Genomic DNA, 121896 nt, shown 5'->3' with positions numbered 1-121896 from the left:
TAAGGGACAGGAAACGGAGCAGGGGGAGTGATGTTTTGGGGGAAAATAATGTGTTAGTAATGTCTTTACAGTATTTAAAGGATGTCTTCATTACATTCCCTACTCCATGCATACTTCCTATGGTCTAACGTAATTTACAGGTAGCTTAGGTAAATCTATTCTCTTGCGGATCCATCTTCTCATCTGTAGGAGCCACCTCTCAGGGCCACTGGCAGGACTAAATATATTCTGGTATGTAAAATTACTTAGAAGAGTGTTTGGCGTTTAGTAAACACAGCATTTAGTAAGCTCCAAATGAAGGAAATCTTTAAAAAAAAATTGGGATTCCCTTTAAGAACAGTATGTTTCTACTGATGGAGATTTGATTAGGGACCAAACAAGAAGTCTTGATCCAATTGCTTCAGTACGCCAAGTAAGTAAAGTTACAAGGGGAGGGGGGGTTGATGGGTAAAGAGAGGAAGCTGTGCAGATAACCAAGACCCATTCAGCCCTGACTTGTTATTGTTCTCTCAGAGTTGAAAATATCTTTTGTGATACTCCTATCATAGCGTAAGTTTCATTGGTAAGAATAGCATGCATCCTTTTACACAGAGAAGCTTTTATTTTCTAGAGGTATAAGTTGTTTATAGAATCTTCTATTAACACTTGGGCATATTCAGGAGCTCCCCCTCCCCCACCCATCCACCCCCTTGGTCCAATCTTGAAGCCTGTCAATGTGCTTGGCTGTGCGAACCATGGGAACCATTCTTGGCTTCTCTTATCTCTAGTTGAGCAGTAATTTTGGGGTGAATTATCTGTGACAACCACTGTAGAGTGAAGTTATCTTATTTTTCCATCCCTTTCTGTTACACTGACAAAGCACTGTTATCAGTTTTACTTGGGATAGTCACAACAGCTTGGAAACTCTGTATTTCAACCTAAATGACAAAAGACTTCAGCTGCTTTCCCAGCTGAGATGAAGGGTTCCTTATTCCTTCCCTGTTTTCAGGCTAAATACTCAGTGAGCCTTCGCTTCTCTTTGGTCATTCTTCATTTCCCGTGGCTCTGCTCAAAAGCTAGACACCAATCACATCTCACACTCTCCAGGCTACCAGCTCGCTAAGCCATTTGATCTCATTTTAATCACTGAAATACTGGCCTCTCAATGTCTTAACACCTGCCTGTGGTCCAGCATCCACATGGGAGCCAGTATGATCCTTTAAAAGGTAAGTTACATCACATTAGGCTTGTCTTCTGCTCAGAACCTCTATGTAACAACTCACCTCAGTCAAGTCCCTTACAAAGCCTTGTATTGCCGTACACCTCGCCTTCTGGCTCCCTCTTCACCTTCATACCAACTTACATCTTCTGCCTTTGTTTCTTCTTCCCTCTTTCATGCATCAGCTTGACCAGTGACTTTCCTTCTGTTATCACAAGTATTTCCTCAGGGAGGCCTATTTAAATATGTGCTAGTCTACTTACAACTAAGTACCTCCTAGCCTGTGCTCTAGTTTTTTCCACATCACATTACTATCCAATATAGAATGTTCCCAAATTTGGTTCCCAAAAGTTTCTAGCTAGTTCCCAAATGATGCTGGTGGTTCCAGGGACAACACCCTTTGAAAAGCACTGCTTGTTGGTAATCTCTCCTTCCAGTCTTTCATCTTATTTGAGTTACGTAGAGCTAACCCACCCAAACTTTAGGAACTACCTACTGTTTCTGAAAACTCAGAAATATTCGATTCATGAACTTTCTGACTACATGAGACTGAGGCTGGGCCCCAGACTGCATTTGTAACAAATACCGCCTGAGGACCATTAGCCAAATACAATATATGATATACTTTTATTTAACATGTCTGTTCTTTACCTCATTAGAACCTAAACTCTGAGGCAGAGATTTTTTTTCCTGCTACTTGTTTTTGCAAGGAAAAATAGGTTCTTTGTAGCTGCTCAGTGAATAGATGTTGAATGAATAAAAATTGTTTTTCCTAGTGTTACACCAGAATGAGGGAGTTTTATCATTAGCATTTACAGAAAAACAAATACAAAGTAAGAAAACATTATGAAGTGCAGTCCCTCAGGCATGAAAGCATTTTCAGACATTGGGCCACAAAGAAAACTTTTCCCCCTAATATTTGGCAAGTAAAATTTTAACATCCACATTACATTATAGTATTAAAATGAACAACAATAAACACTTATTGAATTCTACCTTGGGCTAAGCACTTCATGAATTGTATTTCAAGTCTCCTAACAGAGTGAAGGGTTTTGTGGTACCACGTAGCCCTGTCATCACGGTCTTGTCCCGTTCCTGCCAGGTGCTCTCCTAATGAGAGTATGAAATAGGAGGTGATATTTTTTAGTGTATAAACAAGAATTGAATTAAAATTTGCTTATATGTAACTCTTTTAGAATAATTCTAGCCAGTTGTCAATTATAAGGATGGTTTATAGACTATCTTCGAGCACTGGTTATCCAGATCTGCTAAATCCTGTCTGTGAAAACATATGAGAAAAAAAAATTAAGGAGACAATGGGACTTTTAAACAATAATTTAGAATAGTTCATTCAGTCTGATTATTCATTCTAACAAACACATTTATGTAGAGAAAAATGGACACAAATGATTATGAGTTAGTGATTTACTTTCTTTCAAAGACATTGTTAAAATAGGGGTCAGGAAACTTTTTTTAGTAAACATCCTTGTAAGTCCAGCAACTCTGAAGCTGTGGAAAGCAACTTTCATGAAAAAGTAAGGTTATCCACTAACACTGTATGTAACAAGTCACCCTGCTGGAGCCTGACAAATTCCTACCCAATCCTATTCAAGTGACCTAATAAAGTGGACTATGTATGTTTCATGAAAATTTGACAAATGCATTTTTTATCAACCATCTTTTTTTTTTTTTTTTTTTACTATAGAAGCATCTGTAATTCTGCAACTAAATATAAATAGTTAAAAAAAGACAATTCTATCATGCAGATCAATACAGACATTTGGCTCTGTTATAAGTTAAACTAGTTAAAGAACCCTTGCATTTATTTTTTTTACTTAGCACTACTCCAGGTGGTACAAAAGTCCATAGCTCCCCATGAAACTTAAGAAACTTCTAACAGAATCTGAAGACCCACAGTCTTCTGCATCATCCCATCTACACAATAGATACAGAACCACTCCACAGCAGCAGAGGAGAACGTTAACTTCAAGCATCAAGTTGCCAGGAATTACTACAGTTTTTTGATTTTTTTAATACATGCAAACTGCCTATGAAGCAAACACCAATTCACCATACACTTCAATGGGTAGGGGCAAGCAGTTGGAAACTAACATTCAGAAATCTAAGAGAGATTCTACTTTGTCACTTCATATTTCCTTCTGTGAAATTTCAAATTGTTAACAATAACAGCTGACATGACTATAAACTGAGTTTGAACACAATCTCTTTTGGATTCATCTAGTATTTTCGGATGTTTGTATTTGTTTTGTAAATCTCGAGGAAGACAAAAACATGACCCCTAACCTAGAATATTCTGGCAATCTGTATTAAAAGTTAAACTTAGAGTTTTGTAAAAAGTAGTATGGTTTATTTTTCCAGATACAGATTTAAAAAAAATCCTTTAATGTGTGTAAATTAAGAAAGTTATTCCCAACATGATTTTGTAAAGGTGTGTTTTCATTTTCTGAAGCAGAGTTCAATGGACATTTTTAGGATCTTGCTAACATCAGCCTTATGTACTCAGAGATTATTGGATCCACTAAATGGACAATGAAATTGGCTGAGGCTGCTGAATGCTTCAATAGGAATCTGATACACACAGAGTCACTATCCTGGTCAATGGAACCAAAGTCTTCCTTAAAATTGTGCTCCTGATAGGCTGAGGATACAATAATGGACTAATAGTTCCTTATGCCAAAAATACATGGCTCTCTCCTGAACAAAGACTTCATTCTCTGCCTGTCGTCAGCAACCTGAGGGCCTTCTGCAGATTCTGTACAGCGGTGCTCACATCTTCATACTGCAAAGCGCTGCCAGCATATTTGCAGTACTTCTGAGCTCTCGCAAAGTCCTCGGGAGTGAGACGGATATCCCCTAGAGGAGGAAAAATAACCAAGACATGCAATAGACTACATAAAAAAGTACATGCTTATGTTCAAGATTAGAGCAAATATTTAAGGTTATATAAAGACATGAAGGTTGTGTTAATGCCATTTGCATTTGATAAATTTTCATCATTCTTTTGTTAAATATTATAAACTAGAGACATGCCAATAAAGAATGGTTCATATGAGCAACATTTTTTCTTCAGTAAAACAGCCTAGAAGCCTTTGTAGTTTAGCAAATCAATTGCAAACAAGGTCCCTCTCTACCCCCCAGTTTGTGTGGAACAAGAAGGCAGCTTAGGAGTTTATACTAGACTGGCTGAGTTCCTCTCTTCACGGAACAATACACACAGACTAAACCCTCAACCTTGATGAGCTAGAATACAAATATAACCCTCAATATAAAAGGTGAATAATATACTTTATGTGAAATATTACATGTATTAATTTTTTTCCAGCATTAAAATGTTCTACATTTTTGTGCTATCCATGTAAAAAATTCTCAAATTTCTTCAAAGAATTTTTTTTTTAATCATTAAAACACACAGTTAAATAGAAAACCATGGACAAATTATTCTCCAATATTTATTTTCAGCAATTTTCCACCTATATACCCAATTAACATGTAAGAACCCAACTAATTAATTTGGGTTAAAATATATTATTTAATTAAATCTTAGATATGAACATACTTGAATATGTGTTTCCAAGTGTAAGATTAAAAGCAAATTGAGTCTTCCGCAATAGCCCCACTTCCTTGTGGATATTAATATGAGGACTGGAAGCAATACTTACTGATAGGGGGAGGCTAGATATAGAATATAATGAGAAGGATAAACATTATAATTTTCTTTATAAGGTTGCATTCAGAATTACTAGTTTTTAGATGTTTTCAATTTTGTTACTGATACATATAAAATGAAAATTATGGTATTAGGTAAGGAGGAAATGGTAACTCTAGGTAATTTGATATTGTTTTAATCAGCATTTTCTAAAATTAAATGTTACTGAAATTTTAGCAAATAAGTATGAAAAAACTGTTCATACTAGACATTCAAAAGTAAAGTTTATACAATAAAAGATTAAGTTTCAGATTTTAAAGGCAATACTTGTAAATTTGAGCTGACAGAGTAATATTTCAGGGTGCTATATAATCTTCAGAGACTTATTGAGTTAGTATCATTTAAAATTAAATATGGTCCTTATGATTTCACTTTCTAATAGTAAAAGGTATTATTTCAGTTTCCTTGAAATTTGGTCTCACTTAAAAGGCTAGCAGTATGCATCAATTTAGTTTCTTCACAAGTTCTGAAAAGCATTTATAGTCAACTTGGTATTTGTTACCCAGTCAACCTAAAAAAACTACTGTTCTTCAGTTCTACTGATAATTTAGTCAGGTATACTTCAGCTTCTATTTTTTTTTTCCTTGAAAAGTTCCAGATTCGTTAATTATCTATCAAAAAGTGAAGAGGCTCAGGTGTCTTGGATACACATATCATGTAGGTAAGTAGTATGAGTTCCCTTCCCCTTCAACATTGTGCATTTCTGCTTTAATACTGTATCCTTTAAACACAGAAGGCATCCATCTAGAATTTACCAGACTTGCTGGAAGACAGCCCTCATCCTCAGATTAATCTTATTTTAACAGCACTGGCTTTTGGGCTCTGCTTGCTGACACATCACTCAAAATTAATAAGACATAATTATATAATGACAAGAACTGTTACTATTTAAAGTTTTTATAAGGTAAACTTAGCCACCAATAATAAAACTGTCTTAAGGCACAAATATTGCATTTTTCATAAAATAATCTTAGTATTTATAAAATGAGAATAAAGCACTTTAATTGAAAAATAGACGTGAATGTATTATTTTATATATGTATAAATTATAGACATGCATAACAAATTATGTAACTCATATTAAAAACAATAACTTACTTACAATAATAAACTCAGATTTTAATTCAAAATATAACTTAAAGGCATATTAAGAATTAGGATTATTTATTTAGGTTTATTTAACAAATACAAAAGATATTTTCAAATAATTACTTTTTTATCAGGCTTTCCTTCATTAAAAAATGTAATTAAGTGATAATAAAAATATGAACTAAAAATCTGAATTGAAGCCGGGTGCTGGTGGCTCATGCTTGTAATCCTAGCTACTCCAGAAACAGATCTAGAGAACTGTAGTTGGAAGCCCTAGCAAAAATGTCTGCTAGAGTCCATCTCTAAAAATACCCAGCAAAAATCTAAAATGCTAGGCTGGAGGTGCAGCTCAACTGGTACAGAGCCAGACTAGCAAGCAATCTGGGTAAGTATGAGACTGAGTCAACCAGTACCATCTGAGAGAAAAAAGTCACCTTTAAGATTTGTGTAAATTAGCACGAAGTAGTAAAGAAATAAGAACAAAACACGGAAGTATATACTACAGATTGTTCTACACATTTACACAACGGTATATACCTAGAAAAGTATAGTTTTGTTTCTTCATTCTTTCCTTTTAAACAGGGTCATACTCTATCATGTTCTGCATTTTGCCCTTTAAGTTCATGTATCTAGACAATCAAGTAAGAAAACATACATACCTGCATACATGCAATCAGAGGAAATGATTATTAAAAACACTTAGAGTTTTTAAATATAAAAAATTAAATCCCATATCACATATGAAGAAGTAATCTATGAACAAGAAAAATAAAAATAACCTTATATATGACATGAGGTAAGAAACAGAAAAGTAGGAAAGATCAGAATCAACATACCATCACCTATCAAACAGCCCATCAAAATAATTAATCTCAGAGATGTTTATTTTCAAATTACTTGAGACAATCTAGTGCAGAAAAGGAAGGTCACAGTCATAATATATAGCAATCTTGAATAATTTAGCATCAGCTTCCATGGTGGCTTTAGCTACTACATGTTTGTAGATATATGTAACAGACGACAAAATAAAGAAAAAGAAAGAAGTGGAACAAAGGGGAACATATCCAATTTTCTTGATTATATGATAGTCCTGGTTCATTTGAGAATTTAGTGAACACAGGCATTGAAAGAAATTTGTTTTGAATTAACTAGACATTCAAATTTAAATAAGAACATTTAAATACCTGGTACTCCCAAGATAATATTATAAAGTAATACCCTAAAGCAGGATACAATACAACTTACACAACATCCAGCTGACTTACCCTGGGAAATTGTACTGAACAGTGCAGGATCGATGGCTGGAATAGTCTGTGGGGCTGGCTGGACAGTACTACTTGTGACACCTGTAAATCAGAAACAAAAAAACGAGCAGACTTGAACTATATACTAAGAAAGAATTCTGTGTCTGACTATCTTCCTCTTCCCCGTCTTCATTTTGAGGTACTGGAGATGAAACCTTAGCTTTACCTTACACATCACATTATCTGAAAAGCATACTCTCTTCTCACATTTTAATTCCTTAGCCATATTAATATTTTTGGGGACAAGGTGAGATATAATTATAAAGCAAATGAAGTAGAAAAACTGGTTAGTCAAAACCAATGAAATCAAATAATCTGTCAAAGCAAGGTTATTTATTCTAAGGTATCAGGTTTAATTGGAGTAGGATATATGACAACTGGCAATTGGTAGTAGAGATAATTAGGGGGAAATACACTGGGATAGGGAAACAGGAACAAAAGAAAGGCAGAAGATAAATTAGGAATTTTCTAGAGATACAAGTACATGGTGTAGAAGAGTTGTAGAACAATGCTTTCACAAAACTTGATGAAATTCTAAATAGTTTTCCAGGGGAATAGTTCTGTCTCTGAAGGATTTATCTCTACCTAAAGGTAAAAAGTGCATGAAATATATATTATTTTACATCACTTAATTTTTTGTATAATTCATTTTATAACTTTTGGACATATTAATAATCATGAAAACTCATATTTTGTGCATGTTTTAGCCAGGGCTACCCCATGCAGTACAGGTTGGCCATGAACTTGCCAGGCTCCTGGTTCACCAAGTATAAGACTACAAACTACAAGCATGTATCACCATGTCTGGTTTACAAAAATCTTTACTAAAAATTTTAACTAATAAAATTGAAAAAAAATATAAAAAGATTCAGACAAAGTGAAGGGAAAAATTTGGAAAGCACAAAAACCCTGAGAGTTAAAGATATACTAAACTGAGAGGAACGGCACAGAGGTAAAGAAGTAGGCAGATAGGGTTCAGTATAATCACAGGAACTGAAAGAAACGCACAGAGAAGAATGTAAAAGAAAACACCAAAACCTAACAGAAGAATGCAAATACAGCACTTCTGAAACCATTATTACCACAAAGCTCAGTTTCTAATAAAAAGGTTAGCACTATTTATAACCCAATTCTTTTATCTAATTGGGTTTTCTTCTAAGATATTCTGTAACACTTATAGAGTATAAGAGGCATATGCTTCAAGAAACAAACAAAAAAACCCTTACATTCTAATCACCAGCATGTAGTATTTATGGAGAGAGCAAGGCACAAGAAGCAAAAACTGGTTAAACAATTACCATTCCTACCCTCCTTTGCTTTTTGTGGAAGAACTAAAAGCTGTAAATTAGTACATACTATTCTTTTCAGCTATCTTAAGGATTTCCCTTTGATAAAAGTGCATCCTGGACCTTTATTTGAAAGAAAGTAAATCGTTCTTAAAGTGAGTAAGAGGGGAAACATCTGCTATGTTTATAAATGAAAACTTATTTTGATTTTTGTATGACTATGAACTAAGTTCAAAATGCTTCAAATATAATAGAAAAAATCTGGAGGCTAAGAGGAGATTCCAACAACTCAAACCAATATTAAAAGGAACTGTATATCAGAGAAATAGGTTTTGATTTGGCAGTATTTTAATTCCTTGGTGACATAAAGTTAGAGGGCAAAAACAGGAAATCAGGGAATTGGGGTCAAATATTGGATCTATTACCATGTAGGCTGACGTTCTTGGGATAAACGATTAATTTCTTTAGACTAAAAATAGATGATGGCTTCCAAAATAGCTGCTGCAAAGATAAATGTTTAATCACTAAGTCCAAAAGGATATAAAGTTCTAAGTTTATTTATTTCCTGTTCTAATAAATGAGAGAGAGAGAGAGAGAGAGAGATGCATGATGTATATACAACCTCATGCCTGAGTTAACATAATCAAAATTTTATATTGGATCAACCCAATAGAGCATTTCTACTAAAAAGTGCTTTCATATATATATATATACAATAAATCTCTCTCTATATATTACTACCAATATATTACTATTAAATTCATATGTAACTATAGCTCTGCTCTCTTACATAGTTTATAATCAATACACAAAATCTTTCTGAAGATTTTGACATGCTATACCAAGATGTAACACTTCCCTTGATTCACAAAAGCATTTTCAGTGCCAAGTATTTTGTCATTACAGATGCTGTCTCTTTGTCACAGACAGGAAGAGGGAAAACAGAGAAGGAAAAGAAACAAAAAAATTTTATGTTAAAGCTTACTAGTCAACATTTATACATTTTTTGCCCTTTTAGTAATTAATCAGGAAAAGTAATGCATAATTTCATTTTAGAAGGAAGAAGTCAAGAATGAAGGGAGTTGAATACATATTGAATACAATAAATATTAAAACTTCAGTGAGAAAATATATTTGTGGGTTCAAATGGAATTTAAAGATACCATGTGTCAAAATCATCATTATGGAGCAAAATATAAGCAGTGGCATTCTTTTTCTATCCGAAGGAAAGTCAACAAGTGAGGTTTGGATTTTTTACCTGTGCTGTGCGGCACTTCTGCAGGGGTATTAGCAGGAGCATGTGCACCTGGGGGAATCTGGATTCCAGTAAAGCTGCCTGATGGCATGTGGCTTGGGTCATATGCTGAAGAGGATGAGGGCTCGGGTGGCTGAGTGGGCAGAGAGGTTGCTCCCGCATCTTCGTTTTCTTCAACATCTATTACATAGTAAAATATATAACATACACATGATGTTAAACTGAGATACAAACGAGCATCCTCATTTTGTCACACTCCCATGATAAAAGCTATAAATACAATTCTATTTAAAATAGTTCTTAAGTAGATTCTGTCTCTCAAAATAATCAAGTCTTAAATTATGTCTGACAATACGCGTATTGCTTTTCTTAGTGACCACTTGCCAAGTCCACGAATTGTTTTGCACACAGTATGTTTTAAAACCAACTTTCCTTACACAAAACAATCAAAGCCATTTTTGGCAAAATATGTCACTTTTACACTCCAATATGAATTGTATTTTGACAGCTGCCTTTTAGTCAGTGTTTACTGTGTACTAGCTACATTCCAAGTACAGAGAAGGAAAAAATAATAAAGATAAGGACAAATATAAAGAATAGAAAATAAAGAGAAGACAGCTATCATAAATAATAGTGTGAAAGAGGTCATATGAAAGAGGTGATATCCTACAGACATTACAAAGATGATGAAGACAACAGATATATTGGAGCAACTGTTGAAAGAACAAACTATTAAACTCATCTAAGGGGTTATCTGACGAGTCCTGTACCTAAGGAAAAAAAATTAAATTTGAAGCTAAGAAACCTGGCCTAGATGGAGCTTATTGACGTTACTAAGCATGTACATTAGATGCAATAGTAATCCTACACCTATACAAACACTTTCAGAAAACAGAAGGAGGGGCTGGGAAGGTGGCTCAGTGGTAGAGTGCTTGCCTTGCATGCCTGAGGCCCTGGGTTTGATTCCTCAGCACCACATAAGCAAAAAGAAAAAAGTCGGAAATGGCACTGTGGCTCAAGTGGTAGAGCGCTAGCCTTGAGTTGAAGAGCTGAGGGACAGCGCCCAGGCCCAGAGTTCAGGCCCCACGACCAGACCCCAAAAAAAAAAAAAAAAAAAAAAAAGAAAACAGAAGGAGAGAAGGAGTGGGAGAGACATCCCTTTCAATTTGCATTATGGGGTTATGTAAACTTGATATTGAAACTTACTTCAGTCTTGAAAGCAGCAAATAGATTTTTAACACTAAAATAAAAATCTAACCATAATACGAAGTCTGGTCAGGAACGAGTGTGGTTTCCCAGAGTGCAGGTTTGGTTCAACATGTGAAAAATTCTTCAATATAACACTGAATAAAGATGAAAAACCTTAACTTCAATAAATGCATAAGAATTAGGACTTCAGAAAATTCAACATCCACTATAACAAAAACTTTCAATACCCTCACTAATGGAGGAAATCCCTTAGTATCACACAGAGTTTAAAAAAAAAAAAAAAAAAAAGCAAAACCAACCAAACAACCCAAAACAAGGGTACAATAGGAAAGGTTAAAGAGAAAAAGGCATAAAGATTGAGAAGAGGTAAAAATGTAAGTAAGGGACCAAATTTTGTACACACAGACACAAGGCTGAATTTGCACATCAGCCAGTAGGACTAACTAGGTAAAATTAACAATGTTGCAAGATACAAGATCTTTACACACACACGTACACACACAAATGGAATTTGTACACTAAAAGAAAATACAGATAAAGCAAGAAATAATTCCACTTATGAATGAAAAAAGTTGTAATTAAATTTAATGAAAGACCATTCTCAAAAAAGTATAAAATGCCATTGAAAAAATTAAATGGAATGTGTCACTTTTCCCTGAATCAATCTATAAATCAAGTATAGTATCGATCATAATCATAATCCCAACAGGCTGTGTTTGGTGGGGCAGGACTGGGGCTTTGGGCATTTGATCGGCGGGGTCTTGAGCTTGTAAGGCAAGTACCCTATCATTTGAGCCATGCTCCAAGCTATTTTTTGGTTTTCAGTTACTTTTCAGAGTAGAGAATTTTTTGCCTGGGCTGGCCTCAGACCACAATCCTCCTCCTAAGTTGGAATGACAGGGTCGCACTAACTTTTTGCCCAGGGTGGCCTTGAACCACAATCCTTATCTCCACCTTCCCAAGCAGTTAAGGCAGGTGAGGCACTGTACCTTGAGTTAACAGGCTGCTACTTTTTGACAGAAACTGGAAACTTGATATTAAAATTCACTGTGAACTCAAAGCTCATAAAATAACCAAGATGATATTTAAAAAAATATCAAACTTAGAGGATTTATATTACCTGACTTTTTAAAAAGGCAGTATGAGTATAGTGCTTGAATATGCCAGAAAAATATCAATGTAATTGAATGGAGTCTAGGAACGAGTCAGATTTACATAGTTAATGAAATTTTGGCAAAGGTATCAAAAGGAAGTCTATAACAATGGTGGAATAACAGAATATTTTATGAGTATGAGAGGATGGTTAAGGACTCTAATTCCCCTGTTTTCACACACACACACACACACCATATATCCCAGACACACACACACACACACACACACACACACACACACACACACACACACACACACACACACACACACACACACACACACACACACACACACACACACACACACACACACACACCCCATATATCCCAGACCCAAAAGCTAAAGCTCGAACTACAAATCTTCTAAGCTAAAATTAGGAGTATTTCTGAAGTAGAGGAAAGTAAAGAGTTTTTAGGATGCAAAATATAGTGCACAAAATTTGAAAAATATATGTACTATTCTTCATTAGTATTATAGTCTTTGGTAATCAAATGACAGTTAAAAGCAATAGACTAAAAGAATACATTTGTCAAACACATTTGACAAATGATAATATATAACTCAATTTATAACTCAATTTATAATGATACAGAAAACTTATAAGGTTTTATGGTCTATTGACAAAATAGGACAGTTGAGCATTTCCATGTATATTTATGAATATGTAGGTATAAACTAGGCACTGGTGGTTCATGCCTGTAATTTTAGCTACTCAGGAGGCCAAGATCACAGAATCTCATCTTGGTTCAAAGCCAGTCAAGGCAGATAAGTCCCTCAGACTCTTACTTCTGATTACCAAAAGCTGGAAGTGCAGCTGTGACTCAAGTCACAGAGCTCTAACCTACAGAAAAAAGCTTAGGGACGGTGCTCAGGTTTGGAGTTCAAGCCCCAGGTTTGTCACAAAAGAAAAAGAAAAGAAAAAGAATGTGTAGGTGATATAGCCACATGAGAAGATGCTGTAATTGTTCATCAGTAGGAAGAACGAAACCACGAGACACCTTCTGTACTTACTAGAATCTAGAGCTGAATTAACCTGAGTGTTGGTTAGGATTCTGAGCAGCTGTAATTCTTATACACTGCTTATGGAAAAATAGGGACTTTTCTGTAAAAATACATATGTAATTAAGTTAGTGGGCCCGGGGCAGTCCTAATTTCAGCTATCTGCTCAAAAGAAATGCAAATGTATGTTCACACAAAGACCTGTACATGTATTTAAGAGCATTATTTTTAATTCCCCCAATTTAGAAATAGTCCAGATACCATCCATTCATAATTGAATCAACAAATCACTGAGCATCTTTGCAATACTTCTTAGCAACTCAAGGCACTGAGTTGCTGACTAATATAGATTGATTTCAAAAGCCAAACGATAGGTAATGATAACTGCATTTATATAATGTTCTAAAAAAAGCAATGTTATACAGACAGAACACACTATTAATTGTTTGGGGTGAGGGGAAACTTAAGGAAAAAGTACAGGAACTGATGGTAATATCTGGTATTATAGCTACAGGGGTAGTCGTCCCTATACTTTGTAAATATTTTGAAACTATATATTTAAGAAGCATGAATTTTGCTACTGAATATAAACTTCACTTTAATGAAAATCCCTAAAATGACCACCCCCCCACACACAAAGGAACACAGGAAGACCACCACTGTATTTTATTTGTTTATTCAAAGGACTACTCACAATTTCATAATGCCTGTCACTTGACAAAAAAGAAACACCATATTTTTATATCTGGATACCGTATGTAAATGTCAGTTCTACAGGGACATGTTTTCATGTTTCAAGTTAGTCTGCTCTTATCTGTTTATAAAGAACATGTCATGCTCTATGGCCTTCATTGCTTAAACATCATTATTATATTAAATGTTTGTCAATTTTATATAATAGATTATTTACACTTATACAGTGCCTTCAAGCTTGCAAGTCACTTTCCCGTACAATTATCAGTCTTAAAACTCCTGAAGAGCCACTCTGTTATTCATGTTTTACAAGGGAAGCTGAGGTTCCTTGTGGAATTCTGGCCTTTTCAAGGTCATAGACCACAAAGAAGAATTGTAACTTGTGTCTTGACTTCCTTAGTCTAAGTCCTATTATTTTCAGTAATACTAGAGAAGATTAAGTATTTAAACCATTCTAAAATGCCATACTTTATTTTGTACTTTTTGATTTTTAGAGTATTTTAAATACATTTTCCCCTATTGTAATACTGATATTAATCAGAGTTGATTTATAATTCTAGTGTTATTGCTTTGTAACTAAGGTTTACTGGAACACAACCACATTCATTGTATACATAGGTCTATGGCCATATTTACACAACAAGAGCAGGTTCTAACGTTTGCAACAAAGACTAAGGACCACAAGCTTAAGATAATTACTATATCATCACTTACTGAGCCCTGAATTAAATGATGTTCACAGATGTCGAAAAGTTTACTCCAACAGGCAAGATTATCTAGAATTTTCTCAGTCTACAGAACAGTGTTGTTCTTTGTGTCTTTCTACATGTTGGACCAATAAAATAAATAAGGAAAAAGAAGTTTTCCTTTACTTTTCATTATGTATTAGCGAAAGGCCAAGTGAAATAATAAGAAATAATAAGGCCTTTATTTTTTTTCCATGATTAAAAAGTTTTAAACCCATTAACTATGTGATGGTGTTTTTTTTATGTATTAAAGGTTTTTTTTTTTAAGGTCCAAATGCAACAAAGTATGTGTATTATCATTTGGGTGAAAAAAGGGAGCTATATATATGCATACATTTGCTTACAGACTCATAAAAACCATCACTTTCAAGACACACAAAACGTTACAGTAATATTTATTTAAATATTCACTTAAATATTTACTTAAATATTAACTAAATGTAGTTGAAATTGAGTTTCGATAAGATCAAGGAAGATGGCAGATGTGGTGGAAATAAGGCTTTGTTATTTTCTTTACATATTGTATAATTTTAGAACCAAAAGTCCAATAGATACACAAAAGATAATATACTGTTCTTTGTGGTTTGCAAGTATTTTCTAAATTATAAATGGATTGTCTTTCCTCTGCAGGAAGGAAATCTGATCCACTTTGTTGACATGGACCCACAATATTGTAGTTTGACTTTAATTTCTCACTATCTTCTAAATTTACAATTTTACATGCAATTTTCATGGGTGAAAACAAAATCACAGTATTATGTTTTTTCCCCAGACATGTAACCCAGCATAAGGTAAATCCTTTACCACTGAGTTATATCCCCTTCGTGTTTCTTCTGAAAACTTTGAATTCTACTCAACAATCGATTCCACTAAATCATTTTACTTAGAACAAATGAACACATACCGTTGTCTTCCTCAATTCCAACAGGGCCTGCTTGTGGCGTCTCCCCATTCTTTAAACAATTATGGATGTATGTGGCCTTCCATCGCGCATACTTTCTATGCTTTACATTCTAAAAGATAATATTTTTATGTTGATATTAGATCATGGTAAACAAGCAAAAACAAAGCAAGAAGCACATAAGATAGTCTTTATTTCTGAGATAAAGCCTATTTTTATATGTTACAGTTCTGATGATTTTACCAACTCTCTAGGACTTAACAGACTTCCTGAAAGGTAAATTACTACAAACACATGCCCAATGCTCCTGTATGGTGCTTTTACTGAACCTACTTTTATTTGTCAATAATTATCTGAACTGAATAGATGCAATTCCTTTCAGATGATGGACATTCAAACTCAATTCTCCTTCCTCATTCCTTTTCCTTAATTCACAAAGCTGCCATTTATTACCTGTTGCTATTTCTATTTATTATTTCATAATATGGTTATCTTCAGTCCTTACACTAAATACCAGTTTTCAAGAACCATGACTCCTGTCATCGAGACTGTTTTCTTCTGTTGAGGTCTCCATATCTTTACTGTTGATTTTGTTATTATTATTTTTGGCCAATCCTAGAGTTTGAATTTATGGGCTTGTGTTTGCTCAACTGGTATGCTTGCTCAACTAGTGCTCTACTACCAGATGAGCATTTTGCTGGTTATTTTGGAGATAGGAGTCTTGTGGACTGTCTACTTGGGCTAGCTCCAACCTGTGATCCTTGTTTCCTGAGTGGCTAGGATTATAGTCATAAGCCATTGGCATCTGGCTTCTCTATCGCTCTAAACTTATAACTAATCTTTGGACAAACAGCCTGCTGATATGACATCTTTACCTGAAGACCACATGCCACCAAACTTAATTTGCCCCACTATTCTTAATTTTCCCTAAGCTTTTGTCATGCCCCAGAACTTCATTCTCTGAAGTTAGAAATATGTGAGTTATGTTTAGCACTTCTCTTTTACCTTGTCTCTCCCACTGAATTTATCAGGAATTCAGTTCATTTTTGCTTCTGTAATGTATCTTCAATTGGTCTCCATTTCCCCATTTTCTCTGCAATATTCCATTTATGCATCCTCTTATTAATATTTATGCCCTAACCCTTATTGTATTTCCCTCACTCAATACTCAAAAGACATCTTTCTAAATATACAAGCCATTCTTATCCATCTTTAGTGGTTTCCTGATGTGTCCATGTGTGTCCATTCCCATACTCTCACCAAATGGGCTACCAGGGTCCACCTGTATTTGTTCTTGACAGTTCAGCTTCCTGTCAATGTTCCTATTCTGTTGTCTACCTAGTATCTAGCTTCAGGTACACATTTCTATCTCTAAACATGCCAAGGTGATATAATCTGCCTGTTCCTTTTGTCATCACAAAATAATGTCTCTATAACCAATGCAGTGACCACGTCAAATCCTTAAAAAGGCTTTATTTACCACTCTTCCCAATCTAAGAACATTCCAGTCTTTTATCTTTTCTTTAATACAACACAGTGTATAAACACATACCCATGTATACTCCCCTAAACACAAATTCAAATATACTCTAAAATAAAAGCTAATCAAAAGCTCAACTGAATATTGAAGACTATTAATATCAAGCATTTAGCTATATTCCAGAACACAACAGCTGCTCAACAAATATATAATTTTCAATATAGGATGGCTTGATGCTCATGGAAGTTATTCTCATAATGTAATGCATAGGATATGTAATGAACTACCGAGATTAAGGCATTCAATTAAAATCAGCATGCAGGTACACAGAATCATTTCCAGAATTATCATATTGTTCATTCTTTTCTTTCCTTTCATTCTTTGACAGTAATTCTTTGACTCAGCATTTTTAATTTTTCAAACAACTTGAACAAATGCTAATCTCCAAGCTAGTATGATCATTTGAATTTACTATCTGCCAAGTGGCACTTGAAAATTTTCATTATCACTTCTTTGTTCCACCAGTTAAAACTAATAAAGGTAATTAATTAATGCAAACTTTTAGTGGCTTAACATTTTCTTCTTGAAAGGAAACCGAAGTAAATAAAACCCTTAACTAATGAATAGGAAATACAAAATAAATCAAAACATTAATTCTGACCTTAGAAAGCTAATTATTCAGCTAGGACTCTGAAGCATGAGAGAATACTATTATTAAAAAACACACAAGTAGTCAGAAAGAGTGTAAGATATATATTTTATACTTATACTCTTATACTGAGTAGAAGATACATATTGGTAGAAGATACATATTAAGGGCTAGTTGGATGAGGAATATAAGGCTAAAACAAGATGAGTTTCAGATGAACATTTTATGGTACTCACTACAGATTATTAATCACTTCCACACACTTTACTTCCACTACTGTATCTGAGATATTACAGGACTAGCTGAATAGAAGGACACTTTATTCTGGCATTCAAAGCCTATTATAAAATTGATACTTCAGCTTACTTCCTGTCATTCCTATATTTTTCCTTTATCTACCAAAGTTTTCTTTTCCTCAAGATCAGTTCCAACATTTATTCTAAGCCTCCCTGATTGCTAAGAAGTTAACATTTATTTATTTTTTAATTTAAATTTTATTATAAAGTGATGTACAGAGGGGTTACAGTTACACAAGTAAGGTAATGGGTACATTTCTTTTTGAATAGTGTTATCTCCTCCCTTATTTTCTTCCACCTTCCCCCGAGAAGTTAACATTCATTACTTACTCAAGGTAGGCACTCTGCTATGCACTGATAATGACAACAGAAAAGGTCTACATGAGTACTGAGTCCAATGTAAAAGCCAGCAATAACTGCTATCTCTGATTGTTGTTCTTCTTATTTCAAGTTCCTGTATTAGGCAGCTTTCCTTTACTGTAATGAAATACCTGGGACAATCAATTTGATAGCCAAAGAGTTTATTTTGGTTCACTGACTTACAAACTGTGATGTGGCACAATTGCATTGGTTTGGCCGGTGGTAAGGCAGAACAGTGATGTGGGAGTATGTAATGGAACAAAACTACTCACCTCATGGACAGTTAGCAAAAGAGTAAGACAGGAAGATGCAAAGACAAAGGTGCTAGGGTCTTGTCTCCTGTGTGGGAACACTTTCTAAGACTCAAGGAGGCTTCCACAAAGCCTCATCCAGTGAAGGCTCCACCACTTTCTAATAGTTCTTCTTGAGAATCAAGTATTTAACCTTTGGAGATGTTCATCAGAACTATACAAGTGCATTATTATTATTTTTTTTTCTGTAAGGTTTTACAATCCCATCATTACAGAGTAGAATGCCATTACAAAAGTAATTTATCCAAGGCCATACAACTTTAGTAGTAAAGTCAATTACTTTATTCAGGATATTACACTTCAATTTATAATTCATATGGAAATGAAATGGGCTTTAAAAAGTCAGCTACTTCATGTGTACTAATATAAGCTAAATATTGATAGGCATAAAGAGGATCATTTGAGAGTAAATAAATGCTCCAATAATGCTTAAACTAGACACTTTGGGAAGCTTTAAAGAATAGGACACATCTTCCTCTTCTGAAGTAACTTAATTCTGTCTCTAGATTGAATGGAAAAATTGTAATGACTAGAAGATTCTTTTAGTCCTAATTTCATAATACAAACAACGTAGAGAAGTTTAAACCACCTTGGGTTCCTTTATTAGTTCATGAATTTTAAGAAAATATTAGTGTAAGCTGAAAAGAGTTCATTTCAGTTAACACATTAAAAAACATTCCCAATAGTAGATAAAGCAATAAAGTTTGATTTTTATTTCAGTTTCTAAGACACCCTTGCTTCAGCACCCTGTCATGAATATTTAGTAGAATTATTATGACTGACAGTTATAATTCAACTAACGTATATTTTCATGCTGTTTTTTTTTTAAAGATTGCTTGTTATTACACAGTATTTTAAGAGAAAAATTTCAAGATGCCAATATTTTTAAAATCTATTAGCTCCTTTTGGCTGATTATACATCCCTTCTGGGAAACAGGAATGGCAAAAAAGAACGTTCGCTCTTGTCCCTGGCCTCCAAGTTCCTGTTTTCAAATTGAGGAAAATCACTGACAACTGCAAATTTGAGCCAGAGTCGGCAGTAATACACAAATGTTTTCATGTAATGTTTAATTCATTTGCACTTGCTACCCCTCAGAATGACGTGGCAGGAAACAGTGAAGTTAGGTCAAGTGTTCTCAAACTTAGTGCATGTAAGGAAGACACAAAGATAAAATTTTAAATGTAATTTTCAGGCCCTAACTATGGAAAATTCACTACAAATCATTTTCCAATAGCATATCAAGGAAGCATCTTGATGGAGAATACTTTGTAAGGTTGAAGTGTCACAAATTTCAGGTCTTAGTTTCCTTTTCCTATTAACTGATCTCTCATTGAGGTAATGGCTTCAACTGGTACCACATGCTGCCAACATGAACGTTTCCATCTTGTGTTCAGACCCCTTCTGAACAGTAGGACTTAGAGTTTGACATCTAACTCAGCATGTCACTCACCTGTTTGATAGCTTTCTTAAAGTTCAACACCAATGCCAAATCCTCCCCCACTAAATTTGATCGTGTAGTCCCACTATGTCAATATATGATAACTTCATGTAAAAACATTTTTTCTTTATTTTATTATTATTGTTTAGACAGTCTTACTATGTAGGCCAGAATAGTATGGAACTTGTGGTCCTCCCGACTCTGCTCACCAAGTGCTGGGACTACAGGCACATACTACTTACTATACCTGGCTTGCAACCTCATTGTAAAGTTGCAACATTGTCATTGAAGTGCTTTTTATCTTTTTCAGTTCATATTATTAGGATGCACATGATGTTGCTTTGCCCCAATATTAGTGGTTTGAGGTTTTTAACAAGATTCTGTTATGAACTATTTTCCTTTTTAAATTTATTTAAGCAAGCTGAGAAAAGATCATTACATATCTACTGCAAAGAACCTCATTTGTTCTTTTGTCATTTATTTACTTTATTGTAGTGAATAGTATGGAGCCACTGATTCTTATTTATCATCCATTACTATTGGCCTTAATAATATATATATATATATATATATATATATTTTTTTTTTTTTTTTTTTGGCAGTTCTGGGTTGTACTCAGGGTCTCATGCTTGTTTGGACAAGCTTTCTTGCTCATGGCTGCCACTCAGCATAGTTTTTTGCTGGTTAGAGATGGAGCCTTTAGACCTACTTGCCAAGGCTGGTTTTAAACTGCAATCCTGTAGATCTCAGTCTCCTACAGTTAGGATTACAGGTGTGGGCTACTAGCAATACTCAGTTATACTGATATTTTGATGCTAAAATTATTCCTTTTTTGAAACAAGATGATGTTATGTAGTCACGGCTAGACTCAAACCTATGATCTTTGCCTCAGCCTCCCTAGTGCTAGGATTATAAACTTGTGCTACCATACCTGGCTCTGATTGTTGTTAACACAATTAAAAGGAACCTTTCAAGATGACTGCTGGCTTCTTTGAACATATTTTCTTAATTTCTGGCCAATAAAATCCAGTCTCATCTAGTGCTTTCATTGACTTATCTCAAAAGGCAGTTGTTTATGTAATAGTTTTGGTGTTATAGAACACAGAATCCAAAATCAGACACTAGAAATGCTGATTGCAACTTTGTGTATCATTGCTTCCAAATCTTCTCAGTATGAAGACACAAAAACTTCTATGTGACTTTTACAAATTCATATGTACTATAAACATTAACACATTCATATATTTACAGCTGCATATAGTATACACACATCAATTTATTTCATGTGTTCAATAACATGAGTTAATATGATTCCCTTAATTCCAATCTAACACCATACTATAAACCTAGTCTTTTCTCATCTCAAACTGTAAACTCCAAAAGTGAGAAGCTGGTATCCCTCAATGTATTTACTCATTTGGTTAATACTAGAGGATAGAGTAGCCACTTTTACAATTGTCAACACTTACCCCAGGATAACTAAACCTATAAATAGTTCAAATATTTTCACTGTGAAATTGATACATATATTGATATATACAAATCTTAACTACCTAATTTGAGGTTTTGACAAATACATGTATGTTTCTATGTAAATCACTTTTACTGATATATATTTCTTGCTACTAAGAAAGCGTCTATATTTCCAGGGATGTTCAGATCAATTTCCCTTGCCACAAGAAATTAAAACTATTTTCTATGTTTTTACTAAAATAAATTTAGTCATTTTTAGGAAATCATACAGATTGTATTCTGTGATTCAAGAACCATCATGTCACAGTCTCCCCCAGCAGTCACTAGCAACACCTCCATATGTGTATCAGCTCCCTTGATGGTAGACATTTAGGTTGTTTCCAGGTTTGGGCTATTATGAGTAAATTTCCTATGAACACTACTGCACAAGCCTTTTTTATGGACATATGTTTTCATTTCTCTTGGATAAATTCCAGAATAGGAATTGCTGGGTAAAAGTGTAGGAGTATGTTTGACTTCATAAAAATCTGCCAAATCTTTTCCCAAAGTAGTTATAATGTCTAACATTTCCAACCAAGCAATGTATGAAAGGTCTTGTTTTCCTGAATTCTAGACAACATCTGAATGGTCAGTTATAATTTTATTCATTTTAAAAACTACTTATTCTGTCAATGACCAAAGGGAGCATTAAAATCCTCAAGTATAATTACAATTTTTCCTGCATTTCTGTTCAGGAATTTTGTTTTTTGTTATTAGATGCATATTTTTAATTGCAAAGTCTTCTTGCTGAAACTGACCTCTATACTAATATGAAATGTCCTATTCATTTCTAGTAAAAGTTTACTTCACCTAATATTAATATCAACTCTCAGTAGGGATTTATTATTTTAATTGTATGGCCATATTTTCATCTTCAAAACAACTGTCTTTGTATTTAAAGAATGTCTTTTGTAAACACTATATCTTCAAGGATTGATTTTTTTACATCTAGTTTGCAAAATCATTACTTTTTAAACTATAGCATTTGGTCCATTTACATTTAATATATAGGTTCACAGAGTAGCATTTAGGTCTAAAGTCTGACATTTGTTTTGTATTATTTTTATTCCTTTTCTTGCCAGTGCATAGTTACAATGATAAAAATAAATGAATAAAACAAAGTCTTTTACACTACTAACATTACTAACTCAGAGTTCATTCCTTCCTGTAAATTAAAACTTCTATTTGACACCATCTTTCTTTATCATTTAAAATGCTACTTTTAACTGACATTTGGATCTACAGTGTAGATCTGCTATCAGTGAATTAATCTGCGTAAAAATGTTTTTGACATTTTGACTGTAACACAATTTCAGGTAGAGTTATTAGTTGACAGTTTCTTTCCAATTATTCAGAATTGTTTTCTTTACAAGGAGATGGTCCATTGAGATTGTTGGGTCTATAACGGCCTTTTTACTCTATTTAGAAAATTTGTAATATTTCTTCAGGTATCTTTTTTCTTTATTTTCTTTCTCCTGTCTTTTTGGAAATCTAAATGCATATCAGGTGTTTACATAGAGTAATGATAATATTACATGCCATAATAATAATGTGTTTCTGAATATGTTCATTTAAATATAAAATAAATGTGTAAGATCAACTAGTAGAGTTCCATAAAAACTTCCACACATTTTCTATATTCTCATTGACCAGTACACTAGAATATGACTAAAATATGGCTCATTCATTATTATATATTAGAGCTATGTTGCAGAACTTGGTTACAATCTGTAATCAGTTGGGATTGCAGAGCATTTTAGAGTCTGGATGATCATGTAATAAAAGTAAAGTCTAGCTAACTTTTGAGTCTGGCTTACTTCACTTAATATAATTTTTTCCCAAGTCTTTTCATTTCCTAATAAATGGGGAGGTGTCATTCTTTCTGATGGAGGCATAGAATTCCAGTGTGTGTGTTTGTGTGTGTATTACCACATTTTCTTGATCCATTCATCTACGTAGGTCCCATGGTTCCCTTTATCTGCAATAACTAGTATATGCCTTGGGCAAACAGAAAAGGTCAAAAGCTATGTACATATGACCATATAACCTGATGCTAAGCGAAATGAACCCCAAGATAGGTACACAAGAGATTTCATCTTTCTTGTTATTCTTTTTGTGTACTTATAATGTACTACGTGATTTTTTTTTTTTTTTTGTTTCTCTGTATGTTCTTCCCCATGGTACAACCCCTATTGTCACAGTATTTGATTCCGGTGTCCTGCAACTTGTATATAAATTTTTCTAATTTGGGGAAGGGAAGGGAAATAAGGATACAAGATGAACTATTGTAACAATGAGATGTACAAGACACTGTTGAAAACAAATTTTACAACTTTGCGGGGGATTGGGGTTATGTAGGAGATGGGGAGGTGGGAAGGAAAGGGATGGTAGGGGGAAAAACTAAAGGAGGGGGTAACAATGCTCAATAGGAAATGTATTCATTACCTTACTCATGTAACTGTAACCCCTCTGTACAGTATCTTTACAATAAAAATATATATTAAAAAAAGTAAAGTCTACACAGATATTTCAAAACCTAAAAACTTGGAAATTTGAACATTTTTGCTTTTAAGTACTTTGACCAAGAGATCTTCAAGCTGTATGCAGTATCGAGATTCAGAATCTTTGGAAAACACCGAGCAAATTAGGTTATTACACATATCTTTCAAAAGTTTCATTGTTCTAATAATTTACTGTTTATATTTGTAACAACTATCCACGTAGGGGAAGTTAAATAAATGAAATGGCTGAATTCTCATCACAAGAGGTTGGAAAAGTGATTCTCATCTATAACACACCAAACAAGGTACTTACATTTTTAAGACCATCAGTTTTCTTACATAATTCAGAGTTGTTCAAAGTAAAACATGGAATTTCTAAAATGTCTGAGGCTCAGTGCTAGTTAAAACATGGAATTTCTAAGATGTTTGTGAGCAGTGCTGGGTAATGATAGTGGGTCCCTTCCCTGTACTTCGTCACTAACACCTTGAAGGTGAAACACAAGCTGTGTAAAGGTAGAAAAACGTATACATTTGATTCCCCCCAAATTAGTAAGAAACAGTAAATACAGCATTATTTTACTTACAAATTTTATATTCTTCCTACATAGCAGTTTTTAATCCTTAGCTAAAGATTTTAAAGGAAAAATAAAGTATGTTAATGTGTTCTTCAAATATTACTAATAGTGGAATACATCTAAAATGCAATATTCATTTTCAAAAAAAATACAATGCAACATACTATATCAAAATACAACAAAAATATTGAATTTGTCTCAGAATTGACAATATATTAGGAAAATAAAAAATATATATACATATATAGCATTCTTTGCTTTAAAATATAAAATTTACAACACACATGCACACACACACACACAGAGTGGTAACTATATTCCCAAAACTGAGACACTTGCTCTAAGAAACCTTCAGGAATACTAGTTTATATAAAAGACATAATTAGAATATTGAGAAGAAATTACGCAAATAGTTAATTAAATATGTATATCTAGAAGATAAGAAAATTGAGAAATATAATAGCATCAAATAAAAGATATTTTTAAAACTTAAAAAAAAACCCAAAACCTAGTTGAACACTAAAGAAAACATCTACTTTATTTAGTTTTGTACAAGTATGAGTAATGACATGAAACTAAAAGGGAAAGAAGTATCAGGAATTAGACCAAGAAAAATCCAGGGACTAAATGAGATCTAGTATTTTTTATAAGAGTTATGAAAGAAGTTCTGTGCAAACAAGTCTAAATGTTTTTCCATCTACAGATTAAAAAATAAGAAAATCTGACTGCAGAAATATTTGAAATACCAACTAAGCTTTTTGATATCTTTGAAATAAGGACATTAATACAGATGTTTGTGTCTTATTTTAGGCATAAAGTTTAAATCAGTAGTGAATTTAAGTCTTCATATTATACTGAGAGAGTTGATGCCACTGTTTACCTTGCCAGGACTTTTTGCAGTACTGAAATTACCTCTTTTAACCAAGTAGAAATACCTGACTCATAGATTTTATGTTGTCTTTGCACTCTACCAAAAGCTGGTCATTTTTTGAAAAAAAAAAAAAAAAATATATATATATATACATATATCTTTTATAAGATGATTTCTATGTTGCTTTGTATGTCCCTCCCCCATGGTATAACCCCTGCTTTCACTGTATTTGATGTTGGTATAATTTGTGGAGGGGAAGGGCAAAAACTAATCATTTAGGGATACAGGTGGACCCATTGCAACAATGAGATGTAAAACAAGTCGTTATGTTGAAAAACGAACTTTACTTGGGGGGGGAGGATCGAGTGGGGGGAGGTTGGGGGAATATGGGAAGAGTTGGGAAGGGGAAACAAAGAGGAAGCAACAGTGCTTGATAAGAAATGTACTCGTTATCTTGCCCATGTAATTGTAACTCCTCTGTATGGTATTCTCACAATTAAAAAACAAACAAAAAAAAAATTTCTCTTAACATTCAGATCACCAGCACTACACACCTCTACCTCATATGTGGCCTTTTCTTCTCTATACAGTACTTCTCTAGACTGAATTTTCCCCTTTGAAAGCAAAAGTCCCATGACAAATGAAAAGCCAGTTGTAGTCCCAAGAATTCAAAGTAATATGAGTATATACTCTGCTTCTCAAGAGTGATTTTGAGAATGGAACTGATAAAATGAATATGAAATATCTTTAATATATCATATCACTTTTTAACAGAAATTATAAACAATAATCCTTCTGGCTAGAAATGAAATGGTCATAAAATCTTTGCAACTAATAGTATAGAAACTTAACATACATGGTTAAAACATAAGCAATAACAAAAATCAAACTCTAAACTGATGCAGTTTAATATAATAGCCATACATATGAAGACAAAAAAAATCTCACTAGAATTAAAGAATGTGCTACAAAAATAAAATGTATTGTGTTTGCTTTCTAAATATTCCATATTTTTGCTTACATTACATTTCTGACGAATATGCTACTCTAAATCAAATAATAAAAGTGATACTTTTATTAATATAAACAACATTATCATCTTCCCCTATTAAGATAGTAAAGGATGTACACTCACTTCCTCAGTGAGTTCTCCAAATACGGTAATGACATCTATTAAAAGGCTTGCAGTGTAGAAGGACTTGATCATGTTTCTGGAAGACAAAAGAAAGCTGGTCTAATTTAAATAAAAAACATGAAAATGTAGTACTAATAATGTAGTTGTAAGAAAATAATGTTTCTGTTTATCAAAGCCCTCTTGACTTCAAGAGGGCTTCGTAATGTTATTAGAAGTGACAACATTCATATTACAAGACATTAAAGTTTTATCATATAGATTAGATTGAAAATAAATAGAATATGTGAATCCTTAACAATCCAAAATGCATTACTTTGCATTTAAGTATTATTACAATGACACCTTTGAACTGGCTGGAGTATTTTTTAAATCAGTATCATCAGGCTAGGCTGTGATCGCTATTGAATTCAGTCCTTAGAGTTCACTAAACGTTAAAGAATGGCTAATTAGGGTAAATATCTTGAGAAAATAAACCTGCCTTCACCTATTTTCTTTGACAAGAAAGTCCCACATTTGTAACTCAGAATCATGTCTAAAATTTAAAAAAAATTATATTATTGAGGTAGTCAGAAAGTACTTAGCTAAAAACCAGATAATTCTAGTCACACAGAAACCCACTTTATAAAATAACTTTTATTTCCCTGTTTACTTACTTGTGAAATCGCCCAGCCCGATCTTCATTGTCTGCATACAAAAACATTTTCAAAGCGTAATTCTCCAAATGGGCACAACCAACTATTTCTTGAGTTATAGCTTCATTATCACCCAACTGTTTCTTAAGCTAAAATAAAATCAGATGCATGGCGTATCATTTGATTCTCAGAAAAGTGTCAAGTACAAATAATTCTAATAATTATTTTAGTAAATTGTTTAAGTAAGTACATTCATTTCAACAAAGATTTACTGGTGAAATCTTTACTCTTTTTTCTTTTTTGATGGCCCTGGGGTTTGAGCAAGGGCCTCATACTTGCTGGGCAGGTACTCTACTCAAGTCATGCCCCTAGTCCTTTTGTTATAGCTATGAATTTTTGTGTGTTCAGGTGCTGGGGCTTGACCTCGGGGCCTCCTGCTCTTGCTCTGCTTTTTCGCTCAAGGAGGGGGCTCTTCTAGTTGAACTGCATCTCCAGTGTGGACCTCCAGTCCAGCATTCTTCAGCTTATCTGGAGATGGGAATCTCACTTTTTTTTTGCCTAGGCTGGCTTTGAAGCATCCTCCTCCTTGTTTCATCCTCCTAAATAGCTAGGATTATAAGCTTCAGCCACTGGCACCCAACTTGTTATAGTTGTGTGGGTTTTTTACCCAGGGCCAGCTGTAGACCACAATCCTCTTTCATAGCCTCCTGTATAGGTGTGATCACAGGCATACTATAATATTTGTCTTACTTTGTGCCTGGGCTAGCACTGTACTCCCACCAACTCTGCCTTCTGTGTAGCTGGGATTACAGGAATGTTTCACCATACCTGGCCTCTTTCAAAATAAAACAGAGCAATTTAAAATTCACAAGAGATTTAATGATGAGATTTACAAAAGTTTGACTTATCCGGCAACCCAACTTTTTATATGACTAATTTAAAGTTTTCAAATTGCAAAATGATTTGTAACATATTTAATTCCAAAAAAATTTAGTGGACCCATACTCGTTAATTTTATCTTTATTAGAAAATATCTAGCAACAAGATTATAATATATTTGAAGTTTTTTCTTTTGTGGTCAGGGGACTTGAACTCTGGGCCTGGGTGCTGTCCCTCAGCTCTTCAGCTCAAGGGGAGAGCTCTATCACTAGAGCCACTGTACCACTTCCCATTTTTCTGGTAGTTAATTGGAGATAAGAGTCTCAAGAACTTTTTCTGCCTGGGCTGGCTTTGAACCACGATCCTCAGATCTCAGCCCCTGAGTAGCTAGCATTAGAGGTGTGAGCTACCAATGCCTGGCTATATTTGAAGTTTTTAAATTACAATATAGATAAATTTGTAGACATAAGAGTCCTCATTGGGAATAAACTATCTACTTGTTTTTTTTTTAATGAAGAGTTTAAACTCCTCATAATCATATCATAAATGCAATTTATGTTGTGTCAAGAAGTATTTGAATTCAGTCTTATCCAAAACTTATCTATTATTGTACTATGAAATCAATAAAGAGATATATTCTATATAAGGTCATCACGAGTTGGAATTTTACTAATATATTACCATGTGAGACATTCTTCTCATTCCAACACCTCTCAAAAATTTGAACATACTCAAATTTATCTTGTGTCCATTAATAAAATAGAGGGTAGCATCAATAAAATAGAGGGCCCCAAAGCTCCAGGGGAAGTCAAATTCTCTCAGTGGTGCCACCAGATTCGCTCTGCATAGGCAGCAACTGTAGATGACAGGAACTCTCTAGCCAGAGGGTTATAAAAACTTACAGAAAATATTACTCATGGTTCATTAACACAATTAGGCAGGGAAATTTTGTGTTGGAATAGTATTTGATTGAATTGTACATTTCTAATAACAAAACAAAAACAAAATAAAGTTCTGGGTTGGTAAATATAAATATTTTAGTATAATTAAATTTTATTTCTTTAAGCAAAATCCAGTAATTGAAAAAACACATTTCTCACTTTTTTGAGCATATCATACAACTGCATAAGTACATATAAAGTAAGCTACACTTTTAATGTAACAGCCTTGGAGGAGAGTCACTGAGGCAGAGTAATAATTGACTCTAGTAACTCCAGGAACAGTTAGACATAAGTCACAGGGTGGAAATCTGATTGCTAGGGGACACTACTACAGCTGGCACTGTACTTGTTATGCACTGACACTCAACCCAACTAAATCAACTTTCCCATCACCTCTACATTGTCCTGTGACATTTTATTATGTTCATGAATGTGACTTAACAGGTACTGGGAGGAGAGGATGCTTGGACCATAATAGTATGTTCCCTTAGTGCTAAAAAAAGGGAAGAAGATAAGGAACTGGTATCATTTTGTTCACAGTTCCTTTTACACACTTACACACACACACTTCATCATCTTAACAGCTATTAAAGAACCCCCAAATCAAATATACACAGACTACCTGAGATATGGTTAGAAAGGCTTCCTCACTTACTAAATGATGAATCAAAATCCATCCACAAGCCAGGCGGCCATGGCTCATACCTGTAATCCTAGCTACTCAGAAGGCTGAGGATCTGAGTATTGCAGTTCAAAGCCAGCCCGGGCAGAAAAGTCTGTGAGACTCTTATGTCCAATAAACCACCACCAGAAGTGGTGCTGTGGCTCAAGTAGTGGAGCGCTTTGCCTTGAGCTGAAGAGCTGAGGGACAGTACCTAGGCCTAGGGTTCAAGCTCCGTAACAGACAGACAGACACACACACACACACACACACACACACACACACACACACACACACACACTCCATCCATAATAACGTAGGAAACGTTATATTGCATATACAAAGATATCTGAACCTACATTATACCTACAACTCCCTGGTATTATAGTGTTAACAACCAACAATCAAAAATGACTTTGCCTGGTGCTGCTAACCAGAAGAACTAAAATGATAATACATACAACCCCCGCCTCCCCGCAAATAGAGTGGCACTTAAGATAGAATCAGATTAATAAATGATGACTGTTTAACTTACAGCTTCTAACTGGTCCATGAGTTTTGATAAAAATTTACGACATTCAGGAGTTTTGCTGTCAATCTTCATCCCAGTTTGCATAGCATATAGTCGACCTATAAGAAAAAGAAAATTAAGTTAATTTGAACAATTATACTTTCAAATTTCCTTCTATATGACTGTTTAAGGTGTTTTTTCTTCTTAAGTCATTTAAAATATAAGTAAATTTAAAATAAAATTAAGCAAGGTCTTCCATTTGGCCTTATCTTAAAAACAAAAAAAAAAGGAAAAAGAAAAAAAAGAAAAAAAAAGACTAAGATGTCAAGAAATCTACAGCCAATTTAAAAACACTCAGGAAACAATCATACATACAAGAGTACTTCCTATATTTCAAGTAAGTGATATCCATAAAATATACAATATGGGGTAGAATGGTGGAAAATGAGACTTACACTTTGCTTTATAAGAGGAACTGATTTAGTCATTTTTGTGTACACTATCTCTTTTAATATACTTTCTCTTTAAAAGGTTAACAAAAAAACATCTGAGTAAAACTAAAGACCTCCTTGAAAAGTACTGTAACTTTAGCTGGGTAACAGTGGTTCAAACTATAATCCTAGCTAGTTGTGAGGCTAAGATTTGGAAGATGATTCAACGTTAGTCTTGGCAGAAAAGTCTCCAAGTCAGTCTCCTTCTCAACCAAGAGCTGAACCTTGTGTGCAGACATTAACCTGGCAACGATGAGAAGTCCCCCACGCCGGTTCCCTGGCCTCCAAGAAAATAGTTGGCCCTCAACATATTGTGAATGGGTAAAATACATGAGTGAAAGAATAGCTTATTCTGCCCTACTGATATGTCACTTTTGTCATTCATTATCATACATTATATTTCCATGAGATAACAGAGCCCAATTGTCAATCCTGAAGTAGAAGCGTTAGTCTACTAATGTACTACGGTTTTATTTACCAGCACTTCCAAGTCCTGTTATATGTTAGTTGGTCCCTGGTATATGTTATTCTTAGGATTTTCTGACAAAATCCCCTTTGACATGTATTAATGCACTCATGATACAGGCATCTATTTAATTCTATCTCTGTCCTCACTCTTATTTTGAAGAAGAAGGCTCTCAGTAGAGAGTAGAAACCAGTATGCCAGGCTACTCATATTTTTCCTAAGAGTCACCACTATTCTCAGTTATAATGATATAATGTGCAACTTATAAATACTATATACCCTTTACTGGCAATTTGTGTTTAGTATTTTTTAAACTCATGAATAGGTTATGAAAGGTTGGGAGTTACTGTTTTACTACATCCTCTCAACTATGACCTACCTGTATCTTCTTGTTCTAGTCGAGTCCAGACCTTACCCTCATCCTTGTACTCAAATTCTCGGGAACACTACCATAATAAGTATACTCCCCATCTCCTCCGTACACCCGGTATTCCCCCATTTCCTCAGGTCCCCTCCCTGTCTTAAACCTGATGTCATTTGAAGAAATCACTTCCAGGTGCAGTGATCTCGAGTAATGATTCTTTTGTTTTATTTTCAATCCTCTCACAACTGTCTTATCTTAGAATTGGCTACATTTTCTCTTTGCATTCCACTTCTACATTCCAACATTCTTGTAGCATCTTAATACTCTGGTCTTAAGGTTCATGCAACCCTCTTTTCCTTTCATTGATAATCACTGAGGTGGCAGAGAATGCCAACTGCTTCTCCACAGCTATTCTTCCTATCTTCCCCACTAAGTTTAGAGACATTTATGTACAATAAAAGGAGTATATTCCCTAGCATTCTTCACACTAAAATACAATTAAAACCCAGAAATCTCCAGTAAAGACTTCTGGAAAGTCTTCTTAAAAGGTTACATGGCAGCAAGGGAAAGATCATTTTCCCTTTTGGCCTCCTTATTAGTTACATAAAACATACTAGACAAATGCACTCTAGTATTTATCTTAGACTACATGCAACTTTGGAAATGGCAATTGTGCAGACTGACAGTTTTGAAACTAGAATGAACTTGGGACCCTGATAACTTCATGGAGATCGAACAGTACTAGATACTGCCAATAGAAGACTTGCTTTTAAGTAAGGGGAGTGATTTTTAGTTTTACATAGCTTTTATTATTTTGGATATTCTGTAATAAGAAAATGAATCTAACTCTAAGGCAAACATATAAATAGGTTCTCAATTTTTATTAACTCCAATAATTTTTATGTACTCCCCAACACACTATCACTCCATAATTCAATTACCCTCTCAAGCTGTTCTACAGCCCCAGTAAGTATATCCAACACCTACTTTCAGAATACAATCACTGCTTCTTCATCCACTTTGAGATAGACATTACTAAAGGCTTCCAGTTCAGTGGTTTCTACTTTGTAATTAGTCTTCTCTCTTTTCACTTCCTTCTATGCGACTTTAATTTCACTTGTGTATGTGTGTGTTCTGGTTCTGGGCACTGTCCCAGGGCTTTTTTGCTCAAAGGTAGTGATCTACCATTTGAGCCATAACTCTATTTCTGGCTTTAATTGGAGATAAGATTCTCAAGGATTTTCCTGCTGGAACTGTCTTTAAACTGCAATCTTCAGATCTCAGCCTTCTGAGACTCTAGAATTACAGGTATGAGCCCTGAATGCCCAGCAACTTCACCATATGTGTGTGTGTGTGTGTGTGTGTGTGTGTGTATGTATACATACACATATATATTCTATGACATAGCTGTCACATAGCTGGCATTATGTGACAATTTCATTATTAAAATAAGACCACAGATTCTACTTCTGGCTAGGATGAAATAACCAGACTTACCATCCTACTGTATACAGCAAAAAGAACAACAAAACAACCAAACTAAACTAAACTAAACCCAACCCCAAACTCAAGTGAAACAAAAAACTATACAAAATATTTAAGTTTCCAGACAACAGAATCAGACTATGATCAGGAGATCATAGTAGCTGGAGAAAGAAACAAATAAATAATACCTAATATCAGATCAGCATCTGCTAGGATAAGAAGGGGACTTTCAAGCACAAAGTTGTCCTTTAAATTGAGTTTAGAAAAGACCTGAACTTAAGACGACCCAGGTGGTTGAAGAGCACATTTGTAAACAAAAGGCAGCTATGTGGAATATAAATCCAGTCATTTGAATAGGGGTAACTTTAATGCTCAGCTGAATATTTCAGTGTAGACGTGTGTGGGAAAAACTACACAAGGCCAAAGAATGAAAAAGAGCTATGAAATGATCTTTTCCCAGTGCATACACAGAGCTGGAATATACTTAAATTCCAACTTGACAGAGTGGAAAGTACTAGATGTTTACCCAAGGTAACATTCCAAAAGCCATATTTTAGTAATGGGGCCAACCTATTCCCACAGCAAAGGCTACTATATATATATGTATGTATATATATATATATATATATACACACACACATGTATACTTACACACATATGTATACATATATATGTATATACACACACACACCTATTCCCAGAGCAAAGGCTATTTTTATATATACATATATGTACACACACACACACACACACACACACACACACACACACACACACACACACACACACGCAGCACCTACCGGCAAAGTTAGAAATACAACAAAAATAAGATAAAAAAGAATCAAACTAAGCTGTAAATAATGTGGGTGAGCTAGATCAAATTCTTTCAATAAGACCACAGTTCAGATATTCACAAACTTAAAAATTCTCATCCAATCAAAAACTAACAAAAATGACAATAGGAAAATTTAAAGCAGAAGAAATGAGTCAAAGTTTGGGTCCAAGTAGATCCAAGAATGGCAAAATAATAAAAGTATTATATAGCATTCAAATACTAGGAAATCACTTATGAAAGCATTCAAAGAAAACTGTCAATAAAAAGGAAAAACAATACATACAAAAGAACTGGTACTGCTACAGATGAAAAACAGAATATGAGGTGAATACTTCATTGGATATGATTAATAGTACACATATCAGAAATGATATGATTCATGAACTTCAACATAACAATAAAAACTACTCTACATAAAACAGAATTTTAAAGAAAAAAGAATACTTAAAAGTATTCTAACATATATGTAGTTGGATCCCTAAAAGAAGGATGAGTGTGGCAAAAAAGAGCTGAAAGAAAAAAAAATAAATTGATGGATTCTTTATCCAACAAGAATATCTTTCAAAAAAGTAAGGACTGAAATAATGTCTTATTTTCACAGAACAGATGCTAAATTCATGTACTGGCAGCAACTCTGAATGGGAAATAATGCTTTTCAAGTGGAAACTGACATCAGGTTTAAAACTTAGAGCTATACCCAGGAATGAAGACTGCTGAAAAAGTATTTATGTAGTCAAGTATTTGTTTAAATGTTTTTCATTTTACAATTTTTTTGCAAACATAACTGGTTGAAAAAATAAAAATTTATTATAGGATGTAGTGTATGTATAAAATACAATGTAAGACAACCACACTGAAAGATAGGGTAGGAAAAAAGTAAATTGAGTATCTTACATGTGACACTTTATTTGACATAGGGTAGGATAAATTCCTTCAAGCTTTAGAATCACCACTTACGAGACAGAGAGAAGTGTATGTCAAACCCACAGTAAAGGAATGATAGAATCCTAACCCACAAAAAAAATCCCTCCAGAGGCTACAATGCTTGATAAGAAATGCACTCGTTATCTTGCCCATGTAATTGTAACCCCTCTGTACAGTACTTTCACAATAAAAAAAAAATCCCTCCAATTGTCAAAGAGGTGGAAAAAATGACTCAAATAAAAACCAACAGCAAGATAGTACATTTCAATCTAAAACATACTAATAACTGTATGAAATATAAATGGTTTAGATATCCAATTAAAAAGCAAGGGCTGTCAGGCTGGATAAAAACATAAGTCTCAATGACCTAGCATCTTTAAAATTCACCAAAGTGAAGTTATAATAATTTATTAACATTAAGTAATTTACTAATATTGAGGAATTTTCACAGGCCATACATTGATGTAATTATTTAAAAGTGGGAAAACCAATCACTTTACAAAAAAGGTAGTTTTTACTATAATGTTGAGTTTCCTAGTTATTAAACATTTACAGATATCTGACCCTTACCAAATATTTCAAAAGCACATGCTACAGAGAAGATAGTCTCTTAGAAATGTTTCTGGGCAAAGTGGATATCCACATGTAGATGGTTAAAAATAAATCCCCATTTCTTACCCTGTATAAAAGTCAATTCAAAAGGAGGCAAAGTCCTGAAACGTAAGATTTATAACTTTGAAATGGCTAAGAGAAAACATAAGGGATATACTTCAATATATTAGCACAATCAATCTCTTTTTGAAGGACACGATGGCACAGGGAAAAAAAGCAAGAAGATTACATCAAATAAAAAGTTTTCTGCACAGCAATAGAATCATAAGTAGAAACAATCTACAGAACAGGACAAAATCTTTGCCAGCTATTTGCCCGAATGGCTGTTGTAACAAAAAACTAATAAAAATTTAAAAAATCTAACAATAAAAGTTAACAAGTGAATAAATGAACTGAATACTTTTCCAAAGTGGAAATATGAATGGGCAACAAATGTGTGAAAAACTGTTGGACATCTTTAATCACCAGGAAAATGCAAATAAAAATTACACTAAGATTTCAACTCACCCTAGTCAGAATGCCTGTTGTTACGAAAATAAAATCCAACAAATGATGGTGAGGAACGAATGGTGGTGGGAATGTTAAATAAAGTCACTGTGAAAAATCAGCATGGGGGTTTGAGCTCCTACATGATCTAATGATCCTCTTCTTGAGCACATACTCTAAAGGGATCAACCTCAGAAGAAAATACAAGTAGGTATCAACATACCCATGTTTACTGAAGTCCAATTCACAAGAGCCAATTGTAGAATCAGCCTAAGTGTTCAACAATTGATGAATAAAAAAAATTGTATTTATTTATATTCATAATGGATTATTCAGAGAATGAAAAACTATTTTCAGAAAAATAAATGCGGGCTGGGAAGGTGGCTCAGTGGTAGAGCACTTGCCTTGCATGCCTGAGGCCCTTGGTTCGATTCCTCAGCACCACATAAGCAAAAAGAAAAAAGCCGGAAGTGGTGCTGTGGCTCAAGCGGTAGAGTGCTAGCCTTGAGCTGAAGAGCTGAGGGACAGCGCCCAGGCCCAGAGTTCAGGCCCCACAACCGGACCCCCCCCCCCCCCAAAAAAAGAAAAAGAAATGCAACTGGACATCATCATGGTAAAGTAAGCCAGACTCCCAAAGTAAAATATTCTGTTTTCTCTCACATATGGAATCTAAGGAAAACAAAACAAAACAAAGAGTAGGAGAAAGTAGAAGAGAGCTATTGTGCAAGAGGAAGTGGATAGGATGGGGTAGCCTGGATGCTGAATATGAGTGGGGATTGAGAATGACAAAGGCTTCCTCCTAGTTTCTTTCTCCTAGTAAGCCAAATCTCAAGTTTCTAAGACCTCCCAGATACTACTATCCGCTGGGGACCATGTGTTTAAAACATGAGCCTGTTGGAGACATTTCATATTCAAAACATTTCATATTCATGTATGAAAAAACCAAGATGAAACTCATTGTTTTGTACAACAAATCATGTAGCCAGTAAGTGGTATGTTGACTTAACTATCTCCTGCTTCTTTTTATTTACAAAGGTACTTAATATTTAAGTATAGTAACACACCCTAAAGGATTTACGCCTGCCCAACTGGCATTTGGAATTTCAATTTTAAGTATCATAAAAATCACTCTTGTCTGGTGTCAGTGGCTTCTGTTTGTAATCCTAACTACTCAGGAGGCTGAGATCTCAAGATTAAGGTTTGAAGCCAGCAGGGACAGGTAAATTTATGAGACTTTTACCTCCAATTAAACATGAGAGCACTGGAAGTGAAGGTATGACTCAAGTGGCAGAGCACCATCCTTTAGAGAAAAAGCCAAATGACAGCATCTAGGACCTGAGTTTAAGACCCAGTACTACCAGGACACATACACAAAAAAATTTAATTTTTACTATATTTATGTGTCTATGCTTTACACTGTCATAATCTACTTTAAATAAAATCTAGTGAGTTGGACTACCACATTAACAAGTCCAGTCCAGTAAAACATTATCTGCAGGTATATTGTTTAGAAAGATCACCACTGAGGTCTTTCAAGAAAATGATTCTTCTCTGCTTCCAGTTTTTTTGTTTTTTTTTTTTGTGATGATTGTAAGTGGGAAGCTGTGTGCTTCATTTATGTACTCTAGCTTTTCTAAAATTAGCATTTACTAGCTTATCACAGTTCTTAAGGGTGTATAGTTCTTAACGGTGGCAAAAATAATACCAGAGGAGCTAGAAAAGTGTAGAGGCTTATTTACTTTCTAGTAAGATGTCAAGAGAGATCTATTACCATTTAGAACAATGATATCCTGAAATATTCCTGAAAACAAAGAATTGCCTGCACCAATATACCAGTAGTGCTTCAAAAAGAAACAAAAGTAAATTGAAATTAAACAGCAAAAGTACCCCCCCCCCCCACCGCTCTCCCCTCAAAAGACCTAAAATCAAAACACCTCAGGAAACTATGGAGGTGTGGTGTGGTAAACAAACCATGGAGGTTTGTTGGTCAGTGGAAAGAGTGATAAATCTAACATGGCAATGATGATGAATTACATATGTACATGTATAATCTTGTTTGTCCAAAGAGTGTAAGTCTGTACGAAAAGTATAGTAAGTATGTAAGCTTTGACTCAAGCAATGAAATATAGTTATTATTAGAACAAACTTGATAAAAAAATGCTGATCTGTGTCTGGGTGTCAAGAAAGAAAATGAAAGCTAAAGATGTGTTTTGTGAGACCCTCTTCCTTCAACCTTAACAGTGTTTTCTAAAAAGCTATAAAAAGAAATAATTTGCAATACTCATAAAAAATGAGAGCATTAAAATAACTAGTTTTATAAAACGACATTCAAGTTTGCGTATGTTTGGAAAAAAACAACAGGTGAATGGAATTCTACTTATTAGGTAGTACAACCATCTGTGTTTGTGTTAAGATGTCTTTGTCACATTACCATATCCTGAGTTAGCCTATAGTAAAAAAATAAATAAATAAAACATAGGACTAGGATCTCCAGTTTACCATTCAGATTCTGAAACCAGAAAAAAAAAAAAAAATGGAAAGGCTTCTCTTTATCGGCTTAATTACATTTTTCTGCCTGACTTAAAATGACAATTTCTGTGTTATTAACCACAAAATAATAATAGGCAGTTGACTATTAATGACTATTAATGCCCGCTTGGTTTGGCATCTTCTGGCAAAGAAACTCATATTATTGAGCTTTATTTAAATTATAATACTTTCTACTTGGATGTGCGGTGTCATCACTGAACTCAACTATAAGTATTAAGTTTCTTGAACAACTATTTAATTTTCCTAAAATCATGTAAGCAAACAGTCTCTCTAGAACATTTATATACTTTCACAGAAAGTCTACTGATTTTACAATATCACCCCCTAGAGGAAACTCTATCACTTGAAATTTTAAACTTTTAGTTACAACAAACTTAAAAACAAAGGTAAGACCTACTGGATTTACTTACAAAATCAAATCTTGCAGTGCAAAAAGAAAATTATCATTGACCATCTATTGTTCTTTTTAGTAGTGACTCCTGCTTTCTGGTTTTATTAAAAGTGTGTGTGTGTGTGTGTGTGTAGGTGGGAGTAGATATAGAGCTCACAGGTAGTAACAGAATACAGTCTTAATAAGAGAAAGTGTGGAGTGTGTCCTTCATTACCACTTAGGACTGAACCAGGTTACTGCACTGACTTTTCTCCCACTTAATTTACCACCAACTTAACACCCTTACTCATCATTCACAATGGTGCTCACCCAACAACCATTTCTCTAATTACAAATTAATATTGACTTTTTTTTGGGGGGGGGGTAGAGTTGTGAGACTTCAAGTCAGGGCCTGGGTGCTGTCCCTGAGTCTTTTTGCTCTACCACTGTGAGCCACAACTCCACTTCTGGTTTTCTGGTGGTTAAATGGAGATAAGGGTCTCATGGAATTTCCTATACAAGCTGGTTTTGAAATGCGATCCTCATATCTCAGCCTCATGAGCAGGTAGGATTATAGGCATGAGCTACCAGTACCCAGCTACTACTGACAATTTTTCATTCAATCAGTATTCCTCTGACAGTTTTCATTGAGGTCCTGGTCACTTAATAACAGGACAAAATCAGGAATCCCAAAGGAAAGAACTGACACAAAGGCTAAGAGCTACATGTCATTGTCTGGCCTTTTTCTTAGGTGACAGATCAGTGACCACAATAAACTCAGGTGAAGTTAGCAAGTTTGGAGCATCTACTCTTTATTATGTGGATATCTCTAGTGCCCTATCACCACTTGGCACAGTTCATGAACAAACAAAATCTGAAAAGCAAACCTCTACACATTCACAGCAAAGAGGAGACAGGCAAATAAAACAAGTAACTAAAACCCATAAAAGACACCATGAAGATAAACAGAAGATACATCTCAAACAAGGAGGACTGAGAGAAGGCCTCCAGCTAAAAAGTGATATTCAAGGTTGTACCATATGGATAAAAATGAAGTGGGGATGGTAAGTAAAAGAAGAGGCATAGAGGCAGGCACAACGGAATGCTGGAAGATGTTTATTAATATAAATGTTTCTACACTTACATTTGTAGATTGAAACTGTCAACCTATAATTATAGCAAACTTCAAAAGATCTTTCTGGGTTTAGCTTTACCTATAGGACAAAATCTGGCACTTTCAAAATATTTATCATACATGCAGTGTAAGTGATAAACATGGACTCAAATATTTTCTGGCTCTATTAAAGAAAAAAAAAAAGAGCTAGGCCCCAGTGGCTCACGCCTGTAATCCTAGCTACTCAGGAGACTGAGATCTGAGGATCAGGGTTCAAAGCCAGCCTGGGCAGGAAAGTCTGTGAGACTCTTATCCGCAATTAACTACCAGAAAACCAGAAGTAGCACTGTGGCTCAAGTGGTAGAGTACTCGCATTGAGCTGAAGAGTTGAGTGACAGCGCCCAGGTCCAGAGTTCAAGCCACAAGCTCCATGACCCGCAAAAAAATAGAAAAATTGAAATACCACAAGTACAGATACAAAACATTCGGAAAATTCTAAGAACACTCTTAGTATATACTATTTCCCAAACACAAGTTTTCCACAACTGCAATTGCTGAATTATAGATACTTTACATTTTGCCAAAATGCTTTCCAAAGTGTCATACTAATTTGCATAGTCAAGTCAGTGAGGAATACCACGCTCATCTGCACCGAGTTAAAACTGTGCACTGACAACTAATTAAGATGAAAGTTAGTAATGAGCAAGTTCTTTCAGTAGTTGCATATTCATGTCTGTTTATTTATTCATGGGAAGTGTAGATCTTTTTAAAAATGGATTTGTATGAGTACTTTATACATACCAGTGGTACTATCCTTTTGCCTTGTGTATTGAAAATACTTTTCCCAATGTAATATCTGTTATATTAATTTGCACTGGATGTGTCACAGAATTTTTAAATGTTTATAGTCCACTCCATCATTTACCACTTACTCTGGGTTATCTGACCATGCATAATGCACTAAGCAGATGTTTCAGAGGCAAAAGGGATTACTTGTTTGGAGTAGAAGCCAGGAAACTACAACTGTTTAGATATAAAATATAAGGTACCGGAGAAACTGAGGAAAAATATAGAATGTAAAAATGTGAGCAGTATGTGAGAAGGAAAAGTGCCACCATCTAATTTCCAGATAAAAAATTGTACCAACCTTCATAAAAAGCACAAATGTCTGCCATGTCAAGATTTCTTTAATCCTCCGAAAGAGACATCTGCTGCTTTCTAATTTGTAACCCAATTAGCATTTGGGCAAATAGAAACAATCATCTCAACTATTTTAAAAACTAGCATAATGCTGTCACCCAAACTTTCAAAATGGTAATCCCTTAAAAGAATCAGCTGAAGTAGCCTTGGAGAATAGAGAAATAAAATGGATTAGGACTTTAAAAATACACAGTCATATATAGACTTGGTGTCAGAGAAAGAAAAAAAAAATCACTAAAATCATTCTGTATGTAAAAACAAAATGATAAAGCTAAAGACTGGGAGAAAGTATTTCTGAAACAAATGCCTGATAAAGACTAATAACTAGAATACATGAAGAAGTTTTCATTGAATATGATACACGTATATTAAAATAAGTACATGTAAAGATGTTCAACATTAGACTCATGGAAATAAAAATTAAGTTGTCTATTTATTAAAATGACTAAATTAGGAAGTAATGACATAAAATAGTGGGGAGAAAATGGTGAAACTGGGTCCCTCATACTGGCTGTCAGTGAGAATGACAGGAGAATCACACTTCTGGTCTTTCATTTCAGAGAAATAAAAGCACAGGAAAGTACAGGTGAATATGATAGCTTTACTTATATATTCACTAATCAGAAACAACCCAAATGTGCTGAACTTAAGTTCGAAATTAAGAATTTTCGAACAAGGGTTTCATATAGTTAAAAACCAGACTGTGACTTGGGGAAACTTAACAAAGGATTAGTATTTATTACAAGGAAAGACAAAGAGTACAATAGAAAAATGGGCAAAAGCAATAAATAGGCATTTCAAAAGGAAATCACATTGCTAATTAACATATGAAAAGATGGGGAATCTTATTAAGTCTCAAAGAATTGCAAATATCATTCCCATGAGACACCATTCACTTCTACTAGAGGAGCAAAAATGAAGAGGAGTGATGAGTTCATCAGTGTTCATTTTCTTATTCCTTAAACTCTGTATGGACAGTACGCAAGGATCCATTATTATTTTTCATAACAAAGTGTGACTAAGTGTCAAGAGGACTTACCATGGAAGTGTTCAGTGAAAGAGTGGGCATGGAAACCAGACTGGCTGGAAAGGCTCTCCAAGGTAAGGATGGAAAGACAATGGAAGGACCATGTCAGGCTATTGAGGTCTGGTAAACAATTCTTTAGGGAAAATCATGGTGAAAACTTTTATTTATTCATTTTTTTAAATAAGGGAAACTGGAACAAGCTTAGAAAGAAATAGCCAGAAGAAGACACAGGAAATAAAAGCTCCCAGGGTATGTAGTCACAAGGGTATGTAGTAATAATGAGTCCAAGAACGGGGAATAATGTTCCAGGGAAACAAGGGGCCCTGTTTCACTGTTAATGAGGTTACTTCTTTGTTCTTATCATACCACTTTCTCCTGGTGCTATCCATTCAAGTGACAATGGTATCCAATCTCCTCTTTCAAGCAGGCCTCTGCCTCTGACTTTTTGTTCCCTCAGAAAAGAATATTCTTTTTAAAATGTACACGAGTGCCTTTCACCCCTTTCTTTACTCAAATGTCAGCTCAGTGAAGTGTCCTTTGACGACATTAAAAGTTAAATTCCCTCAATACATTCTACAACCATCCTCGTACTCCTTATCTTTTTTGGTTGTTGTCTAGTATTGTTTTTATTGTTTGATTCCCTTACTCCCACTGTACATAAGCTCTATGAATACAGAAACTAGCTATGTAGATAGTAAGGCTTGCTACAAGGTAAATATAAAACTACAGCTACACTGGGTAGTAATGCTTGGTATATGGCAAAAGCTCAATAAATAGATATGGAATGCATGAATAATGGTCCTTTCTTGTGGAACTTGAAGAGCAAATATAGTGTCAATAATGCTGTACAATTTTAACTACAGGAGCTTCAACTCGCAGTATAATCAAGTTGCTGCCTACAGAAAAAGTGACAATTGAGTCAGGCCTTTGAATGTGGAAAAAGACGGCTATTCCTGCACCTTTGAGAAGGGGGTTGGGGGGGGGGGGGGAAGATGTCCAAGAAAGGCAGGCATGAAGATGGACTAGTTTTGAGCTCTCTTGAGAATGTCCACAACAAAGCACCTATTGTATTCAACTTCTCCAATCCAAAGTCATTTGGTTTTCTCTGCGGGAAAACGAGGAGGTGTGGTAAATACAAGGCAAGGTTTACATAACATTACCAGCACTAGTCCTTCGGGGAAGGAAAAGAAGTCTGAACCAAAGGCACCAGCTTTCCCACAAGCATCACAGCACGGTGGGAACACTGCGTTCAAACGGTCACAGCCGGCCCCGTGGCAGCGGAGGCTCTCCGCTCCCTAGCTTGGCCCGTCAAGGGGGCCTGCCTGCGTGCACTCGCTGCCGTGCTCAGCGAGGTCTACCGGGCGGCTTTCCGCCCAGCACCGCGGCCTGCGCTGGCTGGCTTGGTGCTCGGGACGAGCGAGCCCACCGAGCAGGGCCCTGCAGGCCCGGCCAGGCCAGGGGCCGCGCGCCCTCCCAGGAAGCCGGAGCCACGTCCGCCCAGGGCTCTGGACCCTGGAGGATGCCAGGCAGGGGGACCGCGCATACTTCCGGTGCCGGGGGAACCCCCAGGTCAGGCTCCCCGAGGAGGGGGGCGGGAACCCAGGAATGGCCCGGGGCGGGTCAGAGGTCAAGGCCCGGGGGGCGGGGCGTGCCCCCGAGCACCCGGGCTGGCGTGTGGGCCGCACCGTGTACGGACGCGCGGCTCGGGAGGACTCACAGTAATAGGCCACCACCGGGTCCCGCTTGTCGTGCTCCTGGGCCGTCCTCAGGTGATGCTGAATGCTCTTAAACGGCGGCGGGAGCGGAGGGAGCGGAGCCAGCGCGGCCATCGCCACTCACGGAAGCAGCACTTCTCACTCCGAGGACACCGGAGCTTCCGCTTCCGCCTGGCTGGGTAGTCTCGCGAGAGCTCGGGGAAAACCCCGCCCAGTCCCGGGTTGCTTAGCAACGGCGACTCCACTACAGATGCCCGGACGCGATGAGCCCGTGGTCCTGGCTGCGGGAAGTTACAAACTAGAGAAGATCCAGTCTGTAAATGGCACCGGCGCTCTCTGCTGGTCGGAGCAAGAATAGCTTTCTTTTTTGTTTTTGTTTTTGTTTATATTGTGCTACAGGGGGAAAGGAAGAATAGAGAGGAAGGAAAACTGGAGAAAATGTTTATGGACCGGCACAAAGAGCAAAGGCGGCCACCCCCTTTGGTATCATTTCTGGATGTTTCACTGTTGATAGTGTCCAGGGTAACGTTTCTTTTTAACTTTAGAAACTTTATTTTGTTTTGCATTAGAGAAATAGTATTTTTAAATTGAAAAATGGTGTGCTTAAACATTGAAGTTCCAAGGCTTACCCCCAAACTTAAACACCAAATACCCGCAACTTAAAGAAAAACGTACTTTAATTGTGAACTGGATAGGGTATTTTAGTGAAAGAATAAGCTGTAGGTTGCTTATTATGGGATATGCTTACATTCAGTATTTGTCTTAATGCATTGACTAATATTGTTGTACAGTGGGTATCAGCTTTCCTTTCTATCATCAAAGATTTCAGAGGACTTGAGCACCTTTAACTGCCTACATGTTTATTTTGTTTTGTCTCAGCTCCCACTTTTGAAATGTCATCTTAAAATTAGTTTTTGTTGAGATTTATCTGTTTTCAAGAACCAAAATATCAAGATCTGAGATTTCCTTCTGCATTCTGCTTCCACTATCCCACTTTGGAAAAACTCGTTCCATGTTTTTGTGTTATTCTACTTTGTGTCTTTTGTCCATTCTTCTAATAACTGAAGCTTATCAGCTTCCTCTGGGATTGGCTTATTTCACCCAGCAGGAAATTGAGTTCTGCATAATTCCTCATTCTCAGTCATACATTCATTACCACTTGGTATTGAACCTTCCTTTCTTTGCTTCCCACTATGTTGGCTTTTCATTTGAAAGTTACTGGATTGGTAGATGTAAGGTCCGCTCCTGGATGGCTAGCAGACTCCACCCTCCTCGCAGCAAAGTCTCCACCCATTACCTGCGTTACCTAGGCAACTGGGACACCTGGAAGAGGTCACATCTGCATCAGCTGAGGTCACATCTGAATTTGATGTGGCCACACCTTTCCCCGCCCATACCCTACATAAGGCCTAGCCCAGGCCCAGAAGCTCTCTTGCTCTTCTTTTCTAGCTCTCTTGCTCTTGCTCTTCTTTTCTAGCTCTCTCTGCTCTCTCTCTGCTCTAGCTCTTTCCTCTCTCTTTCCCAGCCACGTGGAGTACCAACCTTGCCTGGTCCCAGCAGGTCTTCTGAATACCTGAATACCACGTGAGTGCTACTGTTCTTACCCCTCTCTCTGCTCTTTTCTAGCTCTTTCCTCTCTTTCCCAGCTCTCTCTCATTGCCAGGCCTTTCTCAGCCACGTGGAGTGCAAACCTTGCCTGGTCCCAGCAGGTCTACTGAATAAACCTACCCCTTACCTGAATACCACGTGCGTGCTGGTGCTGTTCTTACTCGACTACCTCTTTTTAAAAACCTAACAGTAGAGAAACTGATGAGAAAAAAGTGGAATACTATACACATCTTGTTTCTACCTACACCACTTTCATTTATTATATTCTTAATTATTTCTTCATGCTCAATGTCTGCCCTGAAACTTCAGCCCACAAGCTTTGAAAAGGATTCCTATCCAGGTCCAAACTCCCTTCCTATGCCATGATTTAATTGTTCTGGTTTGGATCCTGTATGTCATGATTTTATTAAAGTCCTGATAAAATATGAATAGTATATCTAGGAATAAGACCAGTGCCCCAGTGAATGTCCATAGATGATTCAAGATTTCCCCACTCTCTTTGTGTGAGGCCATCACCATTGCCAAGGATTCCTTTGATGGCTTTGATTAACTCTACACTTCCTGCTAGTGGATTAAGATAATCAGATATGAATTATTTTGGCTACTTTCTGACATAGATCAGTGCAATATTATTCTTTTCTGAGTACTAGATGTAAAGAATGTTACTAGGGCAATATCATTAGTTCATTTAATTTTTACCATGATCAGAAACATTATCATTGTCATTGTGCAGATGAGAAAAAATGGGGTGCATAGGATGTAGGCAACTTGTACTTGTTCTCTTCTTTGTGAATACTGTGTCCCTTAATGAGAGGATAGTTGAGAATGACAGACACTGATAGTGTAAGAGCATATTTGAAATTAGACTTGGAAACCAAGTAAATATTCACAGAGCTTCAGTGAGTGCTTGATATTAAAAACCTAGCTGTTTTTGTTTCAGAGCTTGTGTACTTAACTATTACTTTTGCTGTTGTTGTTGGTGGTGGTCATGGGGCTTGAACTCTGGGCCTGGGCACTGTCCCTGAGCTCTTCAGCTCAAGGCGAGCACTCTACCACTTGAGCGACAGCGCCATTTCTGGTTCTCTGAGTGGTTTTATTAGAGATAAGAGTCTCATGGACTTTCCTGCCTGAGTAGCTAGGATTACAGGCATGAGCCACCAGCACCCAGCCTGTTTCTTCTTTGCTATGGTTTTCTATAGACCAATATATCTTTGTGTCTTTTCCATTCTTTGTTCCATCATTCTGTACTGAGAGAAAAAATACTGCTTTCTGTTGAGGGCTGTATCTTCCTGTTATCTCCTGACTATTTCTTCAGGACTGGAGCATATTAACGTTCTCTTATTTGAATATATTTGTAGTTGGGGATGAGGTTGGAAGATAACGAAGTTATCTTCCACCACCACCAACACAGCAGCACATTGGCTATTATGTGGTGAAGCACAGAATTACTGACAACAATGAAACGTTTTTTCTTTTTTTCTTTTACTGTCGAGAACTGATTATGACATTTTTCTATGGCGAAGGGCCTAAACTCTCCTCCATCTAGCTCCAGACAGTTTCTGAAGGACCTGATATTATCATCCATAATGGAGATAGAATCTTGGCAAGTAAGAGGTGGGAAGAGATGCAGAATAAAATAGGACTAAAAGATAACCACAGGAAGGAGAAATGGGAGAAAAATTAGAGCTAGAGTTTTGATGGGAAAGTTAACAGCTTTGCACTATCCCTTTGAATACATGTGTATGTGTAATAATTTCACACTAAAAGTCTCAGTTTCAGTTTTGATCAGAATTAATTTGGTGGTAAATGACAGAAGATCCATCAATGTAATCAGGGTAATAAATACCTATCGTTAAGCCTTTCAAGTTTATTGCATGTGGCAGTAATTTATCTTCTAGTATAATGAGACTTATATCCTATTGTTAGGCCATCACCCCCACCCCCCAAACAGAGATAATTCTTCCTCAAAGATTCCATCAGACTTGAGCATTTACCTCCCCATGGATGTGAAAGTGTCAAAATTACAGTTTATATTTTCTACATGAATATTAACTGTTCTAACACTATTTAGTCACCAAGGTAAGTAAAATGAATAAGCTATTTATGTAAGAGCTCTTTCTGAATTTATGTGATTATGGTTCAGAAACTTTTTTGAGTATTTACAGGTAGAAAATACTGGCCACCCAACAAGATAAAAGACCCAGTGTCTGACATCCAATTAAAAATTACCAAGCCTGCAGAGGTGTGGGGGAAGAAAATTTGGTCTGTAATGAAGACATGTGTGCTTATGGGTAGGCGTTGGGGGTAGTCCCAGTGAGGACATATATTATCCACAGACAATTCAAATATGATAATAAAAGCTGAAACACTGCTGCTGTTTATTAGTAAGAAGAGCCTGTGATTCTCTACAAAGACAATGAAGACATTATTCTGCCCCATCAGGCTGTGCTATTACACCAGTCTCCACTAAACTTTTACCTGTCTTTATCTTCTGTTTAATATGACCTCTTCATGTGGCACATGTTCAATAAAAAGTACTCAAGAGCTTTTTGTGGAGGAAGGTAATATATGGCATCAGACATAGACTGAATAATGCTTCACAAACACTTAAACACCGTACTATTCATTTGATTATCCCTGTCTCCCAAACAAGGATTAGAAGACAGTAGTACATGAAGATGTTAAATGATATAAAATGAAGATGATTTTTGGTTAGGCAGGCACTGACTCAGTACAAAATTGGCTCGATTTAGCAGCTATTGAGGAAGTCAAACAATATACATAATTTTGCATTTCAATGATGATTAATATAGCAGTTATTTTTATTAGCTCTCTATGGGCATAAGAAGACACATGAAACCATGTACATTGTTATCCATAGCGTTTCAAATTTATTTAGTTGCTAAATTTTCATGATACTTGATATTTAAAATTTCAGGAAAACAATATAATATTAAAATGTAACAATTTTAATGCTCAATTTCTTCAAGTTAGTGATTAAACTATAAAAGTTACTCTTTAATAACTTTTAACTTTTGTGCTTAAATATGTTATAGTTTACATGAGTTCAAAGATAATCACATACTCAAAGTTCAAACTACATATTTCAGTGGAATGAGAAAAGGAGTATTTGGGTTCTAGTCCAGTTGTATGACTTTGAGAACACAAATTAACATTGTTGACTATTAATTATCCTGTCTGTAAAAGAGATAATACATTTTTCTGGCTATGATAATGCTGTAACAAGTGTTGTATATTCGAAGTTTGTAAAAATACTACTTAAAAATGAATGAACATGAGTTATATGTATACTTTATTGTGAAATAAATGATAAAACAGAATGAACTGTTTATTTAATGTCTGACTTAGAACTCTGTTATATTTTATGATAGACATAAGTTTTAGATACAGCAAAGTGAGTTTAAAAAACATTTATATTTAAATCAAGGTACTCACTGAATAAGATAAAATTAAACAAAATGATTGAAATGGTACTGGCATAATTTTGAGTAATAATTTTATGCTTTGTCATTGCCTAAATAAAAAACACAGTCTTCTAAATATGATCTCAAAAATCTCAGCCACACATAGTAGCATTGTAATCACAGTAAATGTATACATTGCAATGAGGAAAATGGTCTTTTCAAAGTGCTCTGGAACCATGCATTTTATCGTAGTCATTTTCTTCCCAAGAGATTCAGCATCGCACAAGTAAAGAGGTTTTACCTGGAAACCAAAAAGGTGAATCTGAAGCCAAAACGCTATTACTTCTAGACTAATTCTTAATAAGACAGAGAGGATATAAGTCACAGTGTAGATGGGCTTTTGAAGGATGCATTCTTGGTTGATGCTTTTACATGCTGCGTAAAGATGGAAAATAGCTCCAGGAACCAGGACAATCACCAGTTGTAAAGCCCAGAATACCTAAAGTGTGTCAGAAACATTGTTGTCAAATTGACTAATCCACATGGAACAAAAAAATGACTAAAAATTGGTTGACTCCACAAAAGTTAACTTAAAAAATTTCAAGTTTCATAAAGGTCTTAGCATAGTAATGTCTAACCTCTGGTGTAATGACCAATATGTCTAAAATCTTAGACATAACAGTGGTCTAGAAAACCTACTTTATTAGAATTGTGCATGAATCACTAATAATTTTAGTAGCTTCTTAATTTCTATATTAAAGATACAATCTGTAATATATAATATACAATTGAACATCCAAAGATAATGGAATTGTGGCTTTGGAAGAAACAACTAGCTCATTTTTTTTCTGAAATAAAAAGTAATGAAATTCTCAAATGCTTTCTTGTGAGACTATTCTTTAAAATGTTATATCATTTAATAAGAAAAGATTGCATCTGTTGATGAGTCAAACTATAGGTGCAGATGGAAGGACTTACTTGTGGAGTGATTGGCCGGAACTGATTGTAACAAAAAAGATTGATTTCTCTCTTGTCTGGATCACAGCTGAAGTGCAAAGCCTCATTCCCATAAACTGCAAAACCTAACACTCCAAGGAAGAACATTCGTACGGATCCAAAGAAAAGAGTGTGGAACTGGCCAATCACAGTTGGTGGTTTAACCTGTCATGGTTTTAAGAGGACAAAAACGTGATTGAATAAAAACACCAAAAGAGGATGTTTGAAAGGACGTTTTCACGACCATAGTTTAAAAATTTTTAAGATTCAAAAAGTTAGATCCTTAGTGATGATAAACACAGGTATACATTCTATATGATTTCTCATGCAACTTCACTCTTTTTAAAAATATATTTTTATCATCTTTAAGTAGTTGTACAAAGGAGTTGCCATTCGAAAATGTTTGTGAATACAATGCGACTTGATCAATGTCACCCTTTTTAGCATTTTCACCCATCCTTCGGAACCCACCCCATTCTTAGTCTTCTTAATTTTGTGGGTTGTACATTGAATTTTTGACTGCATCCCCCTCCTTTTCTCTACATTTGTCTGCCCCTTTTCCCTTGATTTCACCCTGCCACCTTTAAAGTACTTGTTTTCTGGTGTTTATTTGTTTGACAATTGATTTGTTTTTTTTTCTAAGAAGTTATGCTGTTTGAGTGCTCCCATAAATCTGCCATATTTCAGCTAATACACTTGCAAACACTTGAGTACCACCCAAAGTGTTTATGTACATATATATTTATAAATGAATTCTGGCTTCCACATATGAAATGCAACAAATAAGCACATATTGTGCCCATCAAGCTAGTAATTTGGAAATATTTAAACGGCTTTGAATTCTGTTAATATTCTCTTGTCCTGTTTGTTCCATTTAAAACAAAGAATCACTGTCTTTTCTTATCTAGTGTCTCTTTTGGGGAAATTGGATGAACAATTCTGCATTAAAGTTCACATTCATACTGTCTTAACAACCAAGCAGTGTTTAAAAATGTTTGCTATTGCTTAGCTAGGGAATTGACGGTGAATTCCTTTAAAACACAGCTGGGAAAGTACTTTTTGAATTATTTATAGTTTCAAATTCAAAATACCTCGAAGCCTATGATTGTTATGCCTAGTATCCTTCATAAATCTAGAGTAACTTATTCATCCAGCACAGGTTAAAATAGACAAACAAAACACGTACCAGTTGATGATTTTTTCTTTGTATGATACTTACGCATCCTTCATAGAAGTTTTTGATGTAATTTAGAGACATGTTTCAGGAGATGTTATCCTGGCATCCTAGTTTTTGACGCGCGTAGCCGGTTTGCTCTGCCAGCATCAAACTCTTATATTCTCTCATGACTTTTGCAGCAGAAAACACTTGTCACTGCACATTTCTCTCCCCTCCTCCTTCTTTTCTGACTTTTTTTTTTCCATAGGTCTCTGGGGCCCCAGTCAACTTTCCTATCTCCATCCCAAAACAAAACACAAACAAAGACACAAAAGCCCAGGGCTCGTGGTCAGGCTAATAATCCCTCGCTTGCAGGATCAGCAGAGCAGACCAGCCAGCCAGGAGTGCCAGCAAAGCAAGAGGCCAGCCGACAGAGGCTGGGGGCTCTCGATGCCCCTGCCACTGCCTAGGAATCACATCGATGGAAAGCTTGGAGTTCCATTGCTTGGAGTTCTATTGGTCGTGTCTTATAAGTTCATTGTATAGGACATAACCCTCATCTCTTCTTTTTTACTGTCATGGAATAGGACTAATTTCTAAGAAGCCCAAGAAATTATTACATAGGCTATAATAACTGCCATATCATTGAATCTCACGATGCCTGGTGCTCTATTTGTCTTCTTGTTGCAGACATGCAAACCAGGATCCCTGTTCTAAAGACCCATAGGAGGGATTGCTAAATAAGGAGAGGCCAGGGTCTAGTATAAGAACAATTCCGAATTGCCCAGTAGCGTTTGTTGTAGGTGCTAGACACCAGCATGAGACAAGAGAGACAGGTTACTTTTGCTATAGCTGTTGCTATAGCCAATCATCTCTGTTCTCTTTACCTGTCTTTCTCATTCATCATTCCTGCGCTTGTGACATGCTGAAGATGGTAATTCCTCATAACATCCCTGGTCTAACAGTGGAGTGGTGACTGTGTTATACATATGTGTGTATATATTTATATATAATTGTAATGAACATATAAAAACAATGGCAGTTTTGAATAGGAGTACTTTGTTAGGTAGGAAAAAATACAAATAAGAAAATAAATGATTCCTCAGACAGATAAAAGAAATTGTTTTATATTTTCTCTCATCCAGTATCAGAATTACAGATTTGTTTTGTGTTGATACCAATAAATGACACATACAGTTCCTAACAGCTATTTGCATGGGAGGGAAGTTCTTTGAAATTCTACCATTATACAACAATGAACAATACGTTTTATTCAACTATATGCAGGTATAGACCCATATAACTCACCATCTTACTGAGTCTATTCACAGTGAAGAGGAATGCCCACCAGAAAACTAACACTTCAGGTATGATGCATATCTGTGGAGTATTTGGGAACCATAAAAGATTTTGCTTTCCAGAATGGGATTAATATGAGTTAGAAGCACATAGCTTTGAAAATAATGAGCTCTGGAATTAGATATTTGAGATCATAAGCGAATTATTTGCTCTAGCAGAATCTCATCTTCTTTAGGAGAGGATGGTTTTTCTTGTGTTGTTTAAAATTAGTTTCTCTTCATTATGCAATTACAGAGTATTCAAAATTAAAGATTATTTTAAGCAGAGAAGAGTCTATATTCTGTGGGAAAGAATCTTTGTGTTGGCTAGAGTAGGTATTTTGGAGATGGATGAATGAATAAATCCCAGGTCTATATTCATTATCTCTCCTCTTTCTTTTTATCTCTGTTAATCTACATGGGAATGAAATATCACTACTATTAGGGATTATTAAGATGTTAAGATACCTGTTTTTGCTCACCAAAACCCAGAAGGATTGGACTACTGGGAATATTTGAACAACCTGAATTATTACCATTTACCTCTTTTCTTTCCCCAGCCCTAAATATCTTGAAAATGAAAAGGGTAAGTTCATGAGTTTTCTAAGTAGACTAAAACTTGAAGGAATGAGAATATTGCTAGTTCAAAGTTGCTGAAAACTTTCACTTTAAGTAAGAGGAATGAAAAGTAAGTTAATATCTACTATTGGGCCCCTCTGTATGGTATTTTCACAATAAAAAATTAACTGCTGAATTTAATTGTAACTATGATATGCCAGTGTTAATATAAATCCTGGAATCATGAATAATCATTTGACATTTTTGATATCATAAAATCATGCTATGTAATATAACTGGGAACAGAACAAACCTCTAATTTCATGCAGAACCCAAGGTAATATTGAAAGAAATACAAATGTGCATGGGTATTATGAATGACATGAAAATCAGTCTGGAAACATTACATGTACTATTATTTAGGATCTACTCTAATTTAGTAATTTAATAGGAGGTTATCAAATAGGGTTAAAACTAATCCTTAAACTAGTCTAAAAACTGGAAGGAAAGTTAATGTTCTAAAACTCATTTTATAGGTAAACATCACTCTTATATCAAGGCATAAGAAAATTAAACCATAAAATACTATAATACAATTTCCTTGATGAACATAGATTCAAAGCCCCATAATAATATACTAATAAATTGAATTTTATAGCACATTAAAAGAATTCCACACCATGACCAAATGGGATTAATTCATGTGATACAGATTATTTGACACATGCGAATCAATCCTTGTGACACACCATACTAAAAAGTGAAAGAAAAAAACTACACGGTCATTTCTTAAACACAGGCAAAGTACTTGAAACAGTGAACAACACTTCATAATACATTTTCAATAAAACAAGTGTAGGAGAAGCTGCCTTGATCCTTTGTATGCCATACATGAAAAATTATCAACGTCATTATCAACAGGGAAAACTAAAAGATTTTCTGCTAAGTTCAGGTACAAAGTAAGGATGCTTTCCACTATTCAAAATAATATTGGGAATCTTAGCCAGATTATATTTTTAGGAAAAATATGTCTCATTAGAAAAGTAAAATCACTTCTTTGTACAGATAACACGATCATGCAAGCATAAAATAATTAAGACTCACCAAAACACAATTTATAGAATAATTTGGCATACTCAAAGAACCAAAAAATTAGCATACAAATGCAATAGTATGTCTGTTCACCAAGAAGCTGTATAAAAAGCAAATCATTATAAAATGTTATTTACAACAGTAATAAAAAGTAAAAGATTTAGTAAAAAAAACTCATCCAAAGAGATAGAAAACTTGTGCAGTGGGAATTGTATGAATGGAAAAATAGAGAAGACAAAACAAATGTAAGGCAGATTTATAGATATAAAGGCAGATATATAGATATAAAGATGACCTACCTTAAAACTCAAAGAGATCTACTGAAGGAATGTGATCTTGTCAAAATTTAAATAGCATTCATTATAGAAATAGAAAAATAACAATTCTAAAATTTATATAGAACCAGAAAAAAAGATGAACTGTCAAAACAGTCTTGAGAAAGAAAGAAAGATGGATGCAGCCCATTTCCTGATTTCAAAATATGTTCAAAACAATATTAGCTAAAACATTATCATATGGGCATTAACACATATAAACCAATGGAACAGAGTTGAAAGTCCAGATATAAAGCTATACAACTACATTTTCAACAAGGATGATGCCAAGAAAACACAATGGGGAAATGATATTTTCTTTAACAATTGGGAAAACTGGATATCCATATAGGAAAAAAAAATGAAACTGGACTCTTTTTTTTTGTTTTTACTTATGTGGTGCTGAGGAATCGAACCCAGAGCCTCAGGCATGCAAGGCAAGCGCTCTACCACTGAGCCACCTTCCCAGCCTGAAACTGGACTCTTATCTCAACCATATTTAAAAAAATCAACTCAAAATAGACTGATGACTTAAATGATGCCACAGGAAGTATACATATAAAGATTCTTAACATGAGGCATCATGAAATGTTGGAAAAGTCAGTAAATACCCAGCAATAAAACAAAACTATTAAAATGGTATTGCATCAAAAAAGCTTCTGCATATCAAAGGAACCATTGAACCACGCAAAAATGCTTCTACTAAATGGGAAAACTTATTTGGGAGCTGTAAGTGTAACAAAGAGTTTATTTGAAATATTTAAGTAATTCACACACTTAACGAAATAGCCAAATACCTTGATTAAAAGATGGGCAATGGACCATAGGTATGACTCAAAAGAAGATACCCAAATGACCAACAAGAATACGAAGAGGGTAGCGTCACTACTTACTAGGACAATGGGAGTTAAAACCACATTGAAATGCCATGCGTACCTGTTAGAATTGTTATCGCATGCATAAAAAGGTAACTATTGGCAAGGATGTAGAGAAAAGGGAACAGGTATACACTGTTGGTCGGAATGTAAATTGGCACAATCATTATGGGAAACACTATAACTGCTTCCTAAAAAAAATTTAAAAATGAGATTACCTTAGTGATCCAAGAATCCCACTTTTTGATGGAATCACTGTCTTGTGGAGTTGTCTGCACTTCCGTGCTCGTGGCTGCATTACTCAACAGTGACTATGATACTGACGAATCTAAATTTTCACTCTCAGATGAATGCATAAAGAAACTGTATCTACACACAGCGAATGTTGTTCAGATTTGAGAAGGATGAAATCCTGTCATTTGCCATCATGTGCATGCAGATGAAGGACATGAAAAATGGTGTCTGTCAGTGGAAAAAGGAAGTGAGGGGAGAAAAGCTACAAAGTTTCATTTACACCCAATTCACTTAGGGAGCTTTTATGGCAAGGTGGTTGTGGTTCCCAGTATTGTACTTTGGTATAAAGTAAGATCTACGTGTCTCTAATACATAACAAATATGTAGAAAAGGCACACATACACAAATGTAGCTATAAGAAATGATGGGTATATTAATGAGCTTGACTGATTAATTTTACAATGAGTATGAAAACATTATGTTGTATACCTTAATATATGTAATTGCTTGTCAAAGTCACCCCAATAAGAAGGCTGAAAATAAAGTTACATATAATGAGGGAGAAAGGGAGAAAGGAAGAGAGGGAAAGAAAGTGCTTGTTCGCCATTCTTTTGTTATTCCTTCAATAAACATCAAGTCCTACAGTAAGATGCTGGGGATGTGTAAGAACTATGTAACCCTTGCCTTCAAAAGACTTACAAATGTACATATATACTATGTATAAGTGTGTAAATATTGTGCATGTGTATAAATGGTTGAGATGTGTGCTGCTAAGAATTAGCTTAAAATGGGACATATTTTGTGTTTAATCCTTCAGAGTATGACCATAAATGGCTTTGTGTATTTTATATCTGGCCAACAAGGGGATATGGTAATATCAATTTCCTCTCTAATATTCTTTAATTCTGTCTTTTGCATTGTGTCACAGTCATTTACTCTCCTCCTCACGAAATACCCAATGACTGTTGAATGGGTGGAATAGAGGTCAATTTAGATATCCACAATAGTTTGTTTCCCAAAAGGACGCTGAGATAAGTCAATCTGGATAGCTGCCTAGATTCATAAATCAAAATCCTTACTCAATTCGCATCTCACTGAAATCTCTGACCTGCCAAACCTGGGTTTGTCTCTCTGCATGAATAATTTATGGTTTCTGGAATGGAATTGGGAATGGCTTAGTAGAAAGGTCAATAACCAATTATGTTATTTTGGGTAAGTGATTTAACCTTCTAGAATATGTTTCCATGTTTCCAAAAGGGAGAGCTTGGAGACTACAATCTGTAAGTAATTTCACAATTCTGTGGTTTTATGATTCCAATTATTATAACCACACTTGGGGCTGTTTTACCTTTGAGATGTACAGTCAGTAATTTGGATGTTTCCAGCACTTGTTTGGCTTCATGGTTAAATTGAAGGCCATATCGTCTGTCTTTTTCTGTAAATTTTTGTTTTATCTATTTTCCCCCAACTCCAGAGTTTCTAGCTGTATGACACTTATAACTACTACTTCCTTGGACGCACACTCCATCTAATCAACCACATGTCAACAAAGGAGACTGTATATGAACCTGGGTTTTTTTTAACCCACTGCAACAATATACTTAAGTATTTAATGTCAGCTTCTCTGTTTCAGCTTTTCCATCTGTAAAATGTGACCATAATACTTGGTTGATAGGAATGCTTGTATAGAGTACATGAAATAATATCTCACGTAGTGCCTAATTCATTCTTGCTTTCTCAATAAGTAGTGTTTTCACTCTTGTTAACTTTATTTATTTTTTGAATATAAACAGCCATTTTTTTCAAATATGTGTTCTTTCCCATGTTTCTTTTTTTCTGGGACTCCACTTACATGTATGTTAGAATGCTTGTAGAATCCCAAATTCGATTTAAATTTACTATTCATCAGAAAACATGATGACTAAAAGGTTGCAATGGAGCAATATAAAAAAGATTAGTTACTGTCTAGCGTGCTTTCTACTGTTATAACAGAGCACACCAGTTCCTTTTCCCACCATTTCGCCATCCAGTTTCAGTTATCCACAGCTGACCAATATCCAAAACTTAAATTTCAATTTTAACTCATGTTAAAGTGAAATTGCACTGTGATGCTATAAAGAGGTAGTACTTTTTTTTTTTTTGGTTGAGGGACTTGAACTCAGAGCTTGGGCATGGTTCTTGAGCCTCTTTGTGCTCAAGGATAGCACTCTACCACTTGAACCATAACACCACTTCAGGTTTTTAAGTGGTTCATCAGAGATAAGAGTCTCATGGGGATTTTTCTACCCAGGCTGGCTTTGAATCATGATCCTAAGATCTCCTGAGAAGCTAGGATTACAGGTGTGAGCCACAGGTGCCTGGCAAAGAGGTATCACTTTTAAGAGGTGATTAAGTCATGACCTCTGCCCTCAAATGAATTAATGCCATTATCATGGGGGTGAGCTAGTTATCTTGGGAATAAATTCCTGATTGAAAAAAAAAGGGTTTTACCTAATTCCTTTTTTTGTTTCTCGCAGGCTTACTGCTCATCCTCCGGTGGCTCCACATGGAGGCCCTCAAAAGAGCTGGCACCAGGCTCTTAGAATTCCATACTCTAGAACTGTGAGTCTTATATGCATTTTTAAAATTTTGATCTATACAGGGTATATTCTAGGACTCCAAGTGGATGTGTGAAGCTGTAGAAACTCTCTGTCTGCCCGTCTGTCTGTCTCTTACACACGCATTCAAAATGTCTCATTGTACTGTGTTTCTTAAGCTTATGTGGCATGATCCTGTGCCCGAGTAATGAGGTGAAGTGAGGCAAATAGAGGAGTTCTAGGACCACAAGCAATGTAATGTGAGAGTCCTTCTGACAAACAAGACAGATGCTAAGTGAGCCGATGTGTAGGAGATAGAAGGTGCATAGTGCGTATACTGGACAAAAGGATAGTTCTCTTCTCCATGAAGATGGAGAGTTTATACTGCTTTTCAGAATGGTGAACAATATAAAACTTATGAATGGTTTACTGGAATTTTCCACTTAGTAATTTTGGATGATGGTTCACTGTGGATAAGCGAACATCTGAGAGGTGAAATGGTAGAAAAGGGAGCCGGTGCACTCTGTTACAGCAGTAGAAAGCACCCTCCATTGGAATCTTTTTTTCATTATATTTTATGATAAGTACTAAATACATTTTCAAGGGCATGCTATGAATGATTTGAATATCTACCATGAGGCCCTAACTGTTAAAGGTTTTATTGCCTTCTACTTGTACCACAATAGGAGCCAAGCCTTCAACATACATGCTTCGAGGGAAACTCCAGTTCCAAATGACAACGCTGGAGTCATAAATGTGAGATACTAAAATGAAAAGGAGGCTGTGTTGTAATTTCAGACAATTTACTACTTTGGCTTTCCCTGAGACTTCCTGTAGGCTCCCAGTAAGCTCAACTGTGGTTCTACCACCGATAAGTTGGTTTCTATGAACTCTCTTCTCTGTGTTTCTTAACCTCCATCTCTAATGCTTTAATGAGTCCTGGAATGTTTTATGTTTTTAAACTAAAAATTGGTATAATCCTCATGTTTCTGAGTTCTTTCCAAGCCTGTGGAGCTAGAGCTCCAACAGAAGAAAGGGTATGAAGGGACTACAGAAAGGGAAGTGATAATTAGGTCAACAGTTTAGAATCATAAAGTGATAGCTCTAGGCAGCTGAGGTCTTCACCCTGCAGGTGTGCCGGAAGATGGACTAGTTCCAGTCTCTCAGACTCCTGTCAACTTTTGGAAGCTTCTGTTCCTCCTACCACTGTCAGAATGGTCCATAGACTCTAAAAGATAGTCAGACATGGTACTCCTTTCACGGGTGACTCCTATCTAAACCCAAAGGGGAAGAAGATAATATTTAAGAAAAAATTAGCAGTTATTTTTTTCCATTATGGACAAGCTACAGTGTTTAAAATTGAGTTTGGGTGACTTTTACCTCAGGTAATCGCAATTGCCATAGGCAAATGAAGAATTAGGCAATAAGGATTGGCTCTGTGTGTGTGGTTAATATTCTTAGTGGTAAATTAATGAAGAATACAAATACAAGTGTATTACAATTGGAATATGAACTATTGATTTAGCATGCTTGAGTTTTCTTATTTCTTCTAATCACTTTAATGTCCCAAGTGGAGTTATTGCATGTTATGACACCATGAGTGGATTGTTTAGACATATTAATAAAAAGATTATATTCATCTTTGTTTAAAAATGCTGAATTTTTAATTTGTAAATACCTTATTTTCTTTCTTGTCAACCACATTATCTATCTACCTATCTCTCTATCAATCTATCTTTCATTTTCCTATCTAATAACTAGTGGGCTTAAAAACATTACTTCACAGTCAAACTTGCAAAGCCTGTCTTATTACTACTCCTTTGCTAGGACTTATTCCTACTTCATTCCAGTTTTCATCAATAAAAATTGTGTAAGTCATCAACTTGTCATTTTTCATTGCTGGACATAATGAGAAATTGGAAATACTTTTGTTGCCTGATTTCATGTGCAGAAAATCAATGATTTCTTTCTGTTTAATAAAGCACTATACTGTAACTGTTTCTTAATTTTAGGATATTCTGAATCATGTTTTGTATTGTTGAGACACAGAGAAGGTTTTTTTTTTTTAAATTTACAAGTGTTTCTGTAATTCAGCTTTAGTTCATATCATCATTCTTCTGTGCATAAACTCCAGATCACTGAATTAAAATCTCACACTAAATTAGAACTTCCATTCCATATTCCTTTGTGGCATGTTACTAGGGAAAAGTCACTGCTTTGAATTACAATGAACTTGAGACACATTTAGCTTTTGAAAGCCGATTAATGTCTTTTGCTACTATGATCACCTAATTAAAAAAAACCACACCTTTCCTCTCCTTTAGGAGGAAAATTTAATGCCCACTTCTTATGAATTTATAATTATTAAGCAAGAGGATGTACTAATCTATCTTTAAAGTGTTCCTGTAGATCTCAAGATTTACATGTTCTGGAACTGGTAAAATTCAAACCCATATGCATAGTGATTATATTAATACGCTGCTTATTCTAATCATTTGAGTTTTATGACTCATATAAACTAACATCATTTTAAAGTCCCCTCATATTCTGTGGTAGTTTTAAAATGAATTATTGTTTCCCAGCTTTATATATAAAAGACTTTTTACTTACCCAGGTGTAATAGTAGTTTTTAAAATAGATTCCTGATGACCTTCAATGACCTTATCATTACCAGTGCTATTGTGCATTGAGCTCAGTGTAAGCTCATCTCAGCACTTGTTTTGGAGATTAGGAAGCAATAATGATATCAGTTTTTATGCTAATAAGAGTTAATATATTAATAAGAGTTAATATATTAACTCACATATACATGCATAACTATATAACATTTATTTTGGGTCAGATAGAAGATGTCTATGATGTTAATCATGATGATGTTAAATGTTAATGGAAGACTAAAACTAGTACTTATCCCTCATCCTGTACCCTTAAATTCAAGCCAAATATGATCACAAAACAAATGCATATTTTCATTGATATTTACTGGAGGCCATTATCAGGTCAATAATTTTTAAATAAGCATTAACAGGGTTAAGTATTTCAAACTATTGTATCATGCCATTTTTTTCTGCTTAAGGTATAAGAAATCCTAAACAGAGAAAAATGACTATGAGGCAATTAGTAGTATCATCTCTTCTTTGAATTTGATTTTATGCTTATGAGAGATTTGGGGAGACATTTGTTGGCATGCTTCTTTGTTCCTATTCTCTTGAGGACAATTTTTATTTTCTGAAATACAATTTGTGATAAAACATCAGGTTACTAACACAACACTATCAAAACCACCTAGTTATCTGGAAAAAAGAAAGGAAAAAATCCACCACTGATAGAGATGATTCTTTACAGAACACTGAAGAAAAGGCTTTATCCTTGACCCGAGGAGATTGCCTTCAAGGCAACAAGGTAATTTATTTTCCAACGTAGGCTCATTCAAATTCTTGTCTTCTCTGGCAATATCACTGCAGGTTATATTCAGTGGACCAAATTCATATAAGTCTTCTCACCTCTACAGAACACTTTGTGACTGGATGCGTTGGCTCTGAGTGAAAGCGTTTCCTGTGTTACAATTGGGACCTTCATGCTGAGAAAACACGGGGTGAGGGAGGAGACTTATCTGAAAGGTTGGTCATGAACATGAAAATATAAGGGGAATTGGACCAAGGATGATTTCCATTAAACAGTATTTTTTATTTGCATTGAAGAGTGAGGTTGATGTCAAGATTTGGGGTAGGTTTTTATTTGCAAAGTATCAAAGCCTTCATGTGAAATAGTAACGGTCCACACAGTTACCTTTTGTGTTTGTGGCAATCACTTGCTTTTTATAGATACTTAGATGCTTTCAAATTTGGTAAGGCTTGGTACACATGAATACTGTACATAAGAAAACCTGGGCTGTGAACATTGTTTGCTTCCTTGACTGATGTTCTGCTTATATTATGTACATAGCTGGAGAATGTGTGTAATGAATCCAATGCGAAAAATAGAACACCTTCACTTTTATTTTTATTATAAATTAGATGTGTGTGTGTGTGTGTGTGTGTGTGTGTGTGTGCGCTTCCCTGTATTGGGACTTGAACTCAGGGCCAGTGCACTGTCTCTGGGATTTTTTGCTCAAGGTTAGCACTCTACTACTTGAGCCACAGTTCCACTTCTGGCTCTGTGTGTGTGTGTGTGTGTGTGTGTGTGTGTGTGTGTGTGTGTGTGTAATTGAAGATAAGACTCTTACTGTCTTTCCTTCCTGGGCTGGCTTCAAACTGAAATCCTCAGATTTCAGCCTCCTGAGTAGCTAGGATTATGGGCATGAGCCAACAGCTTCTGAGTCTTTGTTTTTATAATTATTACTTTTTTCAGTCAATGTCTACAGAAAATTTCTTAGAAGAAATTTTTATATTTATATAAATGTAATGTAAAGCTAAAATTCTTTTCTGATAACGACATCTATACTTGAATACCATGGATGCGGATCAAGTGCTGAGCACATAATTATCTCTGTCATTCTTTTTGTTAGTTTAATTTAGTTCCTTTTGCATTTGCAACTGTGACTTTTACCTGCGATTTAAGAAGAGACAAGTACTTAAGAAAAAAGACAAGTACTCAGTAGGTGGCGCCAATGAGACATACAACAGTGACTTCTCAACTGCTGTTGCTAGAGATTTATTACAAAATTCAGTAATATGGATATTGGGGATAAAGATGGACTGACTGTATTGTCTCTTGTTTGGGGAGTGCTAATGTCACTCCAGAGGACTTTGGAGATTTATTCAATCATTTCTTAATATGGAATCTAAAGATAAATGTTTATTCTTTCTTGTCCACTTTATATTTGAGAACAATAAAAAAAGAGCTTTGTTTGAAAACTAAGCCTATATCTCCCCCTCCTTTCTTTCATTTGCTGCAGAAGGGGGAAACTGGATCACATTGTCTGAACAAACATGTAATACAGAATTCAAATGAGACTCTTGGGAACTTCTAACCACTTAGAAATTACAATCATGTTCATCACTGACACATATCTAGCGGGTTTACTTACCATTATCCCATTTCAGGCCAAGTATTCTAAGTGGGGAAATTCTTCATTCTGTGATTCTATTTATGCATTAGGAACAAAACATGAATGCATTGTGGAAATTAATAGACTTAGTTGAATAAGCACGTACTACATTAGAAAGGTGGATGCATTTGCTTGGCTTGTCAACTTAAATAATTAAACCACAAAACATGTGCCTTGTGTGTGTAAGAAAGTACCTTGGATTCCTGAGCACATTGAGAGCCATGTTGCCAATAAAAGAATTCTCACATTTAAATGAGGAGAAGGGAGTGCTGATGAGAAACATCATAGTAATGTATGTTCTCTGATGCCACAACTTTTTCATGGATAACATTACCATGAACATTTCCCATATCCGAGGATTTTCACTTTTCCGTGGATTTTCCAACCCCAAAACACACAAAACAGTCTCATCTAGTTTTATGTGTTAATCAGTATAAACGGATAAATATCACATTTTTGTAATCCAATTTGAGATCATCAGACAGGCAAAGACATATCCAAGAGGTACCTCTGATAGTACTAATGTTTAAGTAGCAGTCTATTTTTCATAAGTTAACATAGTTAGAAAACTCATAGAAACCATATTATATAACCCATACAACTTTTATCATTAAGTCAGTAATTTATATCTATTTGTTATCTATCAGTAGCTCAAAACAATGATGACTGTATTCGCTGTCTCTTCCTAACTAAAATGTCCTTCTCAGGCCCCAAGCTTTGCTGCCTACAGCAGTTCATGGCACAAGTGTTTTGGGGGATGGACGTAGACCTTCTATCTTCTTAGATAGAAGTGGTTATTTTTTTCCCAATGGAAGGCTTTTTTCAAGATAACCTATCTACTTGAAAATATCTAAGGAGAATGCATGCAATTCCTGCTTCCTTGAATTCCATAGTTGGATATGTCTTATTTTGATCTCTCCATGTGGTCAAAACCATCAGAGAGACTAAAGAAAACCCTTACTTTACCACTAGAAACATTTATAATTTAAGCGTTCCCAACAGATTTTCCTTAAATAGATTTGATAGTAAATATGAAAAACTAAGGAGACAGGGCTAGTTTCTTGCTCCTCTTTGTCATTCTTCTTGCCATTTTTCTGGTATATAATTCACATACTATGCCAAATGCTCATATGAAGTATTAAATGGTTTTTAATATTTTTACAAAACTGAGCAAGTACAGATAGCTACAATCAAAGTCATACCATTCACACCTCTTCCATTTCTTCCCATTACTTCTTATCTTCTCTTGGAGATAGATCACTAATCTATTTCCTAGCTTATTACCTTCATTCTTGCAATAATTTTGTTATGCATTTTGCTTTATTTTCTATGTGGTTACCCTGGGGATTACAGAACACATCTTATTTTATCAACAGTCTTCTTCAAGTATATACTGACAATCTTAGTGAGATATGAAAACATCACTTGAAGGTAGCACAGGTCTTCCATCGACTTCTGTGCTCCTATTATACACATTATATTTACAAAGACTGCAAGGCTAATACTACGTTGTTATAATTTTTTTTTTATAATTTGTGCTTTAAATAAAGTGGTCAGACAGGAAAACAGCTATTTTTTAATTAAGCTTCCTATTTCTCATTTCCAGGTCTTCTCTTTTCTAAATAGTTTTTATTATGTTTTATTATTGTAGAAATACAGTACAAAGGGGTTACAGTTACATGAGTAAGGTAATGAGTACATTTTTCTATGAAGCATTGTTACCTCCTCCTTTGTTTTTCCCCTACCATCCCTTCCCTCCCCATCTTCCCAACTCCTCCCTCCCCCCACAAGTTGTAAAGTTCCTTTTCAACATAGGGTCTTGTACATCTCATTGTTACACTGGGTCAACCTGTATCCTTATTTCAGCATTTTGTTATGTCCCTTGCCTTCCCTAACTTAGAAAAATGTATATACAAGTTGCAGGGCATCGACATCAAATACAGTGAAAACAGGGGCTATACCTTGGGGGAAGAACGCGCAAAAGAAACAAAAAAACCATAGTACATTTCAAATATGTTATAAACAATAGCAAGAAAGAAAAAACCAAGGAGAAACAAAGGAGGAGGCTACAATGCTTGATAAGAAATGTACTCATTATCTTGCCCATGTAATTATAACCTCTCTGTACAGTATTTTCACAATAAAAAAATGTGAAAAAAAACAAGTTGTGACCCTAGCTTGGGGTTCATTTCACTTAACATCTTCTTATATCATACATACATAGATTTTGACGTTTTCTGTTTACCCTAGAGTTATACTAGTTTTTGCAAGTAAGGGAAACCGTGGGACCTATGTTTCTTTGGGCTTGGGTTACTTCACTTAATATAATTTTTCCAAGTTTTTCCATTTCCTAACAAATAGGGCAATGTCATTCTTTCTGATGGAAGCATAGAATTCCATTGTATGTGTGTGTGTGTATATATATATATGTGTGTGTGTGTGTGTGTGTGTGTGTGTGTATGAATATGATATGTATATATATATATCACATTTTCTTGATCCAGTTATCTATTGAGGGGCATCTGGGTTGGTTCCATAGCTTAGCTATGGTAAAAAATGATGCAATAAACATAGTTGTGCTGGTAGCTTTAGTATAGCCTTGTTTGTGATCATTTGGGTAAATGCCCAAAAGTGGGATCCCTAGGTCATAGGGGAGCTCTATGTGGAGTCTTTGAGGAACCTCCATACTGCTTTCCAAAGTGGTTGAATAAGTTTACATTCCCACCAACAGTAGAGTTCCCTTCTGGCCACATCCCCTCCAGCATCTGTTTTTATTAGAGTTCTTGATTATAGCCATTCTAACTGGGGTGAGGTGGTATCTCAATGTTGTTTTGATTTGCATTTCTTTTATGGCTAAGGAGGTTGAGCATTTCTTCATGTGTCTATTGGCCATCCTTCTTTCCTCTTCAGAGAAGTTTCTCTTTAAGTCTTTAGCCCACTTATTTATTGGACAGTTGTTTCTTTGAGAATTTGTTGTTGGGAGAATTAGTTTTTTGAGTTCTAAGTATATTTTAGGTATGAGACCCTTGCTGTTGTATGGCTAGTGAAGATCTTCTCCCAGTCCATAGGCTTTCTATTGATCTTACTAGCTATGTCCTTTGCAATGCAGAAACTCTGCAGTCTCATGCAATGCTATTTGTCAAACCTTTGTTTGATTTGTTGTGTTTCTGGGTCTTTATTAAGAAAATTTCAGCTGGTCCCAAGGAGCCCTATAGTGTCTCCTACTTTGGCTTTGAGGTCTTTGATACATTTGTAGTTGATTCTTGTGCAGGGTGATATATAATGATCTAGCTTTAATGTTCTAGATGTGTTTAACCAATTTTTCCAGCACCATTTACTGAAGCACCATTACATTCAATTTGTTTAGCTCCCTTATAGAAGATTAGGTGGCTATAGGTCTGTTGGTTCATTTTTGAGTCTTTAGTTCTATTCCATTGGTCCTCAGGTCTGTTCTTGTGCTAGTACCAAGCTGTTTTGATTACTATGGCTTTGTACTAGAATTTGAAATTTGGTATTGATATTCCTCCAGCACTGTTCTTTCTGCTAAGGATTCTTTTTGCTTTTGGGGTCTTTTGTTGTTCCATATGAATTTTTGGGTTGCTTCTTCTATTTCATTGAAGAATGAGGTTGGACTATTGATAAGTATGGCATTGAATTTTTAGATAGCCTTTGGCAGTATTGCCATTTTCATGATGTTAATCCAGGAGCATGGGAAGTTTTTCCACTTCCTAAGTTCTGCTTTAATTTCCGTTTTGTAGTTTTTTAATTTTTTCATCATAGAGGTCCTTCACTTCCTTAGTTAACTCCTAGGTATTTTATTTTGTGTGGGGCAATTACAAAGGAGTTGCTTTCCTTATTTCAGCTGTGCTCTTTTCATTGTTGGCATACAGAAAAGCCATTGATTTTTGAGGGTTAATTTTGTACCCTGCTACTTTGCCAAAGTTTCTAATCAGCTCGAGTAACTTGGGAGTGGAGTCCATGGGATTCTTTAAATGCAAGATCATGTCATCTGCAAAGAGGGAGAATTTTACTTCATCTTTCCCTATTTGGATCCCCTTTATGTTTGCATCTTATCTTATTGCTGTAGCTAGGCATTCTAATACTAAATTGAAGAGAATTTGAGAGAGTGGACATCCTTGTCTCATTCCTGAGTATAGAAGAAATGGCTTTAGCTTTTTGCCTTTAACTATTTTGCTGGGTGTAGGTTTGTCATACAGGCCAGGTCTTCTCTTTTGTGCCCATGTCCATGTGGATATGAATTCATTCCTCAGCATTCTCCTGAGACCTCTCATACAAGGTATGCTTTCACCTCTGAAATTTGTAATTTATTCTCAAATATTATTGGATTTCTTTGTCATAAGCCAAACAAGGCATTCACACTGATTTTTTTTTATGAAATTGCTCTTTAGAAATAAAAGAGAAATGGGGAAGGAAGTTGTATTTATACTATCTTTTATAATTATGTAATTGTATTTCACTTTTCATTTATTGGTTTTTCTGTAATTGAATTTCATTTTTTATTTATGGATTTTAAATATGGTGACTTGTTTGCTGCCGGTAGGAAAAAATGACCACTGATTTTGTTATTTCTTTTTTCATTTTTGGTGGTAATGTGTGCATATTCAAAATCTTGAGGTTTGAACTCAGGGATTCTTGCTTGCTTGCAATGAAGGCTACCTGGTTGGTACACTACTGCTTTTTGCTGGTTAATTGGAGATGGACTCTTTCCAAAGTTTCTTGCTTCAGAGTGTGACTGTGGTAGAGCAAGCTTGAATCCTTGAGTAGAAAAACTAGTAAAGAAAGGGGCAAGGGGTGGTGGGAGAGATTAAACAAGAAAAAGCAATAAATCAAAAAAGGAAAAAAAAGAAAACAATGATAAGGAACCTAAAAACAAAACCCTCATCAATAGACTAGATCAAGCAGAAGAATGTCATGATTTGTATTTTTTATGGCCACAAGTGTTGAACATTTCTCCATGTGTCTATTGGGCCATTCTTACTTCTTCTGAGAAGTTCTAAGTCATTAGCCCATTTATTAATTGGGTGGTTGTTTCTTTGAGGGGTTTTTTAAGGGGATTTAATTTTTTGAGCTCTAAGTGTATTTTACATATGAGGCCCTTGAAAGGATGATTTTCTTAGACACAAAGTCTCAATAGCTATGTGCATATGATCATATAAGATGATGTTTATCGAAATCCACGAAATAGAAATGAGTTTTTTTCTTATTTTGCTTTTTGTTTTTGTTTTGCTTTTTTCTCCTTTGTGGCTGTTTTGTTTTATGTGTAAGTTAATCTGTTTGGGGAAGAAATGGTGTGACAAAAGGTGAACAAATGCAGCAGACTCACAAGACATACTTTGAAAATGAACTATACCACTTTTGGGGGAAAAGGATTGGGAGGGGGAAAAAACTGGGAGAAAACAAGGGAAGAGGTGACATTGTACAAAAACAAAGGTACTCATTACCTGACCTATGTAACTGTAACCCCTTTGTTTTACCTCTATAATGAAACTAAATAAATTTTTAAAAAGAATAATATGAATTGAAAATAAGGCTGAGGAAATATTATATAAAAACTATAATAAAGAAAAATAAGCATGATTCCAACTTCCATGAAATCTGGGACATGATTGGGGGATCAACTTAATAATCCAGAGGGTAGGAAAACAGTGAGAGCCGAAATCAAAGCATGAAACCCATTCAATGATGTAGCAGGAAATATCCCACAACTTGGGGACATACATCCCCATACATCCAAATATGAGAGGCATTTGGAATTATCAGATAGACATGATCAAAAAAGAACTAAATACAACATTATGGTTAATATTCCAAGGTGGAGAAAAAAAACAAAAAAGGAATATTGAAAGTTGAGAAAAAACAGCTAGTATACGGGTAAGACCATCAGAGTAATATCAGACCTCTGAGCAGTAACTCTACAAACCAAAACAGCCAAGACAGCATACAGTAGAGACATCTGTATACCCATGTTTGTTTCAATACATTTATAGCAGCCAAGCTATGGAATCAAACTACAAGTCCATCAACAGAAGAATGGACATTCATAATGGAGTATTGTTCAGATAGAAGTAAACTAAAGCCAGGTGCCGGTGGCTCATGCCTGTAATCCTAGCTACTCAGGAGGCTGAGATTTGAGGATCACAGTTAAAAGCCAGCCCTGGCAGGAAAGCCCATGAGACTCTTATCTCCAATTAACCATCAGAAAACTGGAAGTGGTGCTGTGGCTCAAGCAGCAGAGCACTTGTATTGAGCTGAAGAACTCAAGGATAGTGCCCAGGCCCAGAGTTCAAGCTCCATGACTGACAAAAATAAAAGAAAAAAGAAAAAAGAAAAAAAGAAAAAAAAGAAGGAAAGTAAAATTATATACTGTGTGTAGGAAAATGGATAGACTAGACCTCATCGACATTGAGTCATTAGCCTCAGAAACACAAATATTGTATGTTGCCTCTCACATGTATAACGTAGATTAAAACAGAGTCATAAAATAAGAATGGGGAGTCTGGAGGAAAAATAGGAAACATTAGGAAGAAAAAGGGGGCAAGAGAGCATGATAGGGGTGATGATGATTAAATTATGTCACTTGCAACTATGAAATTACCACAACTGAAGCCCATTATTTTGTGCAACTAATACTTGAAGAAGTCTGTTGTTAAGCATTTGTTGTTCCCTTGCATTTGACATGTCATTTTTCTCTTAGTACATTTTATCTTTGTCCTCTGAATGTTTTATTTGAAATGTAAGGGTATGGATCTTTTTATATGTTCTTTTCGTAAATTTGATATTTTTTCTTGTATCTGAAAGGCTTTTCATCAAAGCTGAGACATTTTCAGAAAGTCTTTGTATATTTTAATGCTTATTACTGTTCATCTTCTTTTATGCATTTTATTGTGTTTAATTATGTCCCACATTGTTTTTTTTGAGTCTCTGTTTTTCTTTATGTTGTCCTTCTGTGTCCTTCAGATTCCATCCAAATCGATTCTATCCATTTATCTTCATTTTTACTGATTCTTCTCCCAGTTCAAATCTAGACCTAAACACCATACTGAAAGCTTCTTTCTAATTATTGCAAATTTCAACTTCAGAATTTCGTTCTTTCAAAAAACCCTTACCTCTTTATTCATATTCTGCATATGATGAGTTATTGTTGTCATACCTTCTTCCAATTTTTAAAGCATGGAGCCCTTTAGTCTTTTGTGACAGGACTGGGGCTTGAACTCAAGGCCTTGCACTCCCAAGTTTGGTTTCCCTTGCTCAGGACTGGTGCTCCACCTCTTGAGCCATACCTCCAGTTCTCATATACTCAGCTACTATTTGGATCCTCTGAAAAGCAAATTTGTTTGGCTGTTCTTTCCTTGTATAAGGGTCATATTTTCTTCTTTTATTGCTGTACTCTGTATACTGAGTCATTCTACCCTCCCCCAAAACACGTGGGTGCTTCTTTATATGTTCAATTAGTAGGTTGCACAATTTCAGTGATATCTATTTTCCCCAGTAGTAAGGCCTCTGTTGTCACTCTTTAGGGGTGAAAGCCTTGGATAAGCACACAGTCACTGTGGGATGAAGGAGCTTTCAAAATATTCTCCTTGATCCTCTCTTTCACTGATATCTTTATTAATCTGTCTGCCTTTGTAAATATCTTATCCAGCTGTTAGTCTCCACTAATTGCTGACTGACTCCTCTGTTGTTTTTAATAATACCTTAGGGACATGGATTGCTTCACAGCATGGTTCAATTAAATCCAGTCCATTTTGAAAGGATAGTCTTTGAGGCCAGTCTTTAAAGTTCATTCCATCCTGTGTGGTTGGTTCTCTCTGTTAAGACTATAAACTGTATAGCAGGGTTACAGTTTAACTTACTGTTCTTGTGGCCTTACTCGCCTCCTCTTGATTCCTTGCTAGCACAGTATTCAATCTTCATTGTTTTTATGAGTGTCCTTTCCCTTGACTTCCCCTAGAGTCAATCACAAATCAAGTTAGCTCTTTAAGAGCTTTCTCATGTACGGTCTCTGGGCATTCTCCCCACTGCACTGCCACTTTGCAAAACTTGTACTACAGCTCTGACAACAGGGACAGTCAGACTCTCTGGCAGTGTTACTACTGACTTATAAGCAGCCTTGGTTAGGGGTTGTGGTCCTGGACTCGTGACTCCTCAGCTTGCCCCAGTGTGGGATCTCACTTCATAAGGTAACTTCAGTGAGAATGAGCCAAGTCCCAGATAGAACTTCAATGCTTCTAGTGGGAGCTGCATGTTTTATAGTCGTTCAAGTTGTTCAGGAGCACTCAGTTGCTCTTGCCTAGAACAGAGTCTTAGTGTGTGGTGGTGGCCTGGTCCTTCGGGGCTGATCATAGCACCTGACTGGGGGCTGGGGTGAGTAGGAGCCCTGTGTTCCGGGATACATACTCACATAGAGCATTTACCCTGCTGATCGAGGCATGTGGGGGATAGCCGAGTGGGTGGAGTCTCACAGCCACACAGGCTTGGGCTGGTTTCATTCAGATTTAATAGATGCACTTGACACTTTGAATAATTTCTGACGCCATCAAATAGTTTTATATGCTTACACTATTTACCAGTTATGGGGATCTGTCTGGGAATAATGTTTGTGGAGCTCTTGATACCACCATCCTACAACTTTCCTTATCCCAATCAACTTTTTCTTCCCATAATAGTTCTTTAGAAGGCTGTGTTTGATTTAGAGTTCAAGCGCCTTTCTATTGTTTTTCCAAGCTACACTATCTTGACCTTTTTTCTTTTCTTTTTCTAATTTGGAAAACACACTAATCAGAGCTGGGCACTGCTGGCTCATGCCTGTAATCCTAGCTACTCAGGAGGTTGAGGTCTGAGAATCATGGTTGGAAACCAGCTCAAGTAGGAAAGTCTATGAGACTCTTGTCTCCAATAAACCATCAGAAAAACCAGAAGTGGAGCACTGCCTTGAGCAAAAAGGCTCAGTGACAGCACACAGGCCCTGAGTTCAAGCCCATGACTGACCCCCCCCCCCCCAAAGTGCAAACAAAGAAAAACCACATTTATCAGATCAAGAAGATTATAGTCATTTTCTTTTTACTACAATTATGCAATCAGTTAGTGTCATATTTTTATAAGAAGTATTTTCTCTGAATGTATCTTTTCATTAAGGAAAAAATTCGGGTTTTTTTGCCTACTCCTTTTTCCTTTGAGTGTCACTTGGATGTAGTAGCATAATTTTATATTGTTATGTCATAAATGTAGTATCCATTATTAGGTAACTTCAATTAGGAAACATTTACACTCAAAAATTATGTTTTTCAAGACCAAGGTCTATTGTAGTAGTAACATCTAAATACACTCTGATGTGTATGGAAGTGTTTCTCATAGGCCATCTGGATTACAGGTGTTTTCTCTGTTGTACTACAGCCCATTTAGAGCATTGGTCTGCTTTCCTTACCTCCACATTATGTTCTTTTTTAAAAGACTTAACTGCTACAGTCTGAAGGTGTGTGATCTTCTGAATTTACATGTCGAAGCCAAATTTCCAGGGTGAAAATGTAGTAAGTGGGAGGAAGTGAGTGGGTGAGGAGGGTAAAGGAATTAATGTATAAAGGTATATAATGTATAAAGGAAGCCAAAGGGAGCTTCATGGCCATGCACATGTGAAAAAAAGTGCAGAGTAAAGGCTTGTCTTTCTCTACTTGCTGAACTTTCCAGTGCTTTTCTTTAACTTTTGAATCTTTAGGACTTTGAAAAATAAATTTCCATAGTTTGTAAGTGACCAACTCTTTGGTATTTTGCTCCAGCAGCCTAAATGGACTAAGACAATAATTTGATGCAGTGATTTTTCCCATGCCTCATGCCATGATCTAGTCATTAGTAGCACATCCATTTTTGAGATCTCAGTCAGAGTTACTTGTTACAATTAATAAGCCTAGGATAATACATCATAAACACCCAAAGCCTGTAATTAACATTAGGATTAGCTCTTGGTCTTGTATGTTCTATGCACTTGGACAAATTTAAAATGGTATTTATTCATCATTGCAGGATTATACAGATTACATTTGCTAAGCAAAAAGTTATGCATGCTCTGCCAATTCGGCTGTCTTTCTTTCTCTGAAACCATTAGTCTCACAACAACTTCAATTTGCACCTTTATGAATATTCTGTGCTTAGAATAATATGTACAGAATATATCCTTTTCATATTGGCCTGGTTTACTTACTTATAAATGTGTATATATTTTTGTGTGTCTTTTCATGGCTTGATAGCACTCTTTTCAGTGTTGAATAAGACCAACTAGACCACAGCTTACTGACAAATTTATCCTCTCAAAAGACAATTTAACTTCCTCTATACTAGGAATAAGGATGCTATAATTCTCTATGTTGGCTTTCAGTGTTGATATGTGCTCTGGACAAGCTGATCTTTGTTTAAATGGAATGGATTAGAGGAGCTATGATAAGGAAGATATCAAAATCAGGGAAGACAGACATAGGATTGAACAGAATAAATATATTGGGGGGCTTGCTGATGGAAATACGGTCCTAGGCAGCTGCAAGACCAGTATAGTTACTACAAATTGAGTCAGAAAGAAAGAAATATGTATGGGTCTGGAAAGGAGCGACATCATCCTAGTAGAAATGTACTTGGTTTATCATAAGCTAATATCAAATAGTCAAGCACCACTTTGGACTAGCCTGGGTTATAAAGCTCCACGTACCACTTGAATAGTTTTCTCCACTTAGAAAACCTGGATAGGGACAAGCTGGGGCAGTTATGAAGATTGCATCTCAAAATGAGTTAGAAACAAACATGCCAAGTCGAATTCATATACATTTTCAGCTTGATTGGATAAAAGCCAAAGATCATAATTGCTGTAGAAAATGAATTTATTTTTGGAAGAAATTGCCAATCTACCTTCTATCTTTTGCATTTCCTACCATCAATGAAGGAGAAAGTTCTTGTTGTTCCAAGTTCTCATTTGCATTACGTGGTGTTCATGTGTTGGATTTAGCTATTGTATAATAGGTATATAGTGGTAGCTCATTGTTTTAATTTGGAATTCCCTAGTGACATAAAATGTGGAACACCTTTTTATATGATTGTTTTTATCTGCCTATCTTCTTTGGGCAGTTAGGTCTTTAATCCGTTTATTTCCATCCAGATCCTTTGTTTTCTTCTTGTAAGCTTTAACATTTCTTTGCATGTTTTTGGATAACTTGAGTTGAAGAGATATTGTAACTTTTGGTTTTATGTTAAGATATTGTATTTATTTTTTATATTTTTATTAGCTTTAATTAGCTGCATGGAGAAGTTGCCATTCAACAAAACACTTTATATATTTTTGTATCAGGATCCCAATCTGTGGCTTCTTTTGTGCTTTCTTGAATTAGCTTTTGCAGAGCGTAAGTTTTATATTTTGATTAAATCACAGATTGCAACTTACAATTGTTTTTCAGAGAGTAAACCTTTTGTGCTTTATTAAGGATTTTATTGGGCCAGGGGCCCAATCTTTCTGTCTGTTTAAGATACAGAGTCTCAAAAGATCATACTTCAAGGCTTGCCCAGACAAATTTTAGCAAAATCTCATGTCAACAAACAAGCTATAGGAAGTGGTTTATGTCTTCTATTGCAAATACGAGGGAAAGATCCTTTCAGAAAAATAAGTAATATAAGAAAGGACTAGGACATGGCTCAAATAGTGGAGCACTTGCTTAGCATACCTAGAACCTTGAGCTCAGACTTCAGTATTACTAAATAAGATTTCACTGATATATTCAAGTTCATCTATATTTTCTCCTATGTGATCTGACATGTGTGTTAATCACTACATACATGTCAGTTTTGAGATGCATGCCAATTGTTGCCTGGGTGTCATTTGTGACATGCATGTCACTTAGACTTGCATGTTATTTGTGACATGAATGTTAATTTTGAGAGGTGAGATGTTTGTGACATGTGTGCTGATTGTGACATGTATGTTGGTTTGGACAAGTGTATCACTTGTGATTGTGTATTGATTTTGACATGTCAACTGTAACATGTATGTCAATTTTGCCATTTGCATCAGTTTTGAAATGTTTGTGAATTATGATATTCCTGTCACATGTGGCATACATGACATTTTTACATGCATGTTGATAGTGTTGCACATGTCATTATGGCATGTGTGTCATATGTGATGTGCATGTCAGTCATGGAATGGGCATCACATGTGGCATGTGCACCATCTGGGACATGTATGTCATTTATGACATGTATGTCAAACATGACCATCGTAACATGCATGTTGATTTCAACAAGAGTGTCTTTGGGACGTGTATCATGTCTTCTCATAAACAATACACATATCACAATAGACACATTTGGCAAAATTGACATATATGTCAGACAACACAAGTAAAACTCCACATGCATATCACAAATGACGTGTATGTCCAAATTGACACACATAACACTCACATACATGGCAGTATTGATATGCATGCCACAATTGGAACACATGTCAAATTTTGGACATGTGTCAAAATTGACACATGTAACAAATGAGCCCTTTACACAGCTGACTGACATTCCACAATTGACATGCATATCACAATTGCCATGTATGCATGACACACAAAACATGCATGTCAAAATTGACACATTTCACAATAGGCACATGTGAAAATGGACACACATGTCCCAAATATGTAAAAAATGACACTCATGTAAGAACTGACAATTGCTTCTGAATTGACATGTGTACCGACACACACGTCAGAATTGACACGCACCACAACACACATGGCAGAACTGACATGTGTCGGGACAGACTTCTGACGCGCCCCGACACACATGTCAAAATCGGCACGTGTCCTGACATACATGTCAGAATCGACACGTGTGTCGGGATTGACACACCTGTCAGAATTGACCTGCGTAGGGACCGGCACACATGTCAGAATTGACATGCGCCCCCGCGAAACATGTCAGAATTGACACACGTCACACATGTCAGAATTGACAGGTGTGTGTCGGGACTGACACACCTGTCAGAATTGACATGTATCAGGACTGACACACATGTCAGAAGTGACACGTGTCGGGACGGGCATACATGTGTGTCAGACTGACACACATGTCAGGATTTAGAATTGACATGTATGTTGACTGACACACATGCCAGGATTTACAAGTGTGTAGGGACTGACACGCAAAATGACATGCGTGGCTTGTTAGGAAAGCGTTCTACCACTTAAGCTATGATCCTCCACTCCAGTGTATTTTACAGTCAAGTCTATGATTCACTTTAAGTTAGTTTTTGTTAAAGGTGTAAAGATCTGCACTCAGAGGATTATAAAGATACCTAACAACAATGATTTTTCATCTGGATATATAATTGTTTTCCACTATTTGTTCAAAGCTTATGTTTATTAGTTTGTTTGTTTAGTATGGTACTGGGGATTTTTCCTAGCATTTTTTTTTCAAGATTGGTACTCAACCACTTGAGCTATAATACCACTTGTGCCTTTTTGTTGGTTAACTGGAGATAAGAGTCTCATCGATTTTCTATCCAGGATGGCTTCAAACCATGATTCTCAACACTGAGCCTCTGAGTATCTAGGATTACAGGGGTGAACCACCAGTGTCCATCCGTCTCTGCTTCCTCTGCTTCTTTATATTGTCTCTGTTCTTTTGTCAATGATCAGTTGTCTGGATAAATTTTCAAGATGTCTAATCTATTTCATGACCAATTCTTTCCTCAGTATGTCACTATTTTACTGTAGTTTTATAGCTAATTCTTGAAATCAGGTAGGCTCAGTCCCCCAATTTTGTCCATCATTATTGCCTTAATATTTTCTGCATCTCCATGTAATCATACGGTCACTTTGTTGTTATCTACAAGTTACCTTACTGTTATTTTCATTGGAATTTCATTTAATGTATAGATCAAGGTATGGATAACAGAATTTTTTAGCCTTCCCATCCATGAATGGGGGAAACTGTTTTCATTTGATATATGTATAGACATATGTATATATGTGTATATATATATATATATATATATATATATATATATATATACATATTTTCATTACATCTAAGCATTTCATTTTGAGGCTCAGAAAATATTTTAGTATTTTTTAAATTAAAATTTCCACTTATTCCTAGATTCAATATAGTTGACTTCTGTGCACTAACTTTGTGTCTTACAACCTTGGTGTAATCACTTTTAAGTTGCATCTGTGAATGTTGCAACTGTGTCATCTGTGAAAAAGTAACTTTATTTTTTCCTTCTCAATTGGTTTACTACATTTTCCTTTCTAGTCTTATTGCATTGCCTAGGATTTCCAGTATAATATTGAGGAGGAATTGTGAGAGGGCATATATTTTCTTCCTCCTAATCCTTATAAGAAAGCTTCTGATTTTACACTTTGGTAAACTTTTCTGCAGTACTACATTTGGTGAGATTCCTGGATATAAGAGTTTTTGGGGAGGGTTCCAGGAAGATGGTAGAGGAGAAGCTGGAGGCTAAACAAGTTCTAGGATAGAAAGCAGTTTTAGTGTTCCAGTGAACAGTCCTAGGCCAGAGAATCACACCAAGTGTGCCATTACAGTACAGAGAGTTTGGCCAGAGAGTGAAAATCCTGGCAAGGAGACAGATCTGAGCACTTGCCAGTAGCCACGGCTGTGGCGGTGGCCATAGCTGCCATACCTACAACACAGAGAGTTCAGGACAAAGGGACCAGATGCAGTGGGCGAGCAGATTCTACTCAACACCAGCAAGAACTGACAAGGAACAGATATCTTCATCCTGCAGATCGCAGACCAGAGATGACCCAGGAACCAATACTCCAGAGTGAATAGAACCCTGACACCCTCACTCCTTCTCACGGAGCAGAGGAGGGAAGGCCACTCCCCCTCCCCCACTAATGGAGATCTCCATCTTTGATACTGACAAATGCCCAGCTGAGCAGCTAGCTACAACTCAGACCTTGGAAGAAAACAAAAGAGTCATTTAACAGGTCACAGGAACCTGCCCTGACCAGGCAGGCTCAGATTCACCCAGAGGAAAGTCACCCAGCCCAGGCAGAGAAAGCTTCGCACCCAGAGGAGTGGCTTTCTTCATTGGGTAAACAGAGCTAGAGACTGCCCTTCTCTACCACAGCCTAGACATTCAATTGAAATTCAGTAAACATAAACCCTGAGAATGGCTCCAGGCTGGGCTCTGTTAGTGTCTCAGAAGCCAGCCCCTCGGGGAAAAGCTACTGTTTGCTGAAAGGCCTCAACTCTACCCAGAACCTAGCCACATCACAGCATCTCCAAACTAGATGAAACAGCCATCTCCCTCTTTTGTGATAATCAAAACAGATTCTCTTCCCCCCACCCCCCACTGAACTAGCCTGGGAGGAGGATCACAAAATCCTGGATAAAGTAGAGCATTTTTCTGCCTGCCCAAACAAACTGACTCAAGAAACAAATCAAGCCACAGGAAAACTAAACACCACAAGCAGACCAGAAACTCCACCAAGAGACTGGTTATGGATACAAGGGAGATACAAGATCTTCCCATGCATCACCCCCCCCCCCCAAAAAAAAAAAAAACCAAAGAACTCTTTTTTTGTACCTTTTTAAAAAAAATCTAATTAACCTTATGTCGAAAACAAACTTTACAACTTTCCTGCGGGGGGGCGGGGGGGGGGGGGAGGCGGGGAGGATTGGGTGGGGAGGCTGGGGTAGGATGGGAAGGGATGGGAAGGGGAAACAAAGAAGGAGGCTACAATGCTTGATAAGAAATGTACTCATTATCTTGCCCATGTAATTGAGACTCCTCTGTACAGCATTTTCACAATTTAAAAAATTATTTTCTATTAATCTTTTTTATATTTTTTCCTCTTATACATTTTTTTTTAGGTATATATGTGTGTGTGCTTTTTTTTTTTGTCTCTACTGACCTTTTGGTCTTTTTTTTTCTTTCTTTTCACTTTTTCTTCACTTTCGTTCTTTTTTGCATGACTTAATTGCTGTTCTGCTCATCCTCAGATATATCTGTTGTCGATTATTAGACCTATCCCCCATTGTGTACACACTTAATCCAGAAATTTATTACTCAATTCAAAACCTCTTAGGCTTAAATTCCTTAATAGCAGTATTATCTCTTTATACCTATATAATTTTTAAGAATGTTTGTTTTTTAGTTTTTCATGTCTCCTTTCTATCCCTCCCTTCCTCTCATCCTATCCCCGCTCTTCTCTCAATTTCATCTTTAAAATTAGATAATTTGTAGCTTTCTCTTTTTAAATTAAAAGTTTTGTTTTTGCCATTTTTCTTGTCTCTTTTTTTTCTCTCTCCTATCATTCTGTCCAATCCATTTCCCTTTTTGAGATTAGAACTTGTTAATTTCATTCTTCTTTTACCTTTCCACTTCTCTCTAATCCTATTTCTCCCCACATTTCTTCCTAAACCTAATAATTTCTCGTTTGCCAAATTCTTCCTTGCTGTTCTTAGTCCATTAATACATAGTTGTTTGATGTTGAATAGATTTTATCTGCTGAACTAGATTGTATCTGCAGACTTTTGAGTGTGTAACTACAGGACTTTGGTTGATGCTTGCCTTAAAATAGTGTTCTAGCAAAAGACTGGTGTTACTTTCGTACCAAATGGGCAGAACAAGCTGAAAAAACACAAGAAAAATGGAAAGTCTGGGTATCTCAACTCTTACTCATGACAATCAGGTGACAGAAAAGATAATGAATAATTCAGAGGAGAGTTCCCAAAAAGCTCTACAAACACTACTGGTAAACATGGTGAATGAAAAGATTGAAAACCTGCAAAAGACTCTGTGAGCGTGATAGGGAGAGAGAGGAGGCAAACCAAAGATCAATACAGGAATCTCATGAGCGAGAAGAAGCTACTCAAAGATTGATACAGGAATGGCATGAGCAAGTTGAGAACACTCAAAGAAAAATAAAGGAATTGCATGAGCTGGCTGAAAACAGAAAAAGAGAAAGTCAAGAATGGCTGAGAACAGTCAAAGAGAACTACAGAAATTACATGAATGTGAGGAAGCTAATCAAAGAGTAACAAAGAATTGTGAGAGCAAGATGAGAATAGACAAAAATCAATAGAGACATTCATGGAATCCATAAACAGACAGTTGAAAGAAGTCAGGGAGACCACAAAGGGAATGCTGAATGGAGCCCAACAGAAAGAATGGGAGTCCAAGGAAACCATAACCAATCAACTAAGTGATCTGAGAATAAATACTGAACACCAAATTAAGGAAGTAAAGAGGTTCATACAAGATCTAAAACAAAGCTCCAACAAAGAATTTGAAGTCATCAAAGTCGACCAATTAGAAGAAAAAGAAATATAAAACAAAGTAGAAAGTCTTGACTGTAGGTTATACCATGCAGAAGATTGAATTTTGGGAATTGAAGACAGCCTAGATATTATAGAGAAAGAGCATATAACTATCCAAGACAAATTCAAGAAATATGATAGATCTATTTAACACTTGGGAGACACATCAGAAGGCCTAATCAGAGGATAATGGGTGTAGAGGAACACCTAGAGACAGAAGTTAATGGTCTAGGAAATTTATTTAACAAGATTCTAGCAGAGAACTTCCCAAACATGAAAAAAAAGGCCTATTCAGATACAAGAAGCTTTTAGAACCCCAAATAGACCAGACCAGAACAGGACATCCCAACGTCACATTATAATCCGCACAGGATCAGTTCAGACCAAGGAAAAGATCCTTAAAGCTGTCAAGGAGAAAAGATCAATCACCTATAAAGAGAAACCAATTAGAATCACCTCAGATTTCTCAGCAGAGACAATTAAAGCAAGAAGAGCCTGGAATGATGTATGCCATACCCTAAAGACAACAACTATCAACCAGCTAAACTCTCCTTCATAACTGAAGGTCAAATAAAAACCTTCCATAGCAAAGAAAAACTGAAACAATATATCTCCACCAAACCAGCCCTACAAAAGATTCTTAAAGGTGTCCTACACATAGAGAACCAACAAGAGCACAATAGAGGCCAGGAAACCACACCCAAACTGAGAATCAAGAAACATAGGAAGAACCCAGTTGTCACAGCCCCCAAGAAGGTGGATAAAATGGCAGGAACTCCCAAATACCTCTCAGTCCTATCTCTCAATATGAACAGACTTAACTCTCCAATTAAGCGACATAGACTGTCTAGTTGGATTGAAAAGCAAGATCAATCTATCTGCTTCCTTCGGGAGTCACATCTTGCCCATAAAAACAAACACATTTTGAAAGTGAAAGACTGGAACAAATCTACCAACAAACTGCTTGCATTAACAGGCAGGAGTGGCAATCCTAATATCAGATAAAATAGACTTCAAATTAAAATTAGTGAAAAAAGATAAAGAAGGTGGCTACATACTAATTAAGGGATCTCTCCTTCAGGAGGATATTACAATTCTAAATATCTATTTGCCAAACAACAGAGCACCCAAATTTATCCAAGAAACACTACTTTCCCTCAAGTCTCACATAGATCCAAATACATTAATTGTTGGGGACTTTAACACACCACTATCCCCACTAGATAGATCAACTCAGCAAAAACTCAACAGAGAAACCACCAGACATCTACCAAATATTTCACCTAGCAGCATTAGAATACATGTTTTTCTCAGCAGCACATGGAACATTTTCCAAAATAGAACACATTTTAGGTCACAAAACCAACATGTCCAAATTCAGAAACATTGAAGTTATACCTTGCATTCTCTTTGACCACAAGGGAATAAAATTAGAACTCAACACCAAAAGCCACCAAAGAAAGTCGTTTATGACTTGGAGGCTGAACAACACACTGCACGAGTGGGTCATGGAAGAGATTATAAATGAAATTCAAATATTCATGATATTCAACAAAAACGAACATACAAATTACCAGCTCCTCTGGGACACAGCAAAGCAGTACTCAGAGGCAAATTTATTGCTCTAAGTTCCTACATCAACAAATTGGAGAGCTCTGAAACCAACAATTTAATGAGACATCTGAGCCTCCTTGAAAAAGAGTAGCAAAATAAACCTCAATCCAGTAGATGCAAAGAAATAATTAAAATTGAATCAGAATTAAATGAATTAGAATCCAAAAAAATTAGAAAGAATCAACAAAACAAAGGGTTGGTGATTTGAAAAAATTAACCAAATTGACAGACCCTTAGCAAATCTTATCAGAAAAAGAAGAGAACACACCCAAATAAATAAACTCAGAGATGAGAATGGAAACATCACCACAGAAACAACCAAGATTCAGAGCATTATAAGGGAATACTTCTCAAAACTTTATGTTAATAAGTTTGAGAACTTGGCAGAAATGGACCTTTTCCTAGCAAATATCCACATGCTGAAACTAAATGAAGATGAGTTAAACCATCTTAACAGGCCCATATCAAGCATTGAAATACAAACAGCAATAAGAAACCTCCCATCTAAGAAAAGCCCAGGACTAGATGGTTTTATAGGGAAATTCAAGGCCTTCAAAGCAGAGCTCACACCAATACTCCTCCAACTCTTCAATGAAATTGAAAGAGAAAGTTCACTACCAAACTCATTCTATGAAGTTATCATAACCCTCATCCCAAAACTAGGCAGGGATTCATCAAAGAAAGGGAACTATAGACCCATTTCTTTGATGAACATTGATGCAAAATTTCTCAACAAAATTTTGGCCAATCCACTTCAACAATTCATCCAAAAAAAATCATACACCACAATCAAACAAGGTTCATTTCAGGGATGCAAAGCTGGTTCAATATACACAAATCAATTAATATAATTCATCACATCAACAAGAGCAGGGATAAGAACCACATGGTTATCTCAATAGATGCAGAAAAAGCATTTGACAAGATCCAACACCCCTTTATGATGAAGGTTCTGGAAAAATTAGGAATCCATGGAACATTCCTCAATACAATAAAGGCTGTATATGACAAACCTGCAGCCAGCATTATACTTAATGGTGAAAAACTAAAGCCATTTCCTCTTAACTCAGGAATGAGACAAGGATGTCCATCTCTCCACTTCTCTTCAATCTAGAATGCCTAGCTACAGCAATAAGACAAGATACAAACATAAAGGGAATCCAAATAGGGAAAGAAGAAGTAAAACTCTCCTTCTTTGCAGATGACATGATCTTGTATTTAAAGAATCCCATGGACTCCACTCCCAAATTACTCAAGCTGATTCAAAACTTTGGCAAAGTAGCAGGGTATAAAATTAACCCTCAAAAATCAATGGCTTTTCTGTATGCCAACTGATAAAAGCGTGGCTGAAACTAGGAAAGCAACTCCATTCGTAATAGCCCCACAATAAATAAAATACCTAGGAATTAACCAAAAAAGTGAAGGACCTCTATGATGAAATCTTTAAAAACCTGAAATAGTAAATCAAAACAGAACTTAGAGAGTGGCAAAACCTCCCATGCTCCTGGATAGAAGGATCAACATAGTGAAAACGGCAATACTTTCCAAGGCTATCTACAAATTCAATGCGATACCTATCAATATTCCAACCTCATTCTTCAAGAAAATAGAAGAGGCATTCCTAAAATTCATATGGAACAATAAAAGACCCGGAATAGCAAAAATGATCCTTAACAGAAAGTACAGTGCTGGAGGAATATCAATACCAAATTTCAAACCTACTACAAAGCCATAGTAATCAAAATAGCTTGGTACTGGCACAAGAACAGACTGCAGGACCAATGGAATAGAATTGAAAACCCAGAAATGAACCCACAGACCTATAACCATCTAATCTTCAATAAGGGAGCTAAAAAAAGACAGCCTCTTCAGTAAATGGTGCTGGCAAAATTGGTTAACTACATGCAGAAAACTTAAGCTAGATCCTTATATATCACCCTGCACAAGAATCAACTCCAAATGGATCAAAGACCTCTGAGTCAAAGCAGACACTCTGAAAACATTACAGGATGGAATAGGAGAAACCCTAGGACTCCTTGGCACAGGTTGAAATTTTCTTAATAGAGAGAGACCCAGAAACACAACAAATCAAAGAAAGTTTGAACAAATGGGATTCCATGAAATTACAGAGCTTCTGCATAGCAAAGGACATAGTTAACAAGATCAATAGAAAGCCCACAGATTGGGAGAAGATCTTCACTAGCCATACAACAGACAAGGGTCTCATATCTAAAATATACCTGGAACTCAAAAAATTAAATCCCCCAACAATCCTCAAAGAAACAACTACCCAATAAATAAGTGGGCTAAAGACTTAAAGAGAAACTTCTCTGAAGAGGAAAGAAGGATGGCCAATAGACACATGAAGAAATGCTCAACTTCCCTAGCCATAAAAGAAATGCAAATCAAAACAGCATTGAGATTCCACCTCACCCCAGTTAGAATGGCTATAATCAAGAACTCTAATAACAACAGATGCTTGAGGGGATGTGGCCAAAAGGGGACCTTACTGCATTGTTGGTTGGAGTGTGAACTTGTTCAACCACTTTGGAAAGTAGTATGGAGGTTCCTCAAAAGACTCCATATAGAGCTCCCTTATGACCCAGCAATCCTACTTTTGGGCATTTACCCAAATGATCACCAACAAGACCACACTAAAGCTACCAGCACGACTATGTTTATTGCAGCATTATTTACCATAGCTAATATATGGAACCAACCCCAATGCCCCTCAGTAGATGAATGGATCAAGAATATGTGGTATTTATACACAGTGGAATTCTATGCCTCCATCATAAAGAATGACATTTCCCCATTTGTTAGGAAATGGAAAGACTTGGAAAAAATTATATTAAGTGAAGTAAGCCAGGCCCCAAAGAAACATAGGTCCCATGGTTTTCCTTATTTGCAATAACTAATATATGTCTGAAACAAGCAGAAAAGGTCAGATAAGTTGATGTTAGGTGAAATGAACCCCACGATAAGTATTCAAATGTTTCTTCTTTCATGCAATTGTTTCTAACATATTTATAAGATGATTTCTTTGTTGCTTTGTATGTCTGTCCCCCACAGTAATACCCCTGCTTTTACTGTATTTGATGTTGGTGTAACTTGTGGAGGGGAAGGGCAAAAACAAGTCGTTTAACTAGGGATACAGGTGGACCCATTACAACAATGAGATGTACAAGTTGTTATGTGGAAAACAAACTTTACAACCTTGGCGGGTGCCGGGGCAAGGAGGTAGGGGGGCCGAGAATGGGAAGGGATGGAAAGGGGAAACAAAGGTGAAGGCAACAATGCTTGATAAGAAATGTACTCATTGTCTTGCCCATGTAATTGTAACCCCCCTGTATGGTATTTTCACAATTTAAAAAAAGTTTTTGGTTTTGAAGAAATATGAAAAAAAAATGGGCCCATTATTTTTTTCAAAAAAATTTTTCTTCAGTTTCATTTCCTCTTATTTTTCTGGTACCTTATTGTAGTTATATTGGGCTTTGAAAATTTTCCCACAATGTAGGAATATTGTTAAAAATTTAATTCTCATTATTATTACAATTTTGTCTTTTTTCTCTGTGTATATCATTTTATATAATTTATATAACATTAAAATTCACTATTTTTCTCTTGCAATAAATTTTTTGCTGTTATACAAAATATACTTTTATCATATTCTGTAAATAGTATATATGCATTTCCTTTTATATTTTCTTAAATTTTTTTTTTGCCAGTCTTGTGCGTGAACTCAGGTTCTGGATACTGTCCCTGTGCTTCTTTTGCTCAAGGCTAGCACCCTACCACTTGAGCCACAGTGCCACTTCCAGCTTTTTCTATGTATGTGGTACTGAATAATCAAAACCAGGGCTTCACGCATGCGAGGCAAGCACTCTATCATAAGCCACATTCCCAGTCCCTCTTTTTATATTTTCTATATCTGTTCTTAGTATGCTAATTGCTTTCTTTTTCTGTCTTGAGCACATGGACTTTTATTAACATTTCCAATGCCCTTACTTGCTAATTATAGCATCTTTATCATTATTGTGTAAGCTTCAATTAATTGATATTTGTTCTTATGATTAAATAATTGTAGTTTTTTTCTTGGAAGACAAATCAGAAATGCCTTTAGTCTGTTGTTAGGTTTTTGTAGCTATGCAGTCATTACCTTTCTGAGTGGTTTAGCTGTCGCCCATATATTGAGAAGACCTTGGTAAAAACTGGTAATAGAAAACAAATACAAATGATTTTAAGGTAAGTATTTGCCTTATCTAATTCCACTATGATAATAAATCACTGTTCTTGATGGGTGATGATTGAAAATAATTCTTTAATTTGCAAATGGATTTGTAGATGTACACATGTCTTGAACTCCCTTATTGCAATATGAATTAAATTTTTTTTTCTGTTAGTTGTGAGGCTTGAACTCTGGGCCTGGGCGCTGTCCCTCAGCTCTTCAGCTCAAGGCTTGCACTCTACTACTTGAGCCACAGTACCACTTCCTGTTTTCTGGTGGTTTATTGGAGATAAGAGTTCCACTGTCTTTCCTGCCTGGGCTGGCTTTGAACCATAATCCTCAGATCTCAGCCTCCTGAGTAGCTAGGATTAGAGGCATGAGCCACCAGTGCCTGGCTTTTAGATGGTTTTTGACTATTGTAAATGGTAATTGCCCGAAATTGCCTTTTATTAACCAAAGACCAGACAACGATGACAACAGCACTATCTATGTAAGTCTAGAACTGAGCCACCATATCTGAGTAGTTTAGTTTAGACTCAGAAGGTGATGATTTGGAATTATTTTATAAGTTCTTCCTAAAATAGAATATTAATCATGGATCAGTGATACATGCCTGTTGTCCCTGTTACTTGGAGCCTGAGGTGGGAGGTTCACTTTAGTATATGTAAGATCTTGTCTCAGAAAAGAAATGCATTAGATTTTTGTTAAGTATGGATTAGTATTAGATTTTTATTAACTATGCCTAAGGATGGTCTTATTTGGTTCTAGGCATATATACAAGTTCAGCCTTAATACAGGTGCTATCGGACCAGTTTACCAAAAGCAAAAAAGGTTGGTATTCACTGTTAGCCTCAAAAAAAGAGGGAATAAAGATGAGAGTAAGAGTAGACAAAATGACCACTCAACACCAACACAAGTTTATTAGAAAAAAACCTGCAAGGGGAAACCTCCAGCCAGAGCTAGGGACGGACTCACTCCCTGTTCACAATCTGAAGCATGTATAATGGGTCTGAAAGAATGCTAGAATAGTCTAGGGGAGGTAGTTCAAAAGTAACTAATGGTGGGACAAATGGTAGCAATAAGGTCACAACTGGAGGCAGGGAGTGAAGTGAGCTGGGCTATCTGCTCAGGGTACTAAGTGGGAGTAGATTCTGGTCTGGTGCTGGCTGCAGGAGGTTATCTGATCTGGAAAACAGGAGGAGATGGGGTGTTTAGTGAGTCCAGGCACTATTCTGGGATCTCCCTCAAGATAAGGGAAACTGGTCATTTCGCCTAATACTCACTTTGAAAAAAAAACAAAACACAAAAAACATCAGTTCTGCTCCATGTAAGCATAAGCACTTGTGACTGGTGAACTCATACCTGGAATTCACCAAATGTGCTTCGGAAGACATGTAGAAGAACAACCCAAGACACTTTATGTAAATTGACCCAAATGGTGAAACAAGGGGCATGCTATTACAGATATGAAAAACTGTAACAACAAAAGCATAGGTAGGTGGCACCTATAGAACATTGATACTGGGAGTATTTAGGTTGAAAGATTATATTTATGTGATATTCAAGAGGAGGCAAACTAATTAAAATGAAAGCAGGTGGAATAGTGGCGGGGGGGGGGGGGGTAGGGGGAGCTTCCATTGCTCCTCTGAATGATGATGAGTTGGAGCAACTCATTTAAGAACCCTGCTGTTTTGTATGTTCTGTTCCCCCAAAATACAGACTTAAAAATAACCCGTGAACTGCAGGAAGGAGTTTTCCTGTGTGGGGAGGGGGGGGGGGGAGTGGGAAGAGAGCGCCATCCATCTTCTCCATGTCTGTCACTAGTCTGCTTCCCCAATCCAGCATTGGGGATGCGCCAGCTCTGCTCTCCGGATCTTCATAAACACACAAACTTCTGGTCTGGGGCTCCTCCCGCCAGGAGGGCGAGGAAGCCTGTGATTCAGGCGCTTGCAGTGTGTGTGAGAGTGAGAGAAAGCCCATTCAGATCCTCTCCCGTGGTACCCAATGCCTCAGGAACTGCGGAAAGAGTGCAGAGCTGCGGGACCAGCCCACCCCCACCCCCCTACTCCCCAGGACATCAGGAGCTGCGGGCTGGACAGCGCCTGGGGTGAGCCTGCCCCCCCAGGCAGGGGTGGGGACCGTGGGGACTGTGGGTGGCCGGCATTTCTAAAGGGAGGAGGGCTCACCTTTGTTCAGCGCTCTGGCTGGCAGACCCAGCGGAAGATGTGAGTGATCTGCTTTCTGGATAAAGAAACTCCGAGGAGGAGGCGGGGCGAGGCGATGCCTGCGGGGTGAAACACCCGCCCAGGCGGTGAGGCTTTGTCACCAGCGCCAGTCCTCAGTAAACTTGCGTGAGCGCCACGCACCTCCACCGGACACAAGTGGTGCACATTGCGCGTTCTCACCACTGGCGCGCATGAAAACTCCGGCGGACTCTCTCCCACGCGAGACCATGCCTCCCAGGTCTCCTGCCAACCTTTCTGTGACCCCAGGAGCCAATGCCAGCGAGTTAGTCCCCCAGGGGTGGGAAAGGGATGTCCCGCCGGGCTCGGATGGGGCCACAGCGGAGCTGGTGGTCCGCTGCGTGATCCCCTCCGTCTACCTGGTTATCGTCACCGTGGGCTTGCTGGGCAACGTGGTGCTCATGAAGATCTTCATCACCAACAGCGCGATGAGGAGCGTCCCCAACATCTTCATCTCCAACCTGGCCGCCGGAGACCTGCTGCTGCTGCTCACCTGCGTTCCGGTGGATGCCTCCCGCTACTTCTTTGACGAATGGGTGTTTGGCAAGGTGGGCTGCAAACTTATTCCGGCCATCCAGCTCACCTCCGTGGGGGTTTCGGTGTTCACCCTCACCGCCCTCAGTGCCGACAGGTAAGAGGACCACGGATCACAGGGGATGGGCCTGAACCAGGGGGTGATGGAGACCCAGAGCTTGTGACCAGAAGGCCCCAGGAAAGGGGAGGGTGTTGGAAAATGCTGGGATGGGGAAGGGAGGAGAGAGGGAGTGTGTGGTGTGTACCTGGGAAGTAAGTGGAGTTAAAGGCAATTGGGCAGCAGGCTTGGATAAATAAAATGTTCCCTGTAAAATGGGGTTACAGTTGCATTCACTTTAAAGATGAAAACTTCCTGGTCTTTCCCTTCCCATAGAGGCTTTGGAAGTCTTCAATCTGTGCCATAGGAAGGCTGCAGAATAAACATACAGAAGTACAACTATGTAGTGGGATCTTATAGTGTGTGTCTAGGACTTTAGAAATGTGTTCTACTTATTCCCTAGGATGATACTCTGGTGGGTAAAAGTGTCTGCCTTAATATTAGGAAAATATTAAAATGATAAAATATGAGATTTTTTCTCAGTATGCCTAAATTACACATATTAAGTGATTTCTATTGATTGGTGTGAAAACAACTAAAGAATTGTTTTTCAGACAGCTGACTTTCACCTTCTACCTGTTTATTTTCTAAAGTTTAGTGGAGTTATTTTTTAGCATGTGAAATAACGGTGCACGAAAGGCCTCTGATAGCAAGTATGCTTTGCACCTATTCTGTCAGTCAACAGCCCATCATCATAACTGCCAGATCAGTTCGTTCAACCTTGTCATTTTTCCAAGTGTGGACATTGAAGGTCAATGAATATAAGTCCTCCTGGAAGAACTGAGGGGGGGCGGAATCTAGGGTCCCTGACTCTGGGACTCCCACCTCTATTCTAGGCTGTCAGTCATTCATGTTAGCAGGAGATATATCTGGGGAGGGGAGGGGGCAAAGTGCATAATTAGGCATTATTACATGAAGCCCAGGTCTTGTTCCCCTGGGAATGTGAATGAGTTAAGCTATTCAGATCAACAATTCAACTTGAAAATTGAAGGTGGTGTTCAGATCATGCTGTTGTTTAATATGCATATTAAATTTTAAACAAAAAATGAGTCTGGATCTAAAATTTTGGCATTTTCAATAAGACCCCTATGTTAATGTTGCATCAAAGAATTAATATTTGCTGAAGGAAAGGGAGTACAAGTTGGAGAAATGAGTAGTTATATTTTGTAAATTTGCAAAGCATTCCCTGTAGTTTAAGTAATGTGCTCTCTGAAAATATGTGTCTAGAAAATTGGCTAACTTTTGTGTAATTCATATAATTCTTATTTGTATGTCACCACTTCTATTCTATTATTTTTACTGAATAGTCAAGCTTAAATATGTCTTTTGAGCTTAGCTGTTCCTCTTTATGGGACAAATTTTAATAAGAAAATTTAAAAACTAATGATTGGAACTACACTTAATGGTTAGCTAGCACAATAGTTGAAATTACCATCATTAGAATTTCATTTTTTAAAACATGACATTAGTAGCAAGAGCCAGGCTTTAATTTATTTCCTGTGATTTTTATTTTTATTCTATTATCATGGAGATACACAGGTAAATTTTCTCTGTCCAAAGTCAGAAAAGGGCCGATCTTCTTATACTTAGTGATTATTTTTTTACCTCACATACACATCATGTCCTTGGTGAATATAGCATGGAAATATAATGATAAAGAAAACCTAGAACTCAAGTGACTTTTGGTTCTCTCCAATTTATCCCAATCAAAACAGCTGAAAAGTAGAGACCCAACAATCCAAACCAGAGGAAATCAAGGGCAGGAAACCTTAAAGTAGAAAAAATAGATAAGCTGTACTTACCCAAAATGCAGGGCAGTGACTAATTTTTCTGAGAACTTTTTAGTTGTCAAATAAAATTGAAATTTTACCTTCTAGAATAACTGATCAGCTGTTAATCATAATATAATCCCAGTAATAGGATGAATTGCAATTTCTACTCTTAATCAAACACTGCTGTATTTGATGCCAACAAATTATGTATTTTTTACTCATCGATCTCAAGCTCTTCTAGTTTTTTTCCTCATGACTGCTATAGAGTTCTCGCAATATTTTTTCATCTTATCATAGTTTAGATATGACTTCATGTGTTTTGAAGATTATTCATTTGTCTTTGTCTGGAAACTGTGAGATGCACTATAAAGAAGAAGAAAATGCACCAGACTGGAGTTTATAGTCTTAAGCCTACATTTGTATATCCAAATGTTTTGCCAGGAGAAAGATGATAAGCAAGCACAAAACACATGCTCTCAATGCACAGAATTCATTTGCAACATTCTTAACATGCCATGACATAGTGTAATGGCAGGCATTGGATTTTTCAAATGCTGAACTTCCAGTGGATGGCAGGCATCCTCACACAGCTGCAGTGTGCACCCATACTATTGGACACTTTCAGGAAGCCTGTTAACAAAGGTGCCCACTGCAGCACTCATTCGCTGCTCTTGAAAAATCATTATTAAACCTGGCTTATATTCAGAGTCATCCGCAAACATGGAAATCATGCTCTTATTCTAGAGACTGCATCATTAACTCTCAGAGTGAATCAACTCACACTCTTCATCTTTTTTTTAAAAAAAGTTTATTTGTTGTGGTGATTCTGAAGATTGACACATGTTAAGCATCACTAGACTCTGACTGCATTTCTCACCTTCATACTCATCTCCAGCCAATTATCTAACAAGTCCTCCTCCATTCTACCACAATTGGTCATGACAAATAATCTCCTTGTTAGTCAGGTCAAGTTTACTTTATTAGTCTTACAATCATTTATTGAGAACCTGAGATAGACTGGACATGGTGCTGTACACTAGAAATGTGAGCATGACCTCTCTTCCTATTCTCATATATTTTATTCTTGGACTCTTTTGCTGCCTATTAGCTGCATAAAAATTTGAGCAGAAAAATTATAGATACCTAAAAATATGTGTGGAAAGGTTGCAGCTTTTGAGATGATAACTTTGTAAGAAGTAAAAAATTATTGAATTTTCTCTTTAGCTTTGTGAGATGATTAAGTTTAATGACCTCTTCAATTTATACTGATACAGATACAAGTGAAATTCTATATAAGAATGAAGAAATTTATTTATTTAGGTACTGAATTAGGCAACCACTCTACCACTTGAACCATGACACCAGCCCTTTTTGCTTTTTTGCCCAGGTTGTCTTATACTATGGTTCTCTTATTTATGCTTCTGGCAAAGCTGAGATGACAAACATATACCAGAGTACCCAACTGTATATTCTTGAGATTGAATCTTGCTTTCTTTTTCCTTTGGCTAACCTGGAACCATGATTCTCCCTATCTAAGCCTCTTAAATTGCTACGATTTTAGGCAGGAGGCATCTGGCTAATTAATATAGTGATACTTACACACGAATCTTGATTTTCCTTTTGTATTTGTGTTTTGGTCAATAATTCTCTAGTATTCAGTTTTCATTTAGGACTATCTTTCTGAGACTCTGCAATCAAATGTGTAACCTTACAAACACTTATTATACTACAGTGTTCAAGGAAAGAGTTTGCATACTGAGAGACATTTCCTCCATCTATTACCCAATGTGTAAAGAAAGCACAATAATGCATGCCCATTTCAGTATGTCCTCTCTCTTCTTGCTTGCTTTGCTAATAAGCAGGAAGAGGGACTGAAGGAAGAGAGAATGAGAAAACATCCAACGCAGGTCTACCACACAGGATACAGCAGCCCAGGATAGAGAAGGCACTTCCACAAAGTGAGGTACCTCTCTTTACAAGCAAACGCCCAAAAGTGTGTTGTCTTCCTAGGTACAGAGCTATTGTGAACCCCATGGATATGCAGACATCAGGGGCGGTGCTGTGGACCTGTCTGAAGGCTGGTGGCATCTGGGCGATCTCTGTGTTGCTGGCAGTGCCGGAAGCTGTGTTTTCTGAACTGGCACGTATAGGTAGCTTGGACAACGGCAGCTTCGTGGCGTGTATACCCTACCCTCAGACGGATGAACTGCATCCAAAGATCCATTCAGTGCTCATCTTTTTGGTTTATTTCCTAATACCACTGGCTATTATTAGCATTTATTATTATCATATTGCAAAGACTTTAATTAAAAGCGCACATAATCTTCCTGGGGAGTACAATGAACATACCAAAAAGCAGGTAAGCTTGGTAAGTGCATGTGTGTGTGTGATCTGGGAGCAGGTGCTGGACAGAGACAGGGACTGCTATGTTGTGTTCTATTGCTCATGTTCACCATGACAGAAATGATGAGGAGAGCCATGGGCCGAGCATGCACTAGAAGGGCTGGTGATTTAGCTTGTGGTCTTGTCAAAGCACTACAACATTCTCCTTGGATTCAGTTTATCCAATATCTATGCCCAAGATAGGGCCTGAATTTCCACCCTTAGAAGCTAAGTTCTCCCAGAAAGCTTTTCTTTGCATGCCAGTGCTTATTGCTATGATCAACATTACAACAAGAAATTTTTACACATTGGGCTAAAATTTATTTAATTATCATTGATTCTAACCTACTAAGGATCATTGCTACTTGACTACTACTAGTAGTAGTTTACTTCACAGACTACTAAGGATGACAGAATATGGAAGAAAATTAGGAAAGATGGTTCTGGGAATGCAACTTGGGTTAGAAACGAGGATGGAAGGCTGTCAGAATAGCAGAGAAACAGGAAGAGATGAGCACAATCTGAAAGCAGAGCTTCTATAAATATTTGCTATCAAAGCAAAATGTCTAGGTTATTGGCTCATTGGACTTTTTATTTTAGTTATTGCCAGTTCTTTCATTCAGAGCTCTGTAATCCAATTTGTCTATCAGTTTGGATATTTGACTTGTGGCTTTTGTTTTTTGAAGCTGAGTTCCTGGACCTCACACAACACAACACACACACACACACACACACACACACACACACACACACACACACACTCACATGCTCATGTGTATCCTCCATTTTTGTTTATAATGGCTTGGATTCTGCCTTGTCTTTGCGGATTTTTTTTTCTTCACTCAAATCTCCAGGTAAATATTGTTTTACAGTTTTCATCCCTGAACTCCACCTGTTAGGGAGGTCACTGCCAAGTGATCTGCTTTTCATATCCAACTTTGTTAAAATTGTTGGTTTTATTTTTTTATGCCATTGGGGCACATCTACCACCTACCAACACATTGTGCCATTGTGCCCCCTCGTTGTCAGGTCTATTCCAATTCTCAAACTTTCCAGTCTCCTCTACAATATTCTAGTTGATAACCAACAGTTCTACTTAAGAATATATCATAATGAGTGTTGTCAGTACATTTCATTTTCTTTTCTTTTTTTTTTTTTTTGGGTCTGGTCGTGGGGCCTGAACTCTGGGCCTGGGCACTGTCCCTCAGCTCTTCAGCTCAAGGCTAGCACTCTACCACTTGAACCACAGCGCCACTTGCGGCTTTTTTCTTTTTGCTTATGTGGTGCTGAAGAATCGAACCCAGGGCCTCATGCATGCAAGGCAAGCGCTCTACCACTGAGCCACCTTCCCAGCCCCAGTACATTTCATTTTCACATTCACGCTGCCTTTTTTACATATTTAAGCAAATTGGACAAGTATGAGCCATATCTTCAACCAAAGATGTTAGATAATCATTCTCTGATTTTTAAAAAAATATTAATGCTTGCTGGAGGTGGGGATCAGTAGTAGAACACCTGCCTATCAATCCTGAGGCCTTGAATTTAAAACTCAGTATGGCCAAAAGTCACAAAACAAAACAAAACAAAAACCAAACAAAATAAAATAGAAAAAAAATGAATGCTTGATACTTGAATTTTGTCTGTTGATTGCATTTCTGAAAATTTAGTTTTGTTTGTTCTATAAGTATCAGTGTTTGAATTCAAGGCCGTAGGCTTACTTGGCTTTCTTGCCTGTGGCCTATGTTGTTCCACTTGACATACCCTTCCAGTCTGGCATTTTACTAGTTAATTAGAGTGGGACCTTACAAACTCTTCTGTCTGACAGGGATGGAACCACCATTCTCAGATCTCAGCTTCCTCAGTTGTTAGAATTACAGGTGTGAACCACTGACACCTGGCTGGAGATCTTCAGTGTATAAATGTAAAAATGAAAATATGTAGTCTAAGGTAGTCATACTTACAAGGTTCCTAGATGCTGACTTATGCAAGTTAGGTATTTGTATGTCAAGTTCTTTATGTATATGAGTATATCATAAGTACCCACTCATTAAAAACACTGAGTACTGTGTCAATAGATCAATTTTTCCTACTCAAAACATCCTGATATTGAAAAAAAAGTAAGTGTTTCATTCAGTGTATTTAGAACACACCAAAATGATATGTATCATTTCTGAACATGAGACTTAAAAATAACTTAAAAATAATTTTGAGATTGCAGTTTTAACATAAAGACTTAGCCATTTAGTAATACTATACCACCTAGTTTTGTGTAAGCTGTCAAATATATTTGATCTGCTTGATCAAATTGTTAAAATGATCACTTCATTGAAGAAAATAAACAATTATGTATTTTAGATGTATTGTAACGCTCTGACAAGCCTTTCCCCTTTTGTACCCTGATTACTTTTTGGATGTAGCTGAGTCCCCTTTTATTTTAACCAATGAGTCTATTTCTTTCTGTTCACAGATGGAAACACGGAAACGCTTGGCCAAAATTGTCCTAGTCTTTGTGGGCTGCTTTGTCTTCTGTTGGTTTCCAAATCATATCCTCTACATGTACCGGTCTTTCAATTACAAGGAGATCGATCCATCTTTAGGTCATATGATTGTCACCTTAGTCGCACGGGTTCTGAGTTTTAGCAATTCTTGTGTCAATCCATTTGCTCTGTATTTACTCAGTGAAAGCTTCAGGAAGCATTTCAACAGTCAGCTCTGTTGTGGGAAGAAGTCTTATGGAGAGAGATCAGCCAGCTACCTTCTCAGTTCTTCAGCAGTGCATATGACATCTCTGAAAAGCAATGCTAAGAACACAATGACCAATTCTGTTTTACTAAATGGGCAAAGCTTGAAACAGGAAATAGCTCTGTGATTGGAGCCATTCAACTCACCACTTGAAAAAGACTTCCTAACTTTTCTATCACTGTTGAACCAAACAGAACTAAATACTGTATCCATCTTTACTGTTGCCTAACTGATCAGATGATTTCACAATTGACTCAGAAAAAGCAACAAACATTTTTCTATACAAATAGGTATATCCATACAAATCTCATTTTGAAAATGACTGAAAAAGCAATGTAATATGTGTCTAAGTCAGCATTGCTTTAATAATTCAGATTTTTAAAAGCCAACTCAAGTATATTTACTTTAAATTTGTTTTTCCTTGAAGCCAAAATAAATTCCTATATTGACTCCATAATTCAACAAAGGGCAACATTCTAAGTTCTATTGTTTGGAAATTCTATTCTAAACTCTATTCTTTTGAAATTCTATTGTATTTGAAATACAGATCATATCTTCATGATGAGTGACTTTTATTTATAACTAGCATAATTATATGTATTTCTGGATAGTTATAGTAGTTATGAATAATGTATACACATATGTATATGTGTTCATTTGAAGAAAAAGGAGGAAAACTTAAAAGGCAGAGCTTAATTATGGGTCAATAGTACTGCAGTTATTTTGGTGACTAATAAGTTCTACAAATAGTTCATGTCTGTAACTTCTAGGTATGTGAGTAAAACACATGTTGACATTTGTGTTATGAATTGTAAATATGTATATATGAATGTAATTTATATTAGAATATAAAACACTTAGCATGGATTTCAAATTGCAAAACTAGCACTCTAGTGTTTGCATGAACATCTTTGTATACGTTTCCAACTCCTTGACAATTGGGGTGCTTTTGTAGAGATGTCATAAGATTTGTATAATTCTGATGAGTTCTCAACCTCTTTTGCAATAGGCAGTTGACAAGTGTGTAGGATCTCACTTAGGTAATTTTTCTCTGCATGTTGTCATAGTTTTCTCTGAATAAATGTCATGCTTTTTCATCTTGAGTAAATACTAAAAGCTACATCCCCCTTCTTAAGCATGTTTGAATACATCTAACTGCTGAGACATGAAACCAACCCAGATGCCCATCAGTAGATGAATGGATCAAGAAAATGTGATACACATACACACACACACACACACACACACACACACACACACACACACACACACACAATGGAATTCTATGCCTCCATCAGAAAGAATGACATCGCCTTATTTGTTAGGAGATGGAAAGACTTGGAAAAAATTATACTAAGTAAAGTAAGCCAGGCCCAAAGATACATAGGTCCCGTGGTTTCCCTTATTTGCAATAACTAGTACATGAGTAGGACAAGTAGAAAAGGTCAAAAGCTATGTACATATGACCAGATAAGATGATGTTAAAGAAAATGAACCCCAACATAGGGACACAAGTGGGTTTTTCTTTCTTGCTATTGTTTTTAACATATTTATAATGTACCATGTGATTTTTTTTTTTTTGTTTCTTTCTTTGTTCCTCCCCCATGGTATAATCCCTGTTTTCACTGTATTTGACGTTGGTGCCCTGCATCTTGTATATAGACTTCTCTAATTCGGGGAGGGGAAGGGAAAAAACAAAATGCTTAAATAGGGATACAGGTTGACCCATTGTTACAATGAGATGTACAAGACACTATGTTGAAAACGAAGTATGCAACTTTGGCTGGGGTTGAGGGTGCGGCAGTGGTGGTTGTGGAGGTGGGAGGGAAGGGATGGTAGGGGAAAAACAAAGGAGGAGGCAACAATGCTTGATAGGAAATGTATTCATTACCTTGCTCATGTAACTGTAACCCCTGTGTACAGTATTTTTACAATAAAAATGTACAAAAAAAGACTAAAAAGGCCCTGAGAGAATAACTGGAAAAAAAATTGATGAGATACTATTGCTAGTTTATTAATCTCTTCCTTAAATAACCCTCTGCCATATAATTTAAGGTATGGAATACTGATCATACCTACTGATTACAAAAATAAATACAAGCAAATTGCCCATGATATTTGATCATTCTAATCACAATGTGACAGTCATCAAGTGTTTTCTATGTGTCTAATCCTACAGGGACAAGTTCATTATTTCACTTAGTACTCAATAAAACCACTGATAGGAACCAGGGAGAGATCCAATTTTTATAAGATATGAATAAATGCAAGCTAGAGGGATCTTTACTCAAAAGATTACATAACTGTTCAAATTAAACAAAACATCTAGTCACATGAACACATTGCCAGGATCCCAAAAGGGGACTTCAGAAATTTCAAGATGAAGTCACCTCTCAATTAAGTCTTGCTAATCGCTTTATTTTATAGATTGGAAAATTGAGGCTTAGTAAAATCGCAGAACTTAAAGAGGATTGTTTTTGGGAAATTAAACCAGATACTAGCCAGGCGCCAGTGGCTCATGCCATGTAATCCTAACTACGCAGGAAGCTGAGATCTGAGGATTGTAGTTCAAAGCCAGTCCTGGCATGAAAGTCCTTGAGGCTCTTACTCCAATTAACCATCAGTAAACCAGAAGTGGTGCTGTGGCTCAAAGTGGTTGTGTATTAGCCTTGAGCCAAAGAGCTCAAGGATAGCTCCCAGGCCCTGAGTTCAGGTCCATGACTGAGAAAAATAACGAATAAAAAAAAATATGGTATCATAGTGTATATACTTTTCTTCTCACTGTCACCAAACTGGCTCTCTGCTACTTTGAGCAGTTGTTCTGAGGCAAGCTGTAGGTCCACTCAGCATAATAAAATATATAGGTTTTATATTAATTTTGATGACATTAGCAGTCTCTTAAAAGCCGTCTATTGAAACCTAAAAGCCATGAGCTCAATGTAAGAATCCTTGGTTTGTGCAGAATTCTCCTTGTTGGCATTAAGGTGATAGTAGCCACCTCACCTCCTTTATGCTTTGCAATTGACAATGGCTTAGCAGTGGTTTTATTAAGGCATAATATAGATTGAGCATCACCTACATTTGTGGACATTTGAAGATTTCATTGTTCTTGCTATTAAGTGTTCACAGGTCTAGCACTTAATTTCTAATGGACAGTATTGAAAGGAGGGATCTTTAAGAGGGCTCTGCCCTCAAAAATACATGAAAAGAGTGACGGATCCTTGGAGTGGGTTATCATAGGAATAGTATCTTCACAAAGGATGAGTTTGGCTTCCTTTCTTTCCCTGAGAACTCTCCAGTCTGCAATACCTTTCACAAAGTTGCTATGCAGCTAAAAGGCTCTTGCCAAGTGCAGCCTCTTGATCTGGAATTTTCCAGCTTCTAAGACCTATTGTTTACAAATTACCTAGTCTTTAGCAATATGTTAGAATAGCATAAAACAGATTAAGGCATATCTTATTTCCAAAAGCAAATTATCCTCAAATTGATTTATGAAATGTATACCACAAGAATAAATCATTCTGATGATACATATAAGTTCAGAATAGATCAAAAATACCAAGGTCCAAATTAGTTAAAGTAAACATACATAGATAAAAATAGACTTACAAAAGCTAATCAATTACTGGTTAATGCTATTCTATCTTGTAATGTGTTAGGATTGAAGGAAAATGTTTCTGAGAAACATGTTGAATGTGCTTATACTTACCAGAACATTATGTTTTTAATGTAGATATGCTATCCTTCCTTTAATGTGAATCTCCCTCTATAGTACAGAAGTTATTGACAAGAAATAAAGACAGAAGTTTTGAAAGCTTGGGGTCATTGATTGTTCCTTTAATTGTCTCATTTCTAAAATGAATGAACAATGATGGGTTAAACTGTATGGCTTATTAAGGTACTCATTCTCACAATGCATGGCACAATAGAAAATGTTCAGTTTATGTAGATTTTACCATCACTTTTGTCATGGAGTAGAATACTAATGAAATTCATTGAACATTTATTATGTGCCAGCTCCAGTACTATATCCTTCATAAGAATCGTTAAATCAGATGTAAGGTATTATGATTCCTACTTGGAAACTGAGTGTTAACAAACAGATAAGATACAGAAGGTGGAGCTTGTTGTCAGTTTCTCATCTGTCTTCAAATTTATATACAGCAATGCACTGCATAATGACATGTCAGTCTATAAGGATTGCATATAAAAGGGTTTTCCAATAAGATGATAATGCTTAGTAACATTGAAGCCATCATTGTAGACCTATGAAATAATAGATTTTGAACAAATAGACATTTTCTGTTTGGCCATATTTTATCAATGGATTCATTGCTCACTCACAGTCTTTTTTCCTTTTTATTTATTTTTCTCCCCCGTGCTGCCGCCTACCCCCCCCAGCCCCCAAATTGTAAAGTTCATTTTTCGACATAGCGTCTTGTACATCTCATTGTTGCAATGAGTCAGTCTGTATCCCTATTTAAACAATTTGTTTTTTCCCTTCCCAAATTATACCAACATCAAATACAGTGAAAACAGGGGTTATACTATGGGGGAGGGACATACAAAGCAACAAAAAATCACGTGGTACCTTATAATATTTCAATAGTTAGACCTTTCTTTGTATTTCAACTTCAAAATAAAGTAACATATGTGTATATTTTTCTTAGACTTGTCGAGGACAACTGGAAAAGACTTGGAAAAATATGGGCAGCACTGGTGAAGAAAATAATTTTTGTAAAATTATGAGTAGAAGGGAAACAGCTAACAAATGTACATAACGTGAGCTTTTAATTTTTTTCCTGTGTATTGTGTCTTTTGCACTATTTTTTATGTGTATGTAAGCCTTATACTCTTTTTGCTCAAGGTTGGTTCTCTACCACTTGAGCAACATCTCCACACTTTGTTTTCTTTTCTTTTTAATGGTTGATTGGAGATAAGATTCTCATGGATTCTTTTTTTCAGCTTCAAATCATGAGCCTCAAATTTCAGCCTCCTGAGTGGCTAATATTACAGAGATGAGCCACCATACCTGGCTTTAAAAAATACTATTGAACAAGTTATTTTCTTAGGAAGAAAAGGCAATCTGTAGCAGAAGATTTGTGTTTGAAGTGATAGACAGTAAACCTTAGCAAAGATACCATTTGCAAGAACTAATTCTTCTCTTGGGCAACAAACACGTAAGAATTATCCAATTTTACATATATAAAAAAGAACAGTATAAATAGCACTATGTAGAAACTTAGAAAGTATTTTATAAAATATTTCAAGACAGTCAATGGAAACACTTAAAATGGGAACTATAATCATTTTAGACATTTTAGCATTATAAATGATCAACTCTGAAAATCAAGTATGAGAATATTCAAATTGTTGTTTCCACACTGAGAACATTTTATTAAGAAAAATGAAACTATTTTAAAACTTAATTTTCTATTGAATAAGCATGACCTATATTCTTCTAGTAGGTAATGTTGTGCTATATCCTTCTAGCTCAAAAGTACAAGCAAGATCTCAGTAGTGAGATGTTTTATTCTTTCTCCTTCCCCTTCACTCTCTCCCTCCTCTCTCTTCTTCCTTTCTTTCCCTCCCTCCCTCCCTCCCTCCCTCCCTCCCTCCCTTCCTTCCTCCCTTCCTTCCTTCCTTCCTTCCTTCCTTCCTTCCTTCCTTCCTTCCTTCCTTCCTTCCTTCCTTCCTTCCTTCCTTCCTTCCTTCCTTCCTTCCTTCCTTTCTCTTTCCCACCCTTTCTCCCTCCTCAGACAGAATCTTGTTATGTAGTCCAGACTGTCCTGAAACTCAAGACACTACTTTGTCACCTCCCAAATGCTTGAACTACAGCTGTATTTCACAGGCTTCTACTAGATCATTTTTTTCATTATGTATGCCTGTTTATGTGCATCTAAAATAAAAAAGACTCTTTTTTAAATCCCTGTATATGCTCCTCTGAGTGTGAAGAAATTGGGCATTTTATACATTAATTTATGAAGATAATATATTAATTTGTACATTAATTATGATCCTATTATCTTCAGGAAAGTCACCCATCCTCATAAGTTGATAGTTTTCAGTAGTTGAAGTTTTTCCAGGGAAAAGTTGGAAAAGGTTGGTCAGACAGCTATATAGTATCTTTTACTTAATAAAACCATGGAAAATTGAATTTAGTGTGCTTGCTTAACCCACTTTAAAAACATAACTTCGTCTCAGTAACAAATAACTGACAGTACTCTTTATTTCTTATATTTTCAATCAAATACATCCCTGGGAATTAATAAGGACTGTATCAAAGAACATGCTGGAATTCAGGTGTGCTTGTTCTATCACTCTTATTTTTGTATTCCAGCCTAAGCTATAACAAGCTGTCAAGAATATTTAAAAATTAGAATTGTTTCTTTGCTCTGGCAGTATGCCAAGAAATATGCTAATGAAATGGAACTTTCTTTGAATAAAAAGACCTGGAATTTCTCTTGCACAGAACCAGTGGATACATTTTATGTCTGCAGAGTTTATAATTAGAGAAGAAAGCAATGAAAACAAAGACAAAATGTTTAAACACCTTTAGTGTTTTAGTATATTGTAGTTCTTTTTTTTTGTCGGTGTGGGGCCTAACTCTACATTTTAGTTGAGTTTTTAAAGATATATGTTCAAATACTTTTAGAATGTTAGGTTAACTTATTCCGAATTCACAAAACATTATGGAATAAAACCATGGTTGGGAAATTACATTATTTTTTATACTTTTATTTTTTTTTCTTCATTACCTTCAAATAGTTGTACAAAGGGATTTCCACTTAGCATGCCTATTCATATACACAATGCACTTTGGTCAGAGTTACCCTTACACGATTCTCCCCCTCTTCTCTCTATTCCATTTCTACTGCTGTCTTTGAGTTTCATACTTCCATTCCCAGAAATGTACATTGAGTATTACAACACTATTTCCCCAATATTTCTCTTTTCATTCTTCCATCCCCTTTTCCTTTGTCCCAACCCACCTCAGTTGAGACATGTTTTAGATTTCTGATAATCATTTTGTTAAATGATCAGTTAGTTAATTGGCCAAAGAGGTTAAATCATGAATATACTGTGCTCAGATCAGTTTTATAGTGTATATATGTAAATAACCCTTTGTGTGTTTTCACGGATGTTTGTATTTCAGGTCTCATTTCCATGTACAAGAGAAAGCCTGCACAACTTGTCTCTCTGAGTCTGGGTTACTTCACTCACTATGATTTTTTTTCCATGCAAATTTATTTTCCCACAGGTAACATGAAAGTGTTCTTTCTGATAGATGAATCCAATTCTATGATGTGATCCACTCATTGGTTGCAGGGTATTGGGCTATTTCCATAACATGGCTCTCGTGACTAGTGTAGCAATGAACATAAAGTGCCTTTATTGTAATCTGACTTATAATCTTTTATATAAATGTCCCAAAGTTGTATCATTGGGTAATTGTATATTTAATTTTTTGAGGAATTTCTATACAGACTTCCATAATATTTGCACTAATTTACATTCCTGCCAACAGTGTGTTAGGGTTCCTTTTCCCTCTCATCCTTACCAAGATGTGTCCTTGTTTGTATTCTTGATGAAAGCTGTTTTGAGTGGAGTGAGATGGAATCTCAATGTTGTTTTGACTTTCAGATACTGCTAGATATTTTGTGCATAGCTAGGATTACAGGTGTAAGTTACCAGGGGGGGGTGTTTCTTAAGGTTCTTATATATTCTGGTTATTAGAACCTTATCAGATATATAGCTGGCAAAAATCTCTTCTTCTGTGGGGTGTCTTTTTAGCTTAGTAATTAAAACCTTTGCTGTGCAGAAGCTTATAAGCTTAATGCAATTCCGTTAGTCAGTTCTCTCTCCTATTTGTTGTGCCCTAGAATTTTACTCAGGAAATTCCTGCCTCTGCCAATAAGTTGTAGTTCTGTGTTTGCTCTTTCTTGTAGTGTTTTCAAGAGTTTGGGTCTTACATTGAGGTCCTTGGTCCAGGTTAAATTTATTTGGAAAGAGACAAAGAAAGAGACAATGGGTTAGTTGTCTAAACGTAAGCAGAGTTTATCTTCAACTGTGTTCATTTAATTACTTCTCAAGTTTATGGTATAGGCAATGCTTTCTACATGAAATAGCATAAATATTATTTTAATGTATATTTATATCAAAACAACGATGTAGCAGGTGGTCTATAATGTTGGGCATATACTGTGTGAATGACCGGCATGGTTAGGCTTAGTTGTCAGCATTATCCAAAACACTTAAATGGAGGGAAAACTTTCAAATTGGGAATTGAAGAATTCTTAGTCTGAGTGGAAACATATTTCTAGGAGCCAGTATTTATGCAGAATAATCAAATAGTGAAAGGCTTTATAGATCTTATAAACTATCTTTGGAGAAATATACCATTGGGGATATACTCTATCATACTGATAGAAAAATGCTGGTCCTGTTAAGGGAATTTATATGTGGATGGGATGGGATGAGCTCACTAATGATTAAGCTGAGGAAAAAGTGAAAAGAACTCTCCTTGTATGGCTTTAAATAATATTTCACAATCAGTGTTGTACTATTTTATTACTCATACCTGCAGTTTCTGACTGACACCCTGGAGACTAGGGGCAGGGCTGGGGAGTATAATTCACGGATGGAAAGGAATCCAGTGTGTCAGAAGCAGAATGGTTGAAGGGCAGAATATAGTGAGATGGAATTTGAAAGTCTGTGGTCTAGTCATGCCAGTCTTTGGAACGTATTTGAGTTGAACTTGACAATACCCCCCTATTCGCCCCCCCCATATCCCCATACTCCCCACATGTATGTGTGTATAATTTATTTTTTATCACAGATTTTTGTCTGCTGTGTGGATAATATAATATTAAGATGAGATCGGAGAGGGAATTATCTATATAGTTCATTTGATAGCCACTCACCTTGTATCGCCTGGATCAGAAAGAGGTAATCTAATTTAAGATGTAAATGGGAGAATACTTGAAGGATTATTGTTAGATGACAAACTGCTTTTATAAGAGGGATCTTCTATTTTTGAAGGTGAAACATTTTCTTATGTGTATCATACTTATCTGTTATACTAGCCTGTTTTGACTGTAAATGTTAGAAATATACTTAAAATTAGCATTAATTGAATCACACAGGTAATCTAAGGGTAGATTAGGACCTTAGATAAAGCTCTATCCAAACCCAGAGATGGCTTATGAATTTTGCATCTGCTTCATGTCTGTTTCTGTTTTTGAAAAAGTGTGCGGTTCTCTGTTTTTAATTGTAAGCTTCTGTGATTCAAGGAGCCCCAGCTTAAGACTATCAGAGAATTTTCCTCATGTACATGTCGAGTCTTGAAGAAAGACTTTCGTCTATCAATACGCAGTGATGATCAGGATGACCCGTGCATCTGCCTGTCTCAAGTGGGGCAGCAGCTATAATTCTGATGTGGGAGGATGCTTATCCTACATTCCCAAACAAGTAATACACTGTAACTGTAACTATGATCTTGGAGGAAAGCAAAAATCTTTCCCCTGACATTCAGAAATTGGCCTGTGCTCTAGCCATGCCTTGGTGTCCTTCTATTCCACAAAAAACAATTTTACAGCACATTGATGTCAGACAAGACCCTGCTGTAAGCATGATAGATCGAGGAGAAGCAATTCCACGGTATAGTCATATCCTCACACAGACACAACACAAACATTCTCCAAGACACAAAATTTATCCCAAAACTTATCATCCATGCCAAGATGCATGCCTGCTGCTACTTTATGAATTAAAGTGTTTGGGTTGAGTTTATTAAGATATTCAATCATGGAATTACCCTATTTTGTTGAGTGCATCCATCCACAGCGAGGTCCTGCTCCTTTATTTCCTCATTCTTCCTGTCTTAGCAATAGTTTTGTCTGCTCACCCAAGTAAAATTGTCATTCATATTTATACCTCCACATTTATTTCCTTTATTGAATTTGTCTGCATCTGGATGTCTTGTTTATTGATCTATTACCTTGTCTGCAGTATTTATCATTCATTTATTTATTTTGTGGTGCTGGGGATGGCAGGCAGGACCTCAGGTATGATGAGCACATACTACACTGCTGAGCTCTGCCCCAAGCTCTGTGAACAAGAGTGGGGGTGGGGGGGGGTGAGAATGAGAATTCCATAATGGCTAGAATCTTACTTGTCATGTGCATAGCTTTACCCCAGTACCTAGTAAGGTGATTGGGATTTAGTAGGTGTTTTATTCAACAAATGTTCATTGAGCTTGTGAATTAAAATATAATTTGGCAATATATTTGAGATATTATTCTTTTGGATGGAATTATGAAGCAGCTCCTCATAAAACTTAAGAGAAATTATAAGAAATATAAGAATAATGAGAGTTCTGAGACTAAAAGTTTGCTGATGTTGGGCTATCAGAGGAGGCTTGAAGGTCTGGTGGTCTTAAGTAGGGCCTTGAAGGATAGTTATGATTTAATAGCTGGAGGTTTAGGATGAACAAATATCAAAGAGAAGATATTGCTTATCAGGCAAATTTCAGGAGTGATGATGGTTGTATTTTGGCTGAAGCAGAGACTTCTTAGATTGCCAAAGCAGGAGTTAAGACAGCGAGTTAATATGAAACTGTACACAATTTGAAAGGCATGCTAAGATGATTCCGTATTACAAGACAAGGCACTTGTTGACTCAGAATGAGAATGAATTCTTCAGAGCTTTCCTTGCAAGTGTCAAAAATGCAAGTCACATGTGCATGGTTTTTAGAGGTAAGGCATTGTTATGAAAATAAATTGCAGAGTATTTCCTGGAACAGGGAAGATGCAAAGTGATCATGATCAAAACCAGAGTGCTGGGGTAGGGATCAAAAGAAAATGATGGTACAAAAGATAATTTAGAGATAAACTGGGAACATGGGGTTTTCAACAGAGTGAATAAAATTAGACTAGCTAATTATTCTTTTGATACTTGCCTGTGTAGAGAACTTGTAGCTGGTACAATTATTTCTTTTATTGAGAGAATCTATAGGGTGGAAAACGATTTGATCTGGAAAGAGAGCAAGGATACTATGACCAATTCTCAGAATCAGGGAGAGAAACCTAAAGTCAACAGTGTGCAGAGAAATAGTGCCGAGAAACCAATCTATAGACTACAACAGAATGTCAGGCTGATTGTAGAGGCAAGATCAATGGCTAATTAAAATCCACCAGTTCTTCCCTTGGAGGCACAGGTTGGGCTTAAGAGCTTCTAAATCCCATTTTGCTCTTTTTTAGAATTGAGGCAAATAGTAATAATATTCAAATGGGATCAGTTATGATGCTCTTATTTTATAATGTTCTCATAATGTCCCAAAGTTATCTCAGTTAATAAAATATTGATGAGAAAATTCTAGTTTATATTTCGAGACAATCTATGTGCAGTCTTTTTCATTCAAATGTTCAAGTTTTCATAGAATCTTTCATTTATTCAAGTAATTGTAACTATTTTATAAAAAGATACTATACCAATAAACTTCTGGTATAGTGAACAGCTGCTTTATATACATAAATTCAAATTCTTCATATCTGTAGTGATAAAGGAGATAAAGGCATAGTGCTGAAATACATACAAATTCTAATTACATGATCCATTGCTCTCTTTAATCTTTCATTTGGTTGGCATTTTAACATTTTGGCTGATTATTGTCGACTCTTATGTCCAGCAGTTAATTTAAATGACTGTATCATCTATGCATAAATATTAATCAGTCCTTGTTCCATTTTGGAGTACAGTTCAAATTCTATTAAATAATTCACTTTACCATTATATTCACCTTTCAGTGGTGAATGGTAAATATGGCATTTGGAGCAAATCCACATTACTGAACATTTGCTGGTGACATGAATTATCTCCTGAAGATGGTGTTGTGATTTGGCACTGTAAGTTATCTGGACAGTTCTTACGGTAACTCTGTTTTATTCTGCAACACCTCATAACTCATTGCTTCCAGCTGAGAGGGTAGGAGGAATTCTCCAGATCACCCTTATGCCTTGATCTGTGAGGCCCTTTTTCATTCTTTCTTATGAGAGAAAAACTCATAGCAATCATTGGTAAATTTCCCCTTGAATCGTATGGCTTATGCTTTGAATTTTTTTTTTTTTTTTTGATTCTAAAATGATTAAGCTTTTGAAAGAAGCAGAAAGTTTTCACCACCCTGGGTATTCATCTTCAACTTTCACTAACAAATATTTGTATTAATGTAACTTCAATTTTTTCATGTTCTTGGAACAAATGGCTAATTTGCAACCTAATTAGGTCATTTCTGAGAGTTGTCTGAGCATGCGCTATAGAATTTTGTAGTTTCAGAAAGAAATAGCTAGTAAAAATAAGAGAAGGAAGTCTTCACTTGGAAGGCAGTATTGTTACAATTGTCTGTCATTTCAAAAAATTCCAGAAGATGGCAGTCCCATTTGTTCAGGACTTATGAATTTTGCAAGACCCACGAGTCCTCTTTGGTTTCAGCATGATCATAGCTCATGAAGAAATCCAGAAATTAGTTTTTGTTACTATAGAAACCAAATGAAGTTACTGATTTTTTTCTTTCTTCTTTTCTTTCTTAAAAAATGTTTTCTAAAATCAGGTAAAATTAATTAAGAATGCTAGAAAAAATGGATGTAATATACAAAAGCTTAATTTTCCTTCTTATAGTAGTTATTGGGCTTTATATACTGTTTTGGGATGGTCTCTTTTCCTTTCTTAGAAAAACCTTAAAGTTGGCTTTTGGACTCTCTTATTGTTATACAATAAATTAAATAAGTTTGTATCAATGTAAATGCAATACATCAATAAACAGAAATCTGAAATTTGTAAGGAGAAATTTTGTGTATCAGCACAAGAAATGTAGCAAGATTTAGAAAACAAGAATTTCCTGTTCCTCCTCCAGAAGACCTTAGGAATTCAAATAATTTGGCAATTGCTTTTATTGAGTTTATTTACTATGGTGGATTTGTATTTCTTCTTTTTCTCCTTTTCTTCCTTCTTCATCTCCTCCACTTGCTCTTCCTCATCACTACTACTACTACTACTGCTACTACTGCTACTACTACTACTACTACTACATTACTACTACTTCTATCTGATGCAAGTACTTGCTACATGGCTCAGGCTGGCCTTGAACTTACGATCTTCCTGCCTCAACCTTCCACAAGTGCTAGGATTTATGTATATGCCATCATGTATGGCAGATAGACTAATTTTAATGTAGTCTAAAACTAGTTTAAAGTTAATTGGCTTAGAGTTTATGCTTTTTCTCCTCAGAGTAGTGTCTCAGTAATTTCATAAGTTTTAAAGACAATTTAGTATTGCTATTGGAAATATGACATATTTTATTTTATTTAGAACAATCCTTAAGCTCCTGATTTTTGTTTCAAATAAATTATAACCACAGTTTAATGTATAGTATTGATAGAGAACAACTAAAATCACTTTACTCTTGTCATTGAAATATTTTAAAATTTAAAATCATGTGAATGTTAAACATCCTTAACAATAATAGATGAGTTTATAGACTCTTTAGCATAATTTTCCTTTTAAAAATTAATTACGCAATTAAAACTTAGAAGCATTGCTCAAGTGGTAGACTACTAAGAGCCAAGTAAAAGCAGGAAGCCATGAGTTCAATACTGAGTACCAGCACACACACACACACACACACACACACACACAAGAAATTCCTCAAATTTAATACTGTAATGAAAATATCAATTTTATGTGAAAATATTGGCATTGACAACACAGTAACATTTTCTTTGGTGAGTATCAATGTATTACTATTACAAAGAAAACATTGAAAAGGAGCTGGGCACCAGTGGCTCACGCCTGTAATCCTAGCTACTCAGGAGGCTGAGATCTGAAAGATCTGAGGATCATGGTTCAAAGCCAGCTGGGGCAGGAAAGTCCATGAGACTCTTATCTTCACTAGAAAACGGGAAATGGCGCTGTGGCTCAAGTAGTAGAGCGCTTGCTTTGAACTGAAGATTGCAAGGATAGAGCCCAGGCCCAGAGTTCAAGCCCCATGACCGACAAAAAGAAAAAAAAAACATTGAAAAGAGCTGCATGTTTATGTAAATAGAATAATCATGCACTGAAGAATTTCATGGAAAGAAATAAGGAGTACCGTGGTGGTGGTGGTGGTGGACGATGCTTGTCTCTTTATCCTGATAGGAAATGTAGGATGCTTTTCAAAATATTTAAAATTTTAAAATCATTGTATATTCGGACGAATGTCAAATCTATTTTGACGTTTATTAAAAGGTTTCACAGTATACAAAATATACCTAAAATGTAGCTTATTGATGAAATATCATTCAATAAAACGTTGTAAAATTACATTCTTTAAAAGAAAAAAAAGTTTAGATCCTGGGGGCTGGGAAGGTGGCTCAGTGGTAGAGCACTGCCTTGAGCTGAAGAGCTGAAGGACAGCGTCCAGGCCCAGAGTTCAGGCCCCATGACTGGACTTCCCCCCTACACACACCTCCAAAAAAATGTTTAGATCCTATAAGCCATTATAAAACAGCAACGAGTTTAGCGCAAAAGTAAAGGTTTAATAAAAGACACACTACTGCAAAGGTGAAAATGTCATCAGATGCCAGTGAATACTTCCCACTAGAGCCTGTCTTCGGTCTCTTTCTTGACATCTAAAATTAAGAACTCTAATACTTTCAACCGCTTCATAGCAAAAGACTATAGCAGTCATCAACGTACCAAAAATGTCCTTGATTTAGAGTACACAGTGAAGCAAAAAAGAGTAAAATGTGAAAGGAAGAAAATTTCCATTATCATTTACAATCCCCAGGGATTTACAGAAACGCTGTTTTGGTGAATAGTTGTGTGAGTAAATTAAGTTGACCTTTTCTCTACTTTGTTTTTTTTTTGTAGCTGCGAAAGCTCAGAGACCTGGCTCTTAGGTACTTTTCCTATAGACAGCCACCTGGACCATTTCTTTGGAATTCTGTGTCCTGGATTTGGAGCGATTCCTGTATTCTTAAAACAAATTGGAGAGAAGGAGCTGTAAAGAACAGCTGTAGGAGCCAGGCTTCTCATTATTATAGACGCATTTCTAAAACACAAGGGATTTCACTCTCTTTGTTGCCTGTGCCTTAGGCTCAGAATAATGTTGTTGCTTTCTTTTTTTGCCTGTGAGCCTATTGTATGGATTAAATACATCCATCCAAGTAATGCACTTATAACAGTGTGTGGGTCATAGCATTTGCTATTATGTTTATTTCAATCAGTAGCATTTATGAAATGACTTCTCCTGGAAATGGACTACTACACATCAGCTACGTGTCAGGGCTTCATGGACTGTTATCTATTATTGCCTGTGAAACAAATAGGAGAGGGCTGAAGCAGTGCGCTTATGTTGACAACATTGCGGACTCTGAGTTATGAGTGCAGAGATGAAGTAGAGGATTCTGGGTAGTCTGAACACTTAGATTTAGATGCAGCCACATTTCTACGTATTTGTTGTTCACCAAACGCTGGACAAGTTAGTCATATTTCACAAATAAGTTCATTTCCATTTCATCCTACAAGTGAAGAATTAACATAACTGCTTCATAATGAGAAAACTAGGGCAAGGTGTATGGAGCAATTTGGTAAAGATGGTGCATGCAAGAAACAGTAGAACTTCAGTAGCATCATCCTAGGATTTCTTATGTCACATTATGTACACACATATACACAGATGTGTATTAGAGAGAGACTAGGGTACAGCTAAAATCAGAAGGAATTTTCTGCCTTTAACAAGTCGTTTTTAAGACATAAAAAGCAGCATTTATGTCCTTAAATGGTACTCCGCTAATTAAACAAATATTGTTTGGTTTTAGTTTCTGTCTACTTGATCAGGTGAAAATTACTTTCAGAGATGGTATCTATCATACAAGCATTTAAAAAATGGCCTGAAATCAAGAGTATGTTACTGTTTCATTGATATCAAGAGTTAGATTTTGCATTCACTGAATTCTATAATCTCTATAAAAGTTTCTCTATCAGAGCATGGCAGTGACTATAGGAATTTTAGCTTGTTCCAAGTTAAGCATGATGAATATGTCTCTGGAAACCTAGATTGTCCATATAAGTAAGGTTTCAGTTCAGAAAGATTTAGTATTTTCCCTTCCTGTAGACCATTGTATGGGGGGTGAGCTATGGGAGGTAAGGAAATAAAAGCTATAAGCCAGTATGTTCAGTTGGTAGGGAAAGACATGGTTCAAACAGGGAACCTATTGCCATCTCCCTTACAGGAGAACTTCATAGTTTTATACCACTTTTGGGAAGAATAGGTTGTTTTCCTAAGGCTCTTATCTGTGTTTATGAGAGGGAACTAGGCAAAGGGAGAGCACTGAAGAAGCAGACCTGCCCCTGCAGCATTGACTCCACACTGAAAATGGTCTCTATATGCTGTTCAACACAGAAGCTCTCCATTTTAAGCAGTTATTACTGGACACCAGCATGTCTATATGTTTTCTTCATCTTCAACTTCTGTGTCATGCTGAAATTTGTTAACATCACAATTACTGAGAGAAATGAATCCTCTTTTCTTTCTCCCTTCCTTCCTTCCTTCCTTCCTTCCTTCCTTCCTTCCTTCCTTCCTTCCTTCCTTCCTTCCTTCCTTCCTTCCTTCCTTCCTTCCTTCTTTTCTTCCCATAAGGCAACAGCCACATACTTCACAGGCAATGCTACACACTTCCTTTAGGGACCACTCCTTTGGAGAGTATTTCTCAAAATCTACTCTTTAGAGCATTTGAATTTTATTACAAGGACAGAAAATGGTTTATTAAATGTGCACACTTATTGAGTCAGAATCTGTAAAAATATTTTATTTTATCCTGATCTCTTGATGAGTCTTGCATACTTCAGCAGCAGGGAGCGCAAACGATAAAAAAAGAACTGAGGAAATATAATATCAACTTTTTCATATGTGTGTGTGCGTGTATATGCCTACAAAATAATACACTGAAGATCAGATAAAACCATATCAGAAGACACTTAGCAATGCAATGTCTAAATGAAAATGAATTGGGAATTATTTTAACATGCACACCCAGCAACTTATGTTCTTAGTAAGGAAAAATTTATAGTAGCCTGAAAGATACTACAGGATTTATCCTCACCTATACCTCCCTAATATCACCATGCTCTAGCTCTAATAATATCCTTGGATTTCTGGAAGTTGTATACATTATACACATTTTCTTGAGCCATTTTACTCCTCTACCAGCTAGGTTTCCTTTTCGTGACAATTCTCATAGATAGGACCTTCCTAGACTACCATTAGCAAAAGAGCTCTTTCTCTCTGTTTGCTACTCTTCATGTTATTATTCTCTACAGTACTTACTATCATTAAATATACTATTTAATAATAATAATTATTATTATTATCATTTCTGAGTTTTGGTGGTTTATTGGAGATAATAGTCTCATGGACTTTCCTACCTGGGCTGGCTTTAAACCACAATTCTCAGATCTCAGCCTCCTGAGTAGCTAGGCTAACAGGTGTAAGCCATCAGTGCCCAACCTTAATTATTATTTTTTTCCTTCAATAAAATGAGTGTCATGAGTAAGAAACCTTTTATTTTTTCCTATCTGCAGAACATACAAAAATTAGCTTACATAAAGTTCATACTTAATGACCAATCATGTAGTGAACGAATAGGCATGGATCCTAGCATACATTTTCAAGACTCCAAAAGGAGTCTTAGAAATCCAGTCCACCCTGAATAAATAACTATTCTTTTATAATGTACTCTTCATAATATAATTCTTTGTTATATGTAATTTTGTGATACCAAATTTAAGAGAGAACCTTATTTCAGTGAATAAGTGTTTTCATTCTCTACTCCAATTTAGATTGTATTGTTACATCTTTTTTTCATGTTGTCCTTGAAAGCATGAAGCCTTAAAAGAAAATAATTTTTTTACAAAATGGTTTATTATGTTAATATTTTTGCATGCAAGTATGAGTGATTTTCAGAGCTTTTTAGTTTGTAATTGTCTTCTCAGGGGAAGAACTCACAACCCTCATTGACATTAGTTAATACCCTCAGTAAGAGCATATCATATCATTAAGTATTATCCCCTGTTGTGAATGAGAAAAGATACTCTTACAATTTGTTTGATTGTCTCTTATTATAATCAAGACAACCATAATTATATAACTCTAGTCTCAATATTTTTCTGTGGCTTATATAATTTTAGTCAACTGATTTTTCACACTGAAGTGGTATTGTTGGCTATGTCAAGCATATTATCAAGAGCCAGCACTTAAAAAAAAAAGCACCAATCAAAATCATAAAGTGGAATGCCATTCTCGTAAGGTTTTAAGAATTTTTGTGTCTTTTCTTGCATAATACATGAAGGATTATGTTATTTATAATCCTGCATGGATGGGGTAACATATAAGAAAATTATGTGTCACTATTTTTTTTCTAGTAAAGTAAACATGTTTTCAGCTTTAACAAGTCCAGCATTTTTTAAGAGTGTAGGAGACAGAGTTCTGTCTCTTTGGTTTTAAAATCTGTTTCTAATTGTTAGACTACAGAGATAGGGAAGTATTGCTTTATAGTCTTGGATATCAAGTTACTCTAAAATGCCATGATCTAAAAATATCACTGATTTGGTATTTTTGTTCTGAATGTTAAATTGATAGTCACTTTTTAATATGTAAGCACTTATATTTATCAAAAGGCATCATTAAGAGAAATAAATATACAGGCCACACCAGGGTTTTAATATTTGTAAAAGAGATAATTGTAAGAAGATTGATATCTAGAATATATGATAAAGTTCTACAATGCTATAACAACTTAAACATTCCAATTAAATATGGAAAAATGTTTTAAATAATCTTTCTCAAAAGAAACTTTACAAATGGCCTTTAAGATTAAACACACAAGCAATTTTCTAAATATTATCACTTTCTCACAAGATACTTTTCTCATCAGTGGCATATAAAAAATGACATTTTTTTGAAACAGGCTATAGAACATTTAAAATACATAATGAAGAAAGCTAAACAAGGAGGAATAAGAAAACACTCTTAAAGAAGAGCCATAATGAAGTTAGACTTACACAATTTAACTCCTAGAGACTAATAAAATCAGATCAATGAAACCTAATGAGAATTATAGAAATAAGCATCAATTCATATGGGGATTTAGTCAACAAACAAGATTGCTTTCAAGGTAATAGGAAGCAAAAATAAGCTAATCAATAAACAGAGTTGGACAGCTAAGTAACTATCGAGAAAACTGTGATGGATTTATATTTCTATATTACAATACATATTGGTACAGCACCTAAATACCTTTTGTCTTTTATGCAAAAGTTTCAAAGTACATATACTGAATAATAAAATAATTGGCAAGAATTCTTGACATGCTTATGTAATTGAAAATGCAGATGGCATAATGATTTAAAAACTTCAAAAAATGAGTTGACTTCCAAAATGATATAAGAAAAATCAGACTATAAATGATAATTTTGGAAATTAGTTTTAACTCTTACTGTACCCTGACTGCACCTAGAAAATAGACAATTATTAAGCCTAATTTCTCACTGAAGCATCATATTAAAACCATGCCAGGTGTTTGCATTGGCACCCATTCTAATTAAGCTGACATTCTTTGCTACTGATAATGATTACACCAAATTGACTGTTAATTTTTTAAAGAACTTAATAGGACTCTCTTAATATTTATTTTTCATTCAAGGAATCAGGATTAAAAAATGTTTTCTTATTTTTTGATCTCTGAAATCTTTTTGTGTGCTGGTCCTGGGACTTGAACTCAGGACCTGGGCACTGTCCTTAAGCTTTTTAGTTCAAGGCTAGCACTCTACCACTGAGCCACACCTTTAATACAGGTGGACCCATTGCAACAATGAGAGGTACAAGACGTTATGTGGAAAAATGAACTTTACAACTTTGGCGCGGGGGTGGGGGAGTTGGGGGATTGCGGGGGGAACGACGGGGGGCGGGGTGGGAAGGGGTGGGAAGGGGACACAAAGGAGGAGGGAGCAATGTTTGATAGTGACCTTGCTCATGTAACTGTAGCCCTTCTGTTTGGTATTCTCACAATAAATTAAAAAATATTGACTGTTTAGTGGTTAAATTGTGTAGAAGATCCTCAGAGACTTTTCTGCTTAAGCCGGCTTTGTGGCTCTATCATCAGAACTCAGCCTCTTGAGTAGCTTGGATTACAGGCATGAGACACCAGCACCCAGCTTTAAACTCTATTTGTTATCATTATTAAGTAGTTAGACAAAGGGTTTACAATTCTGTCAGTCAGATTATGGATGCAGTGTTTCTTGGTTTATGTCACCCCTTTCTTCGTTCTCCTCCATTTTCTCCCTTCTGTCCAGTTATATAAAAATAAACAAAGGTAAATAATTAAATAATTCCAGATCTATGTAGTTTTCTCTTAATCTTTAATTAAGTGCTTATTTCTCAATACTTCTCAAAGTTTGTTTTTTTTTTTGTTGTTGTTGTTGTTGGTCGTGGGCCTTGAACTCTGGGCTTGGGCGCTGTCCCTGAGCTCTTCACCTCAAGGTGAGCGCTCTACTGCTTGAGCCACAGTTCCACTCCCAGTTTTGGAGTGGTTTATTGAAGGTAAGAGTCTCACGGACTTTCCTGCCCCCGCTGGCTGGCTTTGAACCGCAATCCTCAGATCTCAGCCTCCTGAGTAGCTAGAATTACAGGCGTGAGCCACCGGTGCCCGGATTCCTCAAAGTTTTATCTATGTTTAGGACACTTTGGTAATTTCTAAAACAACTGGATACTTGGTAATGAATTACTCACAAATATCTACAAGTCTGCAGCTTAATAAAATACTGAACATTCACTCTATAACACCAGAAAATTATGAAAGTTACGGACACTCTATACAACACCAGAAAGGGCAAGAAGTCCTTCAAATTAGAAGTAGGTGTGTGTGCTTGCTCTATAATGCATAGAAAGTCTGAAAATGTATCTGCCCCTCCAGAAGACGTGAAAGTTATTTCAACTCTTCTAGCAATATGCAAATTTGAAAGAGAAATGTCGTTATCTTTTGTGTCATATTCATTATTTTTGGCTTTCTTTGACTCTAACAGGGTAAGCCAATGTGGAATTTTACATTTTGCTAGAAACAGCTTCAGGAAAACATGTTATTATTAGCTTCATCTGCAATTATAATTTCAAAGATACACTTTGTAGAACAGGAAGAGAGGCCAAGGAAAATAGAAACTATAAATGAGAGAGAGTTTGGTCATATACTCAGGTGCCACAATTCATTCTATTTATTAATTCAAATTGCCCCTTTGGATTTTTGTGAATAATTCCACTTACCTTGATCACCATTAACAAGGGGGCTAAGTGATCATTTCAAAGCAATTTCTAAATTTGGGGAAATCTTTTCCTCAACAACCATTGAACAGGTCTTTGAATATTCATCATAGTCTGATAACATGTAGATTTGTCTCATTTCTCCTCTAATTCGCTTGGAACATCTGCCTTTGCTGTTACCCTCCCCAGTTATATTGAGTAAGCCCTCAATTTCCTTATGCCTCATGACCTTTGAGCAGTTGGTAAAAAAATGACATTCTGTGAATTTGCACAACATGACATCTCTATCCAGCACTCTACTTGGTGACCTTCCTTCATGTTAACTTGTGGTTTTAAGTGTGGAGGAAAAGTTCTAGGAGATTTTTATTAATAAGGAAATACCAAAACGTAGTTAAATTCTCACGAATATTATTTTTTGTAAACTTTCCTTCTCCCACTATAAAGGGCAGATATACCACATAAAGTATGTGACTTTGCTCTCAGTAAAGTAATAAGGGACATTACCTAAAAGAATAATTGATCTGAATTTTTCCCTTCTGAAGAATGAGAGCAAATCTCTGAACTCAGTGACAGGGATAGGATTGAGACAGGGACGAGAATCCTACCACAGAGCTCTGTGATGACAGACGTGAGTTTTGCACTGTGCTCAGCATGAGTGGTTGTTTAACAGCATTAGCAAGTAGTTTATGTAGTTATGACTGTAGCTGCGTTGTTATCCTTATGCTTTTGATCATGTATCACAGATTGTTTCACCTGCTAATTAATAAATTAATGAGTAAGATAATGAACTAGTGCCAGTTCTGACGGTAGCTATTGTGTGTTCTGTTTCAGTTCTTTATTACATTTCCATTTCCTCTACTGGTTTCATAGCCTGCTGTGCCTCTTAAACTATTTGTTAAACTTTATAGCCTTTGGGAGCATGAGGGTATCAATACTGCTTTCATTGGGAGAGAAAACTGTTTGCATAATCTTTACTGTACCTCTACATTATGAAGATCTTGCCTACTTAATTTTCAGTATTTCCACCTTGAGAAATCTGGCTATTTTATCTTCCCTATCACATGCAACCTTTTAATTTAAGATGTATATTAAAGACTATGGTGAAGAATACTTCAATGTAACCTGGAGTCTAGACTTATACTACTTATACTACTCTCCCCCTCCTCCTCCTCCTCCTCCTCTTCCTCCTCCTCCTCCTCCCCTTCCTCCTCCTCCTTATCCTCCTCTTCCTCTTCTCCTCCTTCCTCCTCCTCTTCTTCTTCCTCCTCCTCCTCCTCCTCCTCCTCCTCCTCCTCCTCCTCCTCATCTTTTCTTTCATGTGTACACACACAGAGATATATTTACCTATGTATGTTGTTTTAGGTCCAATCATAGTAAGTTCTACTTCTTCTTCCTTTAGTTTTATTGAGAATGTGTTCACCCATAGTCAAGTAAATACAAGAATAACAAGACAATAAGAGTAAAGAAAGAACTCACAATTATCCTTACTATTCATACACCTGTGGTGTAAAAGAAGAACTTAAATGTTTTCCTGTGCTGATGAAAAATATTAAACCAGACTTATACATAAACATAACCCTTCATCTGTCCAACCAACTGACAGAAATGGATAGAACTTCTAGTAAAGTTGAAGTCAAAGCCACATTCACACTAAATCCTCCAAGGTAGGAGGCTTGTATGTCATTATTCTGTTAGTCTCATGCAAAGACTCTCTGGTTTAATAGTGGTGGCATTATATACGATATGTTATGAAACAAACTATAGAAACTGGCAGGGAGGAGGAATGGAAGAAGTAGGAAATTCATTTTGAAACTGGTTTCTTTCTTTGAACTTTTGTTAATGACAAAATCATAGTTCTAATAAAAAGATTCATTTTTACCTCTTTTTGTTATTATTACCAAGTAGTTGTGTAAAGGTGTTACAATTTCATGTCAGCTTATTAGTACAAAGCTTCTTGGTCAATGTTACCCTTTCCTTTAGTTTCCCCTCTTTTCCCCTTCCTACAAGTTAAATACTTTATTTTACAAAGTGTGCATTGAATACAATGACTGCATTTGCTCACCTTGCCTCTCATTGTTCTTGTGCCACTCATCCTCCCCCAAATGTTTCCATTTTGTGATATTTGTTATATAGCTTTATAAAAGGCAGGTGCAAGTCAATCTGTTCAGTCATGACTCCTCTGTGTCTGATTGGCATCAAACAAACTACCAAAAGAATGAAAAATGAGTGAATGCTTTAGATGTCTAACAAAATGTTTTCTAGAGATTGAATTTTTCTTTCCTTTCTATTGTTTTAATTTGCGTAGCCACTCTTTCAACGTTTAACATATGGCCTCAAAAATCATTGTCGATATGCTCAACTAATGCATACAATGAGAATTTTATTGTCATTTACCAAGAAGGTGAATACAGAAAAAGTTTAATAATTTTAAATCCAAATGTGGTCTCATAGGAAATGAAATGTGCTAGGAGAGTACTGATAGCATGCACTTCTGTTTCATGATCAAATATGAGGCCTCCAGAACTGTAGCATTTTTTATGTACTACCTAAAAGTGAAATATTCTGCAAAATCATAGGCTCCTCTTTCTTGGAAAATCTTGGAAGAATAAAATTTGGCTATTCTCATATTACAGATGAAGTAAACACTACTAAGAGGATACTGAAAATAATATTCTAAGAAAAAGAATATTGCCCACTTCAATCAGTTCCAATAAGTATCTGATTAACCATGAGTTTGTTAGTTTTGCTTTATTTAAAATTATGTATAAATGACTATTTTTCTTATTCCTGATTTTATATTTTAGCATGGCCACATTATTTCATTAAACTATGATTTTATACCAGCTTCAAAAATTACTGTTCTAAGACTAGCTTCAGATATCCATAATAGGATGCTAAATCATGAGTGTGGGAAAGTGACTTTTGCAGAAAAAAAAAGACAAGATTCATAGTCTGCCTCCTTTTCCCATACCCTAAGATTTGTTCCAAGTATGCAAAAAGCAGCAATCCATGTACTCTTGTAGATATAAAATGCATTCTTTAAGTTATAACCTATCCAAATACTCCTGTAGCTATAACCTATTTCTTAACCTATTTCTAAACAGTTCTTACTGAACTTCCCTAATTAGACCACTTAACATTCTGTATAATATGCATCTATGAGACAAATGACATCATATAAATCATAAATGAGGCAGAAATGGTCATGTGTTCTTGATATCATTATAAGTCATATTTGTAACACGGAGGGAAATAAATGCCAGAAACGTTCAGATGTGGTATGATATGGAACATTTCCCTGCTTTCAGTTACTCATCACTGCATAATAAACCAAGTTAACTTTTTTTAATCTTAGAAAAATGACTATCATTTACTGTGATCAAAGAATCTACAATTCAGGCAGGAAATGGCAAGGACAATTTGTCTCTGTTCCATGCAGTCCACTGAAGCTATAGGCCTACTCAAATGGCTAGTGCATTGAGACAAACAATTGATTGTGCACTTGACCAGAGTTATCATTTGAAAACGGGTTCTTTTTTCATACTGTGCTTGACAGCTTGCCAAGTAGATTTTAAGAGATGGTGTCCCTTGATGTTTGAACCAAGGGTTCACAGTTACTTTCATAAGACCTCAAAATCCCTAGAGGTTAGCCGGGTGCTGGTGGCTCACGCCTGTAATCCTAGCTACTCAGGAGGCTGAGATCTGAGGATCGCGGTTCAAAGCCAGCCCGGGCAGGAGAGACCGTGAGACTCCTATCTCCAATAAACCACCAGAAAACCGGAAGTGGCGCTGTAGCTCAAGTGGTAGAGCGCTCGCCTTGAGCTGAAGAGCTGAGGGACAGCGCCCAGGCCCAGAGTTCAAGCCCCACGACCGACAAAAAAAAAAAAAAAAAATCCCTAGAGGTTTCCAACTACATTCTATTATTAAGTAAGCCTACCCCACATTCAGGAGAAAGGGAATTCGAGTCAATTGAACCATTTTTTTTCGCAGCTTTTTAATAGTGTCTATGTTATCTGTAGTATAAGTTGAATTACAGTATTTTGAAGTTCCCATAATCAAATTTGCTTCAGACTTGGAAACAATGTGTCCCACACTTTAAATTGCTAGCAATTTTTAATTATTAGGCGACTCACAGGACCATATATTTTGAAAGGAGCCCATAGCAGAAGAATTCAACTCTCTAACAAATTCAGAGTGCAGTACAAGCATTCCTGACATTGGATATATGACACAGATCTCTTTGTCCATGGAGTTATTGGTTGTGGGTATGAATCCATATGGTCTTGCTGGCAAGTCTTATGTAAGTAGGGAAAATAAACTTCCAAGATCCTGAAGCTAGGCTTTGTCAACAGAGATCTACTCATCATTACCAGCATGGCTGTTGATGACACAAATGTCCTAACCATGGGCTATTATGTAATTT

At 36.1% G+C, this 121896-nt stretch overlaps 3 protein-coding genes across 3 annotated transcripts; 1 reads left to right on the top strand and 2 right to left on the bottom strand.

Moving 5' to 3' along the window:
• Positions 1-1802: 1802 nt before the first annotated feature.
• Positions 1803-55299, bottom strand: Vta1 (vesicle trafficking 1). The gene is made up of 10 exons (XM_042683944.1): positions 55289-55299; positions 51203-51207; positions 43957-44091; positions 30340-30434; positions 27345-27472; positions 26692-26767; positions 15566-15674; positions 9863-10039; positions 7280-7360; positions 1803-4072 (listed from the first exon to the last, which is right to left on the bottom strand). Exons 3-10 carry the CDS (start codon positions 44066-44068, stop codon positions 3927-3929), a joined length of 924 nt encoding a protein of 307 aa, XP_042539878.1. The 5' UTR covers positions 44069-44091; positions 51203-51207; positions 55289-55299; the 3' UTR covers positions 1803-3926.
• On the bottom strand, positions 49091-51241 carry Gje1 (gap junction protein epsilon 1). The gene is made up of 3 exons (XM_042684056.1): positions 51203-51241; positions 49966-50148; positions 49091-49486 (listed from the first exon to the last, which is right to left on the bottom strand). The coding sequence occupies exons 1-3, from the start codon at positions 51239-51241 to the stop codon at positions 49091-49093; spliced, it is 618 nt and encodes a 205-aa protein (XP_042539990.1).
• Positions 55300-88809: 33510 nt separating the features above from the next.
• Nmbr (neuromedin B receptor) lies at positions 88810-96254 on the top strand. Its single transcript, XM_042673304.1, has 3 exons — positions 88810-89231; positions 93014-93362; positions 95853-96254. Exons 1-3 carry the CDS (start codon positions 88810-88812, stop codon positions 96252-96254), a joined length of 1173 nt encoding a protein of 390 aa, XP_042529238.1.
• Positions 96255-121896: the final 25642 nt, after the last annotated feature.

Source organism: Dipodomys spectabilis, unplaced genomic scaffold (assembly GCF_019054845.1).
Source record: "Dipodomys spectabilis isolate Male_0828 unplaced genomic scaffold, ASM1905484v1 ptg000001l, whole genome shotgun sequence".
NCBI classification, from domain to species: domain Eukaryota; kingdom Metazoa; phylum Chordata; class Mammalia; order Rodentia; family Heteromyidae; genus Dipodomys; species Dipodomys spectabilis.
Note: the sequence above shows the minus strand (reverse complement) of the source record. Positions and strands in the feature narration are given on the sequence as shown.

Excerpts from the sequence above, each read along its gene's own strand:
- Vta1 (XM_042683944.1), bottom strand. The coding sequence starts at position 44,068 with ATGGCCGCGCTGGCTCCGCTCCCTCCGCTCCCGCCGCCGTTTAAGAGC. Across the intron at positions 27,473-30,339 it reads TCATGGACCAGTTAGAAGCT|CTTAAGAAACAGTTGGGTGA; the intron begins GTAAGTTAAACA and ends ATTTTATTTTAG. Across the intron at positions 7,361-9,862 it reads AGAAGTGCCGCACAGCACAG|GTGTCACAAGTAGTACTGTC; the intron begins GTAAAAAATCCA and ends TCTGATTTACAG.
- Nmbr (XM_042673304.1), top strand. The coding sequence starts at position 88,810 with ATGCCTCCCAGGTCTCCTGCCAACCTTTCTGTGACCCCAGGAGCCAAT. Across the intron at positions 89,232-93,013 it reads ACCGCCCTCAGTGCCGACAG|GTACAGAGCTATTGTGAACC; the intron begins GTAAGAGGACCA and ends TTGTCTTCCTAG. Across the intron at positions 93,363-95,852 it reads ATGAACATACCAAAAAGCAG|ATGGAAACACGGAAACGCTT; the intron begins GTAAGCTTGGTA and ends TTCTGTTCACAG.
- Gje1 (XM_042684056.1), bottom strand. The coding sequence starts at position 51,241 with ATGTCTCTAAATTACATCAAAAACTTCTATGAAGGATGC. Across the intron at positions 50,149-51,202 it reads AAAACTTCTATGAAGGATGC|GTTAAACCACCAACTGTGAT; the intron begins GTAAGTATCATA and ends AAACCATGACAG. Across the intron at positions 49,487-49,965 it reads TCCGGCCAATCACTCCACAA|GTATTCTGGGCTTTACAACT; the intron begins GTAAGTCCTTCC and ends GACACACTTTAG.